Source organism: Pteronotus mesoamericanus, unplaced genomic scaffold (genome assembly GCF_021234165.1).
Source record: "Pteronotus mesoamericanus isolate MK-2021 breed Mesoamerican mustached bat unplaced genomic scaffold, CSHL_Meso_final scaffold_1186, whole genome shotgun sequence".
In the NCBI taxonomy this organism is placed as follows: Eukaryota; Metazoa; Chordata; class Mammalia; order Chiroptera; family Mormoopidae; genus Pteronotus; species Pteronotus mesoamericanus.
The window spans coordinates 318,624-462,802 of record NW_026555302.1 but is presented as its reverse complement, the minus strand read 5'-3'; the positions used below and the strand labels follow the sequence as shown (position 1 = coordinate 462,802).

Here is a 144,179-nt window from a genome sequence, read left to right as displayed (position 1 = left end):
CTGGGGAGGCTGAGTCACCCTGGGGATATGCCCTAGGTGTCCTGGGTGTATGTGTTTGCAAGACAATGCCCTCTGATGGGGATGGCTCATTAAGGGACAGAAAGTCCAGGAGATTTATGGGCCTTGTTGCTGGGAAAAGCTCGAGGGAGAGGGGAGGGGCAGTGAGGATTTACCTGGCTTCCAGCAGGATGCCAGCGGCTGTGCCTCAGTTGCTTCTGATAATAAAGGATCTCCTGGTCAGGTATTTAGCCTGTGACACATACCCTCTTTGCTCCAGCATAGGCGATGGCCTAGGTCCTCCCTGTCCCAGTACATTCTAACAGATCCTGAAGTCTCAGTGGCTTAATTCGATAGGAGTTCATTCTCCTCTCCAGCACAGTCTAGTGGGCCTGGAAGGGGGGTTCTCAGCTCCGTCCAGTCATTTAGCCTGCCCTGAGGCTCCATCACCCTCAAGGCAGCCCAGGGCCATGACGTCCAAGGGGCCCACCAGCTGAGAGAGTAGAGGACCACATAGAAGCCTATTGTGGGCCAGGTAGGGATGGCATCACTTCTACCCACATATCGCTGGCTGGGACTCGGCCACATGCCCCAAAGAGCTTGGGAAGCGTGTCAGGATGAAGTGCAGGAGGGGCGCCCCCGGTTCTTCCTCGCTGTCTCCCCATCCCCAGGCCACGCACCAGTGGCGGCAGTGATCCTGCGGCGAGCACGGGGCCATTGCGCATGTGCGGGCCCCACTCCTTACCTCTCCTTCCTCTCTGACCTTCTCCAATTTCTTCCCTCCAATCCCTGTTCTCTCTCCAATGGTGCCTCCCCTCTATGGAGCCCTTGTGGTTGGAAAAAGGTTACTTGTTTGGCCATTGAGAGCTCTGGTGGAGAGTTGCCCTAGGGATTCAGTGACAAAGGATGTTGTGGAGAGGAGAGAAGCCTTCCAGAAGGAGGGGGGCAGGGCACCCATTTCCTGTGAGATCAGGGAGTTTGATCCCACCCTGCCGGGCTCCCAAGAGGGAATCTTAGCCCCTGACCCTGTTCCCTGACCAGCAGCAGCCATAAAACCTAGGAACTTGTTAGAAATGCGAATTCTCAGCCCCACCGCAGACCTGCTGGATCAGAAAAATCAGCTCAGCTCTGGACGGTGTGGCTCAGTTGGTTGGGCGTCCTGCAAATTGAAAGGTCATGGGTTCATCCTGGTCAGGGCATGCACAATAGGCAACCAATCGATGTTTCTCACATCGCTGTTTCTCTCCATCTCTTTCTCCCTTTCCCCTCTCTCTAAAATCAATAAGCACATCCTCAGATGAGGATAAAAAAATAAAAAGAAAGAAAATCAGCTTAGAAAGATTAGTAACCTGCTCAAAGTCACACAGCTAGTAAGAGGCAGGACAGAAGTGTTTAGACAAGCCCTTGGGTGATTCTGGTACACACACATTTGAGGATCCCTCCAGGCTGCAGGAATGAAGCTCCCGCAGGAGGGTGCAGATGGGAACGTGCTTCACACCGCCACGCAGTGGCCACAGAGCAAACAACAGTCCAGCCTCCCGCTCCGGAGGAGGCAGCGCAACTGCTAATACGTAGGATATTAGGAGGCAAGCTCTGGAAAGTCCTGAGAAATCCACAGACCCAGCAGGAGCTCACCCAAGTCTGCCCCGTGGCCAGTTTTTAGAACTTAGGCTAGAGTCCAGCCCACAGCTCCGCCCTCTCAGCCTGTGTGACCGGGAACTACAGGAATTGGGAGTAGCATCCGAGCTGAAGGGAGAGGAGACAAAGGCCACTTGCCTTCTCCTTTGTCCTCTAACCTCAGACACAGCAGGTCAGGAGGCCCAACATGCGGCTACTGGCTCTGATTTGCATTTTTATAGCAGCTGCTGACAGCTGTGGGCTTCCCAGGGGACGCCCTCAGCTTGCTGGGTAGGCTGTGTGGTCTTGGCCTTAACAGCTGGCTTGTCCTGGCTGTGCCCTGGACATGCAGATACGGGGGCGAGGGGGAGGGGGGAGGAAGGGCCCAGGAACCAGTGTCTGGAGGGCACCCTGTGCTGTGTGGAGAACTCTCAGTCTCTGTCTCATTTAACCCCTCCCACCTAATTCCCAACATGCAGGTGCTAAGGTTCAGGCAGGTTATTATCCTGCCCAAAGTCACATAGGTAGTGAGAAGCTGGTCAGATATTTACTCTAAGATCTACCACCAGAACATATGGAGGCTCTGTCTGCCACGCCGGATTGCCCACTTCCCCACCGCAGTGCCCTTCTGGGCCGGCTCTGTCTCCAGGCAGCTCTCATCCCCAGAAACGCATGGGATCCAACAGCAAACGAGCCCCCTGGCTTAGCTGCCGTGCCCTCTGCTCCCCAGCCCCTCGGTGGTGGCTCAGCAGCAGCTCTGACAAGGGCTCCAGTCAACTTGAGAATGAGGGACACTGGCCCGTGTCCCTCGGTCCGAGGGAGAGCCTCCCTATTCTGGAGCAAAGCCGATGTCCACATAGTGGCCCCCAGATGCCCCTCCCTTCTCCCGGGTCCACCAGGTGGGCCACAGCCACGCCACAGTACTTCACCCAAAACCAAGGTAGCTTTTTAATATTCTTCTGCTACAGACTTGAAACTACATAACCATCACTAAAATAAACACAAAAAAACATGAGTCTGTTTATGCTTTGAACTTTATTTAGTACACAATTGCCATCAACGAACCTAACATATATGAACCCCAGGTTCTCTCTGGGTGTGTGACTCGGCAGCATGTGGGTGTGGTTCCCTGGACTTTTGCCCTCCACCTTGCTGAAAAATTCCCAAGGTCCCCAAATTTGGGAATCACCACTGTGGCTCGTCATCATAAGTAGAAGCCCAGTTTGTCCACCTCTATCAGCCTGGAATTTCTTCCCCAACTGACCCAGAGTCTCACTGCGAGACGCAGGGTATGGGAGGGGCAGAGAAAGGGGGCCAGGTGCTGGGTGTGGGGGGCCTTCTCTCTTGAGGGTCTGCACAGGGCCTGGTGTGAAGAAGCAGTCCTCTGCTGCCTCCCGGGTGTTGGGAGGCAGAAGTGCCAGCAGCAGGTTCGTGCCAGGGCTAAGAGGGCCAGCACCTGACCCCCTTAAGGTCGGTAACTGCGCTGACTCCTCCTTGGAGCACACGTCCCTTGGGGCTACAGGGGGAGCCTGGCACCTGGTTGCCCACATTGCCTGCCTGAGGCTGGGGCTGCTGCCAGCCACTCTCAGCGTGGGTTTCCTGACCTTCCTCTTCCCAAACAGCACGGAACAGAAGAGAGGCTGCCCTGAGAATCTGTCCTAGCGCCGGCCCCGTTCTTTCCAGTTCTGCTACCTTGGGCAAAGCTGGCTCTGAGTTTAGTCTCATGCAAAGCGGTTGTAATCAGTGAGACTCCAGAAGTTTTTACTAAGACTCAAAGGAAGAAGGCATGGGTGATGGGAAATTGTCCCCAAGTGGGCATACAGCATTTTTCTTAGATCACGGGCTTGCTGGGGTTGACTTGGGAGCCACAGCTGTGCTGAGGCCCTGCACATCCAACTTTCGGTGCTTCCAGGGTTGCATGTGTCAAAACCTGCTTCGTCCTCATGGGTGGGTGTGATGGTCAAATGGGAGCATGAAGATGAAGCCCTTAGGGAATTCTAATGCTGTCAACAGATGGCGCATATTATTATCAACCCCTCCTAAAGTAAGACCCCTGGTCCTGTCGTTGGGAGCCTGACCAGCCCTGCTTGCTAATGGATCAGTGATGTTGCCTGTAGACCCTTCTGCAGAGGGGCCAGCCAGGAGCACTTTCCCCAGCTGGTTATCTGGGGCTCCTTCCTGAGCCAGGGACTTGGTTGGATCTTCCAAGCACCCCACCCCCCAGTCATTGTTTTCAGGAGGAATCTCCCTACTCATCACCAGCCCCGGGGGTCCTCCAAATAGGTGCTAAGTGCCTTCCAAGGCAGAAGGTGGCCATGCATAATTGCTTCAGGAACACCTAGGATGCTTGTGAAAAATTTCATGGCCCCATCCTGGATCTAAGGAATCAGTTTCTGGGAGTGGTCTTGAACAACCTGTGGGGCCTTTTTATTTTTATTTTTATTTTTTGGTCTGTTTGGCCGGTTTGGTTTGGTTTTTTAATTACAAGTAGCGTCGTTATTATTGTGCAAACTGAACTTGAGTTTTGGACGGGGTTTATCATGCGATCTGGCCCCCTGCCCAGGCAGAGTTCCTGTGGGCCATTCAAATGTAGGAGACTCTTGCCCCTGGAGGGCGATGAAGTGACAGGAACATACAAAGTACACCAGCCCTATGTCTTTTTGGAAAAGTCAGCTGAGGCAGTGCAGAAGGAAGCTCGAGATTACAAAGAGGTCTGGGGAGGCTGTGTTTTAAATGCATTTGGAGCTTTTGCAAGAGCAGAAACTCTGGTCTGGGGGGAAGAGACAGAACACCAGGGGAGGCGTCACAGTGTGCAGGTGGGTGCCCCGTGCACCTCCAGCTGGGCCACAGCCACACAGCCGCCCCTCCCCTACTCCCTCCCCCTCCCCCAAGTTCATCCTCCCTGATGGGCTCAGCACCCGGCACAGACCCTCCTCAGCACTTTCTCACCAGTAACAGTCTCCATATGCCTCACCAGACTGTGAGCTCTGGCGTCAGGCCTTGTTTGGCTCTGCAACCCCAAGCCCTGGCTCAAAGTGCTGTTAAATGTTTGTTGAGTGAGTAAACGAGCAACTCCCACAGGAGTTCTGTCCTCAGGTCGGGGCACGCACAGGAGGCAACCAATCGATGTCTCTCTCTCTCTCTCTACCTTCCTCTCTCTCCAGAAGCAATGAAAAAGTGCCCTCAGGTGAGGATTTAAAAAAATAAACAAAAAAGAAGAAAGAAATTTTTATCATATAACTCATTTTCCCTATAAATATTGGGTTAGCCAAAAAGTCCATTTAATTTATTCCATAACATAAAAGACACATTTTTCATTTTCACCAATAACTTTAATGATTTGGACATTTTGAGTATGTTGGCGATCTCCCACCATTGGCTTCTAGGGGGTAGAGGCCAAGGTTGCTGCTAAACGTCTTCCAATGCATACGACAGCCCCACAGCAAAAAATTATTTGGCCAAAGAGTCAGTAGTACCAAGGAAATTTGCACACCACTTTTGACACATTTGACCAGTCACAGCACCTACTCCACACACTGCACAAATCTTTTTTTGTGTCTCAGTTGTATTTTTACCTTTCTTGAAATAATAAAGCATAATCCACTGAAAACATTGCATATCTTCTTCCACCTCCAGTATTGAAATGGCAACGCAACAATTGACCAATTTTGATAAGTTTTTTAAAATACACGCTGATATGACAGCTGTCACGATACAATCTAACAAAATTATTTCGAACTAAGTTAAAGATAACTGAGTACTACCAGAGCCATCCAGCCGAAAAAAACTAAATGAATTTTTTTGGCCAACCCACTAATACAGGGAAGACAGAAACAGAAACAGGCAGAGGAAGGGTTACGCAAGCCCATGCTGGATTGTTCTAGAAGTGAGTAACTCAGGGAAGCTGTGTCCCATGTGGGTCCCCCCCAGCGTGGCCGTCTTGGGGATCACAGTTGATTCCTAGAGCTTAAAAATCAAGACCACTCAGCGTGTCTCCTTTCCTTCTCTGCCCTTTCAGAAGAAAGAGGTCCTGGCTTCAAGCCTCGGCGTTTTCCCTGTTCAAAGAGGTGGGTTTCGTGCCCACTTGCTGAGGCAGAATCTCTTCTCTTGTTTTGAAACCTGCCACCTGGGCATGAGCCCTCACCAGGGATGGAGTCCTCCACCTTTTGGTTTACAGGATGACATTCCAACCAACTGAGCCACAGTGCTAGGGCTTCTTGTTCTTCTTTACATTATCTCTTGAAATTCAAGATCTCCTCTGCTTGGCTTCTCCAAACCAGGTAAAGGTGCTGATTGCTCCCCAGCTTCAGGGACAGGGTGATGGTATTGTCGTCACGAGGGAGGAAGCTGCAGGTTTCCCAACCCTCTCTTCCCTGAGCAGTCCTGTGGTCCCTTCTCATATCCACCGTTTTCCCAATCGTCCAGAGGAAAGGAGGGGGAGGAAGATGGGGAAGAGTGACAGCCGACACTCTCTAGGAATCAGCCCGGCCCTCCCCGGGGCTCCCGTGGGTGGCTGAAGTTTGCTGCCACACAGAAGCAGGTGTCTGGTGGCGTGTGGTCCCACACGGACTGGAGACGGGCCAGCTGTGCCATCTGCGTTCCGCCTCCACCTCAGACACAGATGCCCCTGCCAGGCTCAGGACTGCCGGGGTGTCTGAGAAACCCAATCTGGACCTGGTTCCTCTTCACGGGGGAAACACAAAAGCCTCCCATATGGATAATGAGAAAAGTGGCCAGGTCCTATTTCCGATGAGGCCAGAGGAGGCATTCCTGGGTTGGGGATGGGGGAAGAGCGCCCATGGAGGGAGACTGCTATGAGCCCAGGTCGACCCGCCGGCCCCAGGCCTGCCCAGGGAGCAAGGCCTGCAGGCAGCCACGGAAGGCTGGTAGTGCTCGGACTGTGGGCCTTGGACCAGCAGTAGCAACATCACCTGGGCACTTGTTAGGAAAACCTGCAGGATCAGAACCTCTGGGGGCGGGGCACTTTGGGTTTTAACAAGCCTGCAGGGGACTGGGCGAGGTATGCCATGAGAGCATGCCTTGAGCCCCAGCGAGGGCGGCAGGGCCTGGGGTGCCCAGTCCACACTAGGGGGCCTCCTGCCCGTTGGACAAATACAGGGTCTGGCACAAATAACACCCCTTTTAATTACAAAATCATAAGCCTGTGATTCTGTAACATATAACCTGGCTCAGACACTAACATGGTCTTCACATCCTCTTGCCCAGCATGAGCCTGTCGCGTTTCAGCATAACACTGCATTTTGTTCTTTGGCCAGCGGAGCTGGGGAACGGAGAAAGCACATGGCAGGCCGAGGGGTGTCTGTGGAGCAGCGTTGCCCAAGCGCACCCCAAGGGCCATAGGAATGGCCTGTGGACTCCACGGAGGAACTAACGCCACACAAGAGCATGGTGCTCTCTCTCATTTGACAGAAGTTGTGCAGAGCAGCTAAGCTGAGTCAGTCAGCCCATTCGCTGACCATCCCATTGCTTGGCTTGCAAGTGTCACTAGAAATGTGAAAAGTTGTTGATGGCCCATGTTGCATTGCCCAGACAGTGGGGATGAGAAGGCACTCAATCATTTAATGTGTGTGTGTGTGTGTGTGTGTGTGTGTGTGTGTGTGTGTGTTGGGGATGGGGGTGGGGGACAGGGATGTGCCACTTCATTTCAGCCATATCTCCAATCCAGGATGGGTAACTTGCCCCGCCCCCGCCCCCACGTACAGTGATAGCTATCCAGTGAAAATTTCAGTAGAGTATGGAACAGTTCTAGAACTGACCAGTGAGTATGGAACAGTTCTGTAACTGACCAGTAGAGGGAGTGCTCTCTCCATTTTTGGAGTGGAAATGGCTCTTGAGTCTCTTTGCCCCGTATGGATGGGTCCAGGGGCCAGTTTTCAGTGATAAAGAAAAATCAGATTTAGGCATTGGCCAAAGACACACCAGCCAGAAGCAGAGTGGTTTCAGGAACACAAGGAGACTCATATAGTCTGTCTTACTGCTTGGTCTGTCTTACTGGACAACTGAGACTATCTGAGTTTTACCCCTCTAAACTAGGCTAATTAAAAGTGAAAATACAATCTGGGATTATACTTCAGGCGATCACTTCTCTTGAGATGGTAGGAGCTACAAGGTTTTGACAAACTAGAAGGCAAGGGTGAGTGGCGGGGCGGGCAGAGAGACAGAAAGGGTATCAAACAATGACGTTAGGGCTTTGTAAATGCTACTAACCTCCTCTGCTCACACGAAGAGAAGAGCCTTGCCTGATTGCCCCAGTGAGAGCTGAGTGTGCACCGTGTGTCCCTGTCCCTCAGGGGGATGCCCCTCCCCAGGGCTCCCAGTTCATATGCAGGTGTACAACCTCTTAATAAGTGCTGTGCACGTTGATAGTTTATTTTCTTGTCTTTGAGAACCTTGAGAGGGGGACATTGTTTTGCATTTCCAGCTCATAACATAAATGGTGAAAAATTTGTAAGTGCTCAATAAATGTTGCATAAGTGATTGAAATACATGTCCACAAGTAGGGAACTATTAAGTAAATTATGGTATATCAGCCTTATCGGAATATTATGCAATTACTTAAAATAATGGTTATTTGAAAGCTGCTAATAATCTTAAAACTTCTAATCACAAGGAAAAAAACTTGTGACTACTTGAGGCGATGGATGCTAACTTGTTGTGGCAAACATTTTGCAATATACACATACGTGCAATCATTATGTTGACCATCTTAAATGAATACAACAGTGTATCTCAATAAAACTGGAAAAATAAAAACAAAATAATGGCTTATAGGCCATGTAATAACATGGGAAAAGCTTATGATGTTATATTAAATATACAGATTGCTTTATACCTATGTATGATGATGCACGCATGTGAATGAAAAGGGAACAAGGAGAAATGAAGAACTGTGTATGTGCAGTGGACCTGTGGGTAGCTTCTTCCTTCCTAGCTTGTTGTGTAATCTCCTTGTTGTGGGTTGTCTAAAACATAGAAACCATTTCGTCCTGCACACCAGGGTGACTCAGTTCCGTTCTCTGATGCTCAAGTACTTTGACTCCCATCCTGTTTGTGCGATCTCACCACCTCTTTAAAACCCTTTTTTAAAAAATTTAATTTGCACAGTACCTGGCACCACACCCACATGCACACAGAAGTGGTTAAATACCTTGAATATAAGTGATTTTACTGGTGGCAGCTGCTATAAATAACTTCAAGTTCAAAGACATAAACACCATGTTCTCCCGAGTCAGTCAAGTGTCTCTCAAGTGTTATTAACAGCGAGTCCCCTATTTACACTGTTTCTCACAATGAGCACACTAATGGATCTGATTTTTTAGGGATCAACTGTGTGCCTTCCACTTAAATTTAATCCTCTCCACAAACCTGCAAGGTAAAAATATTATCCTACTTAGTAGAGAAAGAATCAGAAATTCAGAAGGTTTACATGAGTTTTCTAAGATCACAGACACCCAAGTTTCACACCTAAGACTTTAGGCTCCCAAAGGTCATGTTTTTGCCCTGCCTGCCAAGATGGATGCTTTCAAAGAGGTCACAATACAATAGAGGCAATAAAATAATGCACATAAATAACAATCTAACTACAAGGAAACTATCTTGTAAATAATTTGTGCCAAGTATTGCCTAAGTTTGCAGGTAATGAATCTATGTCCACGTGTAACCTCCCCAGGAACTTCTTTCCAAATACTAACCTCCTCGTTGTGCAGTGGGAAGCTCTGCCCGCCCATCAGTCCAGCTCTAGCCAGGATGCCTTAGAGCAGGGGTGTCCGACTTTTTGGCGTCTCTGGACCACACTGGAAGAAGAGTTGTCTTGGGCCACACATTAAATACCCCAACACTAACGAAAACTGATGGGCAAAAAAAAGGTCCTGCATAATTTTCGTGATATCTGCTACCACAGATAAGCAGAAAAGTCCTCACATAATAACCCTAATTATGCAGCGGTCCTTTCAATAATCTTTTAAAATTGTCAAGCAGGTCCCAAGTTTGTGATAGAAAGTATACATACCTAAGTAATAAAACTAAGTAATGTTTTAACTAAATTTACGATTTTGTGTTGGGCTGCATTCGTAGCCATCCTGGGCACGTGCAGCCTGTGGGCTGTGGGTTGGACACCCCGGATCTAGAGCTTACTTGCCTCAGTTTTGGGTCAAAATGTTTTGAAGGTTCAGGCTTTTCACTGAAAATAAAATCACTGTCGCTTTTATTTCAGCCTTGCTTTTATCCATTATGAAACTTTATGAAGTTTAATCTATCAATTAATTTCAGGGGGGTTGGGGCCATCTCAGTGCCTTGCAGGAATGAGGTGTTTCAGAGAGAAGTGGGGGGGGGGGGAGGGAGAGAGAAGAGAGGTGTGCTCAGGCAGCCTTTATCAACCAAAACCTAGAGGCTCCACCCAGAAATCGAGTTTGTAGTGGTTTTCATCAAGAGCTTAAAATAATGTAAATAAAGGAAAAGTGCAAATGAATAACATAACAAGATTAGGCAGAGGCCTAATTCATCATTTGTCTAAATGGAAAATGAAGCTTGATGCTCTACCCGAGTCCATCTCTCCCCTCCCTGCTGAGCCCCATTCTCCTGCTTGCTGTAAGGCTTTAGGGCCTCCAGATCCTATCTTCTCCTGCTTCATGTTCAAACCCGCTCATGGGACAGGTACCAGTCTTAGTGCAGATTTAAGAGAAGGTATGTCCTCTTGGCAATCACTGTACTTCAAATCCTTATCTGTCTTTAGGGACCCAAAGGCATTTTCTCTCCAGTGAAGTGTCATAAAGGCATTTTCCGGGCATGGATCCTGTCCAGGCCCCTGAAGTCACTTCAGGGCTGGCCATCTGTGGGAATGACTAATTTGAAGTCTGGGGGGCAGGGCAGTCTGGTGGGAGCTGGTGTCTTGGTCTGGGAAGCTGAGGCTGGGAGGGTGGGTTATAGGAGAAAGAGTTGGCTTCAGAAACATGTTACCTACCTTATATATTTGCCTGCTGTGAAAAATGAGAATCGTGGGGGGGGGGGGGGTTTGGATAGAAGTAGTTTTTCCACTAAAAATCTAGATGTAATTTTAGTGATTCTCAAAGGGATCTGAGAAAGATCTTAGATTTTGAAGTTCCTATTTATTATAGGGTAACTGGTAACAGATCAAGTATTATGTATCATTTTACATTTCACTTCAATGTCTTTGCCTGAACATATTGCTATTTGTAAAACTAAATAAAGCTGGAAACCTCACCTCCAAGTATCACACTAATTATAATTAAAATGGTATGACAAGAGGGCGGTAACATTTTCTTATGGCTTCCAGGTACCTAAGAGGTAGTATCTTCCTTGGTGGCCACAGCTTCTCTTCTTTTTGGCCTCTTTAATAAACCACCCAGTCCTGCCTGTGGAAATTGGAACGTTTACCATACCCTATTTTTCGATGAAGAAATGGATAGATTGGTTTTATCATGTTAATCAGCAAGGCCTTCAGGAAAAGTGACACGTAGCCATGGGATATAAGGCACATGCAGGCACATGCCACCGGGAGAAAAAGATGAAGTCTGAAGCTTTGGCGGAGCGTCCTATGACGGCTCACTGCGGGCAGTCCGTCTACCCAGTGCGGAGACAGGCATTGGGGCAAGGAGAAGAGTGAACCTTGCCGCTGCGCTGGGCCAGCGCCACCAACCGCCTCTCCCACCTCCGCCCACGCTGAAATCTCAGGATCCCTTTCACCCCTGCCGTGTACCTAAGTATCAGAATTTAAAATAAAAAAAAAGGCCCTACAAAATTACCTTAAAAAAATAAATTTATTTCAAGTCGAAATACTGAAGAACAAGCATAAAGATAAATATTACAGAGCCAAAAATGAGAACATAAAAGATGACTTAAGATAGATGGGGATTCTCCCAGCAATACTCTGCATTTACACATAAACAGAGTTTCAAAGACATTTCCCCACATTCACAAAAAGCAAAAGCTGTATTTGCAACATTTGTCAAGGCAAGATATTGAAAGCATCCGGTTTCTTTCTGAAATCATTTGATTAAATTTGCACAAGTGTTGGTTACCAAACTCTATTTCCCAAAGATATGACACAGAATTATATGACATTCTTGTTTGACGTATTACAGACAACTTTAACTGAGAACACAGAAAAATGATCAATTCATTTTACCTTATCATATTTTATTCTTTTATGAATCAACAAGAAAAAATACACATGACATATATGTATATGCTTTTCAAAACAAAGTATTCCAATTTTTATCTGTAATTTGTTCAAAACCCCAGGAACTCAACAAGTACATGATTATTTTAAACAACACTGACAGTTTAAAAATAAAAACAATCATTTATAAGAGGGACCTTAAAGTATATTTTTGGCCATAAAACCTGTGCTGTTAATAGCTAAGGAAGGTAATGAGTCCCCATATTCTGCCTGAGCTATCACCAACTGAATAAAAAGGCTAAAAGCAGGTTCAGATTTTAAACTCCCTATATCCATACAGTAACAACCACAGCTGTTTATCCCAATCGCCCAGGGAAAGTCTCAGCTCTATGTGAACCCCTGTGGCGCTGTGATCTGGTCTACCCCATGAGGAACGGCTTTTAAAATTTTTAAAAGACCTTTGAGATCACATTGAATACATTCATTCCATGGATGAAGTAAATGTTGGCCAGAAATTGACAGGGACAGCTAGAAACAGATCCAGGACAGGGACCTGGAGCCCGTAGTCCGCAGTGAAGCTGTTGTGATGACACAGCCTCCAGGGGAAGAGTCTGCGGAAGGGACTGTCAGGTTGGTTTCGGAGGACAGGACCGGTTCACTATAAAGCAAAGTGTTTGCTGTGCCCAATCAGAACTGCTAATTCACCTCAAGGGTATCATCATGGGGCTACCTGATTGGCTTGTTTTGTTTATGTGGACATAATATAAGTATTATGGCTGTTTAACTGTCATTACTCTGAACATGATATTCCCTCATTAGTTTAGACAGGAACGCGAACAACATTTAAATTCTCACTGTAAACAAAATGCAGAGGTAGGCACTGTGGAAACACATTTGGTCCTGTTCTGCTTACCCTGAGCGTGTGAAAGAGCAGACGCTCCCTACGGTGTACAGACTGTACAGTCTATTGTGGAGACAAGAAGCCACTCCCTCAAAACCGAGGGGGCATGTACCTGGGCGCATTAGTTCTCAAAGGAGAAGGGTCATAAAAAATGACACTGGAGAGCACACAGCGTTTTAAGAGGTCTCCACTGAGCTGGAAGGAATCTTCAAGGCAGAAGTATAAGATGTGACACAAGAAATCATGGAAAAGGCAGTAATACATAGGATGACATTTTCTAACTAAAAAGTTATATAATGGAGAAAAAAAGAGAAAATGAAAAAACCAATAGGTACAAAACTTCTCTATTTCAAACTGGAGTGAAAAAATATAGTGTTACCGCTTATGCCATGATAAAAGGCATAGCAGAGAACTTAAGACGATGAGCCTGCGTCTGGCTCCTCTGCTTCGTTAGAACGTAAGACCAAAGCCAGTCTGTACGCCGAATGCTTTTCATGGCCACTGACGATACCTGTTACAAAGCACTTTGTAACAAGAATAAGACAAATGGGAAAATCATAGCAGCTGTGTGGAAGTCTCACCCCAACACTGTCCTTGGGAGGATTAGAAGCATCATGTTGCTACACTGTAGTCACACTGAGGGGCTCCCACAGATGGGAAGGGAGCCAATTAGGAATACATTGTGTGTATGCTTGGTTCTCTCGGATGTGTTTACAAATAAACTGCATGTGCTCTTAGGTGACTTAAAGGGATTAGACCTCCACATGATCATTTTAGAAAGCCATCTAAGCTTCTGTTTTCTACAAAAAAGAAAACCATTGACTTTTGAAAAATAAATGTCGAAAAGCTTACTTTCAGATTGACAATATAAGACTAAAAATGGGACACTTGATAAATGGTAGTGTTAAAATGATGTAAACAAAAGTATTTTAAGTAAAATACTGCTTAAATTAACAATGAACCAAAAACAGTGATTGCATTTCAGTGTCATATAGTACGTGTCCAGTTCTCATAACTTAAAGAAACCAAGACTTACTGCTCAATTGTCATGTGACATTAACTTTTCATTTCACCTCAAATTGCTGATTCTGACTGCTTGGACATCCTAACAGTTTTTGATTCTTGATCTGCGGGACTATCAACTGGCACCTGTAGAAAGAATCAGAAGAGAAGAAAATTTATAGCATCTGCACATGCCATTATTTCAGACCAGTAGTGGGCTCAGGAATAAGAGAGCTGAGTAGATAGACTGGTTTTACGCTTACTCCATGTACACATTTCTCAATAGTATAATCATAAAAATATTTATTACTTACAGCTTTAATATCGCCATTTGTAATTCTGGTATTTATATTGTGTCTTCTCAGATCAGACTTGATTAATGCTGAAACAGAAAAGCATCAATAGTTACCAGAGAATGTATGAATATACGTTTCTCCAAGCACTGCAAAGTCTTTTTTGATACTGTCAAATCTAGCACACTACAGTGCCATAACATTCAATAGCATCCTTGTACTCTGAAAATAATAGTACCTCTCTAATTCATTAACTTCATTAGCAAGTCATTAATTAGTGAACAAATATAGGATGCCAGGAAATAAGGATACAAAGATGAACAGTGCAATTCTTCCCCTAAAGCAACCTCCCATCTAGGGGAATATTGACATGCAAACAATTATAACACTGTATAATAACGGCAATAATTCAGCTCTGTATGTGGTATATGGAAGCATGAGAGAAAAAAAAGCCTATGTTAGCTGAAGGAAATCAGGGGTGGCTTGCCAGAGGAGACATACTGGAACTGAAACTTGAGCGACGAGTAGAAACTCGTCCAGCACAGGAGAGGGTCTGAGAGGAAGGCACCGCGGCCGGTGGGATGCAGTCTGGTCTATGCAAAGGCACAGGGACAGGAAGAGCATGGCCTGTCCTTGTCACAAAGGTAGTCAGGGGCCATTGCAGGAGGTGACAGGACACGAGGCGAGGGAGGTGGGTATTGTGCCCACGGTGCAAAGAGTTGACTGTGTATCTGAGAGGGGAGGACACCCTCAGCCTGTAACAGAGTGAAACGCGGGTGCCCAGTCCCTGTCTGTCTTCCAGCCTGCATTTCCCCCACAGCCTTCAGGCAAATGGCTCCCGCTGTAGATCTGCTAATCATGAGAGAAATTCTGCTTGAGGCTTGAGTTTTTGCAAGAATAGTCCCTTGCCAGGAGGTGCCACTCAGAGGTGAGGAAATATGTACAAAATGATGATTGTTTATCCAAGATTTTCATGAGCCTCAAGAGCTACGGACAGGGAACAGAGAGATGTGGGGATTCCTGGCTCTTCCTGGGACCCCTGCTGGCCCCCGGTGTCTGCGGCGGCCAATCACTTCTTTTCCTACCCATTCTCCCTTCCCTTGACATGAAAGCAGCCTGGATCCTGGCATCTCTTAAGATGGCTTTGAGGAAGCTCTAAGGTTCCCCACCTCCATCTTCTTGACCTTTTCCATCAATGAACCTTCCCTTACTCCAAATTAAGAAATTTTGAATATTGGCCTTTTGAGGCATCTGGCACATACACGGACTTTGGACTAGTAACAGCCTGCATATTAGGGAGCCCAGTCTGGCAGCTACATGGAGGATACTTATTGGCAACAAGACCAGAGGCAGGAAGGTCAGTTAAGAGGCTTTAATTCTGCTGAGAGATGGTGAGATGGGCATGTGAGAGAAATGTAAATAAAGGGACATGTTTCAGAGATATTTTAGAATAGAATCAGTAAGACTTGATGATTTGGTAGAATATGGAATATGGCCATAAAACACGTAAAAATGCCAATTACATGCTCAATAACACGCATGCACACACCAAAGAATATGAAAACAGAGGAAGCAGAGAAAGAAAAAAGTGACTTTTGAATTTTCTAGTTTGAGCAATTGAATGGTTGGGGGTCCTAGTTGCTGAAGTTAAAAATACAGAAAGAACACATGTGACAGGAAGATGGGAAGTTGGGCCCTGGACAGGCGAGTATAAGATGCCCGTGGGACATCCAGGTCCAGAGACAGATATATGATTGGACATGCGGGTCTGAAATGCACAAGAGGTCAGGGGGCCAGGGGCACAGAGGTTTTTTTTTAGTGTTTACAAAGTTTTGTTAAAAATTACATTTTATTGACTATGCTTTCACAGTTGTCCCAATTTTTCCCCCCTTGCCCTGCTCCACCCAGCCCCCCCACTCCCTCAGGCAGTCCCCACACCATTGTTTATGTCCATGGGTCAGGCCTATAGGTTCTTTGGCTGCCCCATTTTCTCTACTGTACTTTACATCCCAAGGCTATTCTGTAACTACCTATTTGTACTTCTTGATCCCCTCACCTCTTCACGCATTTCCTCACAGCCCCCTCCCATCTGGCAACCTCAAAACGCTCTCTGCATCCGTGATTCTGTCTCTGTTCTTGTTTGCTTAGTTTGTTTTTTTAAGATTCAGTTGTTGCTAGATATGTACTCATTGCCATTTTATTGGTCAGAGTTTTCATCTTTTTTCTTAAATAAGTCCCTTTAACATTTCATATAATAATGGTTTTGCTGATGATGAACTCCTTTAGTTTCCTCTTGTGTGGGAAGCTCTTTATCTGCCCCTTGATTCTAAATGATAGCTTTGCTGCATGGAGCAATCTTAGCTGTACGTCCCTGATTTTTATGACTTGTAATACTTCTTGCTAGTGCCCTCTTGCCTGCAAAGCTTTTGAGAAATCAGCTGATAGCCACGGGAACGCCCCCCCCCCCCTCCGCCCCATAGGTAACTGACTGCTTTTCTCTTGCTGCTTTTAAGATTCTCTCTTTACCTTTAACCTTTGGCACTTTAATTATTAAGTGGAGACACAGATTTGGAGTTACTAGTATAAGTGGTATTTTAACACCGTAGACTGCTCAAGGATAGTGTAAAATAAGAAAAGAAGCTAAAAGCTCACAGGTAGTTAAGTAATTTAGTCAGTTATAAAGCAAAGTAAAAATAAGAGATGAAAGTAAAATTGTCATTGTAAAAGTTAGTGTAATGCTTCCTTTGAAATCCACACTGCCCCTTATAATTCTGCTCCATTGCTGATACCAACAGTTTAGAAATTCAGATATTTATGTTGAGTATTTGGACATATAAATATGGCCTTTCTAAGTGCATTTAAATGACTTTGAAGAAACTGGTGCTGCTGTGTAATGAGATCATATTTAAAAGTAGTTTAGATATTAAAACACTATGCTTTAAATTGCAGCAACGATCGCCACTGACTGAGCAGCTCTACAATGTTGTGCAACTTGCCAAAGCAAAGAGACTACTCACTTATTTTTTCAATGGATGCAAATGGGCTACAGACAAATAATGTGCTGTATAGAGAGCTGTCATTACTGGAAAGCAAAAGGCACTGCCTTCAAATGCTAATTCCTGGGCCTAAGGAAGAACTCCCAGCAATTCTGGGGATGGGGCGGGGCGGAGGGGATGTGAAAAGAAAAGGTATCACCTTCCCCACACCTAGGAATTTCCCAGCCCTCTTTCCTGTCTATACAAATGAATACTGGATATCAAATTCATCACACTCCAGTAAAATACTCAATACGTGAGACAAATAACTTAGCATTTTTAGATCGTAGAAGCATCATTTATATTTTAAGTAGGAGAACTTAAAAATATACAACAATTTTAAAGTTCTTTTTTCAATTAATTTTCTAGAATTGACTTGTTTGAATTGACATTTATTAATCTGACTACACAAATAACATGAAAACAGAGTTCAATGTGTCTCCCCCTATTTTGGTTCAACGATATTGCTGTTTGATAGACATATGCTACTTCCCTGGAAATTAAGAATTGACATGGAGTTATTTATGACAGATCACAGTTAAGGTGGTGAATGTATTACTGTAATGTATTACAGTTTTGTACGTTTTATTTTACTCACTGAAGAGAACAGGGGGAAAAACCTCCCTCACAGCGGGATGTGTTTTTGTTTTCTTAGATAATTTTTATAAGAGTTTATTTGAACCAAGCTAACAACATATGTCAGGGAGCAAGACCTCAGATACTCCTGTAGGATGTTTTTCTTGGAGGACCCAGGGGACATTCACTCTCTTTAAACATAATAAATGAATGACAGCGGCCTTAGGTGGTTGTATATTTCCAAAATAAAGGATTCCTACTGGTAAGATTTCATGTCGGGGTTTCAGAATGAATGCTCAGGTATGCAACAAACATAAAAAGCAGCCTCAATGTATGTCTTTCTGATAGAGTCTGTCTCATGCTGGTAAACGGGGGCAGAAAGAAATGAACAAAGTGAAATTACAGTAGAAGCCAAAATGGGCAACAGCACTACTGGGCATGTCTTGCTTCTAAATCCAGTTTCATACTATGTGGCTAGAAAAACTAGGGATACAAGTTCTTTAACATGCTCTTTCTCTAGAGATGGGGCACTGTTCACGTTGCTGCTCACGTCTATTCTGAGTGTACCCGAGCAGCGTGAGAACTGGCTAACCACGCCAAACGCTCTTTCCACCACCGCCACATTATCATCAGAGCCAAAGCGATGGGGCCCGTCCCAGATGTCAGACACTGTTTAGGCGCTTTTCATGAATCACCTTCACTAATCCTCATGGCAAAGCCCTCTAAGGCAGGCTTTTAAATACCCTATTATAAGTGAGGGAAGGGGGATTCGAAAGCTTGCGTTGCTGGTCCAAGTCCCACAGCTAGGGAGTAACAGAGTCAGGACTTGAGGCCGGGCATTGCCCACTCTGGCTCTTTACTGCCTGTTGCTACAGCAGTTTTGTTTTCTATGCATAGTAACTGTATTGAATTTGAAACCTGAAAGATAAATTAACAGATTCATATCACTGAAAGAAAACAATGTCCTGCTTTTTATCTCCATTTTTCCCTTGAGTTCTTTCAAGCCATTCAGAATCAGTATACCTATTTACCTGTTAAAATGATGCCCACGAACATCCAAACACAGAGGAAAATGTTTCCTGCCATAGGGCTATATTCTGATGTGAGCTTTCCTTGAGCCAGTGTGAACAAAATTCCAAATATCTAAAATAAAATAAGGGAATTATTTTATCAAGTTTGCTTTTTTTAAAAAAAGATGTTTATTTTTAAAGAGAGGGGAAGGGAGGGAGAAAGAGAAGGATAAAAATGTTGATTGGTTGCTTACAACGCCCCCAACCAGGGACCTGACCCACAACCCAGGCAAGTGCCCTGACTGGGAACCAAACCGGCAACCTTTCAGTTGGCAGGCTGGTGCTCAATCCACTGACCCACACCAGCCAGGCTGCTTTTTAAAAATAAATGTACTGTTTCCCCCAGAACTTTCCTTAACTCTTTTATTCTTTTGCTCTGGCTTCTAGAAATATTCATTGAAAGATGGAATTTTTAAAACAAAAACTAGGGCAAACTTATTATCCACTAGAATATTCGGTAAACAAACCATCTCAGGCTGAAGGAGAACAGAGGCTGACCTGTGCCGCAGCGTTAAGGAGACCCGAGGAAGTGCCTTCAGATTCAGGGTAAGTGATTTCAACAGCAAATTCAAAGCCCAAGGGGAGGTAACCGGTCATGAAGAAACTAGGAGAATCAATCCGGAATTACAGAATTAGCGGGACAGTAACACATACTGAGGCAGTCATTCTACTCCTCAGGCCTATTCTAATGATCAAGTAAGGGAAGGTTTTGAAGCTGATATGTGAAAGTAAGGCACTGTTATTGTTCAGCAATTGGTCCAAGGTCACAAGAACTGAGAAGTTAAACAATTTCTAATTTCTTTTTCTGAGAAAAAGTTACTGCTAGTTTTCTAAGTCAGTTGTCTTTCTAACTAAATAAAGTGACTTGAACTAAGTAAGGCTTACCTGTTTTTCACCTGCATACCCAAAACACAATTTAAAACTATTTCTTATCTTTCTAAAGAATTATACATTTATATGCACAGGATGAACCTTTTAAAACTTAACATGTTAAAAAGGCCTTGGATGAACTTTAAAAATTAAGAAATACAGTAATAACACTTCACAATTGCAACAGCATGCTATTATTCCTTAGAACACATTTGATGCTTACCCAAGCACCCCTCCAGTAACAAACACGATGATAATGTGTCCAAGGTCCAGCGTGAAAGTAAATATAACCATTCCGAAGAAAGACAAAATGTAAACTATCAGAGTAGTCTGTCTAAAACAAAAACAAAAATCATTAGTGTTATGTCCTAAACACATAAAAAGCGCATGGTCAGCCACTGCTCTGTCCATACAGCAAAACATGCTTTGGTTTTCAAGATGACGTTTCCCTTATTGATGCAAAATATTTCCACCAAAACATGGGCTTCAAAGCTTACATTTCAACAGCAGCAGACAACAAAACCCACACCGTATCGAATCCTCACACAGGAAGGAATATTCACATGGATATGGTTTCCTATCTGTGTTTCAAGGCACAGATTAAATTCCTCCTTTTCTGTGTCTTTCCTAACCATTGAAGCTTATAACATTGTTTCTTCCTTCTAAATCCCCTTATCTTTTTACTATATGCATAATTGGCACTTGACATCTATTGGACTTAGGACCTCTAATTTAGTCTGTAGTAGTATTATTTAGTTTTTCACATGTGAATGCCTTGTTTCTCCTATGTAGACCACAAGTGTCTTCTGGACAGCGACCACAGGTCACTTGCCGCAATTCCTAGCTGAGGGCGCTGCACACGGCTGCAGTTACCCCGAGAGGACAGCCAGGGCGGCTGAGAACACATTTCAGTGCCTATCAGGTTTTCCCATTATATGATGGACCAAAAACTATTAATAAATTTAAACCTTTACATATCCCCGTTCATCTATAAATTTGGGTTTTGCTTGAGCTACCATTTCATGATAATGAAGCCATAGCAATGCTATCTTAAATTACGGGAGAACTGTCTTGGAGAATTCAAGATCAGAGGTAATTTGAAAGGGTATAGATAAAGGTATAAATATATCTTGGGCCTTGAAGGTGCATAGGACAGAGTTCCATATTTTATTCATTCCATTCATTCATCTCAGTTTCATTCATTCATGTATGCATGCATGCATGCATTCCTCGCAAGCAGATGGAAAGTTTCTGCCTATTAAAAAAAAATGTAGCTTTTTTTAAGGCCCAGCGCAAAAGATGCTGCTTCTGAAACCCCTTTCTCAGACTCCGAGTTGATATTACTCATTTTTCCCTTTGTATTCACATTTTGCTGATTTCATATGGATGTACAATTAATATAGTGTTTTCATATTATGTATCATATATAGTTAAATGGTGCTATAGTTAAGGGCACTTTAGTCTAAACTTTCCACCACAATCATCCTTAGGCTCAAGAATGATAATTTGACAGGAAAGAACAACTTTTTGTTTGTTTTTAAGCTCACAACATGATAAAAGAGCAGTATGAAATTTCTGTCAGAAGTTAAATGTTTCTCAGAAAGGGCTTTTTTTAGAATAGAAGTGGTATGTATGAATATTATTGGAAGTGAACAAGGTTCATAATGTATGCAAGTTCTCAAAGTTGAAAGAAATATGACCAAGAAAATAAGAGGAGATACAGACTAAAGGAACATTTAGAAGTGAAAGGGACCTAAGCGTCCCTAGAATCCAAGTCTTGTAGTAATAACACTTTTAATTTTTTTTAAATAAAAAGCAAAGTTTTCTTTAAAACTAGAATACCTTAGGTTGTACACCATACATTTATCTACTTTTGCTTACTTGTATGTTTTGGTATAATCCAGCCATAAGCCGCAAAGAATGGAGCCCACCATTCCAGCTACCACCAGTGTTAGCCCAATCCTTCCAGCATTCACCTCTTCTCCCTTAAGAGAATTTTTATAAGAAGTTAATCAGACACTTCTATTCAAAGACAGCCTTCACATTCCCATATCTTCACATAGTCAATAGAAATAATCAGATATAATTAAGCCTACAATATAACAGGAAGATTCAGTATATGTTTTAGGATGGGGATCGGGAAGGTAAAGCACATATAAAGGACATTCTATTGTATTTTAAAATCAGGGGGGAAAAAAACCTAAAGAATGGAGAAATCAAAAAGGAAACTTTTCTTGCCCTGGCAGGATATTTAAGTTAGTCGAGTGTTGTCCCGGAACACCAAGGTTATGGTCGGTCCTGGGTCGGGGCACATACAAGAAGCAGCCATGAATGCGTAAGAAAGTGGAACTACAAATCAGTGTTTCTCTGTCTCTGTCTCTCTTTCTCTCTAAAAATCAATCAATAAATTTTTTTTAAAGGAAAATTCTCTTGATCTTCCACAATAAGGCGCACAAAGATTTTTGTGAGAATTTGTCAGTCAGTCACAGATGTCTGAAAAGGAGGTTAACCTGACAGCTTTTACATGTCACAACTGCTCTCTCCTTTCAAAGACAAAGAGGGGTCAGAGCTTGATATTTACTTCTTTATATTTGTGTTGGTTTTCCCAAAAATTTTTGTTTGTCTTTTTCCATATAACCAATCACATCATTTCTTTAAAAAAGAATAATAAAGCCCTGACTGGTGTGGTTCAGTCGGTTGGTTGTTGTCCAGTAAACTGAAAGGTCGTGGGTTCAATTCCCGGGCAGGGCACAGGCCTGGGTTGCAGTCAGGGTGCGTGCAGGAAGGAGACAACCGATCGATGTTTCTCTCCCTCTCTCTCCTCCATCCCTCCCCTTCTCTAAAATCAATGGGCATGTCCTCAGGTGAGGATAAAAAAATATTTAAAAAAAGATAAACGAACTGGCATTGTCAAAGCTATAATAATTTCCTGCTTTCCATTTTGTGTGTTTTATAAATTGGATTAAATGTATTCTCAATTAAAATAATATAAATCTTTTATAGCAACAAATTCATAAAATCTTTAATCTTATGATATCTAACAGGAATACCACTGCTAAAGAAAAATTCTTGGCTAGGCAAGCAAGTCAATATAGTCAGAAGCTTACCTCATAATATGTCAGTATCATTTGATTTAATAATGTTGAGACGGAATAAAATGCTCCAGTCATGATACCTACAATAATAAGCAGAAAACTATAAATGTACCATTTACTACTTCATAAAGTGCTATAGAGTTCTCTATAATTGTGAAAAATGTACCATATTTTGTTGTGTATGATGCACATTTTTGCCCAAATTCTTTAGGAAAAAATAAGGATGCACGTTATACATGGGTAATACCAGAAATACCTTCTATCTGTTTTTGTGTTTTGTAATGATTTGTTACATAATTACTTTTGTACCATAATATGTTCAAAAATAAATGCTAAAATTCCTTTATAATACAAAAAACAAGTACCTAAATATAAATGAATAAAAAATTGAATTAAAAAATTAAAATGAAAGATTTTTTTTCTGAAAGTTAGGGCCAAAAACGTAGGTGCACATTGTACACAGAAGCGCATTATACTTGGCAAAATACGGTAATATCTTTCTAATTTGACAAAAAAAGTGAAGAACTCTTGCCACTCCCTTTCAGGATGTGGACTGATACAATTAACCTTTAACTTACTAGAGAATGATAGGAAAGTTCTGTCATGATACTCTGTATTATTCTTTACACTCTGATACACTGGCCATAAATCAGAACCCCACACATTACACTGTTTATGGCAATGAAGCAACAGATTTCTTACTGAGCACCTACACTGCAGTAGAGCTAAGGAGTGTTAAAGCATAAGACAGAAATCCTGATTTGAAGATCTCACTCCTGCATCAAAACTTACAATGCAATTAGTAAGACAAAATTAATTAAAGAATACTTAAAAGAGGAAAATAAAAACGTGGTTATCGGGAAGCATGACAAGGTTTGAATCCTGGTTTTTCCTTGCACATGATGTGTGACTTTAGGTAAGTCTCTTAACCTAGTTGAAACTTGTTTATTATTTCTTTCTTTTTACTACTAAATATTTCAAGCATACAAAATAGTACAGAGATTAATTTAGCAAACACTCTTACTCTTCACTAAGCTTTGTCAAACATTAACTCTTTGCCATCTTTGCTTCAGATTCATTTTTTAGCCCTTCCCTAATCTCATCCTTCCCTCCTAATCTTTCTCAGAGGTAACCCTGATCCTGATCCAGACATTAGACCTGTTGACGAATATTCTAGTTTTTCTCTTTCCAGGCACTTAATGGAATGGCTATATGACTTTAAATGTGAGCAAAAGTGACATTTTCCACTTTCTGCTTTAGTAATCAGGCAAGCATGTGCCTGTAGCATGTACTTGCTGTATAACTTCTCGTGTTTTTACCTTTTGATGAACATCTCTTACACTGCTGTTTACTTTTCAGATGTTTCTATTATCGCCCCAATTGAATTATAATTACTTCAGAACAGAAATCATATGTCATTCTTCTTTCTAGCTCACACAGCCTCTAGGGCACCATTGTTGATATCCGGTAATTATTGATGGAATAAATGAATAAATAACAAAATGAACAATGAGTGAGGTAGCTGTTAAGCTAGCTCTTGGAGAACTGCTTGAGAAAAAAAGGAGTACATTGCAGATACAAGAAATAATGGCACAAAATTACAGAGACTAGAATTAACAGTATATGAGTACACGTGGCTGTGTGTGTGTGTGTGTGTGTGTGTGTGTGTGTGTGACACAGAAGACTGGTTATAAATTTGACTGGAAGAGAATTTTGTATTGGAAAACAGTGAGAGAGAGAAGAAGATAGGAAAGAAGCCACCTTAAATGACAGGCTAAAGAAATGAATTTGTACTTTTAGATTCAAGCTAACCAGTGGAGGTAACCAGCAAAATTAAGAAAAGGAACTTGGCATGCTAAGTATTTAATGATAAGACATTGCAACTATTTCCTGGAATAGTCGCTTTAAACTATTCCAGGAAAAAAGGAGAGGTAATAGAGTAAGAATGAGGAAATGATGGTAACTCTTAAAGCCGAGTGATGGTGGATACATAAAAATCCGTTTGATTAAATGTTCTACTTTTATGCTTAACAATTTCCACTAAAATAAAAAGGAATTAATCCTGGTAAAAGGGTGAGAGTTTAGGTCAGGGCATAATTTGTTACAAGCTATAAACAATTACATACTAGGGTGTGCCCTCCCCACAAAATGTGAAGGTGACAGCAGTGGGCAATTTCTGAAGCCAAGACAGACAGACAGAGGGGGTGTTGGTGGTTAATATGAAGTGTTCCTAAAAGAAACAAAGAATAAACTGTCAAAAATCTCTGAAGCGAACCAAATGAGTTGGTGCCTGCAGTCAAAGCTACAGAGTTAAGATGAGTATCTGTCAGCTATCCTGAAAGATCTGGAAGGATGAGAATTTTTAATGTTAGAACTGGTCGAGGTGACCTCCTTAATGTCTAGTAGTCAGTACAGACACTAGTCTTCACAGGTCAAACAAAGCCACCGGTGGTGGCATGTCCCACATGTTCACAGCCGTCATAACCATAGTTCAGAAAGGACCTAAAACATCCATGAGAACTCACAAAAGAAGACAATGCTTCTCTATTTGAGATCTGTTTATTTTAAAAATATGTGAGAAAATCCATCCTGAAGTTTTTTCTCTTAGTTCAAACTTTAAGCTTAGGACTACTATCATTATTTTCATAGAGTCAACAAACCTCCCTCATTAATGAAAGCTCTAGCCACCAGATTAAATGAAAAGACTCTACAATGCTCAAAGGTTTACATAGACATCAAAGAGGCTAAAAGAAAACCACTTACCATAAGTGATCAATAGAAGGACAAACGGAATGTTTTTAAACAGGTTCCTTATTGATTTCTTATAGGAGTACTCTTCGGGGGGGCTGTCTTGAAGAGCTGCTTGTGCCTGACTTGGTGGATAGTCAGGTTTTTCTTTGAATGCTGGAAAAATACATGAAAAGGTAATTAAATAAATGTATCTTCCCTAGTGAGCAGACCAAATTCTGTTTAAGTTTTAAGGAGGTAGTGAAAGTCTAAAAGTGAGGCCTTTCATTGTTCACTCATTTCTAAGTGATGACTAGTTTGGCATTGAAACTGACTAAAACACAGAGATTTGGCCCATTCAAAACTGCAAAAACAAAAAAAACCCCAAACCCCTGAAAAACCATTACTAATATGTCACAACCTTTTTCACTGATTATTCCATTTTTAGTTAAGCAAGATTAATTGTTATTATATTAAGTACTCAACAATTCTACTTCTAAATTTAGTTCAATTTATACTTAGAGATAGCATCAAATAAGAGCAAGCCAATATATTATTGCACTTTTAGATGATTGTCTTGAGTTAGTAAATATTTCTTCTGAAATCTGATACGTCATCTATCCAATTACTTCTCTAGAAACGAAAAGGTCCAGGTGAATTCATGGGGGCAGAGCTGGGTCCTTCTTGCTGACTCACTGTGCTGCATATGGAAAAGCTAGGGGTAGAGCTGAGAGACGCAAAAGCGCGACGGCTTCTGATTCTACAAGTCCTAGCACAACCCACATCTACAGAGCTAGAGACAGATTTCACAGGCTTCTCAGGCAGCCATTTAGAGGCTGCCCTTTTGCTGGGCAGGGAAGTATCTACAAACTTCCTGCAAAAGATGGCTAAGGGGAGATTTCTGTAGGGTTTGGCTAGCCAGGAGTCAAGGCTACTTAATAGAAGAGCTGAACTGCTAAAACTTGGTACATCAGAAATTAAAATCTAGTTTTAATTCTGACTCAAAAATTTAAACTAAAATAAATGGAAAATTCTGTACTTCATTAAATCTAAGATGGTCTGATGCTGGCACTCAATGATCTTGCCAGGTATCAATAGGAGGTTTTCATATAATCATGTTTCAATTGCCACCAACATTACATGCCACTGATTATTAAAAGCATTTCAGTTTCAGAAATTTCATTAAAAATGTACATGCTAGAATCAATGAAATAGGGTAAATTCAAAAACCAAAAAAGAAGGTAAATGGATTCAGAAAAAAAGTAGTATTTTCTAAAAGATCAGAACTTCTTACTCTCTCGTTCTCTTTTTTAACAGTGGCTAGTTCTTCCAACAAGGAAGGCCTGCTTTGTAGTTCAAAAGTGGGCTAAATCAAATGTAGCTAGTTGTCAATCAAAGTCATATAGAAATTTAAAAATAATACAGACTTTAAGAGTCTATCCAGGACTCAATGAATCAGAACCTCCAGAACGGAACCTGAGAATCTGTGTTAAACACAAAACTCTCCAAATCCCATCAACACCCAGCCAGGTTTGAAAATCACTGTGAAAGAAATCATCCTTAAAACTTCTATATAATATTGTAATTCTCTAATTCTCCTGTTTGCTGCTAAAAAAAATAAAAATAAAATAAAGTTCTTTACTCACCATAACATTGATTAATTATGATATAACTAAAACAGACTTCTATTTTTACAAGTCTCGCAACCAATTCAAGAGGAGACATAACTCATAGATATTTACTTTTTGATATCCTTACATTGGAGGACTGGTAGACATAAAAGCCTTAAGTTGCTGCAATTCCTCCTCTTCCTTTCGCCCTATCTGCTCCTTGCACTGTTGAGGACGTCTGCTGTCCTTTCCTGAAAGTGTCCTAGTTGAGATAGGAGATATCTCTTTTTATTAATATTGATAATATGGAACTCACACAGTTGTAAAACAAAGTTTCAGAATGTAAAAACACTTACAAGGTGGTCATGAATATTTATTTAGAGCCTTAAATCTCTTAGGTTTTACTATAGTAAAACAAGTCTTAAATGGCTAAGTTCTGAACTCAAATGCAAAATAAAAACAATTCTTAATAGTCTTTAACTCCACTAGATTATTTTCTGAATACAAGTGTTATCTTTTTGTTTCAGGCAGTCAACTGCTCTCTTGACCAAAATCAGGCCTGTATCTACTAGCTACACAGTATAATAAAGTTGGGTTTAAGTCTACATGAAAGAAAAGAAAAAGGAACAAAAACCATTGGTCTATGACCCTGTTTAAGCTGTACTGCATTTTCAAAGGATGAAATATGGCTCTTTCCTTATCCTTTGAAACTGAAAAACAATTGCCTTCTTACTCTCTTCTCTTCTCCCCACCAAAAACTTGTGCCAATAAAATAATTAACTGTTAAAGTAGTTATTCTCCACCCCTGGCAATAGGCATACAAAGGAGCCAAAGGATTTTGGGCACCACCTTCAAACTTTCTCACGATAAAGTAGCTAATCTTCATCATGGGACCACTCCTACTTCTTGAAATTAGAGAATAACATTATTTTTCAGTTTCAGTATTTGTCCTTGGGTGATTCAAGCAGACATTAACATATTAACATATTATAAGACAAATATACGTTTGAATCCTGGCCCTGCCTCTGAAGAAGTCAGTTCCTGTCTTTGACTATAGCTCTCTCATCCATAAAATGGGACTAACAAGCTATTACGTGGATTATATGATATGATACATGTAAAATAATTTTATAATTATTGAGCGCTACACAAAATACACTTTTTCCTTTTATTTATTTTCTTTTTATGCTATCTTTTTGAGGATTTTTAAATTTTTCTGTAAAAATCAGAGACTAAATTTATCTCAGGGGCTTGAAATTCTTAGGGACTAAGTAAAATGTATTTCTGGGAAAAGTTTACAATAGCAGCTTATGTATAAATATCCTGAATATAAGAATCAAACATAAAATTATGGATACACTCATGTGTTTAAGTACCTTGATACTAAATATTTTGATTCCATTACTTTTGTTTTCTGTCACCCACTGACTTCAGTGAATCATGACAGTAAGGATTTTAATGGCACAGTTGAGTTAAGTTTACTGCCCTGCTGTGTGGCTCTCAAATACAACAGCCACTGATACAAGAATTTGAATTGGAACAAAAAATAAGATTAAGAAAAAATTAAAATGATACATATTTATATATAATGTTTTATATATGGAGTTAGATTGGCTAGGCTCAAATTTAATCTTCAGTGTTTAATAACTGTGACCATGGGTAAGTTAAATTTACTGAAATTCTGTGCCCCCGTTTCCTCATCTATAAAATAGGAATGACAGTAATAGTGTTGCCCTCACAGGGCTGTGGGGATTAAGTGAGATAAACAGAGAATGAGCCTCTAAGCATGCTTGGTACATGTCAAACAATCAAACATTAGAAGCCATAATAGAGTTCTCCCAGTAAGAAGGGGGTAGTAGTGGAAATTCAGTGGAAGGCTTGGTTTAATCCCCAGAAATGCTAGATGGATTATACTCTAGCTCCATGATGGAGGATAAAGAGGCACATGGCCTGAACCCTCAAGACAGTATTTTAGGAAGACTGCTAAGTACCAATTTAGTATATGTCACATTGCTGAAAACGTCAGCAACCTAAATTATTTTATAAGATTTGATTGGGCTTCCAAAGTAGTATTCATGGGTAGAATTTAGAGGAAAGTAGGACTGTCTCTTAGTGATTAAGACGAAGGATCTTTCAGTAAGGACTTTTTAGATAATCCAAATTTTCCTTAATAGGAAATATCTGGATATAAGGAAACTGTTAAATATTTTATTTAAATGTCACAATTTTCAACCTAAGACTCATATCACAACTGTATATTATCTTACTTTTATACTACACTTGATATCATAAGGTTAAAAGTATAGGTCACAAGCAAAAATTGACAATAAGCCCTTTTTTTCCTATTCCATTTCCAGTCCATTTTTTCCATTCTCCCCCACCCTCATTTCTATTTCCACTGTCTCCTCATAAGCCATGAGTACATAAATAAGTAACTATGCACCTAAATAGTTCTCTTTTAATTTCTCAAATAACACAGGGTGATATGCCAATGGTCACACCTATTACCATTTTTTTGTCCTCTGCCCTTAACAGATATCTCATATTTGAAGCATCTCATATATATGTTTGAACACATATGTGCATATATAAAATAGTTTCACATCAGTAGATATCTTATACACAATCTATTACTCTCTCAAGTCTTCCAAAGAGACAACTGAAGACAATGAAAAAAAAAGGAAAACCAGAATTTGTGTGAAGATTTATAAGCAATCAGAGAAAAGGAATGTTCTATTTTAATAATCCCTACTGCACAGAAGGCCCATTAATGCAAAATGTATATGAACTACATTTCATCCAGCAAATCAAATATGGGTATCAGAAAAATATACCTAAGAGTTTGTTTTATAAAAATATAGATTTAACACTTCCTTTTTAAACTTTTAAAATAATAGAGGGATAATTTGGCCTCTTTCAGTCATCTGCACACAGCAAATATGCCACTCACTAACTGAAACACAAAAACCAACCATAGTGGACTGGGTATGTCAGAATACTTTTTATGCTACCAAGAAAATATTTTGTTCATTATTTTAAGGGAGATTAAATATGTGGACAGAGCTTCCTATACCTGGATCCTGAAGTTTACTGATAAAGGCAATCTCTATGAAAACACTCCACAGTCTTCAGCATACCTTTTGTGAAAACTGAGGATTTCTCACTGGAAATCATAAAACTTGAATTTTTCATTACTATTATAGCCATGATAAAATTAATATATAAATAAAAAAACCAATTTAATTGTAAATTTTAACGATTAAAAGATGGCCTTTCAACTTTAAAGTTCCTTTCCTCTTCCAAGTAAGACATACTGAGCGCCTCAGGGGCGGCCTGCTAGGTACGTCAGCAGCTATATTACTTACATAAACCTCACCTATCCTCTTCCCTGAAATCAAAATTGTCTCCCATTAAAAATAAACTGTAAAAAGCAGACCTTCCCAAACCTTCTTCCAAACTGACGATGGCAGCTTGCAGCTGGTTTGGACTGACTGCTTCAAGAGACAGGCCCAGGCGAGAGGACGCAGTGGCGCAGGGAGGCAGCAGTGCTTTGCTGGACTGGCCTAACAAGTAGATAGTTGCCACAGTTTGAAATTCTGCTGGACAGCTTGCCACTGCCCAGGATCATTCACTGGTCAACATTTTCAGATCCAGTTACTTGTTAAACTGAGGATCCTCAGAAGGATTCATCATTAAAAGGAAGGCTGTAGCCTATTTGCATCATTTCAAAGCATTGAAAAGAACTTGCTTCTGGCTGGGTTAGCATAAAATGCAGAACGCGTAGAGGAATATGCAAAGAGGAGGCAGGTAATATGTTTGAAACCGACAGTTATCAGGGAAGAAAGTTAGTAGGGAGAGAAATGAGATGAGTTAGTCTTCAAACCCTTTACAATATTAAAATAGACTATAACATAGCCCTAGGGCTGTAGCATTCATTACCTGAGCAGGACAGTGATGTGGCAAGAATGAAACAAGCAAATAGCATTTGAGATAGCAATAAAAATGTTCAGGATTGGTTATTTTTTTTCATATATTTGTCATGCATATATCTACTTAAGCTTTAGGGAAAATAATTCACTTACCAATTACCGTTAAAATAAATAAAAATGTGGAGACAGCTGATGTTCCATAAAACATGGTACTGATATTATGAGCCAAAAGATCTGTGTCATTCTGTGTGTTGGGCACTAAAACTGGTGGTAGCAAAAAACCAACTGCAGCTCCAAGCTGTAAAATAAACAGTCCTGTTAGCAGCCATTCTTAGAAGAGAAAAAGGTACATGCTGCCAATTAACACAACACAAAGAGGACAGCTAGTGTACATAAGGTGCTTTTGTAAACTCTAAAGTACCATGTTCTTTCAACTGTGCTGTTAAAGAGAAAATGCTGGCAGGTGTCTTCCCTATTCAATAAACATTCTCTGAGCTTCTGTAACCTGAATGATGCCACCATAAAGTTAGAAGCTTACAATCAAACAGGGGATAGGAATATGCAAAATAAGACTGAGAAAATACAACCTATAGAGTACGAGAAAATATTTGCAAATCAAGTATCTGATAAGGTGTAGGGGGCCGCTCTGAGTGGTATGGGGCTGTAGTCCTGCCCAAGCTGGGGCCTGGGAGAGACTCCTTAAATCTTGGCCGGAAAACTGGTAATGGGGTTGACAGGCAGGACCTGATAATCACTCCGAGGACCCCCAGGGGAAATCAGGCCTGGAAGTAAATTCAAGGAAGTAAAATACTCCTTGAAGCACGCTTTGTTTCTCCCTCAAGCTCTGTTAATCTTATACCAGATAACGAGCTAATGCTGGGAAGGAAATTTACATAATTAATGGACCTTGACCCAAAACCCATTTGGCGCCATTATATTTACTTATTTCGGACCCAAGCGATTCGGTATGTTCCTGCAATTTGTCTTCTTCAAACTTCACCTACTCTCAGTGACCTTAAGATACTGGTGTAATTACATTACCTATACATTCCTGCTACCTATCCCTCACTGGTAACCCTCTCAATAAAAGCCACTGAGCACGGGGGCTGGGGCATTTCCCACTAGAGGGAATCGCCTTCCCCCTTCATTGACGGGCAAACGGTGTCTAGAACGATTCTTCCATCCGCGGCGATTCCGTGGACTTCGCGGGCCGAAGTCCCCCATAATAAGGGTCTACTATCCAGAATATAGAGAACTGTTATAACTCAACAACAAAAAGACAAACATCCCAATTCAAAAATGGGAAAAGGACTTGAATGGATATTTCTTCTAAAGATGATATACAAATGTCCAACCAGCATATGAAAAATGCCCAGTATTACCACTTCATACCCACTTTAATAGAAAAAAAATGGAAAAATAATAAATGTTGACAAGATGTGGAGAAATTGGAACCCTGTCCTTCTAGCGGGATTGTAAAACAGCACAGCCACTGTGGAAAACCATTTGGCAGTTCCTTCACAAGTGAAACAGAGAATTACCATATGACCTAGCAATTTCATTCCTAGCTATGTACTCAAAGAACTGGTAACAAGTGTTCAAATAAATATTGACTGTTGTATTATGAATATTATAGTAGCCCTATTCACAATAGCCAAAAGGTAGAAACAACACAAGTGTCCATCAACAGATGAATGGATAAACAAATTGTGGTATATCTATCTATACAGTGAAATATTCAGCCATAGAAAGAATGAAGTACTGATACATGCTACAACATGAATGAACTTTGAAAATATGCTAAATGAAGGAAGCCACACACAGAAGGTCACATACTATATGACTCTATTTCTATTTCTATGAAATATCTAGAATAGGTAAATCCAGAGAGAAAAAGCAAATTAGCCGATACCAGGGGCTAAAGGAAGTGGGGGATGAAGAGGGACTGCTTAGTGGGTCCTGGGTCTTCTCTGAGGACAGATGAGAATATTTTGGAACTAGATAGAGGTAATGATTGCACACGATTGTGAAGGTATCCAATAACACAGAACTGCACACTTCAAAATGGTTTCTTTTTTCTTATGTGAATTCCACATAGGGGAAAAAATAAGGCTGAATAGGATAATCACAAGAGAAATAAAATCAAAGTATTAAAGGAGGCTCAGTGGAGGGAGAGATCAGATTCTTTGGGTGATGGAAGTGGAGAGGAAGGCCCTAAAAGGTTCCAAAAAGGCAAGTAAGGCAGAGATGACATTTACCAAATATTTCATTTGCTCCCTTACCAAAAGCAGGTTAGAGACCAACTGGTAGTTACAAGTGAGTGTGGTGAGGAATGCCCCAGCAGAGCTGAGGGCATCATTGGATTTGAAATATTTAAAGTGGAGAGAAAACTGTTTCAGCAATACAGAGAAGTGAGTGCATTGTTGTGGGCGATGGCGCCACTGGTAAAATGCGTCTCCTGATATCCCACACAACAAATTGCTTTCCACCCGAGTGTGCACCGTTTCCGACAACTATGCCGTCACAGTCATGAATGGTGGAGAGCCACATACTCTTGGGCTTTTTGATACTGGAGGGCAAGAAGGTTATGACAGATGACGACCACTGAGTTATCCGCACACAGGTGTATTTCTAGTCTGCTTTTCAGTGGTGTATCCATCCTCATGTGAAAATGTGAAAGGAAAGTGGGTGTCTGAGATAACTCACCACTGTCCAAAGACTTCTTGCTTGCTTGTTGCGACCCAAATGGATCTCAGAGATGACCCCTCGACTACTGAGACACTTGCCAAGAACAAACAGAAGCCTATCACTCCAGAGACTGCTGAAAAGCCGGCCCGCAACCTGAAGGCTGCCATGTATGCGGCACGTTCCGCACTCACACAGAAACCCCTGAAGAATGTATTTGAGGAAGCAGTATTGGCTGCTCTGGAGCCTCCCGTACCGAAGAACAGCCGCAGGTGTGTGCTGCTATGAGCATCTCTCTGGAGCCCTCTCTGCACAGCGGGTGTCGGCATCATGCTAGAAGCAATGTTTACAGCAAACTAAAGACTAAAAATTAAAATCTGTTGTTGCAGCAATGACAAATGCCCTGCACCTACCCACAGTGCTCGTGTGAAACAAGGCCATAGGTATGGTCCCTACGCCCCTCTCAATACTAGTTAATTTTGAGTAATTGTGTATGGTCCGAAAAGAGATCAATACTAGTTTTTTTTGGCAGGGGGGAAATTTTTGTTTGTTAAAAAGCAAGGCATGCTTGTGATGACTCTGTAACAGACTACTTCGGGCTTTTGATGCTGCTCCCAGGTTCCACTCTGGAGAGTGATCTGGGACATCTAGTTTTTGGGGGGTTTTTTCTTTCTTTCTTTCTTTCTTTGAGGAGGTAGTGTGTGTAGGGTTTGTTTTTATTTAGTCGTTTTAAAAAAAATTCCTTAACCATTGGGCAGCCCTTTAGAGGAGGAGGGTGGTGTGATTCCACATTTCACTTCCTAGATTTAGTTTAGAAAACATGTTCCCTACCTGGTGCTCTTAGGAAGGAGTAGAGTAAGTGCCTCATTTAAGAAATACTCCTTTTTGAGAGTTGCCTTCTCTCTCCACCCTCGAGTAGGTTCAGTATTTGATGAAACCTGTGAAAGTGGGTGGAACTGTCTGGCCCCTCCTCTTTTCTACGATGCCCTTTAGATGTGACCAACTTTCAAAGAAATCTGTTAGCCATTTGCTGATTTTTTTAAATTTCTGACTTCTTTTATGGATAAGTGAAGAAAAGTATTGCACCTTTTGAAATAATACCAAGTGGGTTGAGTGCCTAATTTAACAAAAATTATTTTTTCCTTGTCAGTCATTGTCTAACATGCTTAGCATAGCTGTGCAGCATAACAGTGTGTGATATGGTGTTCTAGAACACAGTTGAAGACCTGGTATATGTGAGGGGCGGTGCTAGAAGACAGGAGCCTGTGGAATGATTCACACGCTCTTTCAAGTTATGGGGCTAGAGACCTGCTTCATTAAGAAACTAGGGGTAGAGAGAAAACACTTAACAGCATAGGGACCGGTGCAGGGAATCCCCTTCCTTGTGTTTTGCATGAGGAGCCCTAGAGCAGCCAGTTGAGGCTCTCTAGTTTAATAAAAATCAGAGTCTTATGAAGACTCTTCTTAAGTGTTAATGGGGATTTTATCAGCTTATTTTGGTTTTCATCTCCAATTTTTAAAAATATTTAGGTAATCTCACCGTACCCAAATCCTAATTCTTGTAGATTCATTAGTGTCAAACCAGTGCTTTCTCAAGTCTCAATTCTTTGTATATGCATTCCTTTCAGATGTATTAAACAAACAAAAAACCCTACAAACACACACACACAAAAGAGTGTGTGTGGTGTGTATAATACTGTGATGGCAAGGTTGAGGTGGCAAGACTGGGAAGACCAAATAATTTATTAATCAAACAAGAATACTTCTCAGAGTGAAAGGGACTCTAGGAGTAATTATGCTGCACAACAGCGTACACCTGAACTATCCTAGGCAAACATATGGTTACCCTAGCTGAGACCGTCCTTTGGAGGAGCACCTTGTATCAACTTGGCGTCCAGGAAAAGTTTCTGAAGGAGCAAAGATCTGAATAAGAAATTGGGGTTTTCCTGGTCAAGTGGCTCTGTTGGTTGGGTCATGGTCTTGTGCACCAAAAGGCTGCAAGTTCAATTTCCAGTCAGGGCACGTACCTAGGTTGTGGGTTCAATGCCCAGTTCAGGCATGTATAGGGGCAGCTGATGGATGTTTCTCTTTTACATTGATGTTTCTCTCCCTCTCTCTCTCTTCCTCTCCCTCCCCCTCTCCTCTTTCTAAAATCAATAAACATATCCTTGGGTGAGGATTAAAAAAAAAGTTTAAAGAAACTGGAGTTTGCCAAGTGAGGAAGTGTTCCCAGCCAAGGGGACACCATGCACAAAGGAAGGGGAGAACATGACTTTGTGAGAAATTATAAGTAGAGCAGTTTCCCTCAGAGCAGAGAAAGTATGTGAGAACAGGAGTGGGGAGAGAGGTGAAGCTGAGGAGCTGGCAGGAGGCCGGCTGGAGCGTCACACATTGTCACAACAGACAGTTTTAATTTTATCCCGGGGCAATGAAGGCTACTGCAGGTGAGCCCCCAGGAAGACCTGCTATTAGAAGGACCACACTGGGAGAATGCGGAGAATAGAGGGAAGAGAGCAAGAGCCGCAGAGAGAAAGGTCAGCTGGCAAGCTCCAGGTGAGAGCTGCACGTGGCCAAGGCTGAGTGGCAGTAGCGGTAGAGAGAAATGAGCTAGGAGACAAAGTCAGTTTTGATTGGTTGGGGTCATATGGGATATGCAAGGGGAAATCCAGCTGGCTAGTATCTATATGAGTCTGAAATTCATTCATCTACTATTCATCAAATTTTATAGAGAATCTACAATGTGCTGGGCACTGTAATAAATGCTGGTGATACAGTTGTGTGCACTCACACCCCATGCCTAATTTCATGAAATTTACAGTCTAATGGTTGGGATGGGAAATGAGTAATAAAGACCTATGAATATACAAACATATAAATATATACACATTTCAGTGATAAGCACTACATGGAGAATTAAAGTATAATGATGTAATAAGTGACTGGCCAGCTCTAAATGGGATTGTTGAGAATTGCCACTGAATGATATCCAAAGAGAATTTAAACTGAGAGCTGAGTGACAACAGTAAGGATGTAATAATGTCATCCTCGGAGAAAGAACGTTCCAGGCAGAGGGGGTGCTTATGCAAAATCCAAGTTTAATATTGTTTAAGGAACCAAAGAAGACATATTAGTAAGGTTTTGTAATTCAAAACCTTACTATGGGAAATCATTGGCAAATTCAAAGTAGGGTAATGACGTAATGATCTGGTCTACATTTTAAAAGGTTCTCTCAGGTTTGAGACCTGGCAGTATTAGCTGGATAGTTAAAAGCCAGGACTCAGGAGGCAGACAGACTTGAGTGTGAATGCTGCCACTAAATAGCTCTGTGGCTTTAGGAAAATAATTTCACCCCTTCAAGTCTCAGTTTCTGTGTCTATAAAATGGGGAGAGTAATAGCTCCTACCTTACATTATTAAATTAGATGACACATGCACATAAAGGACTTAACATGGTGCCAGGTTTTAGTGAGTGCTGAATACTGTTGGATATTATAATAAATGATGGCTCCACAATCTAGGCTAAGGTGTGCTGAGTGTTAGAGGGAAATCTGCCTGTGTGTTCAGGCTGTCATTCATTACCCATGAAACAGATAATTAATTCATAGCTATGGAGCTGATCATGAATGTCATGCTCGATGAATTCTTAATGTTGAATATAATTTTATAAATGTAAAATACATTAAGAAAACAGTTTCAATGCAAGCATGCAGAATCAAACAACTAAAATAGTGGTCATAAATTATTTTAGATACACAACTATAATTCAAGCTACCCCTTCTGTACTTTGAGAAAGGAAATAAACATAGAGCAGTAAGTATGTAGAGTTCGTCTTTTTTATGGATTTTAAATAAATATTGTGATCTTGGAACAAGAGTTGGACTGGAAGAAAGTAACATTCTTTTGTTACATAGTTACATGCAGCAATATTGAACAAAGAGGTGATGTTTTAGGTAAACACATTTTTAACTAGTTGAATGAACACTCAATACAATTTACATAAAGTATCAGAGGACTCCATATGCAAAATTTAAATTACAATAAAAGAATCAATCTGCAATTAAAAAAACTACACAAGACATTCTACCTAGTAATGCTAATGGGATTTGGGCCTATGGTGTTAGAAAAGAGACTAGGAAGCACCTCAAGAGACTTGGCAATGTTAACCACCCTTTTACAATGGATTCCAAGATCTGTGATTTGTCTTCATTTTCTTAACTGTTAAAAATTGGTAATTGGACTCAGGAATGCTTTAAGTTTTTATCACTAGAACATTTACTTGGTAGTCATTTATAAGTGTCTGCTATGTACCAAGCACTTGGCCAATTGCTACTATACAAAATTAAACAGGGCTGTTGACACTGACCACTCAAATAGGAACAAACTTCCCAGAATCCAACACCTTCCTTCTGCAAATAGACTAGGGGTGACAAAATAATATCTAGGCAAGTCTCATTCATTCCTGCACTGACAAGTTTTCTAGGATGTGAGGCATACAGGGGCCAATTCAGTTAAGTATTTTATAGGCAATACTCAAAGCAAGATGGTTAGGTGCTCCTTTGAAACTGGTTTTCAAAACTCTGTCCTTACAAATAGATCAAAACCCCTCTTTAATCCAAGGCTGCCTCCTATCTCCTCCATTTATGGACAAGCCTCCTGAGGGTCTATCCTTATGCTTAGTTCACTGGTCCTTTAAGGATCCGATTTTCATTTATCATCTTAGTCCTTACCTGATTGCCTAGCACGGCGGTAGCACAAGCTGTGGACACCTCTTTGGGCCCAAACCACACTGAGGCGATGCGGGAGGGTAAGCCCAGGATGAACACCTGGGCCACGGAGCACAGGGACTGGCCCAGCATGGTGACCCAGAACAGATGCTGCTGCACGCTGCCGCACTTGATCCAGGCGCCCAGGCAGTTGAGGCCGGAGCCCAGCATGGCGGTGAGCCGCAGGCCTCGGGTGTCCAGCAACCAGGTAGCTGGGAAGATGAGGGGCACGTAGGTCAGCATGTACACCATGGACAGCCAGTCGATGTGCAGTGAGGACACGCCGTAGAAGCCCTCGAAGACGTTGCTGATGATGCTGTATTGGATCCATTGGAAGGCGTTAACCAGCGAGTACAGGCTGAAGATCAGAAGCACCACAAAGCGCCGCGCGGAGAGCGCCGTCCGGGGCACCGGGGAGCCCTCGGCCCCTGGGGTCTCCTCCCCGGGGACCGTGGGCAGCAGCCGAACCTGGGTCTCCTCTTCCGAGGCCAGCTGCATCTGCGGACTGCCCAGGGCTCCCGAGGCAGCCGCGGGGCTGTCCCGAGGGACTCCATTCAGGGCCAGGCAGCCGGCTTTGGGCTCGCTCTGCGAGTCCGCGCTCGTCTTCCCGGCTGAGGAGCTCCCCGGGACCGGGAGGTATCCTTTCGCAGGAGCGTGCCCGGGCGCTACCGCTATCCCCTCCTCGTCGTCGGGCCGCGCCATGTCCCCGGGCTCCCAGGGGCTGCCTCGCGCCCCTAGCCGCCTCCCCCGCCCAGTACCCACCCGCCCAGCACCCGAGGCCCTCCCTGTACCCCAGCCTCTTGGTCTACTGCTCGGTGGGCCTTTCTCCGGTGGAGAGAGGCCGGATGTGAGCTTCAGTCGCAAAATAACGCTCCCAGATCCGCCAGCGAAGTAATTCTACCCACGCGCGGCCGGGGGCGCCAGGCCAGCCCGGAACGTGTCCTATTACCGTGCGTTGACTGTCCACCGACCAATGACTGGTGCCTTGGCTTAGCGCAGGAGCCAATGAGAAAATTCCCTTGAGGGGCGGGGCGGCAGCAAGTTGGCAAAGGCAGGGCTCGACCCAGTCCTGGGACCTGGAGGATGACTTGGCAGAAGGCCGCCGGCGGAGTGGGCAACTCGCGTTGCGGATCGAGGGGCGGAAGAAACGAGGCGGGGCGGAGACGAGGTGGCAGGCACCATCTTCTCCGCCGAGAGGGGCTCCCCTCGGCCCGGGTCCGAGACTCAGGAGGAGGCCGAATTTCCTCCCTCGCTCCAGAACCGCTGCCCGTCAAGGTCAGACCCTGCCTTTAGAGCACACAGAGCCACGTTTCATGAATTCATGTTCTCTTCTCAAAGGAAACACACCAGAAAGGCTTCCAATCCGTGTAAAGAGATTACGATATAAATCTGTTCCTGTGAAGTTGGAATCCCCCCCACCTCCACGCCGCTGCCAAATGAGACCAATGAGGCGTCTGCTGATGAGTCAGACCCTGTCACTTAGCACTCGCCCGTGGATCGACACCTGTGGTTAGTAATTACTGGACACGCACATTCACTGAGTTCAGTGGGTTCCAAGTACCGAACTTTTTTTGAATGGTGTGTGCCAGACACTGTCATGGGCTCTGAAGAATACAAAATGAAAATGAGACGTAGTCTCAGTTCCCATGAGCACATGTAGCCGTGCGAGTCTTCCTGGAATAGAGAAAAAGTTGGCCCTGCTACTTTTTTTCCTGCTACTTCTTGGGAAACAAAATTAAAAAAAAAAAAAAGACTCCGAATAGTCATTAAACTGAAATTGAAACTAGAGATTTCTCACAATAATCTTAACTATAGTGTTAAATAAATATTTACTGAATGATTGCAGCTAACAAGCATTAGATGTTTAAAATAATTACTAGCTTCGTAAATGAATGCCTCTCCCCCCCCCCAAAAAACTTGTAAATTTCCTCTGCAAATATGAGTTTCTAAACATTTAGGTATTATTTTATATTATTGAGTGACGTTCCCTGAATTAACAAATAACTAAATGTGGAATCCAGAAGACTCCAGTCTTAGTTAAGAAGTTTATTTTATGGATTTCTGAAAAATGAAGTAATTAATTGCATTGGTTAATATTCAGCACAACTCATTCAATATTTAGAGGCCTTTTTTTTAGTCCTTCATGCACCATGAAAACCACATAGCTCACTAAATAAATAAATAAATAAATAAATAAATAAATAAAAGCTATTCAGAAAGGGAATCCAACGGGTAGAATTTTAAATAGAACTTGCTTTGCTTGCCTCAGTAGTACCTTCATTCCACATGTTCACAGTAAACATTCAGGTATCTGCCAAGTTCCCGACCTCCTTTCTGAAACCAGAAACTGGAAAATTACATTAGGCCTCATTTTCCTCTGCAGAGAGGCAGCATCCTCCGTGCCCTTCTGCAAGGAAGCCATTCTTTCTGATTGTTTAGCCTCCTTCTGTCGATAGATAATTTGTTCTCTCTATGTCCTTTGCAAGAAAGATTGAGTTAGGAGGCCTCTGGGTACCCTGGAAGCCAGTCAGCATCTAATTTCCCTCCACATATTTACCAGCTGGTGCCTATCCTACTCTTGCTCACCTTGTCATTTGCTCTCCCTGCATATGACAAAGCTATGTATGTGACACTGTCACCATCGACAAGGAGTGGACCACCAAGGGCACCTAGAGCCCAGCTACTTAGATTTGAATCCCAGCTTCAGTACTAACTGTAGGACCTCACGCAAGTTACTTAATAGCTGCACTGTAACAGTACATGCTTCATAGGATTGCTATTATGAGGACCAAGTAAGTAACGAAGAATGTCTAAACATGGCATGTAGTTTGGGTATTCGTAGTTGCAATTATTAATGTAGTCTATGATAGAGGTTAACGGTCCGATTTCAGGTCCAATTGGCCTGGATTCAAATCTTAACTCCTTCACTTATTCGCTGCATGACTTTGGAGTACTCTGTGCCTCGGTTCCTACAACTGGAAAATAGAGGCATTATTCTTCATGAAAATAGTGTGAGAAATAAATGGCTACAAAATATAAAGCACTGCCCTGGCCAGTGTGGCTCAGTGCTTGTAGCACGGTCCCGCACACTGAAAGGTTGCAGGTTCCATTTCTGTTCAGGGCATGTGCCTAGGTTGCGGTGTGGTCCCTGGTTGGGGGCACGTACAGGAGGCATCTGATTGATGTTTCTATCTCACATCGATGTTTCTCTCTCTTTCTCCCCTCATCTCTCTCTTGAATCAATGAATATATCCTCAGGTGAAAGTCAAAATATAAACATATATATAGCACTTAAAAGTAGTACCGGCCTGACTTCTGATCTGTAGTAATATTCTGTAAAGGTTACCCATAACCACTATTATTGACTCATACTTCCTCAAAGTCATATCTCACTCTTGTGTTATCTTAGATTTGACCCCATCTTATCTATTCAAGCCTGCATGGATTGTTCTGGAATTATTCCAAGCTTTTCAGACTGGATTTGTGATTGCAGAGCCTCTCCCTGCAGGGTACTCTGTGGATGCCCCTAAAGGGCAGCACACAGTGATGTATATTAACTACCCTTGACCTAACAAGAGGTAGATTTCTTTTCCTTTTTTTGTTTTTGAGGTAGATTTCTTATCAATGGAGGTGGTCAACAGTTGACTGGACCACCATGTGACATCCCTAGACAAGTGTTAGATGATATCAATGTTGAACCATGCACGTGGTGGGTAGGGTTCATGCATCCTATCCCATGGAAGCTCAAGACATGTGAGATCTAGAATTTCTTCTGATTTTAATTTCTGTGATTTATAAAAAGTAAAATTAGGTATTTCCAGGGAAAGTATCAGACAAAAATTCACATGCCTATTTTAACTAAATTCTGTAAAATAAAGAATGGAGTATGGAAAAGGGAAAACTCAGCAGTATCTTTTTAGTGTCATTCTAATCTCTTAGCCTTACCTCCTCTCTCTTCAGACTTCAGTGGTAGATACTTATTAACCAGTTGAGGCATAAATCATATAAATGTCATATGCTGGGATGTATAACATAACATGAACCTTAATCTCTGCCAGCAAGCACACTCCTGGGGGGCATCACTTGGCTGGGAGTCAAGATGAGATTGAGCCATATTATGGGTGTGGAATGCGAAGTCTGAGAGAGATTTGAGTAAGCAACAGTTCAGTCTGAATGGCACCCAGAAGTCAAGGTCCAAGAAGCTATTAGGAGTGATGTGGCTGTTCTGAGCAAAGGTGTTCTGCCGGTAAAAACCTGCAAACCAGAACAATGCCACTAGATGTTAAATCCATGTTTCATGGGATGGGGAGTAAATTTTAACAGGATTGCGTTCAGTTTGCACCACTATTACTATAGTATGCCCACCAGAACAGCCACAGCTATGCTGTTTTACTCTGTGGAGTGATCAAGTTGAGAAGGAAGGGGTGGAGGAGGCTTAATGATTTTCAGAATCTCTTTAAGAAACTGACATCAAAATTAAATTACCAAAATAGACATAAGACCTCCAAAAAGACCCGGAAGCTTTATCTATAATAAGTTGATGATAAACCTACATCTACTTACCCCTGCCACATATTGCAACTAATATCTTCATTGCCTGATTTACACTAAAAAGACTGTGCAACCTCTTTACATGTTCCCTGTTGATCCAGCACTCTGGAGTTCATTTACTGAAACTGTGATGAAGGTACTGGACCAATGAAAATAGACTCTCATCTCCCTCCCTAGCCCTGGCCAATCCAGAGCATCTACGAAAGAGACTTCATTGCTTAGGTTTTATATGCTTAGAATCGAGAGAACAAATAGCTCCTGAAAACTGTATTTAGAGGAAGTGGCAGATGGAGCCAGGTCACAAGGAGCAATCAAGTTCAAGTGCCAAAGAGGTCTAGCCAACGAAGGAGGAAACAGGTATGAAACCCAGAAATCAGCCGGAAGAGACAGCAAGTCAGAAATGGAGGGCAGAAAGGGGCGCGGAGCAATTCCAGGGTTGATGAGCAAGCATTGGTCAACTCATGGGTACACGTGTGTGTGCACACACACCTCCCACACGCACTTCAACACATCCTTCCCATGATGAAGATTATGGAACAAGCGTGTAAGGACCACGAAACTTTGGGAGAAAAGGTATCGGTGGCGGAGGGATCTGGGGACTTAGTTGTAGCAAAGTAGAGCCAGTAATGACTGTAACCCACTTCACTATTGAGCCTTGGGCTAGACCAGTCACTAAATAGGATCACATTCACATTATTGGAGAAGAGGAGGACACTGTAGGGTAAGAAAATGCATGTGGGTGGGAACTGAAATGGCATTCGGGGGAACTGGTCCGGCTACAGCGGAAAGAAGGCAATTGGGACCAGATTGTGCAGAGCCTTGAATTTCAAGTTAAGGAGTCTCAGTTTTATTCTTGAAACATTAAGGAACTACTGAAATTTGACTGGAGAAGTGTTACCAGACTAAAGAGGTCTGTTCAGCTGCACACGTTAAAGCTCAAGCAAAAGCAAACAGGAGCCCTGACTGGTGTGGCTCAGTGAGTTGGGTGGCGTCCTGCAAACCAAAGCATTGCTGGTTCAGTTAGTTCCCAGTTGGGGCATGTGCTTGGGTTGCAGGCCAGGTCCCCAGGTGAGGCACATGTGGGAGGCATCCGATTGATGTTTCTCTTGCACATTGATGTTTCTCTCTCTCCTTCTCACTCCCTTCCGCCCTCTAAAAAGAAATACAAACTTTTTTAAAAAAAAGCAAAGAGGAGTTAGCAGCAAATGAAGTAGAGGTTTATTAGTTGAGAAAATGGTGCTAAGCAGAGTCACAGGTAACCTAAGCTAGTGCTCAAAGACCTAGTTTCCTGGTGGCTTCCAGGGGATGGGTTATATAGCAGAAAAATCATTAATCACAGTGGCTAAAGAAGTTGGGGTCATGAGCTCTACTGATTGGTTGGGCCCACCTTCGGTGTTTTCCAAAAGTCACTTCATTAACATTACAAAGGGCACCATTATTATTCCCATCACAGGAAATTCCAAGAGTTCTAGAAGCTCTGTGCCAGAAACAGGGATGAAAACCAAGTATGTATTTATCATGATAAGTCACAGTTATGCATTAGTATAGTAGTAGATACATTAGCTACCACAGCAAGACTAATTCCTGATCTCTAGGGAGTGTGGCATTTCTAATGCGCTGCCCTTTGGCCAGGATTGAAGGGGGCGGGCATGCCTAAGCGGGCGGGTGGGAGAGATTACCCACAGCAGAGGAGCGCCCGCGGAGCAGAGAAGGAGTCACACCGCGTGACCCCTCAGAGCCTCCAGCGCGCCCTGTGCACACTTACCATACGGTCTTCCTCATGATCTGCTAGGAAATGCTCCCCGTTTTCTCTCAATGTAGACAGATCCTACCCATCCTTTATCTCCAGCTCAGCTCAATTCCCACCTCCTTTCTAAATCCCGCCCCCCGCCCCCCCACAGCCGCCCACAGACCTCTCTCTCTCCTGACCCTTCCTAGCGATGTTACTTACCTTTTCCTTTGCCTATTTTATCCATTATCTAGATTTGAGCTTTTTGAAGCCAGGAACTGGATCTTATCTTATTTGATAATGCCCTCAGTACCTAGAAAACCTTTTTACCTTGGCAACTCATGCCATTCAGAATCTCTTGCCTTCAATTCAATAAATGCCTTTAGGTGGCAGTGCCTAGTAGTGGAAAAAGGCCAGCCTCATTACTGCAAAATGTTTAAATTTAATTTACATCAAAGGTTAAATCATGCCCTCTCTCCCTGTGAAGTGTAATTAAACAGCTTAAACACAATTTTACATAGTTGGCCATAATAACACCTGCCTAGTATTGTATCCTGTAACCGTGGAGTATGAATGAAATAAGACCTCGGTAACGTTTGAAGTGAGTAGCAAACCAGAGCAAGTCCAAGATATGGGGATTGTAGAATGTAGCCTGACATCGCTGCTGGGAGAGAAATCTTTGAGCAAGAAAGAAATGTTGGCCTAAGAATTATTTAATTTAAGCTTTTTACGTGATGAAGTATCACATTGTAAAATAATGACAGAACGTTACCCTTGGGCATAGTACACATGAAATTTAATAATCTAATCTAATATACATTTTAGAAAAACTCATAAAGTTTGCATTGTACTTTATAGCTTACAATATCCTATCTTGTGTAATCCCCACAATAGCTCTGTGCTGATTGACATCAGCCCCACTTGACAGGGAAGGCAGCTGATAAAGCATCTTCCCCCAGGCTGCGCTCTCGGAGAAGGAAGGACGTGGGCGTGGCCCGGGGCCCTCAGGTGCCAGAGTCCCGCCCACCTGATTAGTCTCTAGATTAGTCTTTTGCATAATCTTGGAGCTTTGTTGAAAAACAGACAAAACAATGAAAAAATACCTTTTTATCCTTAGCAACTGCCTTGCATTGGCCTCAACAGTCTCTGTACCCCCCGTCTCATTAGAACTGGGTCGTGGGGTTCCTTTTGCGGGCCCTTCACACAGTTCTTTAGGCCATGAATTTCCCTGGCATTGTGAACTGTCTTTAATACCAATCTTTCTGCCACTAATTTCTGTGAAGAAATAAAGAAATTATGACTTCTGTATTTTTGAAATGTATTTCTAAAGGTTCTTTCTTTTAAAGCTGGAGACTCCCTTTTCTGAGAAAAAAGATACATGATTAAAATAATTCTCCAAGTAAAATATGCAGTTTTCATAAAACCAATAAAAATAGCTACGATTTACTAGGTACCTACTATAAACCCTTAGGCTACAGTCTTCATGGAAGCAGGTCCCAGGCCAGCGCTGGGCACAGAGTAGGTGCTCAAGAAACACCAGTACATGTAGTGAATGGTTACAGGCACGTTGTGAAGAGCTTTACATGCAGATCTCATTTAATTCTAACTCCCTCCCCAAGTCCCACTACACGCACGTACACACCTTAATGAAATGGGTATTTGGATCTCACTTTACAGAGTAAAGTCAAACCTGATTTTAAGAGAGGCTGAGCCCTCTATTCAAGGACACATGGCTGATAAATAAATGATTTCTCTGCCTCTAAAACTTCCCTTACCCAGGGTTCTATAAATAGAACAAAGTTGGAATGGCACAATTAGAACATTCCATCACCACGGTAACATTTCAGCGGGCCAATCCACACCAGTGGACTTCAAACAGGCTTTGGATTGCTGTATGTTAAAGGTAATTTAAAATAATGTACCTGTAGAAACAGTAATATATTTTTCTGTATACAGTAGTCCCCCCTTATTTGTGGTTTCATTTGCTGTTTCAGTTAACTCACGATCAGCCACGGTCTAAATCATTAAGTAAAAAATTCCAGAGAGAGAAAGAGGAAACACATTTACATAAATTTTATTGCAGTATAATGTTATAGTTGTTCTATTTTAATAGTTATTGTTGTTAATTTCCTACTGTGCCTAATTTATAAATTACGTTTTGTCATAACCATATATGTATAGGGGAAAAAAGAACATAGTATACATAGGGTTTGTACTATCCAAGTTTTAGGCATCCACTGGGGGTCTTGGAACACACCCCTCAAGGATAGGGAAGGACTACTGTATACAATACCTCTCATCATTGTGGTACTTATGCCCTATAAAGTTGCCCCAAATATTGAATTAGCAAATACTAATAAATTGGTTCCTCCCAGCCTCTGGTCACACATTTTTGTCAACCAATCAATACATAACCTGTTTTACATGTGTTTCTGTTTAAAGACACCATTTTCATGTATATTGTCGATTCATCAACACTGACCTCACAGTCAACAGCATCATATATGACTCATACTTGAACAAAGCTTATCTAACACACATTTCCTCCATGAGATGCACCCAGCTCTTGTACTTAGGTACACTACACAGCACGGCTATGCTTGCGGGGCATTCTAAACAGCGAAATCAACAAGAAGCAACACAATGCAAAAACTGTGACACTAAATAGACATGAAAAGGACACTTGTTTGCAGTATGAGAGCTGAAACAAGAGGGCAGAGCGTGCCTTGTTTGACCACAGCTGGGAATGTGCCATTCGGGAATTCTCAAACTTGTCACTGCTCTGTGCATGTCTGTGAACAACCATGAAGGTGCCACAAGTAATGATTTTGGGGTAACAACTAAGTTTTAGTGAGTATGCAAATTTGCAAACATAGAGTCTGTGAATAATGAGGATGTATTGTATATGCATGCTTCATATTTTCAAAGTCCTTTAAAAAGCCATAGGTTAGGCACACTCCTTATCTTGGCTTAAGAGACTATCAACCTGGGCGAATTAGCTGTAGAAACTGACCTGTCCCTACATCACACCCAGAACGGCCTCTACATGTGCACAGGGCCCCTGTGCTCAGAAGGGCCCCACGCTTGGTTTAATGCTCTGCTGTCACCACACTGAAATTATCAGTGAGTCTTGAACAAGAGGCCCCGCATTTCTTGTTTGGCACTGGGACCCCCAAATTATGTGGCTGGTCCAAGTCACACAGCAAGTAAACAGATTAGTAACTGAGGGGACAAAAGTAATACATATTTATCCAGTTGAACAAATCCTTTTTTTCACAGTACCCAATTAATATATTAAAGTTACCATGTATTGAGGGTTGGTAGTAATAATCTCTTGCTATGTATTGGTATTATGTCATTGAATCCTTATGACACTCTGTGTCTTGGGAGTTATTGCCATTGGACATGTAAGGAAAATGAGGCTTATCATTAGCGTGGCTTAAATAGGGACCAAATCTTTTTTACTCCAAAACCCATTAGCTTACCATTAGGCTCTTCCTCTCATTTCAGTTGGCTCCCATATTCAGGGGGTTTGTAATAAAATTTGGAATTTAAAAAAAAAGAGCATTAGAATCATAGATACAGAGAACATTCTGATGGTTGCCCGATGGAAGGGGATGGGGGAGAATGGATGAGGGGTGAGGGGATTAAGAAGTACAAATAGGCAATTACAGAATACCGTGGGGATGTGAAGTGCAGCACAGGAGATGGAGCAGCCAAAGAACCTATACGCGTGACCCATGGACAGGAACAATGGGGTGGGGACTGCCTGAGGGAGTGGGGGTGCTGGGGGGGTTAAAGGGGGAAAAATCAGGACAACTGTAATAGAATAATCAATAAAATATAATTTTTAAAAAAAGTTTGAATTTTGTGATCTTCTGAGTGAACTTTTAACTAGATATCTACATTTCATCTGCAGTAAACCTACTTAATGGGCTTTTAACAGAATATAAATTAGCTCAGAAGTACATAAGAGACAATTATCTTGTTTTTGATTTGTATATTCTGCCCCTCAACCCCAAGAGGGGATAAATACTAAAAATATTAAAGGAAATAGAATTCAAAACGTTTAATTTCCTCCCTGGCTGAGTAGCTCAGTTGGTTAGAGCATTGTCCTAATATACCAAAGTTGCAGGTTCAATCCCCCAGTCAGGGCACATACGCATACAAGAAGCAACCAACAAATGCATAAATAAGTAGAACAATGAATCAACATCTCTCTCTCCATGTTTAGCCCTGGCTGGCTTCGGTTGATTTGTCAACCCATAACCGCAAGGTTGCGGGTCCCAACTGGGGCACATACCTGGGTTGTGGGTTTGATCCCTGGTCCAGGTGCAGACAATCCCAGGTTCGTGAGTGTAAGAGAAGCAACTGTTCGGTGCTTCTCTCTCACACTGGTGTTTCTACCTCTCTCTCCCTCTCTCCCTTCCTCTTTCTCTGAATGCAAAGCAATGAAAAAAATGTCCTCTGGTGAGAATAAAAAGTTTAATTTCTGACAAATTAATATCTTTAGTAAAATTTGAAGTTAATGACAAAAATGATGTACTATTTGTAGATTTATTTCATCCACATCTTCTCATTTTCACTACATGGATAATTAATTTGTGATTGGAATAGAGTTAGCCTGATTGAGTCCAGTTTAAAGATTGTATTTATTTATTTTTAGAGAGAAGAGAAGGGAGGGAGAAAGAGAAAGAAACACTGACATCAGCAAGAAACATCAATTAGCCTCTCGTAGGTGCCCCAACTGGGGACCTTACCCACAACCCAGGCGTGTGCTCTGATTGGGAATCTAACTCACAATGCCCAGCCCACTGAGCCACACCAGTAAGGGTGAGGCTAGTATAATTCTTTAGTGTTGAGTGTAAAATATTTTGTTTTCCTTCAATTTAATCTTTCAAGATCCAGAGTAGAAAAGGTATCTTCTCTTTTCACTTCTGTAACTGATGTCTTGCCTGCTATGTACTTAAATCACTTGAATGCAAAGGGATCATTTTATGGTGGGTTATACATTATCTTTTATATTGTGAGCAAACATTTCTGGATTTATACCTTTAAGAAGGTCAATTGATCAACTGCTTTTTATGGGGCTCCTGAATTATAGTGAGCTCAAACTCCAAAAGTTATTGTAAAAGATATGATGCCTAAGCCCATGGATTTTCCAAGGAGACTGGAAACAGGACTATAAAACAAAAAAGCTGTACATGCCAGCAATGGCAAAATTAAACTGCAATGCAGAATTTTAAAAATAGCTTATTTTCTTCTCATATCCTTCACCTTAAAAAAACCAAAGCTCATTTTGTTTCTGTTAAAATTCCCAGAAACAAGTGAGTATAGAAAAGTTAGACCTTGTCTGAAGCATTGGACTAGAGAAAAAGAGCTTTTCTCGTTTCTCCCAGTCCTCACATTTTGGGGGCAGAGTTAAGTTCGACTCTGAGCCAGAAGCCAATCCCAGCCCGCCCCTCAAGTACAAAGCTGAGACCAGCCTAGGTCAGTCTAGATCAGTCAACCCACCACTGGGCACGAGGATAAATGTTTATTACTGTGTGATGCTGAGTTTTGCAGCGTTATTGTAGCAATAACTGCCTAAGACAACTCTGTACTATCTTTCAGATAATCTAGTCTTCCTTGTAGATCTGGCAAGGGGAAAAGAAAAAAGGGCCAAATTCCATTCTCCTTTAGAGCACTTCCTTTTTGTACAGGGACAACAATTTTCTCCAAGTATAAACACTTGTGAGATTCATCTGTTAGCCAGAGAACTTTGCAAATATACCTGTTCTCCTTTCGTGAATTTAGGAATGAAAAACTGATGACTGGCGGGTTTCCTAAAACAATGTGTGTTTGTGTCGTTTTTGTCACTTCAGTGTGTTTCAAAGTGTAGTGTTCAAAGAGTACAACCTAAAAAGTCTAACAATAATAGAAACGAATCAAATAAATTACTGTGAGTCCATAGGATTACTACACTCTCATCAGGCATGCATCCTTTATTACTAATGACATGAAAAATTTTCATGATACAATTAATTTCAGGTGAAAAGATATCAAGACTCATTAAATAATATACTTTTCATTGCATTCAACGAGCTGATAGGCATTAGGCAATGTGCTAGGGGCTGATCCCATTTTTATTTGACAGCTTTATTGAAATTTAACTGATACACAATAAGCTGCATATGTTTAGATTATAGAATTTGACAAGGTTTGACATACGCAGACACCCATGAAACCATTGCCACAGTCAAGATAATGGACATATTCATGGCCCCGCAAAGCTCACCCAGGGCCCTGTGTAAGCCCTGCCTGCAGCCCTTGTCTGCAGCCTCCCCCTGCTACCGAACGACCACTGATCTGCCTTCTGTCACTGCAGAGTAGCTCCCATTTCCCCAAATTTTATACAGATGGCATAGTTCAGGATATATTCTTTTATGTCGGGCTCTTTTCCATTCGCTATAATTATTTTGAGATCCATCCATGTTATTGTGTGTATCAATAATCCATTCCTTTTGTATATAACTGAGTAGTATCCATCGTGTGGATGTACCACAATTTTTTATCCATTCAGGTGTTGACGGACACTTGGGTTGGTAGAACTTCTGGGCTCATATAAATAAAGCTGTGGTGAACATTTATGTACCAGTTTTTGTATGTACAAATAATTTCTTCATACACTTGTATGGAGAATTTCACTGTTGAGGGGTAAATACCTAGGAGTGGACCACATGGTAACTGTGTGTTTAACTTTTTGAGAAGCTGCCAACCCATCTTCCAAATTGGTTGTACATTTTACAATCTCAGCAGCAATGGTGAGAGTTCCAGATCCTCTACATCTTCATCAATACTTGATTTGCTCAGTCTTTTAAATTTCAGCCATCCTAATGGTACCTAATCGTATCTTATTGCAGTATTGATTTACATTTCCCTCATGATGGATGATGCTGAATATCTTTTTATATGCTGACCTACCATCAATATAACTTCTTCAGCACATTGAAAATAAAATTTCTCTGTTTCATAGCTTTTATTGTTGCTTGTTGAGGAGTTGGGTGTTAGTCCAACTGCCCCTCTTTTTAAAAAAAAAAATTACTTATTGAGAGAGGGAGAGAGAGAGAGAAACCGATTTGTTGTTCTGCTAATATTTAAAAAAAAAATTATTTATTTATTTTTAGAGAGGGGAAGGGAAAGAGGAGAGAAACATCAATGTGTGGTTACCTCTTGAGCACCCCCTACTGGGGCCCTGGCCTGCAACGCAGGTATGTGCCCTGACTGGGAATTGAACTGGAGACCCTTTGGTTCACAATGGATTGAGGCCGGCGCTCAATCCATTGAGCCACACCAGCCAGAGCTGTTGTTCCTCTTATTTATGCATTCATTGGTTGATTCTTGTATGTGCCCTGACTGTGGATTGAATGCAGTCTTGGTGTATCAACACAAACCTCTAACCAACTAAGCTACTAGGTCAGGGCCCAACTGTTCTGCCTCTTATTCCCTGATTGATTTTAAGATTTTCTTTAAGTTCTTTCTTTTTTAAATTTCACTGTAAGTGTGGATTTTTAAAAACTCCTGACTTGTTATATGAGCTTCTTGAGTCTATGTACTGATGTCATACATCAGTTTTGGATATTTTTCAAATATTTTTCTAAATTTTGCCTCTGCCTCCTTCTTGTCCTTTGGACGTCCCATTCCACATAAGCTTGACCTTCTCACTGTGTCTTCCACATATTTCACTTCTCATAGTTTCTATCTTTTTGTCCTTCTGTGCTGCAATCAGGATAATTACTTCTGATCTACCCTTTAGTTCTCTAATTCTCTCTTCATCTGAATCCTTCCTTGTCTGCTGCTGAACCCAGACACTGAGTTTTTGATTTATTTAAAAACATTTTTCATTTCTAGAAATTCTTTTTGGTTTCTTGGTTCCTGAAGATAGTAGAAAACGTGCTTTCTTATTTCTTTATATGAAGTGTGTGTAATTGCTCTATAGTCTGTCCGATGTTTCTAAGGAATGTAGATTTCATGGGTTTGCTTCTTCTGTCCTTACTTCAGGATGTCTTACGGGTGTGCTTGATTGGTTACCCTCGGCTGTGTGCTAGTTGTCGTCTTTGAAAAATTATTGGTGGGGATTCCTAGAGGCCTAGGGTGAAGTTCTTCCAGGAAAGATTTGAGCTTGCTTCTGTCAGGCACTTGGATTTATTCCCAGCAAGGAAAGAAACCCCTTTAGCTAAATTCTGAGCCTGACATTTCTTGTAACCACCTTGGTTGTGATTTTGGGCTGAAAATGCACAGGAGTTAGCTAGTGCTTACAACTTTTCATGGAGGGGTGTGGAGTGAATTTTCCCCCAGAGCTATGCTTAGTGCTAAGACAACATTCACCGTGCAAGATGGTGATGAAAAGCGAGTTTATATCTGGTTCACTCTTATCCTGAGGGGCTAACACTTTGGGTCCCAGATTAATATAGGAAAAGTCTTCTCTAAACCCCCCACTGTGCACAGGCTTTGGGCTTTGGTTTTTATGTTGTCCACACAGCTAGCAAAACTAATTCTCTAACCCTTTGGGGTCAGAAAATATCCTCAGGGCAAACCCAGGTCCCGGCTCCTTCTCTGGGTTCTAGTTCTTTTGTTCTCTTCATTTTGGTCCTAATATTTCATTATCTCTTGTCATTTCATTATTAACACATTTTAAAAAATATTTTTCTCCAGAATTTTTAGTAGTTTTCACTATGATGTTTGTCTAATAATCCAGCCCACCCTATATAGTCATTTAAATAAATGGAAGTTGTGTTCATCTATATAAAATATTAATGTGAGATTATTATTTTTTAATGTCTGAGATAGACTTTGTTGTGTAGAATGGACTATTTGTAGTTTCTTGGATTTTCAATAACAGTGATTTTCAAAATTAAAACATTAAAATCCTTTCTGCCAACCTTAATGATTCTTGTATTCTATTTATAAATTGAGTTACTTTTGTATAAAGTATTATCATCCTTATTTTTTCTGAAATTAACCCAAGTTGAAAAGACTGAACACTTCTTTGAAATCAGTCCATTTATAAACTCAGCTAATTCAAGTCCTTTAAATACTTTAAACTTCCTTTGTAAATTTAATCTGATTTGTACACACTTCAAGCACCTGAAAAGTGTATAGTCTCAACAAGCAAAATCTTCCCAAATACTTAACAACCCTTATATATTTAAAATTTCATGTTCTACTATAGTCAATTTAATGTCTTTTTCTATACTTTTTATAATAATTTTTTTTTTGGATATTTATTGGGAAAGAAACATCCAAAATGTGAATTTGGTTGTCTCTGGATCAAGAGTGAATTTAGATCTTCTTCTTTATGCTTTTCTGCATTTTCTTAATTTTCTATAATAAATATATGTTATTTTTATAATCAGAAGAGACAACAAAACTTCCTAAGAGCAAGAATCAATGCATAATATGTAAAAACCAAAATGCATTCTTCTACTACACCTTTTCTCTGAACTATTTTCCCCCTGAAGAAACATCAACAAACAGAAAGACCTTAGCAAACAATAATGAAAAATGGAGTGAGGTGTGGGATGGGGGAGCGCGCAGCAGTTGGGGGTCTCTTGCAGGAGGGGAGAAAACAGGATAATACCTGATTGCGAACAGTAGTAGCTTCTGGATCAAGCAGGCAACTGATGGTATTTTTTTCATTTGTTTGCAGGACACCAAGAAGCACCTGATGATTAGTTTGTCAGCATAATGTCATCTATAAACAGAACCAATGAAAGAATTACAAAAATTAAAGACGACATGCAACATCTCCTGAAGGAAATAAATGAAAAGCGTGAGTCCAACTGCTTGGTGGAAAGAAGCAATCAAGTCAGCTTATTGAGACCTCAGAAGAGGCACTTCAGTGGTGCCTGTAATTCCTGTAGTCACACCCAAACCAAAGAGCCTGTTCCCGACAGTGGCAGGAGCTCCTGGGTCAAACTGAGCGTCCTTGTTCACACGGAGAAAAGGCACTTTCCACCAAAGAGTAAGATGCTGTGGGTAGGAGTCCTTCCCAATCAACTGGAGGGATTTATACATAAATTTAGGGAGAATTTCTGGCGTTAAAACAGGTTCATAAGTATTGCTCTGGGATAACTTAAAGGCAGACTGTCTAAAGTTAAAAGCATCAGTAAACTAGGCTATTTGATGGAGGACCAGAGACCAAAGAGTCCCATTTTCTTGTAGTCCCAGAATCCCAGGCTCTTCATCCAGGCTCCTCATCCCCTAGGCTCTAGTCTGGGTCCTGGGGCCTGCATTCTGAGCAGGCAGAGACAATTCTGATGCTGATGGCCTGAGAGCCGTATTTTGAGAAAAGTTGTTATAGGTCATTATAATAGACCACAAAAACTCAGGAGGCCTCCTAGCTCACCAATTTCTGCTGCCTCTGCAAAAATTCCACATGCAAAATTGAGATAAAATGGAAATGATTTTGCTGAAAATATTAAACAAAAGGCCCCCCCCAAACAGTAATAAAATGTGGAGGGAGGTTGGGGTAAGGGATGTGCAATGGTGGTATTATTTTGCAGGAGGAAAAAGAGAATGATGTTTTTTCCATTTATTTGAAAAAAAAAAAAGGAGAGTATAATTATATTAAATGCAACCAACAAATGATTAAGGTACCCTGACTAGTGTGGCTCAGGGGATTGGGCACTGGCCTGTGAACCAAAAGATCACCAGTTCAATTCCCAGTCAGGGCTCAGCCTGGGTTGCGGGCCAGGTCCCCAGTTGGGGATGTGCCAGAGGCAACTGATTGATGTTTCTCTCCCTCTTTTCTTCCCTCCTCTCCCCCTCTCTGAATATAAATAAATAAAATCTTTTAAAAAATGACAAGGTAGGTCAGAAACAAAAGAATCGCCATATTGGAGATTTAGCTTCTTTGATAAGGGGCTGTGACTTCGCATTTGCCACGTGCTCCTAGTAGGCGGTGTTGAAAGGATGAAGTTGTACGGCCTGGAAGTGTCAGATTCTCCATTGTGTTTTACAGTTAATCTGTATAGTCCTGTGTTTATTTTACATTAAAATGTAAACTCTTTTACAAGGAGGAATGCCTTAAGTGTTCCTAATTTTAAGTGTTATCTTTTTATTCTGGTTGAGTTACTTGGAGCTGGGTGAGTTAAATCACAGCTAGTAAGTTAATTCTCACAAGTTTAATAGTGAAAGGTAAAATTCACCTCCTATGACCAACATAGTCAATATAGTTTACCACTTCGCGGGCATACTCATGGTTTTCTACCAAACAGAGTCTAACAAATATAATTTCCATAACCAACATAAATGATATCAAGGTTATAATTCTGGAACACTAAAATAAACCTTTAAATATTGCAGAGAAGCTCTTTGTTCCCTTTAAGTTAACAGACTTAAACAGAAACTCAACTTTATGATGATGACATGTAGAATAAGTATAGACCTAATTTAAATGTTACAGTAATTGGCATGCAAATACATGTTCTTTCTTTAATTAGTCTAAACTAGTTGTTATTAAAAGGTGGTCTGGGCACCCCTGGGTACTTTTTTTTTTTTGCAGGATCTTTTGCAGGGGTCCGTGAGGTCAAAGCTATTTTCATAATGAGGCAGGATCATTAGATGGTAGGAGAAAATTTTTCTTTTTAAAAATGAATTTAAAAAATATTCATTTGTTTGTTGGTTTTTTTTGTTTTGTTTTGTTTTGTTTTATCAAGAGGGGAAGGGAGGGAGAAAGAGAAGAAGAGAAACATCAATTGGATGCCTCTCATATGTGACTTAACTAAGGACCGAACCCACAGCCTAGGCATGTGCCCGGGCTGGGAATCAAACTGGTGACCTTTCGATTGATGGGACGATGCCCAACCAACTGAGCCCACCGATGAGGGCATATGTCAGGGGAATGTTTTTGACAAGTGGGAAGAGGGAAGCTGAGGCAAATGGTTAGACAAATAAGGTCAAACAAGTCAAGCAATTTACAGTTGGCTAGTAGAGGGCAAGGTCTTCTCTTCCCTAACCAAGGACACTTGAGAGGGAATTGTTTACACCTCTCCTCCCTAACCAGACTAAATAGCTTAAATCATCCTGGTCAGGGAGATGGATAACAGAGACCCAATTAGTGCCATTAGTGCCAGCCAAGCCCAAGGAGGGAAGAAGTCAGGGGAATAAATAACAAAAAACCCAATGAGAGTCAAACAAATTTAAGACGGAGGCAAAGCTGGTCCCTCTATGCACTCATTTTGGCACATCAACATATTAAAGAACACACCCAGAAAACTGAAGAATATTCTGCTAAAACCCACCCCTGAGAACTCCCTTGGGTTCCCAGCTGCAAAAGAGAAGCAACAGCCCTCAAGACAAAGGACGCCAGCACTGGGCTCTCTCTGGAGCATGCCATGTCTTATCACAGATGTGAACTTTTTATTCTCTTTCTCCTAAACTCTGGCTGTCCCCAGCTTTAATGAATACACTATTTTTGTTTTTTTGATTTTGATTGTCAAAGCCGGGGCGGTGAAATAAAGAAAGGCTTAGGCTAGAAGAAGCAACAGGAGAGGGCCTGGGCGGGGCTGCTTTGGTTCATTGAAAAGTCAGAGAAAAGGGGCCTTGAGGACAGGTTCAGGGGGTAAGCCAGGGACGGGCTGCCACTGCCTACAGCTCTCCAGGTCGTAAGTCTCATGGGGACACCTGGAGTTCAGGAGATGCACGCCTGAGAGGGAAGAGAGGTGGGCATGCTCCCAGAAGAGAGCGCCAATAAATACACTCTGAAAATCACCTGGACGTGTGTTGTTAAACCTTTCCTACACAATGTCAAGGACCCACATACTATCCCCTGGGCTGAGGTAGACTCGGCCCGGTCCCCATCTGGTGACAATAATAATACCGAGATATTATTTTGCATTTTTACTCTCATGCTCTCATGGGAATAAACTGGGGTTTTCCAGAGCAGTAAGATATATAATAACACCATTACCCTGACCATTAATGAATCAAGACTTGTATTCTTGAGTTTTACATTTTTCCTCAGTATTGGTTTCTCATGTGGTAAACACTGAGAAAGACAACACACATGAACAAAAGCTTGGTAATAATTGGTAAAGCTTGGTAAGCTCCTTAATAATTTTTAAGGGTATAAGGGATCCTGAGACAAGCAAGTTTGAAAACCAATCATCTTAACAAATGGTACTTTTTTGATCCAGTGCTGTGTATTCACAAACTTATTAACATTTCTCCCCCAGGGTTTTCTCATTAATCTGTACTTTAAATTTACGGTCTTTGGTTTCAACTTTAATTTTAATCAGGGATTTTTAGAAAGGGGATATTGGCACTTATTTTCTTTTTATTTCCACAAGTGGAAAGTACCTGGGTATTAGAAAAGGGTGTTAACATTTTTTTTTGGCAGGGGGGGTGTCTACTTTATTCTGAATACTGTTAAGGTGTGAAAAAGTCACTAATACAACACTTCTGTTGCTAATTTGGGTTTACATCAATTGAGAGATAGATGGAGGTAAAAATTGTTGGCTTCGTTACTGGAAAATAAATCTATTATATATTGGAGGCCTTGGCTTCAAGGCAGCCAAAAGTGAACTCACCCCAAAAGAGAACTTAGCCCAAAGCAGACCAGAAGCTTGGGTCTGCCACATAGACAGCAGAGATGACAGAGCACCCCCTCCTCCAGGAGGCCAGCAGATACAAAGAGGAAACCCTCAGTGGTAAAAAAAGGAGATGGGACAGTAAATCTGAAGTTGATGAGCATATTACTCTAGTAGGCCTTCAGCTGTATGCAGTGAATCAAATGATAAACATCATTAACTACAAGAGAGCATCCTCTTTATATAAGATGGCCCTCTTCTGTCCTCTGAACGGGGGAGAACACCAGCGCTCAACACTGAGCCTTCTCGTCCACACCTCGTTTCTTCCCACCTGACCTTTGGCCTGTAACAGGGCTTAAAGTCTCATCTCTATTTTGATGACTCCCACATTTCTATTTCTGCCCTGACCTTTCTCTTGAGTTCTGGACACATCTATCTGATTGCATGCATCAGATTGCCAGCGCTCTTTGATGTTATCTCAAACGTACCATTGCCAAAACAGAAAACTCCTATCCTCCTTCCCCCAACACGAATCCTCACCCTTGACCCCTCCTCATCTCAGAAAATGGCCAACTACCTAGGAGTACCTTTGACTCTCTTCTTTGTCTCACATCCCACATCCAATCTGTAGGGAAGTTCCGTCAACTCTTCTAACAAAATTAATCCTGAATCTGACCATTGCTACCACCCAGATCCGATCCATGATGACCTCTCTCCCAAAGTACAGCAGAGACATCAACTGTCCCGCAGCCTCCAATCCAGCTACTTCCCACATTTAGTTCTTCACGTAACAGCCTGAGTGACCTTTTAAAAACATATATTAGATACATCACTTGAAGCTCAAAACTCATCCATGGTGCCACATTGCACTGAGGATAAAATCCACTCCTGGTCCCGTGTGCTTATCTTTTCAGTCCTATCTCTTCTACTCTCCCTGGCCTCACCCCACGTGGTCACGATGATTTCCTTCCTATTCCTGGGATGCTATCACTCTGGTTTCCACCTCTGGGACTTGGAACCTCCTGTTCCCTCTGTCCGGAGTGTTCTCTCTCTCTCTCTCTCCCCCTTGTTTTATTCAGATCTTTGTTCAAAAGCCAAGTCATCGGAAATGACTTATCTATCTAAATAGAACTTCCCAAGACCCTACAACCCCTCACCAAGCTCTCTCTTCACCCTTCCACCTAGAGGTGTGGACACCAAGGGAAGGGCAGTCTTACTCAAAGACACTAGCCTTGAAAACAGAAAACCTGAGTGTCCTGGCTTGGAATGCTGTAAAAAAATGATCCCGCACTGGTGGCTTAAACAACAAATTGACTTCTCGCAGGTCTGGAAGCCTGGAGGATGGAAGCCTGAGGTGACAGGGTCAGGTCAGGCTCTGGGCACTGGCGCTCGTCCTGGCGGCTAGAGGGCCGGTTGCTTTCTTGCTGCGCCCTCTCACAGGCAGAAAGGGCTGACTGGCTCTCGGGCCTCCTCTTATAAGGGCACTATTCCCATTCATGAGGGCTCTACCCTCATGACCTAATTACCTCCCAAAGGCCCCACCTTCTAATGCCGTCCCACTGGGATCAAGGGTTCAACACGGGAATTTGGGGGGACACAAACATTCAGTCCATTGCACATGGGTTCATGTCCTGTGTCTGCCATTGACTAGTCTCATGCCTTTAGTCACTCAGTGTTGCTAAATCCTCCTTTCCAAATCTGTGAAACAGGACTCATCCTCTCTGCCCTCAGGGTTATTTTGAAATCTGTGAAATGTATTGTAAGTTGCATAACAAGTACTTCTTTTTTTCTTTCCAGATAATGCTATATTTGGATAAAATGCATCCCCAAAGACACAAAAAAATACCATCTCTTTGATCCTTCTTCAGTGTCTGTCTAAACTATTTACAAATATTAATTATAAAAGAAGCCAAAATTATTTGCTAGATCAACAAGAAAACATTTTGTTAAGTCATAAAAAAATGTATTGTATCTTCATGTATTCCATTCTATCGGTTAGATGTTTTAAAGCAAGGATTTGAGTCATCAAAGATTTCAAAGATGTATTGCCTAAAATTTCATTTTACAGTGATGTTCTTCTTATTAATCGAAAATGTTTAGTTTGTTTGTTTCTATACATCAGTGTTGACCAACTACACTCATCAAGTAGAAGGCTAAAGTTCTCAAAATTAACAGCTTGCTTCTAAATACTTAATTGCATTAACTCTGTAGAGCTATGATTCTGATCATTTGAATAAGTACATATTTGAGAGAGTAATAACAGGCCTATAAATGGAGCCTATTGTTGTATTTTATTGCCCATTCCTAAGGCAGACATTGCTAGAATTATCTCGTGACCAAATCCTATTTGGCTACTATCGTCTCTGTGTCATTCCTTCTTGGATAGCAGGCTAATTTTCTGATTTTAACTTGGCCTGTATTCCATTTTGCAGTTTGAGTTAATAGCCTATTATTCCATATGGCAAGCTGAGTACTACTTGGCTGGGAACCCAGCTACTTCTTTGCATTTATCTTTACATCAGTGAAATATTCACCTTTTATTTGGTTGCCCTTTCCCTCCGTAGAAAGCACAGATTCACAAGCCAAAGCATATTAATGTTGGAAGGCATACGGATTGGTCAACTAGCCTAAAACCCTATCTCAGCTAGGACTGCACCAGGGCCCATCGGCCCTGATGGTGTATTAAAAAATCCAAACCAAAGGTTAAATTTTGCTTCTCAAAAAAAACCCAGAAAGAAAGAAAGAAAAAAGATCTAGTGTCAAGAGCTATGAAGGGTTAGCCTGCCGCAGGTCATGGTTGTTGACAGAAGACAGAAGACTCTGTTCAGAGGCAAAAGACTTGACTACACGGAGCACAGCCAGGAGCACAAGCCTCATGTTCTGACTGGTCCCCCCATCCTCCTCCCAAATGACATGGAACTGGCCAGACCCAGGACATACACACAGAGGGTTTGCCTCATGGCTGAAGACCTTGGAGCTTAAGAAACCCAAGCTCTGCCTGGAAGAAGACATTCTCTTTATTACACTGGTCAGTAAATAAACCTGCCCTCTGGTCCAGTGGGAGACATCTCCGTCCTCCGAGGCCCTTGGCCATACAAACATCCTTGAAGAGATAGTCTGGGGCAAAAGCTGTAGCATTTCTGCTCCTGAGACACATGGAAATGTGAGACACCTATGGAGAATTATCTACCAGAACTTAGCTGCCCACATAAAGACTATCAAATACAGCATCATTTTTTTGACTCAATCTAAGATGAATCTCAGAGAATAAACATGTAGTAAATGAGTGTCAGGTTATGTATAATACAATGAACAACCTTCTAATCTCATTTCTTGATAATCCTCTTCTAGCTCCTCCCTGGGTGAACCTCTCCCTGGTTTTATGGAACTACTTGTGGTTCTCCGCTTTATTCTGTTTTCCCCTTCATCTGGATAACGTTAGCTGATTGATTGATTGATTTTAGAGAGAGAGAAAGGGAGAGGTGTTGGGGGGGAGAGAGACAGAGAGAGACAGAGAGAAACATCGATTTGTTGTTCCACTTGTTTGTGCATTCACTGTTTGATTCTTGTACGTGTCCTGACCGGACAATACTCCAACTAACTGAGCTGCCCAGTCAGGGCCAACTTTAGTTTAAATACCACCTCCTCCTGGAAGCTTTTATTCCCCTACCTCCTTTCCTTTAGTTAGGTGTTTCTGCTTTGTCCTCCTCTCTACATCTTATAACAGCAACAGCCTTGGGCCAAAGAGAGAAACTGAAAAGTCAAAAAACTGTATTTTGGGGGCCCTAGCTGAAATCACATTATGTCCAGACACCTCCCCATGCCTCCCAGGAGTGTTTCAGAGCTGTTGATGCACGCGCTCCCTCAGTAAATGCAGGGGGATGGGCAGGCAGGCATTTGCTCCATTTTTGCTCTGGCTCCCTGCAGAGCTGTCTGCAGGGGACTTCCCAAGTCAAGGCCACTAATGCCTGTGCAGGAAGGCTCCCTGGGGCATCCCTGGTACTCAGAACTAAGACTTCAGCATGGCCTGCCACTGCTGCCAATCCAATGCTTCGTCCCTGGAGAGGGTCTCGCAGGCTATGGCGGGGGGGGGGGGGGGGGGGCTGAATTTCTTTGTTGGCATGGAAGATGTGTCCAAAGGGAGGGTCCAGGCAGAGGGGAAGGTGAGCTCTGCCTCATTAAGGTAAGAGACCAGTTTTCTTGTTCTTTCTTTCATTTGACTTCTTCTTCTATTTTAAGTGTTTTCATGTGAGTCTTGTGGACAAATACAGGAAAAGTGAAGAAAAAGAATTAAAAATGTTCATTGCAATGTACCCTTTGGGCTGCCCCCTAACTGACACATATTCTTGCCATGAAGATGTCTTTTTAAAATGCTTTCACAACATTGACCACACCATCTGCTATGGACTGCCTGTATCTTATCCCTTAAAATTAACTGGGATTTTGTTGCCTGGAAAGCTAGATACTAGCTTTTCCTCTCTCTCATCAATTAAAAAAAAAAAAAAATCTAGGGTGGGTTATATTATCAGTGCCCTAGCGGCAAGAAAGGCTAAAAAAAAAAAAAGAGAGAGAGATTACCTGGTATTTTCAGCTTCTGCAGTAGAAATGGACTATAATAAGGTGAGAAATTCACCAAAGAAAGGAATTCATATATTTGTGATGGCCAAAAAAGACTGTCAGATGTCTATCCAATCTTGAGACCCCCCTCTCCTATTTCTGTTGCTTCCCTCAGTTACAGCCTATTCAGTCAAATTCGGAGTTCTCGATTTGTAATGCCCTAAAGATGGTTTTTGAAGGATGTTAATTAAGATCATGTAGAGATTGGAGTGGGAGGCTCTCATGCTCTTTAGGAAAGAGTGGAAATTTCTAATTCTAAATGTATTATACATTAGCTGTGAAAATTTCTACACTTATTTCAATAACTTGGGCCTCAGAAGTGATCCATAGAAAAGGCCCACACAGAGGACACTAGACTTCTAACACTTTATGCTTTTACGTGCTATGCGTTTTCTGTATTTATTCTAGTAAACAAATAAATTAGGAAATGAGAAGCTATTTGCATGATTTTTAACATCTAAAGTATAAATGCCACTCAGATTGTTCACAAATTACAAGGATGGCTGCCAAAGGAGTCCTCTTTCGCAGATGTGTGCTTGTTCTGGAGTTAGCTGAACACAAGAGGGGTGAAGAGGGCCTACTAGGATGTTTTGCCTGGAACCCCACGTTTAAATTTGTAACACTACTAATCCCTGAGTTATCTCTTTCCATTCTATCTTTTTGATTGACTTGTGATCATTAGCACATGCTTTCCCGTAATTTAAAAAGGTCACTGAGATTTGCTTATGCTTGAAAAGTTAAGCTCTAACAAGCATACATGTGTCTCTAGAAATCCTTTCTGTTACTCAGATCTGGTACGTGAAATGTCATTTATGCTGCCTTGACGTATTTAATCAAAAGGATGAAAAAGGCACATCAAAAAATTAAACTCTGAAGTATGAGTACAGACAAGTAGTGAGCAAGAGCAAGCAAGCAGTGAAGAGAGAAAATGAACTCTCAGTTGCATAATAATGAAAGAAAAGAGCTGATATTTTTTTTTTATTTAAAGAATGATATAATTTCATTTGACTCTTGCTAGAATAAAAAAAGGCAAGAGTCAGAGTAAGAAACATTTCCTTTTAGTAAAGAAGGTCACCATGTCTTGGGGTGGGGGATGCTTTTCAGCTGGGGGAAGTGACTTCCATGGAATGCAAGATTTGTTTTTTCAGATCAAGAGACTTTATTATTATTTTTCAGAATGTTTAACATTAGGAAACCTTTGAATAGTTTTTAATATATTTGTAGGCTAGAGAAGAAAATATGCACCTCAAAAAAAAGCAATAAAAAGGTACACAATATCCAATATCCATTTCAAAGGGCAGATTGAAAAATTAAATATTTGACTTCTCAACTAGAGTCAGTTGAACTTACAGCCTCCACTCACTTATTTAAAAGACATGTGAGAATATATGATATCACAAACCTTGTGTCAGGCTGAGCAAAAAAAAAAAAAAAGAAGTTTCTCAAAAGGTTTAAAATCTATAAAGATAAAAAACATACACGAGGTAAACCTATTAAAAAGGAATATGTGTTAAGTGTTATCATACTGGTTTTATGGCACTTTTTTCCTCTTTTACCATGGTACTTCTCACGTTGCTTTGAAATTATTTGTCACTTGTGTATCTTCTTTATTACATTGTGATATTTTTCCTCTCTGGAGCTTGTGACCTGGACTATAGGGGCTCAATAACTCTTTGTGTAATAAATTAAACCAGTAAGTTGATGAATAAATGAAAACAATGGCTACAATTTAGAGAGCAGGGATCATTTCTGGCTGGGATAATCAGGTAAAGTGAGGTCATTTAAGTTGGATCATAAAGGACTTCAAGGGGAAAGTTCAACATAGTGAACGTGGACCAAAGGTAGGAAACAGGAAAAAGAAAGAATTGAAAGGGAGCTCCGGAGTCTCGTGTTACCATTAACTCCCAGCAAGTGCAGGAACTTCGTCTGTCACGATGCTGACGGGTGGCAGGAAAGCACCCTCAGCAGCTCCTCAGCTCGGGCAATCCGCCCGAGGATGCACTGCGGTTTCTCTATAGATTTCAAAACACTGAAGATGATGGAAAATCATTTTGCTTTTTAGGAAGTTAATCTTTTCCCATGACAGGTACTTTTTTCAGTATCTTCCACTGAAATAATTAAACAAAATTAAATACTCAGGCTTTGGTATGCATCATGACACCTGGTAAACTACACATAAGATTTTTCAAAAAACTGTGGTAAAATGCACAGAACATAAAATTTACCACCTTAATATTTTTTAAGTGTATAGTTCACTGGAATTAAGGACATTCACATTGGTTTGTTACCACTACCAACATATATCCACAGAACTCTTTTTATACATAAGATTTTTAAAACTTAAACATATAATTTTACTATAGGCAGAAAACATCAGGTACCAGTTTAAGAAAGCTGTTTACATTTTAAACATGTGACAAAATTCAGACTGAAACTTAAAATCAGTTTTTTGAGTTTAGTATTTAATGGTATTGCATAAACACTGGCCTCTTAAGTTAAACTCTAAGACCAATATAACATCTTGTACATTTTTCTCTTAAAAAGACAGAATTCAAGTTTAAAAGTCCAATTTTACAAATCCAGAAGAGGGAAGGTTTCCAACAGTAAAAGGAACTAGAAGCTCTCCTTCTGCTAGACAGAGCCCACGGGGAGCAGGCCGGGTGGTGAAGGATGAACGTCCGGCCGGGCAAGGCCCCGACGGCGGCGCTATCTCCTGCCTGCGGGAGCCGCCCTTGCCAGGAGAAATGGTTTCGATTCACGTGCTGGTCCTACTTACCAGGGCAAGGGTAAGAAGCAGTGCGGTGCATCCCGAGCTCCTGCTAGGATTCCGTTAATTGAAAAGCAGCACAAGGTAGAATCAGAGCCCAGGATTTCAGGATCCAAGCCTTGTTTTACTTTTAAGAGAAACAGTTCTCTAAAATTGCAATCTTCTCTATCCCAATGTAATGACTTCTCCAGGTCTTCAGTTCAGACTCTTAATCAAGATATTACTTTTTCTCAAATGCTGCCCCCTGCAGTTGATTTGGTTTTGAAGCTATTTGTGGAGCAGGTGCTGAAGCCTGGGAAACAGTTTCAGTGCATTCTGTGTTGTTGCTTCCATGACTTCTTCCACTGAGATTCCTTTCACCTGGGCAATATATTCTGCTGAAATGGAAATGTTCTGGGGTTCGTTCCGTACCTGAAACAGAACAGAGCAGACACTAAATCAAACATGACTGTCAAGAGAAGCAGTCCTTGAAGACTGTAGATAAAACAGAAGAAAATGAGTTGGTAAAAACAACCGATGAGCTTTTTTTTTATGGAGGTCGGGGCAAGGGAATAGAGAAGGGCAGTGACGCTGGGGAGAAAGGCCTGAGCTTCAGCTTAAAAGCTATAGCTGCAACACTGACTGTAAGCGCATGTTGCTCTTGAAAAGAGCCCTGGGGTATTAACGATCGAGGGCCCAGCACCCAGCAGTCTACAAATAGTGGGCACTGGGTGGCCTGCATGGCTGACGGATTAGCTGCCCATTGTTTGCTGCTTAACTGAGTGCTTTTAAAGGTCAGACCTCTGCTGCTTGGCCTCTTCACCTCACAAGCTACATCACAGCTTGATTCAAGAAATGCCAGCCCTAGCCACGTGGCTCTGTTGGTTGGAGCATTGTCCCATACGCCAGAACGCTGGGGTTCAATCCCGGGTCAGGGAGCATCCAAGAGGCAACCAACTGATGTTTCTCTCTCATACAGATGTTTCTCTCTAAAATCAGTCTTGATTTTCTTTTTTTAAAATTCTCACCCAAATATTCTTGTGTGAGGATTTAAAAAATAAAGCCATCATGCACCTGGAAGACTACACTGATTATGTACCAGTACTTATCTGATTATAAGATGCATTTCCCCCCCTATTTTAACATCCCTGAAATTGACAAATATTTTCCTTAGACTCAATGACATATCAAAATAGTATAATTAGTAGTGTTTTTTTCTTAATGGTCACAAAACAGTGGTGCATTTACAATCACTAAACTTTGCATTTGGATTTGGTGAAATACATTATTATTAAGTGATCTACCCAGGATAATAATGTTCAGAGGAATAAGATACCTATTAAGGTTAAGAAAAATAATCTTGATAATGTAGCCTAAGAAAACAGTAAAAAATGTGTGCTAAGATTTATGTTTAAGGACGTTCATCATATTGTTTATAATACTATGTTGAAAATGACCCAAATCACAATAGCATGTTAAATATATTGTGGTAGATTCACACATTGGATTATACAGTTATTAAACATGACAAATAAGTATATTTATTGACATTTTCAGATGCTCACCATGTAAAAGGAAGTTATGAAATGAGGAGTTCAGGCTAATCCTATTTTTATGAAAATTACATATGTATATCTATGTGAATATAAAAAGTCTGGAAGGACATACCTACTTGCATTTATTTAGTGGTTGCTATAGGAGAGGTTTTGTTCTAAGCTTTTTGTGAAATTTCTTAGTGAATCCTCAAAATAACTCTATGAGGAAGGTAGTATTATCATTAGCATCCCTTTTTATAGGTAAGAAAGGATCCCAAACAGCTGGCGAGTAGCCCGGCTGAGGTTTGAACCTGTGCACCCTGACACCAGCGTTTGTGTTCTTAGCCCCTGCACTCAACTAACCTTCCGGTGGTGGATGGTTCTGTTCTCTAGTTTATGACTTAATGTGATTTCTAATTTTCTAGAACAAACAAATTTTACTCAACAAAATGCATATTCACCTAAAAATTCATTTATTCAATCAATATTTTTGAGTACTATGTGCAAGGCACTATGCCAGAAACTCACAATTTTTATCAAATCAACTAAATATAAAATACAAAAGTGAGTTACAACAGCACTTGAAATTCATTTCTGTTTAGGAAAAAAAAAACCCACTAGATACTTTTCCTTCTTTTTCACATCAGTCAGGAAGACAATTCTGTACCATTCTGTCCTTTACCCAAACAAACTGCAGACATGCTCCTTGATTTTCTCATTCCTCTGTCTTCTCTATTCTTGTAAGAGCTGATTTATAAAAATGTGTAACTAACTGGACATTAGTGAGCAAAATTCACATTGCAATCACAGATAATCATTGCTTATCAACAGTCACATCATCCTGCTCCCTAACCCCTGAGTCTAACAGGCATGGAGACGCAGATCTGAGGGGCAGTGGGGACCTTCAGTAATGACACAGTGGGAGGTGACTGAAATGGGTATTGACTGAAGCAAATGAAGCAGATTCTGTGGCTTCCTTTGAGAAGAGTATAATTTAAAATAGTAGCAATATTTAAAATATAATTCTTTGTGGCTTACAATAACAAGAGTACAGCAAAGATCGCAGAAACAATTCTATGACTACATCAATACGTGTACTGGAAAAAATAGACCCTCATTATAATATGCTAATTAAGAAAAGAAAAATAAACATTTGTTGAGTCTCTTACTATATACCAGATATGGCTAGGCATTTTCATATACATTACTGCATTTAATTCTCACTGTAATACTTTAAAATATTTTACTATTATTTTGCCCATATTTTATAAATGAAGACAGTTTCAGAGGGATTAATAAGTTGTCCAATGTCACACAGCTAGTGTATCAGAGACAGGATTTGAATCCAGGTCTTTCTGACTCTTGACACCAAGATTTCTGCTATATTGGTCTGGCTCTCATTATTACATAATCAAATAATACTCTTTGGGGCTCAAAAATTATATTTAGAAAAGACCTGAAATTGAGTTAATGTAACCTCTGAACCTAGCATTAAAATAGGGTTCCATTGTATTTACATTGTAATGAGTAACACAGCTAAATCAAAAATAGCTCAAATGAAAGATACTATCTAAATAATGTAGAAATCAGAAAATCATCTACCTGTTTTTCTGGTCCTAGTACAGGTGAATCTGTTTCCAAGCAAATTGAGGTTAAAGGCAATTGTTTCACAAGTTTCTGCTTCTTAGAGAAAAGAGAAAACGAGTAAGTTTAAAACATGAGTAATGAAGATAAAAAAGGAACATTAAATCCACATACCAATGCATTCTATTCTCCAAGAACTTAAAATGCATGCTTTAATATTCACTTAATAAATGTTCACTATGTTCTCATCATTTTATTACTAACAGATTTAAACAGAAACATTCATTGTCAAAAACTATCCAAGCATTCCAGGGACCCAAAGAGTAGTGACCAAAGCACACGCTGCAAGACGGCCAAACACGGGACACCGCCAGCCCACTGAGAGAGCCAAGGAAGAGCCTTGGGTTGTTTCTCCGCCACACTCAGTGTTCCTCTCTTCTGTTCACTTTAAGTCATTCAAGGATTTATGTTTATAAACCCAAAGTTCATATCCACATTTTACATTGGATAGTAGATGGTTTGGTTTTCTTATTTATAATTTTTTGTCTGGATTATAAGGATTGCAATGAATTCAGTGAGTTTCATACCAAGAACTTAATTCTTTTGCTGCCACTGCACTTTTAAAGTAAAAAAATGAGGAGACATGACGCAGAGTAGAATACTGCTATAACAAATTGTTTTAAGATTAAAATTTCAAAAGCACAGAAATAAGTATGCTCATGCGCCATTGGTAGATAAAAGTTAAACCAGTGTAACACTTTAACAAAAAATTTAAAAAGGTACACCCTTTCCGGAATGATTCCATTGATAGGAAACACTGCACAAGTGAGCATACGTATTGTGGATGTACAAAGGTATTCACCAAAGCACTGTTTCTAACAGTGAAAAATTAGAAACAACATAACCTTTCCTAAAGGCAAGGATTTCAACCTTTTTCATCTCACAGCACACACAAAGTAATTACTAAAATTCTGTGGCACACCAAAAAATATATTTTTGCTGATCTGGCAAAAAATAGGTATAATTTTGATTCATTTGCGCCAGACAGTTATTGGTGTTTTGGCTGATGTCATTTTTTTATTTGACAATCTAAGGGAAAAGAGGTCAGTGCCCCTAACTAAATAGTCAGGTATTGCGTGTTCCAAAAATTCTTGCAGCACACCGGCCGATAATCGCTGACTCCAAGTAATGCTTAAATAAATTATGGTACATCCACATTGTGAAATATCATGAAATCATTTTAAAGATGAGATAGGTCCATATTTATTGACACAAATAGATAGTCATGAAACTAACTTGAAACAAAAAAATATGATTATCTTCTTATTTTATCTAAATCAATGTTAACAATGGTTGAGTGGTAGGATCTGGATTGACTTAAAATCTGTTCTTTTTGGAAGTATTCAATTTCTTATAATGTACCAATATCATCTTTAAAATTAGAAAAAAGTAGTATTTTAGTTTTGAAAATGAGATACACCACAGCTAAATTAAAGGTTAGTACTAAATAGGAAGTTTTCCCACAAAATATAGAAGTAGGGAAAATCAAAATAATCTTGGACTGTCAACTGACACTTCCAGAACACTCCACCCTACAAAAGGAGAATACGCGTTCTCTCTAAGTGGGCATGTTCTCTTCACCAGTCTAGACCATATTCTGGGTCATTAAACAAACCTCAACCAATTCAGAAGACTTAAAATCATACAATTTATGTTTCTGAACACAGGAGAAGTAAAGTAAGAACCAGTACCCTGAGTTGGTCAATTTCTTTCCTATAACGTTTCTAGAGAGCCAAAGCACCCTGTCTTGGCCTTTCTGTTTCTTGTTCTGTCCTATGCCCTTCCTTGTTTCAATGTCCCAGCTTTAATAAATGTAATCACAAAAAAAAAAAAAAGAAAAAAAAGAACTAGCTAAATTCTCATACTACTCTGATTTCAAAACTTGCTGTAAATCGCCCTGACTGGTGTGGCTCAGTTGGTTGGAGTGTTGTCCCACAAAGCGAAAGGTCGCCAGTTCAATTCCCAGTCAGGGCACATGCCTGGGTTGTGGGTTCAGTCCTTGGTAGGGGCACATTAAAGGGGTAACTGATCAATGTGATGCTTCTCTGTCACATCGATGTTTCTCTCCCTCTTTTTCTCCCTCCATTTCCTTCTCTCCAAAAATAAAATAAATTAAATCTTCAAAAAATTTACAGTAAACTTAATGTAATCATGGTAGCATGATACTGACATAAGATAGGGACCTAAGATTAATTTTTGTAATGTAACTAGGATAGTATCACAAGTATAATAAAAGCACATATTTTGAATTGTATTTCAAAAGTGTAAGATGAAGTTTAATGAAAGAATTTACCTGTCCACTTCTTATGACAGAAGGAGGAATTGAGAAGAAATACCCAGCTTTTACTCCTTCCATGGCTACAGATGGCCTGCCGTCAAATGCATGTAGCAGCACTTTGTCAGCACCTCTCAAAAATAAAAGATAAATCAGAATTCCAATTTATTTCCTCAATGAGAGGTTTTTCCATTAATCAAACTGAACAAAGATAAGAAATTTGGTTACTATGATATGAAGATGAGGTTCTAAGCCTTCTAAAGGATGAATAAATGTACAGTAGAATAAAGATACACTAAATTCTTAATCTTCAGAATAAAATTATTAATAAAATTGACATACAAATTTTTAAACAATTATTTAATCTTCCTATATCATCAAAAACTTCCCAGAAGTTTGTGAGCTGTCAAATTATTGTTCCTAATAGGAGGTTTTTAAGTCGTCAAACAGTCCTTAGCAAGAACGCTACTGGAAGGAGAAATGGGGAGCTAAAGGACTCACAAATCAAAGAGCTGAGTTAGCTTCTTAAAATCACCTCCAGTTCGTAAAGAACGGCTGCTCAGCCTCCATAAAAACCATGTTCTCAGTGATTCCAAAAGGGTTTGGTACTCATCACTGAGAAATAAAATGCTTTCTAGTTGCAGGCAATTACATTTACTTCACTATTTGATAACTGTTTTTCAAATAGTAGGTGTGACCATTAGTGGGTTACAACCATAAGTGAGTTACATAATCAATTTAATGGGTCAAGACTGACCAGTGTGTGCTTATATATATGTGTGTGTACAGGTATACACATACATATACCTACCTATACACGCACACAGACATACTGCTTCTTTAAATTTTGTCAGTTTTCTGTATATGAATACCCTGAGTTTCAAAATAGTCTTAATACAAAAAAAATGTGTATATATTGAATATCAAAATATATTTCTTACTGTAGATGGTACTTTAAAATATATGATATATTTCTACTTCAGGAACATAAATTACTTAATCCAATTTCTCATTTGTTTTATCCTGGCCTGATAAATACAATCACATTGAAAAGCTTATAAACAGTACGCTGACTTGCAAAATCACTTTAGTTGATCTCCACCTCCACCCTTGCCCCTCTTCTTCCCGTTTTAAGAAATCAAATTAAAACATGGCTTGTTCTATGAGAATATGGACTGGAATTACCAAACTTAAACATTAGGCACATCTGTCTCAGAAACCTAAATACCTTGCTCCTTTAAGAGGCTGATGGTGGGTCTTCCGGCTGAGCGTGAGTGAACATTTCTGTTTAACAAAAAAATTCCTTTTAAGTACTTAATGTGATATTATCTTTGTTTTATTAAAGTAATTCAGAGAAAAAGAAATGTAGAGCTCCATTTCAAAAGAATCATTATTTAATTTGCTCTGTAGCTATTAATATAAAAAGATGATTAATTAACCTACAAAGGCAAATTCAGTCTTTTAGCCAATTGGACCTGTCTGATTAAGACTTGTCTTTGTTCTTCCTTCTGGTCGTCAGTGCCAGCAAATCTAGGGGAGAAATCAAGTCCCACCTATAACAGAAAAGTAAAACAGAATTATATTTTTATGGTTTAATGAACCCCCAAAGTCATGGTATAGAGCAATACTGTCCCAAGAGAAATATACTGGGAGCCATGTGGGCAAGCCACATACATAACTTTACATTTTCTAGTAGCCACAATAAAAACACTAACAAGAAACTGGTGAGATTGATTTCAATAATACTATTTTAATTATAATTTTAAAATTTATTTAATCCAGTATATCTAAAACTTTATCTTTACTATACAGTAATACATTATTATTTTAACACATAATCAATGTAAAAATTATTGAGTTATTTTACCTTCTTTCTTTGGGGTCCTAAGACTTTGAATCCTGTGTGTTTTATACTTACAGCACACCTCAATTTGGATCAGTCACATTTCAAGCGCTGCATGTGGTCATCACATTAGACCGGAAAGATTATAAATGACTGCTTTCCTTGATACTATTTTGGCATGCATTGTTATAATCTATATTCTGGATTTAACAGTTATTCTTCTTTTATCTTTATCTTTAATTAGAAGTGAAATTTATTACCAAGTGGTAACAATGTTTTACAACTGTAAATTATTTAATGAAAGGGTTCTCTAATTACACTCTAGCCTATTTAAAGTATGTTTGTATGTTCTACTTTATTTTTAAATTATTTTTTGTTTGTTATTACAGTTGTCCAAATTTTTCCCCCTCCCCGCCTAAGGCCCCCCCCTCACTCCCTCAAGCAGTCCCCGCACCATTGTCCATGTCCATGGGTCATGCAAATATATTCTTTGGATACTATATTCCCTATGCTGTCCTTTACATCCCAATGACTATTCTGTAACAATGAATTTGTACTTCTTAATCCCTTCATCTTTTTCACCCATCCACCCAACTTAATCTCCATCTGGCAACCATCAAAACATTCTCTGTATCTATGGTTCTGTTTCTGTTCTGCTTGTTTGTTTGCTTTTTAAGAATCAATTATTGATAGATATATATCTATTGGCATTTTATTGTTCATATTTCTGAGTTTCTTCTTAAAGATGCCTCTTTAACATTTCATATAATTCTGGCTTGATGGTGATGAACAACTTCAGCTTTTTCTTGTCTGGGAAGCTCTGTGTCCTCTGATTCTAAATGATAGCTTTGCTGGATAGAGTACTTTTGGTTGTAGGTCTTGCTTTTCATGACTTTGAATATTTCTTGCCATTCCCTTCTAGACTGCAAAATTTGAGAAATCTGGACAGTCTCATGGGAGCTCCCTTGTAGGTAACTAACCGCTTTTAAGATTTTCTCTTAGTCTTTAACCTTTGGCATTTTACTTATGATGTGTGTTGGTGTGGGCCTCTATGGGTTCATCTTGTTTGGGATTCTGCATTTCCTGGACTTGTATATCTATTTCCTTCACCAAGTTGGGGAAGTTTTCTGTCATTATTTTTTCAAATAGGTTTTCAATTTCTCGCTTTCTCTCTCCCCTCCTTCCGGTGCCCCTATGATGCAAATGTTGGTATGCTTGAACTTGGCCCTGAGGCACTTTACACTATCCTCATTTTTTTGCATTCTTTTTTCTTCTTGTTGTTCTGAATGGATATTTTTTAAAATTACTCTTTTTTTAGTTTTTTATTGTATTTTTTCCCATTGCCATTTAACTCTCTCCTCCATGAATGGGTATTTTTTGCATTCTTATATTCCAAATCACTAATATGATTCTTGGCTTCATCTTGGCTTCAAATCACTATTGATTCCCTGTAAATTATTCTTCATTTCAGTTAGTGTAGCCTTCTTCTGACAGTTCTTTTTTATGGTTTCCATGTTCTTTTCTATGCTGTTTAAATTCTCACTAAGTTCCTTGAGCATCCTTATAACCAGTGTTTTGAACTCTGCATCTAGTAGATAGCCTGTCTCCATTGTGTTTAGTTTCTTTTCTGGAATTTTGTTTTGTTCTTTCATTTGGGGCTTGTTTCTTTGTCTCCTCATTTTGGCAGCCTCCCTGTGTTTGTTCCTATGTATTAGGTGAAGCTGCTATGACTTCCTAGCTTGGTAGGATGGCCTAATATAGTAGGTATCCTGTAGGGTCCAGTGGCACAGCCTCTCCTATCACCCAAGCTAGGTACTCGAGGTATGTCCATTGTTTGGGTTGTGTATGCCCTCCAGTTTTAGCTGAGACTTGGTTACTGTAGGCAGGTCAATGGGAGGGGTTTACCCCAGGCCAATCAGCTACGACGACTGGCTGTGACCACTGACCACCAACTTCCAACCACCGTGGAGGACCAGCTGTGCAGGGGCCCACTCCACAGAGCAGGACTTACTTCAGCAGGGCTCTGATGCCAAGCCCGCCTCTTGAGTGTGTTGCTTGTGGAGGTGGTTAGGTGGTGGTGCTCCAACGTGGTCTGTAGCTGTCCGCTGGGAGCACAGGCTCTGGGGCTTCCCAGGAGGTGCAGACTGCAGTCAGCCACTTCCTAGGGGCACCTAGCATAAGCTACTAAGTAATCTGCAGATGGCTGCTACTTGTGCTGGGCTTAGAGATGCCCAGGCAAGGTCGATCTGTGAACCAGGGCCAGGTGCTGCTAGTGTTAGGTCTGAGGCCACTTAGCAAGAGGTATGGGGCTCAATGAGGCCAGATGCTGCTTGTTTGAGAGGATTTAGGAAAATCTGAAGCATGAGCCAAGATAAACCATTTGTATGGAAAAGCCACTGGAAACAGCTTGGGTGGGCCTGAAAGTTGGGTGGGTGGAGCCTCAGGTAGTCACCAGGGTGGGGCAAACAGTGTGAGCCAGGTTGAGAGAGTCTCAGATACAGTGCTGGCTGCTGGCTCTGTGGCTCTGTTAGGGAGAGGGTCAGAAAAGGAACAATGGCTTCTGCTAGTACTTCTGTCTGGGAGAAAGCTGCCCTCCCATCGAGAGCAGTTCTTGCCCTGATGCCAGACACTTAGGCTCCTCCCCATATGCCACGATGCCTTTCAATCCGCTGCTCACAACCTGGAGCTCAGAGGGAGTGAGTCTGAGTAAGTCTGTGTATGGGGCCCTTTAAGAGGAACTGCCTGGGAATCCAGCGGTTTCTGTCTTTCACCGCCTCGATTCCTGCTGTTTTTGATAGTCAGAAGTCATGAGAACTTATTTTCCTGGCACTGGAATCCTAGGCTGGGGAGCCTTGTGTGGGGCTCGGACCCCTTGCTCCCAAGATATCCCTCCTGACTTTTATCTGCCACACATGGGTAAGGGACCAGCCCATCAGGCCTCTCCATCTCTCTTACTAATCTCACTGTGCTTTCTTCTTTAATTCCATAGTTGTAGGACTTTCATGCAGCCTGATTTCCGGTGGTTCTGAATGATGGTTATTCTGTATTTTAGTTGTAATTTTGATGTGGCTGTATAAGGAGGCAAGCTGTGTTTACCCTGTCCGCCATCTTAGTTTTTTCTCTTGTATATATCACTTGAACTAACTAGAGAGCTGACCCATATTTAAGGAAAAAATAAAGGTAAAATATATAGAAATGCTAATAAAATATTAACATAAGCCTATGGTGAGGCTTTTTATTGTTTCGTCTCCAAGCTCTTTTGTTAATTGACGAAGTACTGATAAATTATTATTCAGCTGAATGGGGTAAACATAACTACCCAAGTCAGTTACAGTCACCAATATTGAATTACAGATACTTTCATGTATCAAAGTCTGAATCAGAAGTCATTTGATCAGCTAACAGGTATTTACCTCTCCAATTGCCAACAACCGATCCTTATAATTCTCAATAATGGGCAAGGCTACCTCCAAATCCTGGGAGGAAAAAAAAAAAGTATATTTGTTAAACTAGGAGAAGGAACTTGACATTTTATAAACACATATCACATGCCAGGTACTATGTTGTACTGGGTCCTTTATATACAGTCTATTCCTTTAACTAGTTGAGGAATTAGGAATAGTAGTCCTTCTGTAAGGACTACTTCATGTAGTACATGACTAACTAAATGAATGCCTATTACAGTACTCGTAAACCTTTACATAAATTAAACAAATGCCATCCTATGATCCTCAACATTATGGGAACTGTAACTCTCTGGCAAGTTAGCTAATTTTATCACATCAACAACTCAGGGAAACTACAGAATAAGTATTTATCTTTCAGCTGAAGTGAATTAAATGTCATTTTGTTTCAAAATAAGTAGAGCTACCTAGGTTATCCAAATGTAGGAATACAGATTCATTATTACAAAAAATGACAGAACTCATATATTAATTTATTCATAGGTAACACAAAGTCTTCACTTCTTCAAAATGGGGCTTGACACCATTATATAATAAAGCACTCAAGAAACTGTGCATCTCCCTGACAAATATAAACATACTGGCTATCGTGAGTCAGTGAGATCTTGTGGGTAGGGTCTTTTTTAGAGAGGCTATGAAAGCCATGCAGTGAAATAGATCAGGAGCACTCCTGTGTAGGGACAGTTTGACATTCAAGTAAGATATAGTGTACTTGACTCATCTGTTCTCTTGCAGTACTGCATTTATGAATTTGCATCTTTCTTTCTTTGGATATCTTACTGCTTTTTTTGCCAAATCATTATGACAATATGATTTTAAAAATGTAAAAACAAATCCCCTGTAATCCTACGAGATCATCATAGCTACTATCATTTCTGTGTTTTTCTTTGTAGTCTTTTCCATATAGGATATTTTTTTTTGATCTGGGATTTTGTTTTTAATTATCCTAAGCCTTATGATTACATAATTTACAATTCTGTATTAATCTATTTTCCTCTCCTTTAACCCTTCTAGTGAGTTGGCAATAGCACCATTACCAATCACAAATACAGTAATTCTACAGTCGTTTCTGAATAGCTCTTCAAGACAATCCTGAATTATAACTTAGCCTGACTTCAAGAATTCACACAAGAATTCAGTGTCTATTTTATCTTGTCAAAGCATTTGACCTTACAGATCATCTATAAAGTGTGAGAAGTGTTAAATATTCTTTATTTGATATTATACACAAACCACACTAAAATGCCTTTCATTAGTTAAAGGCAACAGTTTAGATACAAGACATTTTAATTAAATTGGCATAGTTAGGACCAAAAAGATAAAATGGACACTGACAGCTTATCTTCGGCTCTTGCCTTTTAACAGGCTAATAAATACAATTTGAAACATAGGGTAGTCTTGCTTTTCTAATAAACACTGAAGGGATTTTCTCAGTATTTAAACATGTTTATATAACCAGTGACATAAATCTAAATATAAAACCATCCTCCTACAGGTTTTGAGATGGTATTCACCATCTCTGTGAAAAGTTCAATATTACAAACCAAGTCCAATCATATTTTTAGAAGGGGAAAATAGTGATAGCAGTTGCTGAAACCAAAATTACCATCAAAGTTCAAAAAGCCGATCATTTAACCACAAGCCAGTGTTATTTAAATCAGAATTTCCCAAAAGTAACATTCTGTCAGCCTTTCATGATCTGAATTCTGGTGTTTGAGATCAATTTAAATATGGTATAAATAAAAAAGTCATGAGACATTTGTAATAAATAAGGCAGTGCCCAACTATTACTCATTAGTAGCTTTTTTGAGATAAGCTATCAAATCTGCCCTTTCTGAACTCTTCTTAATGCCAGTGAAGATCATTTTTATTCCAGGGATGTACTTCTTGGGATTCTCCAAATACTCCATCAGTGTAGCCTCTCCCCAGGTGATCCCTTTGTTCTTGTTGGCATCAGTGTAAGAATATCCAGGGGCCTGACCTTTCGCCCAAACCGACCATGGAGATTTGGCCCAGTCTTCTGCTTGCCTCCCTTTTTGATGGTATGGCACTGGGGACACTTCTGAACAAAAATCTTCTTGCCTTTCTCAATGTCACCCATTTTAAAATCGCTCTTCTGTCGCGCGAAAGACTGAGGTTCCCACTCGCAAGCCAGGTGTCCCGCTCTCCATATAGGATATGTTTCTATACAATGGCCCTTAGTGAATAAATTGTTTGTATCCTGCTTTTCTCCCTATATTGTACTGTAAATATTTTTCATGTTGTTACATAAACCTCATAATCCTCATTTTAAATAAATGCATTATATTTAATATGCTACAAGCTAAGTAATTATTCCCTTATTTCTGAACCACTAGGCTGTTTTTCTCTATCATAAATTATTCTGCAACAAACATTTTTGGGAAAGGAGGTAGCATTTCCTTCCTTTAGATTATTGTCTTAGATTTCAAATCAGAAAAAAGGAGGATTACTGAGTCAAAGGTAGCATCATTGTTTAAAGTTTTTTGTTTTATTTGAATTTTACCTTTAATGTGACACTTCTTTGTTCTTCTGGTGAAAGTCCTTGAACAGGATGAACACCCAAGCACGGCAGGACAAACCCATTATACCTAAGAGAGTAGAATGAATTAAGAAAGTAGAATATTAGACTAGTAGACAATGTTACTTTAAAGAATAAATAGGAAAGAATATTTTAGGGCTATATTAATATTTTCCTTCTCATTCTCCTTAAAAATGGTAATCTTTGATATTATAAACATGATATCATAACTGCATCCTTATTAGCAACTCTCTAAGTTGTTAATGAGAAGTAGCACCGTTCTGAAAGCTGCATAATCTTTTCAAATTCTCCTGAATGTTCAGCGACCACCACAAGAGCCGTAACATTGGCCTGAAACAAAAAAAGAATAAAGCAGTTAGAGTCTCAAGCAATATACATCCAATATAATTCAAAAAAAAAATTGTAAAGTTTTCTATTCTTTTAGTTATTCTTGCTAATCTGTGCTCTATCAGTATATTCATAATAGGTAGCACTGAGTACTTACTATGTGTCAGCTACTATATTCAGTGAACATAAATATTACCTCAATTAATCAACACAACCTTATGAAGTAGGCATTGCAATAATCTACTGTATGATCAGGAGACAAAATTTTGAATGGAGTCAAGTAACTTGCCCAAGATCATTGGGCCTGTGCAACTCCAAAGCCTACACTCCTAATTAATCCATCATCGTGAAAGATGGCTGTATATAAATATGTACTGGCAGCTACTTCTGTCTTACACTTTTGGGGAAGACTATGAAGTGCTAGTTACAATGAATTTCACAAAGAGTTCCAAAACTTAATAATTTTTTCCCAAACAAATCAAAATGTTTCAGAAAACTTTTACAATTTCTCCAAGATCTCCAGAATAATGTTAATTTTAGAACCGACAGATGGACTGCTCTGTTCCATATTACTGGTAAGCATGGCAGCTGTGGAAACATGTTTTCAATTCAGACTTTCTTGTCTGCATCATTTTACTAGTGGTGTGTCTTTGGACAAGTCAGTCGCTAGGCCTTAGTTTCTCCATCTATAAAACGGGCAATGGTTGGCTAAAACATTGGTCCCACCCTTTTTGGCACCATGGACCCGTTTCTTGGAAGATGAGGGCAGGGGCGGGGACAGGGGGGCAGGTAAGCGTAGCTCCCCCACTGTGGAATGGGGAGGGGCTGAAGGCAGAGCTCAGGGGAGCCTCAAAGCCCCATCCACCACCACCCCCAGCTACGGATGGGGGCGGGGCCAGGAGGTGGAGCAGCCGGCTACCTCTCCTGGGCACAGGGTTGGGGACCCTGGGCTAAAAAATAGTAGCTGCCACGGAAGGTTGTCATGAAACATTAAATAAAATAACATACAGAAAGGGCTTAGTCAGTACCTGTTACATAGTAAACACAATAAATGTAACAGTATTACTGAAGCATCAACAGAGCATATCTAAATTTCAAGCTGTTCTAATCGGAAATTAGAAGGAAAACAAAAACAAAAACAAAAAAGGGCAATTATAGATATTGACTTACTTTTTTGGCTTTCTCCAACACATCATCCAGATCCTAAAATAAGAACAAGTTATCACAATCATTTTAGACAAATAAGTAGCTGCCCTTTGGCTGCGTATATCATCAGTGTAGTTGAGGAGACAGGAGGAATGACAATGAGGGCAAGGGACAGTGTGGCAGCATGTGAAGACGCTACACTGACCCACCTTCCGTTTCCTCTTTCTTTCTCCGAGTAAAATCTGGCATCTCTTCCCTCAACATTGAAACAGAAACTGTTACTGTCAAATGTAAAGGTCACTTCTCTGTCCTCCTCTTACTCTACTCCTCAGCAGCATTTAGAAGCTCACTTGTCCACTCCTTCCTTCGGAAATATTTTCCACTCCTGGCTCCTGCAACACCACTCTCCTGCAAACACCACTCTCTTTCTGGCTACTATTTCAGTCTTCTTAACTGGCTCTCCTCTGACCTCTATCTGATTTCAGGACCCTAGGCTCCTCTCTCTTGATTCACTTAAAGTGATCTTATCCACGGGTTTAAAAATTATTATTATGATTATGCTAACAAGCCCCCAATTGTTATTTACAGCCTATTATCCTTTCTAAAACCCAGGATTCATATTTAAGAATGGCTTTGATATCTCCACGTGGATGGAGATTAAGCTTCTACATGTGCCAAACACAACTCTACTTTCTCCCCAACAACCCTATTCCTCCTGCCTCACCTCCCCAACCTGTCTTCCCTCATCTCAGTAATCAGCACCACCATCCTCCCTATAGCATCAAGTCCTCTCTTTCCCTCCTTCTCCACCTTCAATCCCCTGGCATGTACCATACATCCGTTCTCTAAAATGCATCTTGAATCCATGTGCTCTTCTCAAACTCCCCTGCCACCACCATGATCTCTTGTCTAGTACACATACTGCAAAAGCTGCCAAACTGGTCTTCTAGCACCACCTCGCCCTCCTCCCTCCGGTTGCCATACATCAGCAACTATTTAGAAATAGTTTCTGAATGAATAGCAGTCTTGTCACTCTCTTAAAAAAAAAAAAAAAAAGGAAAAAGAAGAACCTTTACTAGATTCGAATTGTTCCTCTAATGAAATCCAAACTCTTTACTGACCTACCTCACCTATCCCCTGCAAGCCTCTTCAGTCTTGCTTCATGCCTCCCTCCAGGCTCCATCCAGTATTTTGGTAGCATGAATGTGCCAAATTCAACCTGCCTACTTTCATCACCACCGTACGCCCACCGTGTTGTTTGGCTGGTCTACGGCCCCTCTGCGCAAATAGATTCTGCTTTTCCGTCTCTATTCTGAGCCTCTAGTTTTCAACGTAGTGGGTAAAACACTTTGTAACTCTGATCTTGGGTGTGCGTTGTTCTTTCTGTTTGCTTCGGAGCAAGCCGGTGTTTGTGGGGGAAGTGGATTTTCAGCCCGGCCAAGCGGAGGTAGGGGAAAGAACTCAGGTAGCCGGGAATAGCAAATTAGAGATAGAGGGCTTACGCTATTCAGGATCAAAAAGAAAAATCAGTACGACTGCAGTTAAATAGGGACGCAGGAGCAAGGCACACCGGCCATAGACCGGCCTGCGTGGATTTGGGGCTCCGTCCTCTTAAGGGAGCAAAGGAAACCTGAAGGCAGAGGACGGGAGTCTCCCTGCTCCCACCCTCTCGCCAGCCTCGTGCTTGCCTTCACTTACGCGGTCGAAGTCTGGGGCGGAGAGGTGGCAGTGGCAGTCCACCAACCCTACGCCCACCGTCCCCATCGCCGCAGCGGGCGCAGCCCTCGACTCGCCCGCGGAGCCCCAGCCCGCGGAGCCCCAGCCGGAACCCTGCTGCGGCGGCGGACTGAGTTTCCGGCCGACCGCGGACACTTTCCTTCAGTGGAAGTCGCTTCCGCTCTCCGAGTTCCCGCCCGCAGCTCAAACTGGAAAATGGCGGGGACTCCTGAGCTAGAGGTCCTTTCGCCTCCACAGGATGTGGAGGGAGTAACGGGGACAGAAGACCGGACCTCGGTCCCCGCCGCTGCCCGTGAGGACTTCCGTGTGCGCTGCACCTCGAAGCGGGCCGTGATGGAACTGGTGGAACTGTGCGGCCGCTTCGTGCAACAGCTCGGGGACTCGCTGCCAGATAAGATTCGGGAGCCTGCGCTGCGAGACGCGCAGTGGGTAGGGGTCCAGTAGCCATCACTTGCCACCCTCCTTACCTTGGGTCTCCGCGCTGAAGGGCCTACCCCGGGCTTTGGCAGAGTTAACTGTGCCCCGCGCTCGGGTAAAAGCAGCCCGAGAAACGCGAGGGAACGAAATAGAGTGTCCGCTGGGAATTACTAATTACTTACACCAGCGCTGTCGAATAGACAGATACAAGGCGAGTTATGTATATAACTTAAAATTAAAAGTAAGAAAAAATAGGTCAAGTTAATTTTAATAATGTATTTTATTTGACCCACTATGCCCAAGGTGTCGTTTTAATTTGTAATAATAGAAAAACGAACGAGATATTTTACATCCCTTTGTTCCGACTAACCTTTTCAAATGTGGTGTCTGAAACTTACAGCTCCTCTTCTTTCGGACTAGCCACTATTAAGGCCTCAGCAGCCACAGTGGCGAGTGGCTCCCCTGTTGGCGTGCACCGGAGACTTCGAGTTCTCCAGAAAGAGAGTCCTGGAAGTCAGTCGGTCCCCAGGCTGGCGTTTGGTCTTTCCTTTGTCCTGTTCTAGAATATCTTGTAAAGAGAGTGAAAACATTTTCCGTCCAAGTCTGAAGTAGATAAGAAAGCTGTCTTGATTATAAACTCCCTACACTGGCCCTTGTCACACATCCCCCTTCCTTGCAAAGCCTTGAAGAAGATGGTTTTAGGGGGTGGGGAGAGAAACAACAAATTGAGGGATTGGTGTCTGTCATAAGGAAGCACACAATTTATGTGTAGAAAAAAAAAGTTTAAAATCTTAGAATGCAGCACACGGGTGGGTGTGAATGACCACAATGCAAACAATAGAAATAAAGGTTAAGCCCTGGCCAGGTGGCTCGGTTGGTGTGGGCATCCTTCCTACATCAGAAAGGTTGTGAGCTCATCAAGGTCAGGGCACAAACCGAGACAGAGGTGTGATCCCAGGTCCCCGGCAGTAGGAGGCCACCATGGATGTTTCTCTCTCATGTTGTTTCTCTCTTTCCCTTCCTCTGCCTCTAGAATCAATAAACATATCCTCTGGCGATGACTTAAAAAAATAAAAAATGAAGGTTAAGTGGAAGAAGAATGAAAAAACACTCCCTGAGTTGTGCTTCTGTATTCCAGTTTTGTATCCAGTGGCTCTTATTCCCTCCTTGCAAGCAAGGGAAGAGTACAGACATTCTTAGTAGTTTTTCTGGAGAGGATTGTTTTATTGTGTAATGATCTTAAGAGTTTGCCCCTTTCTAGGAAGTGCTACTAAGGTAAGCTGCCAAGGGAATTGACTTGTGTTTATTTTAAATAGGAGAGCAAATAAAAGGCAGAGGCCTTTTGTTTATTGATGTTCTTCCCCGCCCCCCCCCCCCCCCCCCCCGCCCACTTCTTCCCTTTAACATTTCTTGTAATACTGGTTTGGTAGTAACAAACTCCTTTAGCTTTTTCTTATCTGGGAAGCTCTTTATTTCTCCTTCAATTTTATTTTATTTTTTAAAAGATATTATTTATTTTTAGAGAGAGGGGAAGGGACAAAGAGAGGGAGAGAAACATTGATATGTGAGAGAAACATCCATTGAGCCTGGACCGCAACCCAGGCTTGTGCTCTGACCAGGAACTGAGCTGGTGACGTTTTCGTCCCCAGGCGGAGGGATGCTCAATCTACTGAGTCACACCAGCCAGGGCTCTCCCTCAATTTTAAATAATAGCTTTGCTGGGAAAGTAGTCTTGGTTGTAGGTCCTTGCTTTTCATCACTTTGAATATTTCATGCCAGTCCTTTCTGGCCTGAAATGTTTCTGTTGAGAAATCAGTTGACAGTCTTATAAGAGCTCCCTTGTAGGTAATTGTCTCTCTTGCAGCTTTTAAGATTCTCTCTCTGCCTTTAACCTTTGCCATTTTAATGATGAAATGTCTTGGTGTGTTGTTAGCTTTTATTTCATTTAAGAAGTACATGCTTTGTTTATAAGAATGTTCTACAATTTTGGATCAGATTTTCTCGTAGGTCGCATAATGGCTATCAGAGTAAAAGTGTAGGTAGAATCAATTGAAATGGAATTTTCATTGAAAATAAGTAAACTTATTTTCTCCATACTTTTTTCATATTCTCTGCTACTTTTTTTATATTCTCTGTCACAAATCTGAAGTTATTTTCCAAAATATTTAAATTCAGTATTGAAAATTATTTTTAGTGACTTGAATATTGTGAATTTATTGCAGACTTTTGAATCAGCTGTGCAAGAAAATGTCAGCATTAATGGGCAAGCATGGCAAGAAGCTTCAGATGATTATTTTAGGGGTAAGTGATTTAACTTTTTTCTTCTGTCATTAATTTGTGACTTGTTTTTGTAGCTGATCTATTTTGAATACTAATTTTTAATCTCCATTCTCAGTGTTACTTCTCTTTAAAAATTATTTTACTGGGTAGGGGAAGAGAAAACTAATCTAGAAGACTATTGAAGTTGTAATCTGAGGTAAACAACACAGTAGGTACCTTAGTCCTTTATATTTTCTCTCTGGCATTCTCAACGAGACTTTGATCTGATTAAGCTTCAGAAGTACCCATGTCATTCATTCATTGGTTCTTTGGAACTATCCCCCAGATGAAGAAACAGGCCCAAAGAATTACTATGATTAATAGCTTATGAATCAAGTTGTATTTTCACAAGTGATCATTAGAGTGGACAGCGAAGTATGTTAGGAGTGTGAAGTTAGACTATAAGAGTACCATGTCAAGGATGAGGTCAGTGTTTTGAGGAGCCTCCTTAAAAAGAGAATATTTTCCTGGTCCAAAGCCGACTTGATTGTACCCTAACTAATGTTATTAGCATATCTAAAGAAATCAAAGTTGTTTTTATTTTTTAAATTTTTATTTATTGATTTGAGAGAGGGAAAAAGAGAAACACTGATTTGTTGTTCCACGTATTTATGCATTCATTGGTTAAATCTTTTTTTCTTTTAATCATCACCCAAGGATGTATTTATTGATTTTAAAGATAGAGAGGATGTGGGCGGTGGCGGGGAGAGAGAGAGAGAAATATCTTCGTGAGAGAGACATTGCTCGGTTGCCTCCTGTACATCGTTCCACTTATTTATGTATTTATTGGTTGATTCTTGTATGTGCCCTGACCGGGGACTGATTGTGCAACCATTAGGTGCAAGGACACATTCCAACCAACTCAGCCACCCAGCCAGGGCTCATTGATTGGTTCTTGTATGTGCCCTGACCGGGGATTGAACCTGCAAACTTGCTGTATCTGGATGATGCTACCCAGCCTGGGCCAAAGTTTTGCAAGAAAAAATGTTCAGTATAGAAGGGAAGAATTCAATAGAAAAATAATGATTAGTGTGGGAAAGAAGCAGAATTCTTCAGCAGTGCCAGGAGAAGGTCTACCCTGACAGGAGGGCCGGCGCATATTACTGTCGCTGTAGTGATGTCACGGACATCTGACTAGCAGAGCTTGATGCCACTGCTAACCGTTTTCATTGTTCAGTTATACTCCTGAGCTGATTTTAAGCCCATCATATAACCCTCTAAAGTTATAGTTCTTCTACTTGATAGTAAGATAATACTTTGCCCAGAAGACTTCACAGTCTAATCATTGAGATTATTACAGGAATGTGCAAAGTAATATAATAATTAATAAGTAATAGTGTTAGAATAAACGCTGTTTCACATACTACGGTAAACCTACTTTTGCACACCCCTGTACAGTAGCTATCCCGTCGAAGTTACCAAACTGTGCTTTCTGGTTTACATAAAACATTAAAAACAGTAACATTGGATTTCTCAAATATTAATCAGAGTGATTATAGGGGAGAGGGAGTGTGTCAGAACCACCTAGGAGTATTTTCTTTTCTTTTTAATTTATTGATTTTAAGAGAGAGAGGAAGGGGGAGAGAGAGAAACATCAGTTTGTTGTTCCACTTATTTATGCATTCATTGGTTGATCTTTTATGTGCCCTGATCGGAGATTGAACGCGCAGCCTTTTGGTGTATCAGGATGACGCTCTAACCTACTGAGCTAACCAGCGAAAGCCTAGCAGTATTTTCAAACCACACAGACTCTACTAGTGTGTCTTTATCTCACTCTTTTTTCTATGAAGTGACTTTGGAATTGCTTTATTGTTTGGTACAGACTGCCTTTAGTAATATGATTCATCAATTTATAGATTAACAAATGTATTTCCTGACGCATTGGAGCATGCATATTTTTTGTCCCTCTTTCCCCTTATAACTGAGGGAAAGTAGTTATAACACTTTTTTTCATGGGCACTTGATAAATGCCAGGCACTATACCAAATGCTGGGAAACAGGTGCGAAGACATTGCCCTTACCATTTAGGAACTCATCATTAATGGAAAGACATGGACAAGGGATCACTTTACTCTTTGGAAAGTGTGGTTAGACCTAACACAGTTGGTTCTCAAATTAGATGCATGTAATAAATGAGAGTGTGCTGGACGGAAAGGAGGTAGGACGGGCATTTAAAGTAAAGAAAACACCATGTGCCACGGCACAAAGGAGGGCTGTTTGGAACATGTCAGAAGTGAATTGGGAAGACTAATGGCAGATATAGCCAGAAAGATAACAGAGAGCCCTGTGGGATATGCTAAGGAATTTGAACTTTACTTTGCAGGTAGTGGAGAATTGGTGAAGGTTTTTAAAGTAGAACTTACATGAAAAGGTTGTATTTTGGAAAGCCAACTGCTGGCTCCATGTGAGGATGGATTAGAGAAGGGAAAATTTCAAGGTAGGCCGACCTTAGGGAGGTTACTGCAACAGTACGGCAAAAAACGATAAAGGCCTGGCCCAAAACAGTGCGAAAGGAAAGAAAAAGTTGCAAGAGATGTTTAGCAGGTAGAATTAAAGGATTTTTATCTGCTCCTGACTCATAGAAGCAGTAAGTATGCCTCACAAGGACAGGGGTTTCTGTTTATTTTGTTCCCTGAGATCATTGTATAAATGAGTGAGTGGACAAATGAACGAACAGATGAGTGAATACATGTATATACACGTAAGTGAAACCGACTTCCCTTCTGCCCCTTGGCTACTCTGAATGGACTTGATTTCAGGAGGCTTGACCAGGCACATTTAAGAATTACAATGTAAGTTCCTTGAGAGCAGGGACTATGCTTTCTTTTCTCATCACTGTGTTTCAATGTGCAGCTTGAAACATGGTAGGCATCCACTAAATATTTGTTAAATTAGTAACTAAGTCTTCCCAGCTCAAATTGTTTATACATTTCACTTTTATAACTTTATCATTAGGTGGCGCTAAGAAACCATATTCCTCCTGACATAAAAGATTTAGCTGGGATACTTGATTTTTTTCTTTTTTTAACTGATTACGGAATAGATTATGCCTTTCAGGTTAGTGATTGAAATTTTCAAATGGACAAATTAAAATTTAGGGATGGCTGCTCACTTAAATGACTTTTCAATGTAAAGAAATGACTGTGCCTCTCATAATACTCTTCAAAAGAAGTAATTTAGTTGGACTTGATATTTGTTACATGAATGAAAGGCCATACCCAATGTACCTCAGTTATATTTACTCAGTATGTATGTGCAGATATGTATCAGCAGTGTCTCAAAATGTTTCCAAAAAATATGTATTGTACTTCTCCCTAAGGAAGCTTCTACTCAAAATAAATAGATCCTTTCAGATTTTGACACAGCAGAACACATGCTATCAGACCAGTTAAGCTGGCAACATAGCTCTTTAGTATTTAACTACTTAATATTTATTTCTCCTTAAAATGATTTTCAAAATAAGGCTTATATATTACCTGTATTCATTTTATCTGGGGTGCTTAATATCTGGGCCCCATTCCGCAGGCCTACTGAATCAAAATTTCTGTTCTTCTGACAGGGTCCCTGCGTTCATGCTGCTGAAGTTTGAGAATCTCTGTTTAAAAACATAGGAAATCAACCAATAAAACGGTTTTAGCTAAAAGAATTAAAGTCACTATACCTTTTACTTTCTCCTACCATTTATCCAGTTGTGCCTATTTCAGATCTAGCTACTCTATTCACTGTTATATCACAGCTTTGTTTCAACACATAAAAAAAAAATCAAAACTTCTTGGCATTCCTGACATTAAATGCCCTTTACAGTCTAGTTCTTTTATCGTCCTTCTTTCCTTATACTTTATCCTGCAGCCATTTAGAATTTTTTCGATTCCCCAAAGACTCTATGATCTTGCAAATACTGTTTCCTCTGCCTGAAATGCTTCTTCCTAGTATTTCTTTTCTTGTCTCTTGTTATCAAATGGATTTACACTTACATTCCAAGGCCCAGCTCAAATGTTACTTTTTTTTTAAAGTCTTAAATTCCACAGGCAGAGTTAGTGTTCCATTGTTCTGTGTCCTGGTAGCATTTTGTTCATACACCTGTTGTATTTATTGAGTTGCTTTGCAATTATCTGTCTTCTTCTTGCAGTGGACCATGAGCTCTTAGAGAGCAAGGATCATGTTAAATTCATCTTTGTATTTCTCTGATTTCGGCTTGGCTTCCCATAGGTACTTAGTAATTGATTGTTCAATGAGTAAATGAGTCAATCACCAATGTGGGGGCATCCATTAACTTGCTGTGTTTGTTTTCCTTAATTATTTGGTGTTTTTTAAATGTAGTTTATTTACATTTCCATGTAGAACATAAATGCTGTTTTAATGAATTTTTTTCTCTTGAAATAGATTCTGATATCAAAGAACTTGAAGATCAATTTGATGAAATCATAGTAGATATAGCCACAAAACGTAAGCAGTATCCCAGAAAGATCCTTGAATGTGTCATAAAAATTATAAAAGCAAAACAAGAATTTCTGGTAAGATGATTTACCTTTAAAATAGTAAATCTTACGTTATGTCTGCTTTGCTACAATAAAAAAAAAAGTATAAGATGTATGTAGAGATAAGTGACATTTCCTTTTCTTTATGTTTCCTGTGTTGATTACTACTCTGTCTCTTGTAAGATTTTTCTGTTTTACATCACTTTAGGTTTTTTTTATTGTTGTTTTATTTTCTGACCCCAAGTTAATTCAACACAAAATAATTCCTCCAACTTTACTGAGGTGGTTGACCACGCCCACCACCAAATCCTCCTCTTAAACTGGAATTCGGTTGCTGACCCAGACCCTGTCTCTGGTTGGCACCGGGGGCATAGTGCTCCATCCGGAGGTGTCTCTGTCAGCCTCCCCTCCTGTGAGACTTGCAGGTTGCTCACCCTCTGGACCTTTGGAGTCACAGACGGGCTGCTGTGCAGTGTGGCAGGCACGGTTCCAGGGGGCAGGGAGGTAACCATGGAGATACACTGCATGCCCTTGTTGGTAAGGGACCGGCAGAAATACTCAGTGTAGATAATGGCTGCTGCGTCGGGGCCTGAGCTGATAAGGAAGGGGCGTGCCTACACTACAGACAGCTGATACTAACATAGAATTTGAAGATGGAAGACTGACCATGACTTTATAATTCTGAGACCAGGAAGGAAAAAGAAATTTATTTTTTAAGGCTTTTCTTTCTATTTGTCATTTGTGTTTGGCACATTATATATATATGATTATGTATTTTGGAAGATGCTTTGTTTAAATTGATGATGAGGTTTGAGTACCTGTTCATAATACTGAAATTTGCTTTATGAATTCTGTGTTTCTTGTTTAGCTCCCAAAATCATGATGGGCCAAGAGTAGGTGTGCTGGGAGTAGCTTTGCTTCTGCAGGGAGAAATACCTGTTGTTTTTGATTGTGATATAGTTTGTTCTTACTTTTTGAAGTGAATATACTTTACATGTAAATCTTTTGATTGCTTTCCTTTCAGGAATTGTTTTAGATAATAAAGGCAGATACTTTATCTAAAATATTTTAGTCATTCTATGAGAAAAATATTTATAAGCAGAATTGTTCCTTTTTTATTCTGTAGCAGCCTTCAAAGAAATACCCAACCTCATTTCCCACCCCCCCGCCCTTTTAAAAGTTGTCTTGGGGAAAACATTCAAAATGTGTTTATATTTTCGCATCTCCCTTACTAACTACCCCTTTCTCCCTGAAAAAAACCTAGTAATCGATGTTGCATAAAATAAAGAAAGTTCGCAGGCCTAGGTATGGTACTGCTCTGAAAGTTAAAAATGATGCAAAATGGACAGGGTGAAGACAGTAAAGACAGCTTTTTAAAAAGCCTTTTTGGCACTTGCTTGCTTTAGGCAGGAGTAAGGAGGAACATTTTCCTTTCTTTTTCCCCCACATTGTGGACCCTGTCCCTTTCTTTCTCCAGCTGTAGCCTAGTGTGTCACAGGTCACACAGGCTTCAGTGTGCTGACATGGTAGTGGCAGCCACTTCTTAAAGCAGAGTTTCTAGGGGAATGTGCATTCTGAGCTCTCAATACTTCTTAAAAAGAACAATTTTGAAAAACAGTTCATTCATAATTTGGAGACTACCCAGTACTTGAAACACAAAATTTAGTCTCTGTGCCTTTAATTTGCTTGATTGCTTTTCTCCTTAAAATCCTTTATGGTGCAGTTTCTTAGTGTATGCAGTAGGTGGCAATACTGTAAAAGGCATAATTCAGACTTAGATTTGACAGTTTTCCTTTTCCTCTCCCTTCCCTACAGATCGCAGGATTTAATTTTTGTTTGCTTTGTGTTTTTGCAAAAGAATGATACTACTGACTAATAGTATACTTGTTTACAATAGCTGAAGAAAATGTTTATATGAGGCATTAAGTAATGAAATTAAATCCATTTTAATTTATATTGTTCAGAAGCAGTACCACCCTGTTGTACACCCATTGGACCTAAAATATGACCCCGATCCAGGTGAGTCTGTTCATTTGTGGTAAAAATGAAGCATCAACTTGTAATTTTTTGAGTTCCTGATACTCTTTTGAAGGTGTCAACATCAGAGGTGTCTTCTTTTTGATGCTTTAAGTTACTCTCAGTCATCCATGTTTAGCTCTTCGCTAAGGTTTATGAAAACATGCTCTAAAGCTACTGGCTCAGAATCTCTAGGAGTAGAACCCAGGAATCTGGACTTTTATAAAGCTACCTCCTGATCTAGACTTTTATAACACCTTTCCAATCTCTAACTTCTATTGTAATACACAGCTATCTCATTGCTATTACACCATCCATTCTATGCATTACAGCTGAAGTTACACTGTTGAAGTACTCATGGTATCAATCCCCAGTGTGATAACCTCCATTGTTTTTCATCCTTTACAAAATAAAATCCACTAAAAATATAATGTTGAACTTAAGAAGAAATACACACACTTGTTTTACCTTTGAACTCAATTGTTTCCATTTAGATACATCCTCTAAAAAGAAATTAAAATGATACAAAGTTATATAAATCCAGAAACAGAACTGGCATTGCTAAAAACATGAGTCATAATATATTTTTTAATGGCTCCATTCTAACATTTAAAAATTCGTAACAATTTTCCTAAGAAACCTTTTAGAATTTGCTTTTGGCACTCGAAAGTACTGTTTCTGAGTATTAGAAAAACAGTTAAGACCTTGATTTATTTGTAAGGGATTTTAATACGTATGGCTTGGAGTATCTTTGTAGAATTCTGAACTACCTCCTAACAGGCCTCCCAACTCCCCAAATCTCCCAAACTAATGGGATACACTGAGAGGGGGACCTATAAGTATACAGATGCTTATAGTCACAGTGTTCACTGTGTTTGAAATAAAGATTGACCTAACACCTAATGCTTAATTGTCATGGTTCACTAAAAAGGGATAGTTGCCAAAATGCAGTGGTTGCAATACACTTGTTTTAGCTTTAGAATTGAAGTTTGTGGTATCACAGTATATTCAAGTATTATGATTTTTAGATACAGTTAATTCTCTTCTAAAGAAACTTGATAACCTTTTTGTCTTAGAAGGAAAACAAATTTACTTAAATGATTTGTTGAAGATATATGTGATTTTATTCCTACCATTCCAGTTACATAGTATTAAAAAAATCTCTGGATAATATGATTCTAACTTCAGAAGTAAGGAAAGGAATAATCAGACTCTTTCTTTTGGACAAATTTTGAAGAGACCTTGTCATGCATTTTCATAACGTTTTATAAGCTTAGAATAGTGTCAGCTCTTTAAGCACAGCAAAATTACCTTGCAGTTTTATTAGCTGTATATCCTTGGACAAGTGATTTCATGCCTTAGTTTCTTTATGACCAGTTCTAGGTATGGAGCCTGATGCTTTAGGTGTCAATACCAGTTTTATCACTAAATATTACAGAAATGTCCTGCCTACTTTTGAGGTTGTATTATGAGTCATATGAGATAAGGGGCTCTATAAACTATAAGTAAAATACATAAGTAGTAGCTGGTAATGAGATGCTATATAATAATAACCCTAGTATATATTTTATCCCATTTACAATGGTGTGCTTTATAATACAGCATAGCTTATAACGCATCTAACTGGTAAAATCATATGAAAGTAATTAAAATGGCGTAGGAGGAATGTGGAAAGCATAAATAGATATGGAACCTAAAGGTCTAAATGAGCTGCACAAGAAAACTTATTGGAATTTCTTGAAAGTTTCTTTTTGTTATTAGACGATTAAGTAATATAAAATGTTTTTGAAAGCTGACACTTTTAAAGAAGATTGTCTGGTTTTTAAAACCATACAGTCATCCCTCAGTATCTGTGGGGGGATTGCTTCCAGGACGCCCAGGTGCATCAACATCCACAGATGTTTACGTCCCTTATGTAAAATAAGCGTAGTATTTGCATGTAATCTACTTATGTCCTCCTGTGTACTGTAAATCATCTCTAAATTACTTATTATACCTAATACAATGTAAATACTATGTAAATAGTTATACTATGTTGTTTAGGGAGTCATGATCAGGAAAAAAGTCTGTACATGTTCAGTACAGATGTGACCATCATAGGTCTAACTACATCATATGTGCCAGCAACAGTGTGACATTTTTGTCCATGGGTGGTTGAACCCATGGATGTAGAACGTGTGGATAGGGAGGGCGAACTGCACTTAGGCAGTGTGCATAATAGTGATTTGGCATGGTTATGTTAAGGACTTAGGGGATACAGAGGTAAAACAGATTCTTCCCATAAAGAGCTTATGTCTGAGTGGAAGAAATAAGCGATGAACATAAAACAAGATTCTACCATGCCCTCTAACTAGTTGTTTTTCCAGTTTTCTCCATCTGATAAAAGTTCACCTTCATGTACATACTACTTTAGCCAGAAGTTAACCTTGCGGTTTTTTTTCTCCTAGGTTCCTTATATCCAGTCTGTCAATAAGATCTATAAATTATTCCTTTGGAATATAATCTTACTTTAATGTACTTCATCTCATTATCATCTGTTTAGGTCACCATTACTCTTAAGTGGATTTCTACACATGCTTTCTAGAAGGTCTTCCTGTTTTACTCTTGCTCTCTTCCATTCCATTCTATAGATGTTAGGCACGGTTGATTTAAACCTTTTTTTCAATATGTTTTAAACATACAGAAAATATGGAGTACAACATAATGACATCTTTGTATCTACTGCTCATACTTGAGGGCTGTTCACATTTTGCCAAACTTGCTTCAGACCTTTTTAGGAACTGAAAGGTATGGAACTTTCTTTGTAGGCCTGCACCATCCCATTCCACTCCTTCTTCAGAAGTAACCACTATCCCTGGGCTGAGAGGATCCTTCCTATTCATGCTCTCATGCTTTAACTTCAGAGATACATATCCATAAACAGTGTATGGCATCTTTTTAAATTTTATATAATCACTGTATGATTAATGGTATGATCAGTATAAATTTTACACTGCAACTTATGTAGTCCCCTCAACAATGCGAACACCCATAGCTCTGTTCATTTAGCTACTACAGTAGTATGAATTGAATATACCACCATTTATCCATTCCTCTACCAAGGGATGCTTAGATTGTTGTTGGGTTTTTATTACTTAGTTTTGTTTTTGTTTTTGCTTTTTGTTATAGCCAGTATTACAATGACTGTTCTTATACCTGTCTCCTTGTATAGTATAAATATGCCACAGATGTTCTGGGGTAGTTTTCTGGAAGCAGAATTCCTAGGTCATAGGATTTGTTTCTGTTCAGCTTTATTACATTTGAGCTTTACTACCCCTCCAAAGTGGTGGTATCAGTTTACATTCCCACTAGCAGTGTTTGAAAGTTTTGCTTACCCACATTTTGCCAGCAATTGAATTGTTTCTCTTTCTCTCTTCCTCCATATATATACATATGTGCATACATACATGCATTTGTCAATACATTGTCAAATGTATGTATGTATGCATGTACAGGTGTGGGCAAAAGTAGGTTAACAGTTTTCATATGGAAAATGATATGCAGGTTACAACTATTACAATAGCTTTATCATATCAAAAGAATGTCACTCGCAATTGCATATATGCACTCATATACCATATTTTATACAGACACACACACACGAGGGAGACTAAAAAAATATACGGAATTATTTCTGGAGGGCGGGCCCTTTGTAGTACAGGCTTCCCCAGCTAGGTGAGTGTCCTATGAACACGTGTATCAGTGTACCAGCTGGCTTCAGTTAATTTTTTTTGGACTCTCAGTTCATGATGGGTGATTTACGAGTGCACCTGCCCACACTGCACTGAATGTTCAGCAGTTTTTGACCAAAATGGCATGACCTCTGTGCCCCACCCTCCCTATTCAGCCATTCTTGCCCTGAACAACTCTTTGGGCAGATGAATAAAGTCTGGGGAACAACTGTTTCCCCAGATGAATAAAGTCCTAAAGTAAATCATTTTGCTGATGTGGAAGAGGTGAAACAAAAAATGACAGAAGCACTAAAAGGCATCAAAATCAACAAGTTCAAAAACTGTTTTGAGTAATGGAAAAAATGTCTCAATCGGTGTAGTGCATCAAATGGAAAATACTTTGAAGGTGACTGAAGTTTAAATATTTAAGAATAAATACACAGTTTTTTATAAATAAATTCCAGGGTTTTTTGGGATCCCCCCATGGTGTATATATCTATATAAAATTTAAAGTGGGGTTGAGCATCCTTTCCTATGTTTTTGTTTACCCTACAGTCTCTTCTGTGAATTGCCTATTGATAGCCTTTGTCCATTTTTCTGTGGGGTTGTTTGAACTTATTTGTTTTTAAGGGTCATACACACAGGCACATACATATGCACACACATATACACATTCTAGATACTAATACTTTGGTTATAAACACTGTAAATATTTGTTCTCAAGTTTTGGCTTGTCTTTTAACTTCATTTACAATGACTACATATATATTAATATATCTCATATTTAGGTCTTGAATCCATCTGAAATTTTTAAAAAATTTTATGACAAAGGGATCTAATTTCTATCATACCAATAGCCAGTTGTCTTAGCATCGTTTATTGAATAGTCCATCATTTCTCCACTGCTTTGTAATGTCACTCTCTAATACACAAAGTTTCCTTATATTTTAAGGTCTGTTTCTGGGCTCTCTTTTTAATTTTGTTAGTTGTTAGGGCTTCTCTGCAACATTATCACAGTTTTTAAGTTATTGTAGTTTTATGAAGTCTTGATATCTTGTGATTTCTTCAAAATTTTGTTGCCTATTTTTGGCCCTTTCTGCTCTGCTGCCTGTCTTAGCCCCTCCTACAGTCCGGATGAAAGCTTCTTCTTTACCTCCTTGGTTGTCAGACTTGCATACAGTTCGATTTTCTGGCAGTTCTTGTTATTTTTTAATTTGTCCTTTTGGTTGTGTGAGGAGGCAAAGTATATCTACCTATGCCTCCATCTTGGCTGGAAGTCCTACTTTTGGCCCTTTACTCTGCAATAGGAATTGTTAGGATCAACTTGTTAAATTACATGAAAAATTTTAGTGGGATTTGATTGGAATTGCATTTAATTTAGACTTTTATAGATTAATTTGGAGAGAAATACCATCTGTTTTCAAATTTTATATAAAATTTATAATATAGGTGTTCCCATTTGTGAACATACTATATCTCGTTTTGAGTTTTTCAAAATGTCCTTCAGTAGTGTTTTACCAACAGATATAGTAAAGACAGTTATAAGAGCACTTCCTATTGGCTACATTGAGAGTAGTAATATATAGTTAAGGGAATGGATATGATAGATTTTCTGTAATACATGTGGAGAAGTGTCTAAAAACATGTAATAAAGATGATTATAAAGAAAAAATAGTGTTTTATAGATTTTTCTATGTAGATTTTGCACATTTTTTATTTGTTCAAGATACCTTACCTTTTTGTAGCTATTACCAATGGTAACATTTTAGGATTTGGTGAAGGTGTAGGTTTAGTGTTCAGGAACACCATTGAATTTTACTTGCTGAAGTCTAGTGGTAAATCTAGTTTCAGTTAGATTCCTTTAGATGTAGATAAACCATTTGCAAGTAATGATGGGATATGTCTTTTTCTAACTTTATACCTTTTCTTGTTTTGTTACATTGGCTACAACCGCTAGTACAGTGTTGAATAGTAGTGATCATAATATTTTTAAATTATGAAAAAATGTTTAATTTTATTGAATACTTTTGTATCAACTAGGATCATATATTTGTATAACCAACTTTATTGAGGTATAATTTACATATAATATATCTAAGGGTATAGTTTGAGTTTTGACAAAAGTATGTAACAACATAACCATCACCACAATTCAGACATAGGACATTTTCCATCATTTGTAAAATTTCCTTGTGTCTCAAGATCATATGCTTTTTGACTTTAACTCCGCTAGTATGGTAAATTAACATTGAGAAATTTTTCTGAGAGTTGTCTTTACATTCATAGAGAAAACCCCAGTTTCTCATTAATGTATTTTTCCTTTCATACACTGTTGAATTAAACTTGTCTATTTTTTAGTCTATTTACCTATTGTTTATTTGCATCTAGTCACACCCCCCCCCCATGATGGTGTTTTAAAACATACTGTCCCTTTCCAATTTTGTCATCGAGATTATACTGCCCTCATAAAACAGTTTGTAAGCATAGAGGTTATTTGATTTTTGAAGTGTGGATAAGATTCATCTATAAAACAGTCTAAACCTAGTGATATGTGTGGGGCATTGATATTTGACTTAACTGATTTAGTATACTTTTTCATTTCTTTTCTGGTTCATAGAAATAGTAATTTTGTTTGATTTGGGATACGATTTTTACATTTTCTGTATCTATCCAATGACAGAGTTTGTGAACTTCTGAGCCAGCCTGACTAGAAGTCTAAGATACTTTTTAAAACACAAATCAGCTTTCATTCCTCTCTTAAAATCCTAAAATCTCCCAATTTTAAAATATATAATAAACTTCAAACCTCTTAGCATTCACTTACATGGTCTGGCTCCCCACCTGCCTCTCCAAGTTCATGTCAGGCACTTTCCTTTCTGCTCTGACCACTCTAAGTAAAGTGGCCTCTCCTTAGTTCTCTGTCATCACACCTGTTTATTTCCTTAATAGCATTTATTACACTAGGTAAGTATTTGTGTGTTCCCTTGTTTATGGTCTCTCAGAAAACAGAAAGGTCCATGAGATTTCTTACTTGAGTTTGCATTATATGGAGCACCATGCTCAATAAACACTGAATGACTATTATTCATCCACACATTCAATGTTTATTAAATGTCTACGTATGCCGGAACTCTCAATGTGGAGGATGTAGCAGTGGCCAACACAGGCAAGGTCCTTGCTCGGTGGATTGTATATTCTTATGGGAGCAGGAAAATATAAACAGATCTAAAAATAAGTAACATTAGTGCAAGAGTGATGTGTTTAGGTGTGGGAAACACTTTGCTGAGGAAGTAACAAGAAGGAATTTATCGTGTGACAAGAGGAAGAGCTTTTCAATTAGAGAGAAGAGCTAAAACAAGGTTCTTAAGTCAAGATGAGCTTGAATATTTATGGAACAAGAAACCACTGAGGCTGTAGTGGAGGAAATAGAGGGAAAGAGTGTTGCAGGACAAGGGTAGAGGCTTGGCTGAGTCCAGAAAACACAGCTAGGAGTTTGAAGGTCTTCAGTGCCTTAGAGAGATACAGCTCTTCAGTACTCAAGGAGCTGGGGAGGTGCGTGTGCAGGTGGGAGTGGATGCAGAGGATTACATACCTGCTACGCAGTGGGTGTGTTCAACAGACCCGTGTAAGGTGTAGCATAGGGTTATCTTTCACTGCTCAATTTTTGGTTTCATTTTTCCCGGGGATGCTGCTTTACAATCCATGGTTCTTATCATGCTTTTAGTTGCTCCTTTAGAAACCAGAGTAAGCCATACATCCTGTGTTACACATGCTTGCTCATTCATGCTCATAAAATGCATTGGATACAGAAAGGAACTACTCTGTTAATGTTGTTTTGATGAAATCCTGAATTTATGCAGGCTTTGGGAAGTTTATGTGTCCTAGTTTAGTCAGTGCAGTGACCTGAAAGCAAAACTAGGTTGATTACTCAATCTTTCGTTTCCACTTTTTCGTTTCCCTATGTTTTAGAAAGCTAGTGACTAGGGAAGGCCGTGTCCTCAAGGCTGCCTAACTTCCACATTTTTAAGAGCAAACTTTATTTTTAATATCCTTGCATCAATCTTCTGATGAGCTGTCTACCAATAAAATGAACTTTGAGTCTTTTGTGATCCTGTTAATAAAACTGATAATTGCTTGCATATTATCTTTTTAAAAATATTCTTTGAAATTCTTTGAAGAGATTCCCTTCTTTTCCCTGTCCTTTACTAAGTATGCAGTGGTGACAAGGAGCTGTTTTGAGTTTCTCTACAGTAGACTTGATGATACTTCCAATTCTTTTGCTGACCCTACAAACAGAGGACTTAAGAGTCAGTTCCTCTTCTTGCCTAATAAGTTGTTTAAGCCATGGACAGCATTTTTACAGGTAGCCACCCACTTACAAATGGCTATGTTTCCAGAATTCATATTTAATCTGAGCTTTGGAATTTGAAATGCATTTCCCACTGAAAAACATTTACTAATGGTATTGTAAGTGGGTAAGTTTCTAGGCTTCCCTTTAAAGTCCTATTTATCCTATAATCTAGCTGAACTACTAAGTGTTTATTGTGAAAAATATTAGGAAAATCACATTTCAGATGCACCTTAGCTCTACTACATGTTGTTTAAATAGGATTTGAGAGAATAGTTTGGATCCCTAAACACCTTTGTCCATGATGAGAGGGTGGATAGCAGCGCCGTGAAGATGCTCCCGTGAAGGTTATGGAGAGAAAGCTGCTGGGAGTGGGTCTGGATGAAGTGCCCTCCACCTCCTGCCCGGAAGGACCAGCCACCAGCATGCGAAATGGTCTTCAGTCCCATGTTCATGTGTCAGCAGTACCTATGTGCTCTTACTAGTTACAGAAATAATCTTGAGAGAGTGGTAAAAAGTTTATATATTTTGAAATTCCCTTAGCAGATGTTAATGTTGGAAAATGCTTTTATGATGCATTTACAGATAACATAGTCACACATTTACTTTTCTCCTCTTTGCCTGTTTTTTTTTTAATCTTTGTGTGTTTGGTTTTATTCCTAAAATTATTGATTCTTTTTAGTTTTCAATGAAAGGAATTCGCTTAACTTAAAGGTACTATAACATGAATAGTTAAAATAGATTTAATTATACAATTGTTCTATTTTTAATTCTGTACGAGGCATAATCTATTTTTATTTCAAGAGGTTTTCATTATGTTGGAGCTGATTTTTGACCATTTTTAACTCATTCCTATGAGTTTAGTATAATTTTTGGCAAAGTGATATTTTGGAAAACTACCTACAGAATATAGAAGAGCAAGTGCTTGGGAATCTGGGAAGTGTGGTTCTACCTCTTTGGTTCTGGTACATTTTTCAGCTCTCACAGCTTGTTTCCTTATCTATAAAAGGAGGCTGATGAAACCTGGTTGCCTCACAAGGTTCCTAAAGCTGTTACATCAGATTGATTGGCAAGGAACGCCAGCTCATACTGCCATAGGAATGGGCTGTCCGAATCAAGGAGGGCAAGTTTTCATGCCATTGTGTTTTTCTTCTCTGAACTTTTTCTTTCCATAACCAAGTTTCTCAAAAGAATAATCTATACTCATTAGCCTCACTTTTAATCTCTCACTTTGTCAAAAAATAGTATTTAGTATTAATATTTGGATTGATAATTGCTTTTGTTTTCTGTTTGCTGTTGTGCCTGTCAATAATTCTTTCCCAAGCAGTTCAGTAGAACTGTAAAATTCCTCTCACTATGGTAAACACTTCAGGTTATCCATCAAATCCATTTGTAAAACCTTTTCCTTTCCTTGAGATGTTCCCCTGGGAGCCTTTTGTCTTCCTGTTGTGGTCTGGGCTGGCTGCTCTCTAGGCCTGGTGCAAGGTTCATACCCTGTCTGCTCCTTTCCTCATTGCCTTGGGAATTTCCTTTCCTTCTCTTCTGTTTGGAACCATGTTTCCGGGTTCCTGTGTTTTCTTCTTTCTTGATTTATTCCCTTGTTTTGGTATAGCACTTCCTCTACCACCCCACCTCTTATGCCCCCCTGCTCCCCTCCCCAGCCTTCAGCACCAAATCCTTTTAAGGCAACTTTATATAACACCTGTGAAGCTTCTGCTCTCCTTTCAGTTCCCCTGTTGGATTGACCTCTCCCTCCTTTGTGCCTCCACAGCACCCTCTATCATAGCCATGTTTATCAGACCTATGCAGCACCTGCTCTACATGTCAGGCATTGTGTTCGACACTAGGGAGTTCAAGGTTAAGAGAATGAGCTGCTTCCCAAGGAAATTCGGAAAGATAAATAACACCTTGGTTCTCACTGGGGGGGCAGTACTGCCCTCTAGTGGCCCTTTTGAAAAAGTGGGAGTTGAAAGGTTTTTGGTTAACCAGAGAAGTGGGAGGGTACACCTGACATTTTGTAGTCACAAGACAGTAATACTCAATGTCTTATGTGTCCAGCACAACTTTAGAATATTCCACCAGACATTCACGCGTGAAAATATCTTTATAATTATCAAAGCCTGGGGCCTAACTCCTTTTTATACACAAACCCAAACTACTCCTGGCACTTTTTACATTGTCATTGCTTGTGCAGCAGGTAGAGAACAGCTACTGTTGTCCATCAGTGTGGGTTTATAGAGACTTTTTTTAAAAGTAGCACATACTTATAAAAAATTAAGGAGATCTTGGATGATAGGTTACTTTGTAAATCATGCAATAACAATGAATATGATTGCCTTGTTCTATACATAAAAGTAAGAAACTTTCTAGAGTAAATATTTTAAAAGATTTCATTCATTATTGTCTGTATGCATGTATATATTGGGATATAACATGCAATGCACGGCTTGATGAATTGATCTCCACACACACTGCCACCTTGCTGCACATATGCTGAGTCTGCATAGTTGGGAAACATAGGATAAACTTATTTTTAAACAGTATGTTATATTTTCAAATAATATGCCCATTAAATTTTCATATGTACATAAATATAATTCTTAGAATATAGGGGGACTATGGGCTTGTATAGCAAAAAAATTATATATATATATTTTTTTTACTAACCTCAAAGTGAAATTTAGCACTTCCATTTTGAATGCAGGAAATGGTGGCAGCACTAGCCAGAAGTTATAGTACCTGTAGCTTTTTTTTGCTACTAGAAGCCACAGATATTTTCAATTTCCATTGTTCCAGATACCTCACAATATTGTTTATGCTCATTATTTTCATATTATGGTAAATATTAGACCTGCTACTCAGTGCTGTTATTTAAATCATTAATAAATGGACACATATATTACTTCTACAATTTTTAAATAATTGTATTTTTAAATTTTATTTTAAAACATTCTGACATTCTAGAGTAAGCAAAACTAATAATGTATAATGATAGAAATCACATGAATGGTTTTTTCTTATGGACAAAATTGACTGAGAAAGGGGAACAAGAGAACTTTCTAGAGTGATGGAAATGTCTGTGTCCTGGTATGTATTTGTGAAAGGTGATTGAATGTTAACCTTAAGATATACACTTCACTATATGTAAATTATACCTCAATTAAAAAAACAAATACATTAAAAAATATTCTGAGAAGGAGACTATAGGCTTCACCAAATTTCCAAAGAAATTTCTGGTAACAGAAATGGTTAAGAACCCTTTCTTGAGGCCACGATGTTAGCTTTGCCTTTCTCCTTTGAGTGCCTTCTTCCTCTCTAGAGGAAGTTGCTTTTTCTATTGATTTTCTTATTTTCTAAAACTGGTTTCCCTTTTTTTAGCTAAAGAAAGTCAGAAAAGAAAAACAGCAGCTGTGAAAGCAATTATTGGCTTATTTGCCAGCCTCTCGAAACTGATAAAGCAGCAGTCTTCCTAACATAGTCATGTACTTGCTTAGAGTTTAAGTAATTTCTAATGATTAGAACTACTTTTCTAAAAACTAATTTGTAGACAGTTTCATAATATGATTTTTCACATTTCAAATTTCTCTTGGAGTTTTAGTAGGATTTTTATTCCTTTATCATTGAATATGCAGTTCTGTTATGAAGTAGCCATGAACATGTACAACAAAGATTAAAAGAAAATAATAAAAAAATAAATAAATGTATTTGGAATTAGAAAAGCATCAAGGGCCCTGGCTGGTGTGGCTCAGTGAATTGAGCACCAGCCTGCAAACCAAAGGGTCGCCAGTTCAATTCCCAGTCAGGGCACATGCCTGGGTTGCAGGCCAGGTGATCAGTAGGGGGCACTCAAGAGGCAACCACACATTGATGTTTCTCCCTCCCTTCCCCTCTCTCTAAAAATAAATAAATAAAATCTTTAAAAAAGAGAAAAGTATCAAGGAAGTAAGGAAAGAAAAATTAATACTACTGACAGTCTATTCCAGAAATTTCATTTAGGTATTTTTTAAAAAAGATTGAATTTACTTATTTTTTAGAGAGAGAAGAAGGGAGGGAGAAAGAGAGAAGTGTGAGAGAACATCAATCAGTTGCCTCTCGCACGCCTCCAACTGGGGACCTGGCCCGCAACCCAGGCATGGGCCGTACACTGGGAATCAAACCAGCCGTTCGCAGGCTGATGCTCAGTCCACTGAGCCATACCAGCCAGGGGTCATTCAGGTATTTTTGATGCAGTGCGATTACAAATTCGAAGTCCAAATATGTTTTACAAAATTCAGAATCATACAAATATCAAATATTAGCCTGTGTTTATTTTAAAATGTGAGGATAGTGCTTGAAGTTGTTAAATGTAGTGGTAGATAACATAGAACAAGCAGGCTTTCTTCTGGGGGCACACAGTGTTAAGACTACTCAACACAACTCTTGTTGTCTATCATCTTAGGTTTGTAACTTCTCATTTTACTCTAGTATTCTAGTATTTTCATAGTCTTTTTATATACCTAGTTAAATTTAATAGGACACTTGTTTTAGTAGGTTACAAACTACTCTGAGAAAGGCCGAGCCAAGGGGAGCAGCCCTGACGGATGTTTACCTAGAATGCGTCTGCGTGTCTTACGACTTGCTGTTAGATTTTTAGAAACCTAAAATACTGTTTGGTGGTTTCTTTGCAGTCTCTCGTGTGGAAAATTTGAAATGCAGAGGAGAAACAATAGCTAAGGAAATCAGTCAAGCCATGAAGGTAAAAGCAACATGCTAAAAAATTATAAAGTGAACAAAGTGTGTAGCTAGGCATTTGCTTTGAACAACCACATGTGTTTTAGCCTGTTGTAATAGGAATTCTTAGTAGTTTTTAAAATAGATCTTTAATGAATTAATTAAGCAACAGTAACATTCAGAATAACACCATTTATTAGGTACCTGCTATGTGCCAGTAGTATACCTGGCCTCTTTAAAGGTTGGTTATATTTTTGAGTTCTTAGAGTTAGCAGTCCAGCAAACAATTTTAGATTCGAATACCAGCTAATATTTAGTGAGCATTTAGTATGGCTCAGGTACCATCTAACTGCTTTACATATATTATCTCATCTAATCCTTCCAGTAACCCTATGAGATAGGTATTGCTATTACCCTATTTTACAGATGAGAAAACTGAGGCACAGAGAGGCTAATTAGATTGCCCAAATAAGTCATCCAGCCAGGATTTAAACCCTGGTTGTTTGGCTCCAGAGCCTATGCTCTTAACCACTACATTATACAGCATATCAAATTGGAGTTTTATTATAACAAAATTGTTTATATTTTTGACATTATTTTATATAAACAGAAAAACACTTATTTCTAATATATGAAAATTACTTTCAAACTTCTTTATAATCTCCCCTGTTCTTAAAATTTTTATAACGTTCTTGTGTGGTTTGTATTGATTCCATGATTTTCTCACAGTGTGTTCCTGATCAAGAGTTGACAAACTAGGATAGGCCAGGCTAAAATCCAGCCTACCACCTATTTTTGTTAATAAAATTTCATTGGAATGCAGCCATATCTATTCATTTATTTATTGTCTATTGTCTATGGCTTCTTTACATTACAATGAAAGAACTGAATAATTGTTACAGAGATGATATAAGCCCCCCAGGTCCTAAAATATTTATTATATGGCCCTGTACAGAAAAAAATGTGCTGATCCTTGTTCATGATTAAGATTTCTAAAATACTTATTATCCTAAAATGTGGATTTTCAGACATTAAATCATTAGCTCTGAAATCCTGTTACTTCCTGTTCTGCTGAAGTTTTATTTTTACTACCAGGCATTTATAGGAATGGAACATATTTTTTTAGTCTCAGTTTTTAGTTAAAATTCCTAAAACTTGTATTTTAAGGTCAGGTTGAATATCTGCCACCCCAGAAATTAGGTCTTAGAAACAGTTTTGACCTGAAGAATTAAAATTCTAGAGTGTTGTGTTTGTCCCTGTGTGTTTGTGTTTCAGCCTGAGATTAATGTTGAGCATTACTGTTTGTTTATTTTTAAGTCCTTGCCTGCACTAATTGAACAAGGAGACGGATTTTCCGAAGTGTTAAAGATGCAGCCTATTATTCAGCTCCAAAGAATCCACCAAGAAGTCTTTTCCAATTGTTACAGGAAGCCAGATGTTAAATCTGAGAGCTTTATAACACAAATAGAAACCACACCAACAGAGACTTCTACCAGGGAAACTACTAACATGGTACTGAAAAGAAAGCAAACTAAAGACTGCCCTCAGAGAAAATGGTATCCATTGCAGCCAAAGAAAATTAATCTTGATACATAAACTGGTTTTGTTTACCCTGGGAGTTGAAATTAGCACTATCAACTTTTAGATTAAAGTCAGGTGCCTAGACAGGACTTCATTTAAAACAACAACGTAACTCTTTAACTAGTGATTTCTTTATACAAATGTAGTTGCTCTGTTCTGGGATATGATGTAATATTGTATTTCTTTCCTCGGTAGTTTATAGTGAAGAAAAGCATAGTTTAAAATGTTGGCACAAAGCCCATCAGTGGGTGTGAATGGTGCAATCTCTTGCAGCCCTTGATGCCATCAGCGCTTGGCTGCCTTACAGCTTTTATGGAATTTTGTGAGTAACATACTCTGTTAGGTTTTCTGGATGTACTGCATTCTTAAAAGAAGAGCTGTGTAACAACCGTCTTTATTTATGTGCTGAAAGGAATCTGCACAAGAACACATGCAGGATTTTGGGGGGCGTTTTTGTTGTTTTCAGTGCAATTTGTTTTATCAAATTAATGTACAAATGACAAGACTAACTTTGACTTTGTCACTCCAGTTTAGCTAATTTGGACCTGTGGGATTAATTTTGGGGTTTTGTTTTTGTTTTGTTAGAAGACAAGACAACTATTATTTGCACAAGACTTTCTCTCAAATAAAAATTAGCAAGTAGCCAATATTTTTTGCCCACATTTTGATTTTCCATAGACTTTTTAACTTTTAAACATAATTTGATTTGGGAAAAATAGTTTTGTTTTTCTTTTCTTTCTTTTTTTTATGGGTTTCTCATTATTTCTTTGTACATGATTCCAGTTGAAAAATATATCAAAATAATTAACAAATTGTCCTGTGGAACAAATATAGATGCAATCATACTGAACTATTTTATATTTAAGGATGTTTATATATCAAGGATATAATCATTGGTAGAAGTCTGTGAAAGCTATAGTGCCCATACTTTTAACATTTAACTACAGTTTCTTAAAGCTCTTATTGAGTCTCTTACTCAATTAGTGTAATATAGCCAGGGCTGTCTAACTTGCCACCTTCCTCTTTTGATGACTATACCTTCATTCATTTGTAACGGAGTTTACTAATCATGAGGTTGGAAAATCTGTACTTCTTGTGTTCATTATGTCTTAATAATTGTAAATGTCAGAATGTGACAGAAAGCCTGTCTCAATGAGAACTTACATAAACCTTTTTATTGCAGTCGTATTTTGACGTTACAATTTGAGATCTGTATATTTTTGTAAAGCAGTTTGTTTTTTATTAAAATAATGTGCAGTGCAGTGACTGAAGTCTTGATACTGTGTGTGGTTTTTTTTAAGATTTAATTTATTTATTTTTAGAGGAGAAGGGAGGGAGAAAGGGAGGGAAAGAAACATCAGTGTGCGGTTGCTTCTTGTGTATCCCCTGCTGGAGACCTGGCCCACAACCCAGGCGTGTGCCCTGACTGGGAACTGAACCAGCAAGCCTTTGCTTTGTAGGCCAGCACTCAATATACTGTGTGTTTTTAAGAGTTGTCTTAGGCACTCTTGAGCTCAGCTTTAGTTGGATGGTGTCAGCACCTTGCATTTCGGAACAGACTAAATTTAATTTTAAAATTGTTTTGAGGGCTATGGAATTTTGCTATTCTAAGGCAGCGCTAGCTTTTTCATAGTATAAAATTGTATATAAGTTATTTCACTCCAAAAGCCTGAAAACAAAAGAATTATTAATTCTCCTAGATTGGATGATTGCATTGTGATTATAAAAGAAAATGTTTTCTCTTTTAAAGTGATACATATTAAGATACCTATTGTTTAATGGACTTGATGTCTTGGATTTGCTCTGAAATATGTCAGCAAAGAAAAAAGACAAGAAAAAGGAATATCTTAAGCAAATGTAGCAAAAAGCTTGATAATGTTGGATCTGTGTGATGGATATATTCTTTCTACTCTTCTGCCTGTTTGGACATTTTTATAATTTAAAAAAATATTTGATCTATTTTAAAACCCCCAGACAGACAGCTGAAACTTGAAGTCCCTTGGAAAGGTCAAATTTCATTCCATAGTGAAATACCATTAGAAAGACAACATATTAGCATTATTAAATAAGATAAACATCAATGGTATCAGTAATAATATTGGTAATATATATTTTTTAGGAAGATAAATTGAATTTTTGCATAGGCCAAGAACTAGCTAGCTAAGATGATGAAAAGTAAAGTCTATAGTTGTAGGAAATGTTGAAGGAAAAAATAGTTAAATATTGACCCCCTATGGTAAAAAGAAGGCTGGATCAGATGGAGCCTAACGATTTCATTTCATCAAAAACCAAAACAGACAGACAAAAAACAACGTAAGTTCAAACCCAGTCAAAGGGGGAGAGAGCACTGTGGAAGCCGCTGGTTTCTGAAATCAGTGAAGGAAAATCCTTTCCAAACTTCAGCCATTAGAAGTTGTATTAGTCTGCTTGAGTTGCTATAACAAAATACCACAGACTGGGTGGCTAAAACAACAGAAATTTAATTTCTCAAGTTCTGTAGGCTTGAAGCCCATTATCAGGGTGCCGGCAAATTTGGTTTCTGGCGAGGGCTCTTTGTTGGCAGGTGGCTGATGTCTCTTATAAAGACATTACTTGTATTGGGCCAGGGACCCACCCACATGACGTCATTTAACCATATCCACTTCCTTAGAGGCCCTGTCTCCAAATACAGCCACACTGGGGGTTACGGCTTCAACATAGGAATTTTCAGGGGACACAAACATCCGGTTAATAACACTAGGCAACAGAAATCGTACCCAAGACCTTTCCTTGCGTCTTTATGGATTGGATTACACAGGGGAAAAAAATTAGTAAAACTAACTTTTTATTTGCTTTAAAATGTAGCTCTCTCTAAGACAGAGTTTGTTTGACCTCTTTTGAAGGCCTTGGTTTTCCCCCTCATTTATTCATTCATTCAACAAATACACGTTAGGCACCTCTTCAGTACAAAAGTCTGAGATGTTGAAAGGTGTCTCTGAGCCAGATCACCTGAGTTCAGATACCTCCTCTCCTATTATTAAATAGCCTCGGATAAGTTCCTTAACCTCTTTGTGCTGCAGTTTTCTCATGTAACATGGAGGTGGTGGTAATTCCTACCTCAGGGTTATTACAAGAAGTAAATAAATTCATAGTAAAACCTTTAGTATTTGGCACTTAGTGTTTATAGTGAGCATTCTATAAAGCACTGTTTATTGGTTTGATAAAGGAGATCACTCAGGATAAACATTGTCTTCAAGAAGCTCATATTCTAGTAGGGAGAATGCGTGTGAACAATGATCATACGATGCAGCAGATGCTCTTTGGATGTTTGCATAGGGAACTTTGGGAGAAGTCATGGGAGTTTGTAGAGGAGGTGATATTTGAGCAGTCTTGAATATTTTAGGCAAATAATCAGGGAGGAAGATTCTTAGCTGTGAAGAGAATTTAGCAAAGCAGGTGGTTGTGAGAGAGCATGGTGTACTGGAGGACCACCAGGTAAGTCTATATGTGGATCCTGTCCAAAGAGACTTGCTACAGGTGAACCTGGAGGGATAGGCAGGTCAACTCTTGACCTTAGAAGTGCTGATGAGGAGCCATTAATATCAACAAAGTAGGGGAAAGGATGTGGAAATCCATTTAATTCATTTTCATCCTAAGAGAGTTGAAGACATGTCTATCCAACAATTTATACATGAATGTTTGTAGCAGCAATCCAAGTATCTGTCAACTGAGGGATGGATAAATAAAATGTGATATATCCAATCAGTGGAATCGTATTGGTCAATGAGAAGTATAGTACACCCTGGCCAGGTAGCTCAGTTGATTGGAGTCTTGTCCTATATACCAAAAGGTCGCAGGTTTGATCCGCGGTCCCGGTTGGAGCACATGCCTAGGCGGTGGGTTTGATCCCCCGTTGGGGTGTGTACAGGAGGCAACAATGTTTCTTCTCTCTCAAATCAATAATAAATATCCTTGGGTAAAGATTAAAAAAAAAAAAAGCAGTACCTGTTACAACGTGGATGAAACTTGAAAACACACCAAGTGACAAAAGTCATTCACAAAACACTAGTCATTGTATGACTCCATTTATATGAAATGTCCAGGATAGGCAAGCCTATAGAAACAGAAGATAGATTAGCAGCGGCCTAGGGCTGGAAGAAGGGAGAAAGCGGGAGGCATGGGAAGCGACTGCTAACCAACGTGCAAGGGTTTTCCCTCGGGGGTGACGAAAATGCTCTAAAGTTGATAGCGGTGACTGCTGCTTGGTGAATATACTAAAACCCATTGGACCATACACTTCAAATGGATGAATTATATTCTATGTGAAGCATATCAATTTAAAAAGAGTAAAGAAATAGAAATAATACAAGAAATATTCCTGGATACCAAGACTCCAGATGGACAAAACCTACTGAGGATTCAGCAAAAGACAAACAACAAAACAAAATCACCCCCACCAAAGCCTATCACAGGAATGTTAAAAAGAAGTTCCTAAAAGCTTCCACCAGGGGAAAAAGATTATAAAGAAAGGGGAACTGGAATGGCTTCAAACTACTAAACAACAGTCCTGAATCTAGAAGCCTCTGGGGCAATACAATAGAAATTCTCAGTATAAATGATTTGCAGTCTAGGATTCTATTCTCAGCCTAGTAAATCAAGTGTGAGGTTAGCCAATAGTCATTCTCAGACATGCCAAATATAAAAGAGAAAACATTACCTTTAAAAGCATCTAGAAGGCTACTTCTAGAGGATGTGCTCTACTACAAAGGGTAAACACAAGCAGCCACAGGATCTAGAAAAGAGAGGCTTTAAGATAGCAGCAAACTCAAGTTACAGAATACAGTTCAGCAGATCTGGGGGAGTCCAGGTACACCGGGTTGGAAAACAAATACATAGATCTCCAAAAAACATATTTTCAGGAGAATAAAATATGACAGCATGAGCGATAGTTTGATCTACCTGAAAGATTGTATAAGGAACATATATAGTATTCAAGTGTTAAAAGAAATCAAATAAAAAATCAGTCATGTTTTCATTGCAGTAAAAGCAGAAAGCTGTGTAAGGAAAAAGTGTAATCATTGTTACAGATTGGCTCCACAGTGAACAATATTTATATGGACATAACAATGAACACTTCAAATATGAACTCAACAAAAAATTGGGGCAATTGTATTGGGAAGGTAAGAAGGTTGGAAATTAACAATTGATCCAGACCAGGCACTGGGCAGTCAGCATGGAAAAGTGGTCGAAGCACTGGAGTGGGGCCCTGAAGGGCCCCCTTAGCTGCTGCTGGGTTCTGGGGAGTCCCGGGTGTCCCAGGACAGGAACCGGAGTGGACAGGTTGGCCTGGACGGGGCACTGAGGAAGCTTTGTCCAACCAGTACAGAACTTCATTTTGCTATATGGAAGCAACTCACATGGTTGTAATGTGTGACCATCTGTCTATCGTCTATGAAACGGGAATATTTGGGAGTGAAATCTTCATCACAATTGAAAGTCAATGCATAATCTCTAAAACAGCTAAAGCAAGAGGTAGCACAATATGGATATTATTCTGGTTAGGAAAAAAAAGCTAGGAGTAGAAAGTAGTTAATTTTGCAGATGAACCTAGGTAAGGAAAGTCGGACAAGGGACTGATTTTTTTGTTGTTATGGGCCTTACAGATTTGATTCTTTTGATTATGTGCATAAAATACTTGCATGAAAATAAATTAGATTTTTAAATGATTTAAAAACTATAACAAGAATGCAAGTGACTATGAATTGTCTTTGACATTATCTTCATATTATTGAGAATTTAGGAATAAATTACAGCCAGAGGCTTTTGCAGGGTTTCAGTACCATTATCTCAATATATTCAGATAAGTCTGAATGTCTTATCCGAATAAACATCTCCGTTTAGAGCTGAGACGTTTAGTTTGGGTTTCTTTGGAGTTCTTTTTTTTTTTCTTCCCCTAACCATTTGTTTTGCAAATAGATTCTATTATGAAGCCTCTGTGTTATAAAAATGAGGAAAAAATATCTTTCTGGAGAATCACTGAAGGATTTGTGGGGGTTATATATGAAAAGATTCGGGGAAATCAGTATTATATTTATCTGGAGTCTCCGGGGTGAAGAGCCCTCTCGTATCCACTGCTGTGCCTCTACATTGCTTGTACCCCGTGGGCCTTTCACTAATAATAGTTGGGTGAACGAATGACTTCATATTGCAGATTTCTAACTTATCAGTTCTCTTAGGTCACAATCTCAGGCATTAATGACTTGTTTTCATATTCATTCTTAATTCTAGCTGGAAGTTGGGCTTATTCCTGGGGGTGGCGGTGGGCGTGGAGGTGGGATTTAAAGGACTGAGAACCAGCCTCATTCAGAGAACGGCTCCCATGCCTGTGGGCTCTCTCCCAGTCACGGACTGTAAGGCCCCCCAGCTGCCCACAGGTGTGGCACGTGGCCTCCATCCTCCGCCATGATGGCACTGGAGCCCTCTGTCCATTTCTGCCCCTCCTGTCACCTTAACCGTCCCTAAGTATCTGAGACTTAAGCATTTCCTTCTCTTTGTCCTTTCCAACTCTTGTGAGGTTTAGTTCTTGCGTGAAGCAGCCAGGAGTCGCCCCTTCAGGGTCCTAGCTGCCTGAGTCACCCCAACAGCCCCTCCCATCTCTGCCCTTCGGAGCACCAGCTGGGTCAGTGGCTCCTTCCCAGCCAAGAGCCCCTCCATTCCTTTGTTCCTACTTGGGAAGCTCCTTTTGAGCCCTTTTACAGGTTAGCATCTCCCCGAGACTAGGTAGGAAAAGACGAGGGGAAGCTTTGACTTGCACATCTTGCTTCGTTTCCTTCCCTGTTAAAAAAAAAACAAAACATGTGAGCCCTTTCTCCCAGCTGCCGCTAAGGCGCTCGGCCCTTCCGACGGTGCTAAGGCCGCGCTGGGGTGAGGCCCTCACTTCGCCGGCGACTAGCGCCGCAGCCGGCCGGCAGCGCTCGCCCACACCGCGGCGGCCTCTCGGGGCTCGCCTGCACCTCCCCGCTCGGCCCTTGTCCTGCACGACGACGAGGTGAGGGCGACGGAGAACAAGATCAATGCCCGCGTTCAAGCAGCTGGTGTGAACGGCGAACCTTTCTGGCCAGGACTGTTCGCAAAGGCCTGGCCCTGTCAGCGGGAGGGGCCGCCTCTGCCCCGTGCGGGCTGGCGGACCTGCCCCAGCAGCTCGGGTCGCGCCAGCCGGGGTCCAGCCCCTCCACGGCCGCGGCCCAGCCGAGGAAAGGAACGTGGGAGCGGAGGAGAGGGATCCGAGGAGTCTGACGATGACACGGACTGTGGTCTTTTTGACTAAATCTCATACATAACACATTCAATAAGAAGCTGAACTCTGAAAAAAAAAAGTTTGATGGGGAAAAAAGGTCAAATAAGTATGGGTATGGATTCTCGCTGATCTCTACATGTGCCATATCCGCCCAGCCCGGGTCCTGTGAGGGTGGAGAAAATTAGAGGATGACCAAACAATAAAAAAGAAAAAAAAATTAGGGGATGGCAGTGGCAGAAAGGCAACACGCGGCCAGCTTGAAGGACGCCTCTGCTTCGGGTCCCGCGAGCCCGGCGCCAGGGCCTCGGTCACATTCCAAACAACATTTTTAAATCGTTTTTCATAATCATACCTTGAATTCTACAAATACTCAGCGAACCCAAATAGTGTGCTAAGGTGTATGGATGGATATTCTGGAGTAAACCAAAGCGCAGGCCCTGCCCACCAGCATCCACCATTGGTCAGGAGAGACATCAGTGACAGGTGGGATCCAATAGGGGTGGCCGGAGGGGAGCGGAGGGAAGGGCCCAGGACGGCAGGGGCGGGGCGGGGCGGGGCGGGGCGGGCCCGCTTTGCCGCTGGGGTTCCAGGCGCCCAAAGGGAAAATGAGAGTGGAACTTGTGGGTGTTCAGATTTCCGTGGAATTAGTTGCCTGCAAGAAGTTGTTTTGCCTGGCTTTGGAAACTACAGTGGAGTACTAGGCAATTCCTGTAATTTACTGGCAAATCTTAACACTTGAATTCTCTTTGTTCTAAACCCAACCCAATTAATTCTTTTAAAGGAACTTTTCAGACCTGACAGATGCTTTTCTAGAAATACTCCTTGCTAAAATGAATCCTCATTTCTTTTTTCAGTCACACTCAAACGGGACAAAATTTCAAAAAGTTAAGTGTTGCATTCTGGCTGCCTGTGTGAGTGGCTTGGGGGCCCCCACCCCCACCCCCAGCACTCCCAGGCTTGCCAGCCCTGAAACGCTGGGCTCTGCCCCTCCTTCCCTCCTCCCAGCCGTTCTCTGAGTCTGAGAGGACACAGGAGGGACGAGCTGAGATGTGACAACAAAGGGACCACGGTCAAGTTTGCTCGCATGTTGTCTGCAAAGGTATTGTACTCGAGTTCTCTTCAAATGGTATATATGATGTGCAGTTAAGCCTTTGGTTCCTTTCACTACGTAATACATCACATTAGAACCTCAGAATTCTCAGAAACCATTATTAATTTTTTCCCTCACAAAATTCCTTTTCTTTCTCATCTCCCTATAAATCTGATTTGAAAAAAAATGTTTAAAACAAACTCACGATGTCAGATTTGTTTTAGCTATATGAGGTTGCAATTTATTCTACTCTTTTATTCAAGATTATAGATTACCCAAAGAAAGAGATTAAGTAAAGCCACAGCTGTAACATTGCAGCAAAATTGGGTGAAAGACCATTAAGTGTGTGAATTACAAAATTGTTTAAAGCAGCATATTTTTAAAACAAGTATATAAGGAATTTACTATGTGCCCCAAATTATACAAAAATACTTTCCTATAAATATTCAAATACAAGCCCTGGCCAGTTGAGTTGGTTAGGACATTGTCCTATTATGCCAAGGTTGTGAGTTCAATACCCAGTCAGGACACATACAAGAAAACAACCAATGAATGTGTAAGTAAGTGGAAAAACAATGTTTTTTCCTCTCTCTCTGTCTCCCTTCCCTCTTTCCCTAAAAAAAGTATTTAAATAAATAAATTTTTAAAAAATGTAAATGTTTAAATACAATCTTATTAGTTGCTGAAGATAACTATAATAAAATACTAATAGCCACCACATGTGGAGTGCATTCTATGTGCCAGGAACATGTGAAGGGTATCACATATATCATTTTGTTTACAATCTATGAGGTAGAGGTTGTTCTCATCTCTATTCTCATGATGCAGAGATAGAGGTGAGAGAAAGTACATGCTCCTGACACCTCCCCAAGAGTCTGCAGACTCTACATGGTCAAGTGCAGTGGTGTGACTCCAACCTCTGCCCCCAGTCTCTCCCTATGGTACACTGTAAAGGCCCCTTGCCTGCGTGTCAGATGAGGTGTCCTCACCATTACACCACAGCTACCATGTAAGAAGCCCAGCTGATCTCTTGGAAAAACCATGGGGAGAGGCCACTTGGAAAGGGAGAGGCCCTGCGACCACAATGAAAGAGAGAAGTGTGGCCATCCCAAAGCCCAGTTAAACCCCACCTCCTGCCAACCACCAGCAAGACCAGCAGAAGAACCACCCAGCTGAGCCCCGCTCAGATCCCAGAACTGTGAGCAAATAACTATTTGGTTATTGTTTTAGGCCAAGAACTTGATGGGGGGACTAGTTTTTCCAAAGGGCTTTTGGTACCATGAGTCTGCTTGATTATTAAATTTCTAAGTATTTGGTTTATCAAGGTATCTTGAAGCCACTTCGGATGATCATATACTCCTCTCTTGGTTTCAGGAATTATAGTTTGTTTGTTTAGGTCATCAATTATTATATAGCAAATCATCCCAAAAATAGTAACTTAGGGCTCCCTAAACCACAAAAGCAGAAACTTCCAGATCTTCTTGGGCTTAAGCCTGGAACTGGCACATCGGTTCTACTATATTCTATTAATTAAAGCAATCACGGGCCAGCTCAGATTCAAGGAGTGGGGGTGGGGGCTACACAAGGGCATGAATGCTGAGAGGCATGGTTCCTTTAGGGCCACCAAATTGATGGGCCACCATAATATCCTTAAAAACTTTCAGTGGGCACCACATCTCCCATATCTAAGACTATGCTTTGCTCATAGTAGGTTTCAGTAAACATCTGTTGAAAAACTAGCGCTGAAGCGCCTGGCTAATGGACATGTAAGCAGCACCACGAGAAATGCAGAGGTTCAGGTTCTGAAGATATAGTCTGAGTAGCTGCCTGCAGAGTCATATGTGTAGCAGCAACACGTTCGCTGCTCTGATGTGTTGGGGTCATTTGCACATCAGTGAAACAACCGACTTCTCGAAAGTCATCATCACCCATTGTTATATCCTTCCTGAGAATGTGTTCAAAACACATAGTTAACAATAAATAAATTGCAGCATTTACATTCTGTGGAAACAAAGGGAAGTTCTTGGAGAGTGGTTAGTATGGAAGGAAGCCAAAGGTTTTCATTGTTCCAGTTAGTCAGGGAAGACTTCCTGGAAGAGATGGTTTCAGCTATCCTTTGAATGATGGGAGAAGACAGGTTGATTGGGGATATCCTGACAAGTGGTATGACTTTAAGAAAAAAATTCAAAACACAAGAGTAAGATGAATGAAAGGGGTGGTGAATAACTGCAAAAAATGGAGGGCCAGTTTAGGAAGGTGTTTGACAGAATATGCAGGCACTTTTTGCAAATCTTGACAGCGCTGGAATGTTCTGCAAAAGATGACCATTTACTGAGTCTGAGCTCACTGTCACGCCACTGCTTGGGCTCCCACCCCCTCTGGCTTCCCAGATGCTTCTAGAGGGGTTCAGCTTAGAGCACAGGTCAAACGTGGCTGTATCTCTCAGGGTCGCGGGGACCAGGGTGCAGCGATGCCCAGCTTCAAGAATATCACGTTTAGAAGTGGCTTCCTTGGGAGGAAACAAGGAAACCAAGAGGAGGCAACCTGGATGGGCCCCAACTCCCTAGGACCCCATTCTATGCCCAGTAAAGTCGCCCCTAGGAAGCTGAGCTCCTTGAAGCACGTGATCCCAGGGCATGTCTCCTGCCAGGAAGCACAATACGAGGGGCAATGTAGGGTTCATCAAACTGTTCTTTGTGACCATCCCTTTTGCAATGAATGTGGGAGAAGTGACCAGGAAGTGGGCAGAGAGTCTGTATTGTTTTCCCTGCTTGATCCACCACCAATGAGTAACCAGCCAATTCCTGGAATTCCCTGTACCGTTTGCGGCTCTTATTAGGAACTGAACTTTTGAGTCAGACAGCCAGTAAAGCTTATTAAATATTTGGCACACGCAGAATCTTATCCAGCCCCCACAAAGAGGCGCATAAACTCAGAAGTGGAAGGAAGCCCCAAAAGCCATCTGATGAGCTTCCTGCTATCGGGAAAGAAAATGCGAAATAATCAGGTTGACTAGTTGTCATGAAAAACATGCCTTGCACTCGACCTCTTAGAAAGTTCCAGGAATACCTCAAAGTGATAAAATAATTGGAAAATGAGACTCAAATGGCAAGAAGCAAGCACTTGGCTGATGCACACCGCAAAAGAGCAGGTTTTCGGTGTGGCGGTTCAGCTCTGTGGAAGAGTCTTAGGCAGAGGAGAGAGGCCAGCACTTCTCTGCCTCTGCTGGGGAGAGAGCAAGAGGAAATGGGTTTGAAGAGCAGACTTCGAGTCTAAAAATAAACATGAAAAACTGCCAACCATCAGCATTATTAAGTCCTGGAACACTGCTGGTGGGGGTGGGGTGCGGACTCTCCATTAAAAAAATCTGACAGGAATGGTCTTGCCTAAACATGAACCCCAAAAGATCTAAAACAATCTCTTTAAGGTTCTTCTATTTTATCAGCAGCTGTCTCTGGGTGAAGGAAATATGGATGGTTATACTAATTTATTTATTTTAACTATTTATTAAATATATGATAGTTCATTGTTATTATTGACAATTATTGTTATTTTCTATTTTTTCTATAAAAGTGTTTCATTTTATAAGAAGATGAGAATCTTTATTTTTAGAATTTCTTTTAGTCTCCTGTGACTTAAAAATATGTAGTTTGGTTTTTAACAAAGCCTGGAATTGCCCAGTATATGAAATTGCACTCATGCAAGATATAAAAATTCATGACTACTTTTATGCAGATAGGTTGTATAAAATGTGCCTGGAATTTTTTACTTTAAAAATAACATGGGGTATTATCTAGACTTTTTTAAAAAAAGATCTTTTGTATTACACAGTCTACTGAAACTATCACCCAGCATGAAGAAACAAAATCAAAACTCAGGGGACCGTTGCCCACTTTCGCTCACAATAAAACAAGTCAAATTTTAAAAATACATGTTTCGGTTGTTTTACTATTAAGAGAATAGCTCATTTCCCACATTCAGTTGGCATGCATATAGAAATCACTTTAATCATAGTTTATCATATTCTAAATAATTCATTCTTCTAATCTGTTGCATAGGTGATATTTCTGCCCAACAAATTGGGGGTTTGCCTAACATACCACTTCCGGTGAATTTGGTTATCTGAGATGGAATTTTAAGAATGTTCACTATGTGAGTTAGGTTATTAATAAAGGAGAGGCACTTTACCTACAAGCCAAGAAATAGGTGCAGAGAAACCACAAGACAGTCCTGGTCTGAATGGCTGGCAGGAGGCCCAGCCAGCCGGGTCCTGGATGTGTGCATTATGTTACCAGGCCATGCAAATCGTATGACTGATCTCATTGGACAATGGGAAGGGGCACTTCCAGTTGGAACGATCAAGAAAGTCTCCATAGAGGGAGCATGTGAGCCACATTTAAAGCATAAGGGGGATTTTCGTTGGCAAAGAACATTCTAGACAGAGGGAATGAATGGTATGGGCAAAAGTGTGGAGGCAGGGACCAACTTCGCTAGGGGAGAGCAAGGCATTGACACAGCTGGCTTACTTAAATCAGAAGTGCATCTTGCCCACTTTAAATGGTAGGCTAATGTTTGTGATTGTATTTATCAGGAAAGGGGAGTCACGGGAGGATTTTGACAGAAGTATGTGCCTAATTGCTGTGGCAATTGGCCTGGTGGAGATGCCCATGGAGAATTATCCAGATACATTCTTGGCCTCTCTATTCAGATGCATCAGCAGGGGTCACTGCCTACGTAAAAACAAAAACCAAAAAGAAAAAAGCAACAGGTTTGAATAATTGGCAAAGTCACAACTATGTGTTTTTAAAAGTGTAATTGAGGAAGGAAAATAATTAATTTGATCCCCAATCTTACTAGAATTCAGGGATATGCAACTCAAGACCACAATAAGATAAAAATTTCCACCTACCAGATAGGCAGACATTAAGATATCTGACAACAATTGATAGAACAAGTAAAAAAAAAAAAAAAATTCAGCAAGGCTATAGGGCTCAACGCCATCAACTGACATGACCAGATAGATATTTATAGAAAACCCCACCCCAAAACAGCAGAATACATGTTCGTTTCAAGTGCCCATGAAACATATATTAAGATAGACTATATCATGGGCCGAAGAGGAACATTCAAATAAAACTTGCAAGATGCTTACATCTAAGGACAGAGGTGAGCAGCCCTGGGAGCAAAAATCCAGAAAAGTTAGTGTCCATTACTGTGAAACACACAGTGTGAAAAATAGGAACAGGAACAAGAAGAAGGCCAATGACTCAGAGGGACAGAAACACAAACACAAACAATTCAAGCTTAAGAGGTAGCAGTAACACTTTAAAATCTGTTTATTAAATTACACAAAAAACATGCCATGAGAAACTGCACTCATTTTCTTCATGCCCAGTTGGCATTTCTGAGGCCACAGTGCATTTTTCCGAGTTTGACAGTTGAACCATTCACCGGTGCCAGTGAAAGCAGAGAGCCTCCCACCCCATGGATTTCGGCAGTTGGGTCCATTGGCCCCCTCGGCCCTGGAATCAGCTCTCCCGGTTCCTCCAGAGTGAAACCCTGTCACATAAATGTCCGAAAGAGACAGGGATGAGGTCTATAAAGTAGAAAGTGTGAGAGTGTTCTTTTGTACTGGCAATTAGCCATGTGGAACAGAAGCTGTTTGGGTAGAACAGTAAAAGGAACAAAATTTCAAAGATGCAGTGTACATGGCCTATGCTTTAAAAAAATATTTATATCTATGTCTAGATATAAATATAGATATATAAAGAGAAAGCTAAAAAATTAATAAGAATTAGAACTATACAGAGTATATTCTCTGACCACCTTGGAATCAAACTAGGAATCTATAACAGAGATAACAGGAAAATCTTCAAACACTTGGACTAAACATCCTCCAAAATAATTCATGGGTCAAGTAGGAAATTTCAGAGGAGGTTAGAAAAATATCTTTAATTGAATGGAAATGAAAAGGCCTCACGAATTTAGAAAATAGCAAGGTAAGTCCAAAGCAAGATGAAAAAAGAATAATAAATATCAATATAATGAAAATCGATACAGAAAACCACTGATTCTTTGAGATCAACACAATTGACAAATCGCTAGCAAGACTGACCAAGAGAAAAAGAGAGAAGACACAGGCGATCCATATTAGGAATATCACTAGAGAACTTCTAGGCCTCAAAAGAATGATGAAGGAGCAATTACACAAACACAGATCTAACAGCTAGACAAAGTGGACCAATTTCCTGAGAAGCATGAACGATCGCAACTTACCCAATATGAAATAGATTATTTTAATAGCCTTATAACTACTAAAAGAAGTGACTTCATAATTTTAAAACTCCCCAAAAGAGAAATCTTCAGATGCAGATGATTTCGCTGGAGAATTCTACTAAATGTTTAAGGTGCAATTACTCCAATTCAATGTGATCCCTTCCAGAAAACGGAAGAGTAGATGTTTCCCTTTTCATTTTATGAAGCTCCTATTACCCTGATACCAAAACCAGTACAAAATAAAAATACAGACCAATACTCTTCATGAATATAGGAAAAAAACTTAACAAAATATTAGTTAATAAAATTGAGTAATATATAAAAAGAATTGTACATCAAGACAAAATAGAGTTTATATTCCAAGGATAGAAGGCAGGTTCAATATTTGAAAATCAATTAATATAACCTGCCATATTAAAAGACTAAAAAAGAAAAATCCCATGATTATATCAATTGATGCAAAAAAAGTATTTGAAAAAATTCAACAATACTCATGATAAGAAAAAAACTCCCAGAAAAATAGGAATAAAGGGGGAACTTCCTGAACTTGATAAAAGACATCTACAAAAAACTACAGCTAACATTATTCTTAATGATGAAAGACCAAATACTTTCCCCTCAAAGATCTTGAACAAGGCAAGAAGGTTTGTCCTCACAACTCTTATTCAACATAGTGCCGAAAATTTTAGTTAAGGCAAGGAAAGAAATAAAACCTATACAGATCAGAAAGGAATAAATGAAACTATTTCTATTTGTAGATGACATGATTGTTTACATAGAAAATCCCAAGGAATCTACAAAAAAATTCCTAAAACTAATAGGTGAGTTTAGCAAGTTCATAGGACACAAGATAAAACTCCAAAAGTCAAATTGGCACATGGACACCAAAATTAAAAATACAACACTATTTATAATCACTGCAAAAGAAAAAAGAAACAAGAAACATGTTAATCTAACAAAACACGTTCAGGATTTGTATTCTAAAAGCCACAAAGTGTTGATGAGAGAAATAAAAATCTAAATAAATGAAGAGACATACTGTAGTCATGGATTGGAAGACTCAGCCAAGTAGGCATGTCAGTTCTCCCCAACGTTATAATAGGTTTAATTCAATTCCTATCAAAATCCCAGCAAGATCTTTTTTTCTGTAGTTACTCAAAACTCAACAGCAGGATAACAAAAATTCAATTATAAAATAAACAAAAGACAGAGATATTTCACAGAAAAGCACAAAGATCAGATAAACACATGAAAAAATGTTCAACATCATTAGCCAGTAGGGAAATGCAAATTAAAACCACAATGAGATATCACTGCACTCCTATCAGAATGGCTAGAATAAAATACAGTGGCAAAACCAAACGCTGAGGAACATGCCAAGAAACAGCGTCACGCAAACTATGCTCATGGGGATTTGGAATGGTTCAGCCACTCTGAAAAGTAGTTTATTTAAAAACTAAACATTCAACTACTGCATGACCCAGCAATTGCACTTTTGGGTATTATCCCAGAGAAGTAAAGACTTATTATGTTCACACAAAATCCTGCACACAAGTATTTATAGCAACTTTATTCATAACAGCCAAGAATTGGAAACAACCCAAATGCCCTTTGGCAGGTAAATGGTTAAGCCAACTGTGGTACATCCGTACCACGGAATACTACTTAACAACAACAAAGATTATCTATTGATACAGGCAACAACCTAGGTGAATTTCCAGAGAATTATGCTAGTTGGAAAAAAGTCAATCTCAAGAGATTATATACTGTGTGATTATATTAACATGACACTCTTGAAATGACAAAATTATGGAAACAAAGAACAGAATGGTAGTGTCAGGGGTTAAGGAGCAGGTGGGCCAAGCTTGGGAGAACCTGGTTGTGACTAGAAAGGTCCTGGCAACAAAGTGATCCTTGAGGTGGTGGAAGTGCTTTGTATCTTGACTTTATCAATGTGAGTATCTGGTTGTGATATTGACTTATAGGCTCTGCAAGATTTTACCACTGGGGGAAACTGTGTAAAGGGCACATAGGATCTCATCGCAAATGATTTGACAAATATCTAAAATAAAAAGTTCAAAGTAAAAAAGCAGCAACAGCTGAAACTAATGTAATATTGATTGTCAACTGTAATTGAAAATTAAAATAAAATAAAATTAATTTAAAATTAAAATTGAAAAAAGGCAACAAACCTGAGGTTGTGGAGGAGGGGGATGGAATAGGAAGGGGCATAATCCTCTGGTTCTTGGATTAGGTGGCAGGTTTAGAGATGTTTGCTTTATTATTAATGAGCAAACAAGTAGAGAATAATGAAAAGAAGTCCATTTATGAACCAGTGATGACAAAGTATAAGGAGCCAAGGATAAAGGTTAATCTAATTTTGCGTACCTCAGGTCTGTTGGAGGGAAATAACAATTGAGCTCAGCTGCTTTTGACAAGCACCCTTTCGGCTGCCTTCTAACTCAAACCTAAGGCTCTTCCTGCCCTAAGCGAGCCAAGAGCACAGGCAATTAACAAGACAGAAAAGTGATTTCTTGAAGCAGTTCCAGGCATCCTTCTTGAGTGTCTGGGAGCACATCAAAGCTGTTATTCTCCTTCTAACGAAACCTACAGCCAAACCAGTGGAACTCATTCATCGTTTATTTGCTCAGCAGCTGTGCTGCCATGTTGAGCCCAGGTCTGTGCCAGACACAAGGAGTCTGATGCCTCCAAGGAAATTGCAAGTTAGTTGTAGGTGGTGGTAAGTTCAGTAGAACATGGGTGACGTTATCTTTGTAAAGTGAGTCACAAATGAGAAATGTCTTATTTTTTTGTTTTAAAGAGAACAATGAGCAATCTCTTCAGATATCAGGCTATTATAATTCCCATGGTATACCAGAATTTAGAGCTGCACCAGGTCCTAGCATTGCACAACTAGTTAAAACGCTATCGCTATACTAGATGCCGTTCCATAGAATCCAAAATTGAGGGGGAGAAAAGAAAAATTAAGTACTTAATTTTCTGTGTGAAGTGTGCTACCATGACACTTCTATGACATTAAGTGCCCTCACTTCTGTTTGATGATATGTGCTGGGCCGTCTTTGGGGGCAACTCTTCTAGTCCAATGTCACTTGCCCCCATGTGCATGTTCATGATCTACTCATCAGTTCAACCTTTAGTAAGTGCATGCCCTGCCCAAGTTTGAATGCCAGCCCTGCCATTTTTCTGGGTAACCCGGGCAAGCTCCTTGAGGTCTCCACACTTCAGCGCTGTGATTTCTAGTGCTGGTTATTTCTACAATGAGGCACTGCATTGGGGAATGGGGACAATGTGTTGAATAAGACATTGCCTTCACCCTCACGGGGTTTCTTATCTAGCAGGGAGAGACAGATGTGTAGGTGAAGAGCAGGCCGCTCATATAAATAAGAACTGGAAAGACAAATAGCAGCCTAATTACTGGAATTCAGAGTAACTGAGTAATCACTCAGTTTTTCTGTAAAGGCTGAATCCTTTGTGCTTTGCTTAAAAGCATCATTAATACTTTTTTCTTTTAAAATGCAAATACCTTTAGTAGAAGTAATATGAACACCTTTTAAAATGCAGTTGCCTTTGGTGTGAAGCAATATCAAGGGCCAGTTTGGCTCGTTGTCTTTGTCTTTCCTCTGAGAGCAGGGGCAGCAAAAAGCCTGAGAGGTCTGGATGGGAGAAATGTGATGTGTTTTGAATTAGGCTGCAGAGCCCAGAGTTGTTGGGTGGCCCATTCCTTGAAGAATCCTGGGCACCAGAGAGACAGCTTCAAGGAGTGGATGCTTCTAGAAGGGGCTACAGAAGGGAAGCTGCTAAAAACAACCCTTGACATACTGTTCTGAGCAGGTCTTCACCTCGTATTTATCTGTCCCTGCCCTTCCTGTGCCCCCATCTTTATCAGGAACCTAACCCATGACCCAAGAAACAAGTTCAATCCTTTGAGCTTTGAGCTGTAGTTTTAAAAATGTTCCCTAATTAGCTAGGAGGATTTTCACACACTGTTAGCAGGACTATTAATTGCAAGGTCGTTTTGCACTATGTGTCAAATACCTTGGAAATATGTATATTCCTTTCAATTAGCGCTTCTATTCCTAGAAATTAAATCTAAGGCCACAATCAGACAAGTGCAGACATATAAGGGTACAGTGATTGCTATGGACTGAACTGTGTCCGCTCCCCAAATTTATATGTTGAAGTCCTAATGTCCAGTGTGACTATATCTGGAGGTAGGGTCTTCAAGGGGCACATTTAAATGAGGTCATAAGGTGGGACCCTAGTTCAATAAGACTGTGGCCTTATGAAAAGAGGAACAGAAATACATCTCTCTCTCCCCCACCATGTGAGGACACAGTGGGAAGGCGGCCATCTACAAGCCAGGAAGAGAGACCTCAGCAGCAACCAAATTGGTGGGCACCTTGATCTTGGACTTTCCAGCCACTAGAACTGTGAGAAACAAATTTCTCACATGAATAAATTATCACTGACTCTATATATTTTGTTATGGCAGCCTATGCTGCCTCATACAGTGAGATTTATAATAATGTTGTCTACACGTATAGAAAAACTGAAAACAACAGAGTAATAGAAGCTCTACAATGGAATACTATGGATATTTAAAATGATAATGTAGATGCATATTTATTATCATGGAAAGAGGTTTCTATGATGTTCTTAAGTGAAGAACATGTTAGAGCATGATTTTGTGCATATAAATACTTATATGTGTATATACTTGCATTAAAAATGTGGGAAAGCAACATGTGTATGTCAGTGTTCTCCAGAGAAACAGAACCAACAGGATTATCTATCTATCTATCTATCTGAATATTTATTATACGTATTAGCTCACACTGTTACAGAAGCTGAGAAGTACCACAAGCTGTCGTCTGCAAGCTGGAGAGCCAGGAAAGCTGGTGGCGTACGTCAGTCTGAGTCCAGAGGCCTGAGAACCAGGGGCTCCTGGAATAAGTCCCAGAGCCCGAAGGACTGAAAACCAGCAGCTCTGACACACAGTATATCTATCCTCCTGGGTGTTCTAGTTTTTTGAGACAGCAAATGTCCAAGGGCAGGAGAAAATGGATATCGCAGCTCAAGAAAAGAGAGCTAATTCACCCTTCTTTCACCTTTTTGTTCCATTTGGGCCCTCAGTGAATTGGAGGATGCCCACACATATGGGCAAAGTTATCTTCTTTGATCACTCTACTGAATCAAATGCTCATCTCTTGCAGGAACATCCTCACAAATATACTCAGAAATAGTGTTTTACCAGCTCTCTGGGTTTCCCTTCTCCCAGTGAGGCTGACGCATAAAATTCACCACCACAACATGCCAAATATTAACAGGGTTATCTCTGCGTGTATGGTTGCATAATGCGGAGTCTTTTTCTTCTATATGCTTTTCAATCAATTCTAGATTATAACACCATGTATGACCAAGAATCATAAAAAAGGGGGGATACAACATATTACAAATTAGAAAACCTGACAAACTAAAATCAGAAAAATCAAGAAAATCACATTTTTATTAATTACCTTCCTGACATACCTCTATAATACTCCCTTACCCTTTGGAGCTGCATACCCTTTGTTCTCTTCATACGACAGTGATTCTGTAATGTAATTTTTCTAGAGACCAGAAAGATAATTCAGTCTTCCCATGTGGTAGATGAAAATTCCATTTTAAAAAAATTGTGGTAATTTCTTTCAGACTCACAACACATTATTGGTAATGTCACGTAATTTTTCAGAATTGCTGTCAGATTTGGAAAACCCTCCAAGTTTAATGTAGTGAGCTGTAATATTTCAGGGCAGTGTTTATTTCCCTTTCCAATGATTCATCTTAGATATTCTTAGAATTAATGACACTCATTAGCCAATTTGTTAACCAATTTATTGCCAAGGTTCTCATTGTAGTGGCATATTATCCTCATCAATGCCAATATTTCAGATGAGAGCAGCAGGACTTGTAAATGTTTTTCCATTGTGTTTATATGATCCACTATACCTCATTATTGGAAAATCAGACAATAGAGTAGCCTGTTCATTGCTTTTATTTGCCTTTGATCTTTTTTTCTGAATGAATTATTGCTTCTAGTATAATCTGAAATTTGTTTTTACAATTTGCTTATTGAAGTCAAAAATTTTTCTATTGATTTTAATTGCTTATATTTACCTCTTTTTTACATTTCATTAATTTTACATGTTTTTCTCTCAGTTTTTAGTATATTAATAAATTTAGAGATAACCAAGGATGGTGCCTTTCACATACAAACAAATCAAGAGCCTGTACTTTCTAACTTTTATTTAAAATGTTCCAGAACGTATTTCCTAACAGCAGCTAAAATGTCATATTCAGGCTTTATCAAATTTGCCACTCCCATCAAGAAAGCAAAAATCCCTTATGGCACACTTATAACGCTATAAGCTGATTTTTTAATTTCATTCCTGGCAAGTGAGAATGCCATTTTGTTGAGACATAAACAAGAACTAAATGGTCTGCTTACAATTTTACATGTGTGATGATCTGAAGAATTTTTAGAGATTAGCTCCTGGGGCCATAATTTCAAACCTTCTTTCTTCTCCGCAACCCTCATAGGTTTGCTGCCAGGGAGCAGAGGAGTATTCATGTCTCAGGATAATATCCCTTGTCAGGTGAGTTAGCATGATGGGCAGTAGAAATATTCTGCCATAGAGCTAGCAATAAGTTACTCTAGATAGAAGTGACTTCAAGCTATATATATATATATATATATATCTCCCCAAATACAAAAATATCTCTGATTGACCTTTCTCGGCAAGGTCCCCCAAGTGCCCATAGCCAGCCACTTCAACACTACCAGATGTGAAGGGACTGAAGGGAAGTTGGAATGAAAAGAGGCAGAGGTCTTAACCACTTATGGTTAAAATTCCACTTTTTCAAATTTTATTCCAGTCTTTCACCAAGTGAACACATTGCTAGGGGCCTGTACGTGAGGGACCTTAATGCTTTTGCTCATTGACTTCCTGGAAAATTTGCCTCAGCCTCCACTGCTGTCAACATTGTTTAAGCTCCTCCCCGCTCTGCTGGGTTATTACCGTGGACTCCTGGTTCTTGCCTGCCAGTTCCAGCTCTTCTTAAGACAGGGCCCAAAGTGATCCTGTAAACACTTAAGTCAGATCATGTCACACTTTTGCTTAAAAGCCTACAATGTTTTCTCTTGCCACTTTGAGCAAAAGCAAATAGTCCAGATGGCCCTTCATGACCAGGCCCTTTTCCTTTCTGACCTCACCTCTTGGTATCCAGCCCTTCCTCGTTCCACTCCAGCCCCCTACAGTTTCTGGAATGGCCAGGCACACACCCACGGGGCTCTTACATTTACTGTTTGGACCACTTCTCACAGATATTGTCATGGCTCCCTCCGATCTCCTTCAGGAACCTTGCTTGACTGGCCCTCACTACCCACTATTTCTCGTCTCTGCTTTATATTTCTCCAAAGAGCACATCACCATCTAAATACTACGTTTTGTTTATTGTCTGTCTTCCTCCTGTAGGATATGCGCTCCATGAGGTGGCAGTCTTTGTCCGGTCTGGTGCTGTACCTGCACTCCTACAACAGTGCCTGACACAGGACTGACTTCCGGTCAATGCAGGGTCTCTGCCTTAAGTTTTCCTTTTTCTAGCCCTACCGGAAGCCCGCGGGATCACCTTCTGAGAAAGATCAGTGAAAGTACACTTACTGGAAGGCCAGTTTCCCTTAAAAGGGAAGAGCAAATGTGAACTAGTGACAGGGTTTTCTAGCATCTGAACAACTGGTGTTTATAAAGAACTGTTTTCTTATGAAGTGAATCACCAGAGGGTTTGATCACTGACCTGCACCTCCTCCCCCATCCCCAAAGATGTAACCCAGGGACCTTGTGTGTCAGTAAGAGGAAATTGCCACATCATATAATTTCTCTTCCCAGTTCTAAGGAAAAAATAAAAGGAAAAGGAGACATTTGAAATGTTGGCTCTTGTTTATCTTTTTTCATTTGCATTTTTCTCCCCCCTTCTGACTTAGAATAAAATGAACCAGAAAATATTATAGAAAAGAGAGAAAAACAGGTTGTCATTAGAGCATCCTCCTTGGTCAGAGAGGTGTTGGTTTGTTGGACAAATGAGCATAGTCCCAGGGAAGATAGTATTGCTTGTGAACATAAAATGTTTTAAGATGTTAACATAATAAAAGTTTTTAAAAAGTTAAAAAAGACAAGTAAATGTAATTATTTATAATCTCTCCACCACGACAGAAAAGCTAGTACCTTGGTGTGTCATCTTCTAATTTTTTCTCATGTTATTTCTCATGTTTTCACATATACTTTTCATCATAGTAAAGAACACACAATATAAAATTTACCATCCTAACCATTTTTAAGTGAACAGTACAGTAGTGTTGTGCACATATTTTTATGAGCATGTGATATATGTACTTATTGTATCTCGATTTTTTTCTCACTTGACCTAACATCCAATAAATCTTCCTTGCGGCAAATTTGTCTGCATGCTTGCAATTTTAAAGATGCATCATACTCCAGTCCATGGTTATGACATACATGTTATTTAGCTATTTACCTATAATTGGACATCTTTGTTGCTTACAAATTTTATTCTTCAAATATTACGAACTTAGAGTGCATGTAGTATTTTTCTTTTTAGTGTTTTTATATGATCTTCCTAAGATAATTTTCTAGCTGTTTTCTAGAGAAAACAAAGTCACAGGTGATAACTCTTGCATGGTTCTTAAGAACCACTATAAAATTGCTTTCCAGAAGGTTTGTACCAATTTAGAATGATGCCAGTGAGAAATGAGTGCACAGACTTCACCACACGGTCACTGGCACTTGCTGCAACCTTTTATTTTGTTAGTATTTTTTAAAGATTTCTTATTTTAATATGCATTTTTCCTATATCTATTTTCCTAGATTATTTCTTCTGTTGGAAAATGCCAGTTCATGTCACACAGTTTACATCTGGGAGGTTGTGTCAATATTTTTCTTTTGTTCCTTTTCATGAGCTGTATGTATACTAGAAATTTTAACCCTTTATCGTATTTACTGTGAATATTTTCCCTTCTGTTTGTTTTGTTTTTAATTTTTGGTCATGCTGTCCTCTAAAACAATTTAACATTCTAATATAGTTCGGATCTTTCCAATGTGATTTCTCCTATTACATGTTGTCTCAGAAAATTATCTCCATAATATCACCCAGGGGCTTTGATAAAGGATTCAATTCTGCATTACCTTTCTGATTTTATTTTCCATATCTAATTATTTAGTCCATCCATTTTGATGTATAAGATGTAGGTTAAATTGATCTGTTCCTTACATGCTAACTAGTGAAGCAAGGCTCCTGCTTTAAATACATTTGGAGGAAGCCTTGAATAACTAACAGAGTAGGCCTAGGTCAGGTGAGGAGTCCTCGCACGCTGGGCCGAGGCTCCAGGCTCCGTGGGCGGGTGAGGTAGACGGTACAGCCACAAAGGAGTTAGAACGTTGAGAGGCTCGGTGAGAAGAGAAAAACAGCAACTACCCAAATGAAGTGTGGGGCTGCACCTAAATGTCCGCCGTGTTTTTACTTTGCCCTTTCCCTTCATAAACATAAACATTGGGGGAATTGAAAGCACTTCTGAAAATTGACTGTTCGGCCCAGAAGTCTTCTTATCTTGTTAAGAGTCCTTTTAATTTTCCAAGAGTGAGGGCTCTCAGTTGACCTGCTGTAAGGAATTTACTGAGCACTCGTGTGTGGAGCGCTGTGCTGGGCTCAGGGTGTGTGGCGGTGTGGCACGCAAAAGGTAACAGCTCCGAGGCGACCTCGAGGTCGGCGAAGCGAAAACAAGGATCAAAGGCAGACGAGAAGATAAGTCTAGGAGAGAAAGGGGAGCGAAGGCTCTGCTGCGCAGCGTAGCCGGTGCGGGGTGCGCAATGCCACTAGAAAGGTCTGCGTCCACCCTCTGTCCTCCCCCGCCTTGCACGTCCACCCTCCTCAAAGCCCCTGCCCATGCAGACAAGATTCTGCACTTGCTTTCCTGCCCTCGGTCAGGTAGCCAAGTTCGCGCAAGCTGCATCTCACAGCTTTGCAAGGGTCTGAAATCTCGGCAGGGAGCCACGTGCACTAGACTGGGAGTCAGAAGTGCCTGCCCCCAGCCCCGCTGCCGCTTACAAGCCTGAGAACCTACCTGCACCACACCGGGAAGGCACGTCCGACGCCCTGGTCCTGGTTTCCACCCGCCCACTCGCGCACTCAGGTTCCGGGTATCTTTCTCTCCCGGCGCTCGCAGGGCAGACCACAGCCCGGCAAGCGCTCCTTCTCTCTTTGCTGGGACTCCGTGCAGTAAACACTGCGCGGCTTGGCATCTTTTAACCGGCATGCAGGTGGAGGGGAACGCGCGGGATCTCTCTCTCTCCCCGGTCCCCAGTTTGGCATGAAGTCCTAATCTGTAGCCTGAGCAGCTGCCACTTTCATCGTGAAAAAGAAAAAGGGTCTGGGGTCCAGAACCCTGAACCTGTCAACAGCGACGTCCGCCGAGACAGACTGGCTCTCAGGAAAGCTGGGTCAGTGCGTCTCCCCAGGACAACCTCCTCCCCGGTTCCCCCTTTCCGGAGGGAATTCACCCTGCGGGCCTCCGCGCCTCGCCCCCTCCCACAGCCCGGCGGGACCCGTGACAAGAGGGGGGCGGGCCCCCGCAGAAAGGCCCTGGAGTGCCCGTGGTCCCGGCCTGTGGTTCAAGCCGGCTGTCCCCTCCCCAGGCCCGAGCCTCCCGGGCGGAGGAGCCGAGGGCCACGAAGGAGTGAGAGTGGCGCCCGGATGACTGATCACCGCAGAGAAAGTCCCCTACGATTGTGACCCCTGAGCTGGGGGAGGCGGGGCCGATGCGCAGGAAGATGCCGTGATGGGACCGAGAAAAAAACCACCAACTCCAAACCACCCACTTGTGTTTCTCACCCTGAGTTCCCCGAGAGCAGCCGAAAGACCCCACAGGCTGCGCCGCGCCGCCCTGACCCCCACCCGCCCCAGCGCTGTCTCCTGTGGGTGGGCTTCGCGTGCCCTCTGGGTTTCGGAGCCACCACGTGACTTCCACGAATAGCGCAGCGGGGGGGCAGCGGAAAAGGCGGCAGGGGTGGGATTTGGGACCCCGAGGTGCGGCCCCGAGAGGAGGAAATGAGGCGGGATGGGAGAAGGAGGGGGCGGGGCAGACTTGGGGACGGGAAGGACCGACGGCTGGGACGGGGGTGGGGAAGCCCGGGCAAAGCGCAGAGGCTGCACGAGCCCAACGAGCGGGAAGCCCAAGGGGCGGGGCAGGGGGCCGGCGGTCGGCAGGTGCGGGCGCCAGGATGCCGGGGGCGGGAGAGTGTCGGTAGGTAGGGCCGCTCGTGCAGGACGCGGCGAGCCGCGCGGCCGCTCCTCCGTGAGGCGGCGCGGCGGGGCGGGCTGGGCCGACGAGCGCCCGGCATGTCGCAAGGGCTCCCGGCCGCCGGCAGCGTCCTGCAGAGGAACGTCTCGGCGCCCGGGAACCAGCCGCAGGTAGTGAACTAGAGGCTCAGGGAGGACGGCAGGGAGGCGCGAGGAGGATGGTGCTGGGGTTCCGGGTGCTGACCGCTCAGTGGGGAGTGGGGGCGCGAGGGTGGTCCAGGGACGCACGCACGGCACCCGGGGCGTACAGGACAGGGGCGTGCAAGCCAGGAGGGGGAGGAGACACTCGAGGGTAAGGATACCTCGCTGTGCGGCGCATGGTTCATGTTCCCCCGCACGTGGGGTCCGCGCCGCCATCAGTGCGCCGCCACCCGCTGCCGTCCCACCCCCGGCGCGCCTGGCCCTTTCTGGGAGCTCCGAGCGGGAGCCAGGGCGCGGAGAGGGGAAATTTAGCCCTAGGGGGCAACTCGTGCCCCGGCACAATCAGTATCCACTCTCCCCGGCTGCTTCGGGAATGGGGAACTCGGGATCAGCTGGCCAAGGGTACGTGGTGGGGGCCTGCCGCGGGCGGCCTCCACCCCCAGCGCTGGCGGAAACCCCGCGCCCGCGTCCAGCCCTCTGCGCGGTCCCGGCAGTTTTTACAACTGCGGACTTAGCAGCCTTGAGAGGAGGCTGCCTGCAGGAACTGCTTTGGGAGGCTTCCCACTTAGCTGCTGTATAGCACTGAGTCTTTTCATCGTTACGCCCCCCTTGCCACGTCGGTGCTTGGCAGATAGTGTCATCGGGTGATGCTGGAGAGTCACAAATCTGAGTCTGGGGCTGGCTTTGCCACACGCAGGCTGAAGCCATTGGCAATTTGCTTTATCCCTCTGAGTCTCGTTTTCCCCACCTGTAAAATGCATATGTATAACATCGACCTCTGAATGATTTTTGTGAGGACTAATTGAGATATGGTTAATAATATATGAATTTCTCAACACTTTGCTCCCCTTTTTCTGTCTTGATAAATGTTTCTTCTTGGTTGCCAGGTGTGACCACAGGTAGCAGGTGATAACCCAGTTTAGAGTGTAAGCTCCCGGAGGGCAGGCTGCTTGCAGCGTCGTTGTGCCCTATGACTTTCGGATTGTGAGGAACAAAGAGGAATGATTTAGTGACAAGCCCAATAAGGGACTCAATACAAAATAGCACCAACCTCAACAGAGGTTATTGAGGGCATACCGTGTGCTGGGAGCTTTGAGGTAAAATCGTATTTTATCTCAGGTCAGCCTCAAGCATTGGGCTGCAGTTCCGGGAGTGTATCTCCGGCGCCTGAGGCAATGCCTGGCACGTGGCAGGCACTCTGTTCACACTATTGAAAGGATGAGTGAATCACAGTTACAATAAATGAGTAAACTGAAAATTCTGAGAACATGGTCACCAAGGCCATATTGACATTAGGAGAGAACAAAGCAGAAAACCCAGGAGATGTGTACTTCCAAAGCTAACATTCTGTCCTCTGCACCACATTCGTCCCCTGTGGTGTTCTGGTTCTGTTTACCAAGACTTCTTTGCCTCTAAAAGATGACATTTTAATACCTTGCCTCTGTTCCTTTATTAAGCTTCAGCCTCTTCTACTTTTTATGCTATTTATGAATATGCCATTTACTCTTCTCCTTTATTCTTATCTATGCTAAAAATTCTTTACCTGCATTACTTGGGGACATGGGATGTGTCTCTTCTATTCGGAACACAAGACCAGATAAAATGATAGCTAAACATTTGCTTTCAATTAACATTGGTAATTGAGTAGCTTTCCTGTGTTTGAATCCCACTGATCTCTTGGGTTTTGCACTCTTTTAGTATTGCCCCGTCCACCCCCTTGGTATCTTTTCACAGGGTTCTGGAAAGGAAATGCCGCTCTCTTCTCCGTGTTTTCTATAAGTGAATCAAGTGTTTTTGCCATGGTAGATGCACTTTTATGCCTACCTGTTTCACAGTAACTCTTGCGGGGGTTTGACTAGGTTTGGTTAAATCTTATATATCACTAAGGGCTTCCAAGGCACATCATGAATGTACTTTCTGATTTGCTCAGACTTGTGAAACACAATGGCAATCCAGCATGGTTCATATGAGCATGTCGTCAGTGGTGTTTAAGATCATTTGGTGCGCTGCTGATAGAGTTATGTGGTTGCAATGAGTTATAAGAGTAACCGTAATGTGTGCAGAGTGTCAGAAGTCCGGGTTTGCGTGTGGCAGTGTAAGGCCTGGCACAGAGCAAGTTCCAGATAGCAGATGCCTTTCCCATTCTCAGATGAGCAACACCAACACCGCAGCTCTTCCAGACACACACCCTGTGGGGCAGAGGTTGGTGAACGTTGGTGGAGTCCAACAGACCTGAGTTCCACTTCCCATTCACCCACTTACTTGCCGTGGTACCTGGAGCTAGTTCCTTAACCTCTTTGAGTTTCTTATTCCTCATCTTTTAAGTGGCGGTGACACCACACATTTCTCAGAGTGGTTGTGGGGATCAGCAGCGAAGCGCAGCCATAGCACATGGGGCGTCCTCCTTAAGAGGGCTATTCTTACCCCACTGATGTAGCAACAAGCGCTGCTGTGACCGCAGATAAAATGGAGAAGGCAGTGAGCAATGCTGAGTGAGGAGAGAAGGCAGGCGCGTACAGGCAGGGCGAGGGGCCCCCACATCACTCCTTACCACACGTTTCCCCCTAGAGCCCTGAGGATGATGACAGAAAGGTCCGAAGGAGAGAAAAAAACCGAGTTGCTGCTCAGAGAAGTCGGAAGAAGCAGACGCAGAAAGCTGACAAACTCCATGAGGTGAGACTGTGGTCGGGGCAGAGCCACCTTAGGGCCACGGAGAGGAGCCGTCTTCTGTCCTTGCACTGTGGTGGTGACCCTGAAGTCACGTCCTGGTCATCACCAATTAAGCCACATGCATGACTAATTCTGCTGTGTCCTCCCAGCCCAGTGTTCTGGTTCTTTGCTCACCGGCCCCTTCATTTCTCCCTCATCCACTGTTTGCCTCTCACACATGAAACTTTACCATGAAAGTTTCTTTCATGGTAAAACAAACTCAGAATTCCTTTTCATCTTTATTCCCTTTTAAGCTAGTGCCCGTTTCTTTCCTTTCCTTCCCTCACTTTTCTGCTTCTTAAAGAGACTAGTGCTGTCTTCTCCATGGTCTCAGTTCCCATTTTCCCCCAATCCTCTGATTTTGTTTCTGCTCCCACTACCCAGTGCGCATGTGCATGTACACACACACACACACCAACTTCCTATGGAAGCTCTTCCCCCTGAGACCACTACTAGTACCTGGTCCAAGGACCTCTTTCTAGTCTCATCATCCTTGACCTTGCTGGAATATTTGATACCAATGACCCCTTCTTTTTTATTATTTTAATCCTTACCTGAGGATATATTTATTGATTTTAGAAACATCAGTGTGAGAGAGAAACATTGATCGATTGCGGGAATAGAACCCACAACCTAGATATTTGCTCTGACCAGGGATTGAACCTGTGACCTTCTGATATACAGGACGGTGCTCCAACCAGCTGAGCTACCTGGCCAGCCTGACCCTCCCCTTCTTGAAATCTTTTTGTAAGGTCTTTAGCTTCTAAGAAAAAAAAAAAGAAAAAGACACATTTCTTACCCTCCTGACCCTCTTAGCCCCTTTGCCCTTGACTTCTTTCTTAGGTTTCTACCTCTGTTGTCTTAAATGTTGTTGACCACATTCTGTCTTTTTTCTTCTCACCCTGGAGAATTTAATCTATAAATCTGTTCTCCCAACATCAGTCACTCCAGGAAAGACCTCTGTTCTATCCCTAACCCTGTATTTCCATTTCCCATCAGGTCTGCTGCAGGCTCCTCTCATGCAACGTGGTCATAATAGAAGGTCCATTTACCCTGAGACTTTCTCTTCTCACTGTCTTCAATTTGTACTTAATGGACCTAAGTGTATTTCTCATCACTGAAATCAGGAGCCTGGGTTTCTCCTAAACTCTTCCATTGTCCTCGACCCCTATGCATGATTCCCACATCATCTCACAGCTAGGACATGGGGACCATTTGCTATCAGGGGCTGTCCTCCGAGGCATCCAAGGACCTGTCCAGGAAATGGGCGACCATTCCGAGCTCTCGTCTTTGAGCAGCACCGATGTGAATAATCACGGATTTTAGTTGAGCTCTCTCCTACCACACTTTGTTGCCATAGTTGTCTCAGCAAGGCCAGTCTGGGAGTGTTGACAGCAGAGGAGACTCTGAGGTGTTTTGAGGGGGAATGACACTCTCTGATATCCTTTAACAGTGAAGAGAGGACAGATTGAGAATGTAAACGTCCAGGGAAAGGTGACCCACTGACGCAACTTCACAGCATGGCATAAATTATACATCAGATTCTTTCCCAGAAGTAGGAAGGTCCTAGAATCTTCAGACCAGGGTGAGGGAAGGTCCTCCCCATCTGTGCAAAGTTTCCACAGATGGACTGCAGTGTCCTCTGCCTCTTTTCTCCCTGCCCCCTTGCCCCTGAAGCCACCCTGGTTCTAGCTTTGTGTTTCCGAATAATTCCCAGAGAGGACCTGCAGCTCACAGCGCCTGGCTCTGGGTCCAGAGGACTTGCCTGTTGGACAGCTAGGGCTTTTTCCCCTAAAGAAGCTTCTAGTCCTAAAAAGCCCTCAAGAGGACACTCAGTTTTAAGTACCAAGTGATAACGTGTATAGAAGTGACTAAATGACTTGAATAGGACCTTTCACAGAGCAAGGTCAAGTAGATTCGTTCCTCAAATATTTGTTAAGCATTGCTGTGAGCAAGGCATGGCCACTGGGTCCCAAAGAGAGGACGGACCCCTTATTCCTGTCCTTGGGAAGCATAGCAGCACCCAAGGAAAGAATGTTAGTTTCCTATGGCTGCTGTAACAAATTTGGTAGCTTAAAACAAGACGGATTTATTATCTTACAGTTTTGGAGGTCAGGTGTCTGAAATGGATCTCACTGGGCTAAAATCAAGGTGGTGACAGGGATGCATTCCTTTTGGAGACTCTAGAGAAGAATCAGCGTCCTTGCTTTTTCCACGGTCTAGAAGCTCCTGTGTCCCTTGGCTTGTGGTCCCCTTCCATCTTGAAAGCCAGCTGGCCAGCTCAGTCTTTCTAAGGCTTCATTCCTTTGACAAGTTTTCCATAGTCACATCTCCTTTTCTGATTCCTGACTCCTCCCTTCCCTTATGAGGACCCCTGTGATTGCCTTGGGTTCACCTGCATAATCCAGGATAGTCTCATTTTAAGGTTCTTAATGTCATCTGCAAAGTCCCTTTTGCCACTTAAGGTAAAGGTTGGGTGTAAACATCTTATAGGGGGCAGAGCATTATTCTGCCTGTCACAGAAGACCACAGAAATAATTTACTACAGAGTGAAGACAGGTCTCTCTAATTTCTGTCATTATTGGATTCGCCAACCGAATGAACCAGCTGCCTGGGAAACCTAAGGGTGGTGCTACGCGGAGTCCTGCCGGACCCTTTTAGAACTGCAGGTGGGGAGCTCCTCCATGGGGTTCCTAGCCTGTTCTGCTGTCCATAGACATGACTCCTCAAGCCAGGTGTCCTTCCCGGAAATGGGGCTGATTGATCTGAAACCCAGTCCCTCCAAGGAAGAGCACCCCCTTCTCCTCTTCCTCTGTGAGCTAGAAGGGCGGATGAGGACTGTGCACCCCTGGTGGACCACCCCCAGCTTCGACCAGCAAGGCCAGCTTTGTTGAGAAACATGGGGTCAAGGGGGCCCACTTTCACCATTACTAGCCACATGCATGTCATCAGTGACAAGAATGTGTGAGGGAGCTGGTGGCTGGCTCAGGAAAATGGAAATTTCCAGTCCTTCCATAGAAGAAGAGCATCATGTGTGGCCCAAGGGCTCCATGTGAATAATCCTTCCCTGTTAATTCCCCACCTCCTTCCAGGGAGCACATTCTAGTTCTGGGGATCTATGTTCTATCGATATGTTCTTTTGTAAAAAAAAAAAAAAAAAAAGTAAACGTAGTAAAAAATGATTATTTTTAAACTTTGAAGAAATCTACATTTTGGGAGTGGGGTGTGTGGTGAAAAATGTGGTGAATAATCTCACTGTGCGCCAATGAGTTGAGGGCAGGGCACCTAGCACACTGTTCTCAGTCGGGGTTCAAAGCCCCTCCGCCCCCTGGGGCTCTCAGGCCACATGCAGGGTGGGAAAAGTGAGAGCGCACCCAGTGTGTGGAGACCCCCTCAAATGCGAGTGAGGCCAGCTCACAGGAAGACCCCGAGGGGCAGGAAACAGCCGCCTGACAGCCACAGCTCTGCTGGCTATTCCCTGAGAAGGGTCTGAGTCTCTGTCCCATGGATTCCCCTGTCCCAGACTGTGGGGTAGTGTGGCTGAATAGCTCAAAGTCACTCAGATCTTTATTTGCCTTTCTTTAATTTTTTAAAAATTAATTGATTTTAGAGAAAGAGAGAAAGAAACATTGATTTGTTGTTCCACTTATTTTTGCGTTCATTGGTTGGCTCTTCCATGCCCTGACCAGGGATGGAACCTACAACCTTGATGCCCTGGGATGACGCTCTAACCAACTGAGCTACCCAGCCAGGGCCATTTGCCTCTCTTGGATTCCATGAAGGGGAATATTGAGAGCAAGACTTGTTTAAAATTCCCAGCTTTCTCTCCTGCCCACCTCACTCTCTTGCCTCCAATACCCTGAAAAACCCCCTTCAGTCCCAGCTCACCTAAGCCCCCCCCCGCCACCTCCCTCCCCTCTGTCTCCAAAACCAGACCTGTCCTTGGAGGCAGGACCTCCTCAGAGGCAGGGCAGTGGGGGAGCCTGGGGGGGCGAAGCCAGGCAGAGGCTGGGGCTGCCGCTCCTCAGTCCGAGCTGCCCCTTCAGGGCAGGGGTTGCTGGAAGTCGGATTGCAGTGATGAGAAGCAGTTCCCAACGTGCCTCTGTGTACCTCAGTGTTGCTGTGGCTCTTCCAGTCATCCCTTTGAGCAGCATACACCTCTCGTGAGGATTTCGACCCCTGTTCATCTCTGAACAGCAGGCATACGCCTGAGTCCACGTTCACAAACGGGAACCCAAGCGAACAGCCAGCTCCCTAAGACAAGCTGAGAGACACTTCTCTCAGAAGTGGGTCAGACTGGTTGTTGCCAGGCACCTCAAGGTGTAAGACTGAGAAAGAATTTTGAGTCAGAAAAGGAAGGCAGCGATGCCATCCTCAGGAACCCCAAATGTCACAAACAGCCAGTTTCTTGAGTAACATGATTGTGGTATATGTTGCCACAGTTTTTTCAGATATTGCATGTTCCAAGAGAATGCTTCATGTTCAGTCCCTACTTGGTTTAGAAACTGATGATGACACTAATTTTGACAGCCCTTGCTGATGACACATTTTTCTGCTGGGAAAGGTATCAGCTCAAGGCTTAGGAATAGACTTATTGTAAAATCCTGAGCTCTTACAGCCCATTTCTGCTGGTAATCACCATGGGGAAATTTGAGCCCAGGCACTGACAAGCCAAAGCCAAATAGCTGTCATTGCATGAGAGCTGCAGTTGACCTTCAAATCAGGGATCACGCTCCAGTCCTCATGACCTTGGAGGAGTCACTGCGCCTCTCAGAGTTTCAGTTTTCTTGCTTGTGAAGTGGGGTCTGAGTGTGGCTGTGTCCTCCTAATGGCCTTCTGCTTCCCCTGATGCCCTTTCTTGCTTTAGTGACCGTGGCTGGTCTCAGGCACCCACATTATCTTCTTTGCCACTCTAATCCTTCCCTCTGCCTTGGAGGCATCCTGGGCCCTGGATACGCCGGGACAGCCCCCCGCCCCCCGCCCTCCCCAGTCAGCCTCTCTTAAATGCCCAGCAAGGTGTCTCAGCCTTGGGGCTGGCTACTTCCTTGTCGTGGGCGGCTGTCCTGTGCACCCCTGGCCTCTGCCCTCCCGGTACAGTGGCGCCCCTTTCCCCAGACTGTCTCCAGACACTCCAAATGTTCCCCGGGGACTGCCCAAACTGCCCCAGTTGAGAGTCACTGCCCTAGACAGCTTGATTTCTGAGACAGAGCTGGGATTTGCAGTGGCTTCACCTCCTCTAACCTATAGCCACTGCTTTGCGACTAAGTCCCAGCAGATGCCCCGGAAGGCAGCGCAGTAACCTCAACCCTCCTGGGGCGAGGGATTCAAAGCACAGCGGTTGCTGAGCTTAGCCGAGCATCTCTTTGGAAATAACAAAGGGTCTAATGTTCTTATTTTTCATGCGTGTGAAGCCCAGGTAATTTCTTTTCGGTGAGCGTGGGTCTTACTCCTTCCCTTTGCTCCCACTCAGTGCTCTCCTACCTCCTCTTCCTCCCCTCCCAGCTCCTCCTCTTATTTTTGTAGAACTGGTCTCATGGGAAGGAGACTTGTACATCTTCTCTCTTTTGTATTCCCTCAGCTCGATAAAAGTCCCTGGGCATATTTGTGAGTAAAACTTAAATCCCAGAGGAGAAAGTCCCTGCGGGAAGGCCTGCGCGGGGCCTGCTGGGCAGCCTGTGCGGAGGCTCTAAAGCCCTTCTGGGTTGGGGTGCGGGCAGAGCAGCGGTGCCGAAGCGGCGTGACTCCATGTGGCTTCTGGAGATAGTGCTCGGGAGCTCAGGGCGCCTCGCCAGGGAATTCAGTCAATATAGAAAGTCAGCTTGGAATATTTTACTATAGGAAGAGAGTTTGCTGTTCTTTGGAATCTAGTGTAAACGAGCTCATGGGAACCATTCGAATCTATTCTCCCTTTCCTTGGAAGTGACGAGCACTTCCAGTTGCAGGGCGGAGCGTGTGTGAGACAGCCCCGCACCGCCTGCTGCTGCGGGCTGGCTTCCCGGCGCTGCGGAGGCGCTGCGGAGGCGTGCATCTGCTTTCTCCCGTCCAGACCCTCCTCTTGCCCGTGGTGGGGCTCGGTTGCCGTGTTTGTACACTGAGTTCTGGCTCTAGAACTAGAGCTTGTCAGAGGCCAGAGGAGAGCGTCAGCAGTTGGGGGTCCTAGACATGGAGGAGAGCTAAAGGCAGAACAGGGCCAATGCACTAGTGCCGCCAAGCTGACCCAGGACAGCCTGTGGGGGAAGGGCGAGCCCTGCTGCCCGCGGAGTATTCCAGGCCACCCTGAGAGCCTGCCTGGGAAAGGCAGAAGGCCGAGGAACGGCTCAGCTGACCTTGGCGTGCAGTCCCTCTGCACCCCTTGTTCTTAGAGGGAAGAAGACGCCTAGAGGGGAAGGGAGGGAAGGAAGGAGGTAAGGAGACAGAGGGCTGAGGGATCACTGAGAGCTTAGATATCTGCACTGGGGCCTGTCAGGCAAGGATACAAGAGGGTAGCAGAGGCCCCAGGTGCTATATATTTCTGCTCTTTGGAGAGAGATCTTATTTAATTATAACTGATCATGATACAAGACTGAATAAGAGAGATAATAAAAGATGTGCTTCCATTGGGTGCTGTGATCATGGCAGCCTTCCTGGTGGTGGTGGGCTTGAGCTAGACCTACAGAGAAAAAGAGGAAGGCAGCGCAAGGGCAGAGTCGGGAATTGGCATTTGCCTGCAGAGCCTGTTAAGAAGATCAGACCTTTTTAGTGCTATTTCTTAAAAATTACTAGTAAGAGAAATGCTGTGATGGATAATAAGGTTGGGTCTCCTGCTCAGGAAGCATGGCATGCGTGGTACAATACAGCCCGATAGTGTGAATCAACCTAGAGAAGACTGAAAACAACATGCCAGCAAGATTTAAATAAGATTTAAGTAAGATTTAAATACACCTTAGGAGGGTCTCCGTTGACATGCTCTAGGGCCTCTGCCATTGGCTGAGTATTTGGGACTTATTAATGACTTGAAGGAAAGAAAGGAGGACCTGCTTGACCTGCTTATCAAATCTGTGGACAGCTTATAGCTTGTGGTATCGCTACTCTGTGAGCTGACACAATCAAGATTCTAAAAGATTTGCTAGGCTGGAAGGTGCTCAAGGGAACAGGGTGAAATTCAGTAGAGGCAGGAGTGAAGCCCATCCTTATACTCCGGAACATCAAGTGTTCTTAAAATATAGGCAGAGGAGCCGCAGGTGCAGACAAGGCTTGCGCTTCTCCGCATGCCCAGCATCCCGAGGGTGAGGTGGCTGTAGACTCGCGTCCAGCCCAGAGCAGATCACCTCCTCCCCTGCAGTCCGCCCTCTGCACAGGCAGGCGGGCTATCCAGGGAGTCATGCCCTGCATTTTGGGAAGGATATTCTCTCAGAGCTCCTGACCAATTGGAGCATGTGTTCAATGATGACCAAAGGGACCAAAGGACCAGGAGTCCTAAAACCCAAGGAACCCAGAGGACCTGAGACAGTTGAGCCCAGAGAATACCTAAAGGGAAGTGGTATGGGGCTGTCTCCTAACATTTCCAGAACTGTGATGTTGAAAAAGTATTGAATTTACTCTATGTGGTTCCATAAGGTGGAACCAAGCCCAAAAGGTGGGTTTGAAGGGGAGAGCATTTTTGGATCAGTGCAAAGAGGAGCTTTGTCATACGGCTGCTCAGAAATGGCAGGAACTGTCTTTGAAGGAGAGAGTGCGCGACACCAGTTGGATGTCTGAGCTAGAACTGCTCAGGGACAGTGTCTGCATCGTGTGGGTAGGGCCAAGGAGTCTCTATGATCCTTTGAAGTTCTACGCCTCCATAAACTCTGACGTAGAGGAAATTTACCACAAGAGTATTGGAGCGAAGCCAAAGCAAGGGGTATTTTCATTCATTTACTCGGCACTCAACAAACATTTGTTATATGTTTGTAGCACTGTTCAGGGTGCTGGGGCTGTAGCGGTGGCCCCAACAGGGACCTTTAGAAAGCAGGTCAGCAGCTGCAGGAAGGGAAGCCTGCAAAGGGGCACCAGGGGACTTTTCAGGGTGATGGAAACATTCTGTCTTTATCAATATAGTTATTTGCATTTATTAAAACTCACTGAATTATACACTTAAAAATAGTATATTTTATTTTATGTAAATTATACCTCATAAAGTTTTTTTTTTTTAAACTTTACTTTTAGAGAGAGGGGAAGGGAGGGAGAAAGATTGATGGGCCACAGCACCATCTCTCCCTCTCCCAACCGAGCACCTGACCCCCAACCCAGGCCCATGCTCTAACCGCGAATCGAACCAGCAACCTTCAGGTTTGCAGGACAAACACTCAACCCACTGCACTACACCATTCAGGGCCCCCATGAAGTTTTTTCAACAAGCAAAGCCCTGCCGCCATGAACCTTTCGTCCTGGCAGGAGGAGAGCAACCTTAAGCAAATGAACAGACGGTCATGAGTGGTGGAGGGGGACACGGTTAGTGAGAAAGCTTCCACGGGAAGGAGGTGAGCACCGCAGTGCAGGTTAGATCTGCCAGGGTGACGGGGAGCAGAATGCGTTTTCAGACGCTGCCCATTCTCTGTCTGGCCCAGGAATATGAGTGCCTGGAGCAAGAAAACACAGTGCTGCGGAGAGAGATCGGGAAGCTGACGGAGGAGCTGAAGCACCTGAGCGAGGCGCTGAAGGAGCATGAGAAGATGTGCCCGCTGCTGCTGTGCCCCATGAACTTGGTGCCGGTGCTGCGGCCGGACCCCGTGGCCAGCTGCCTGCCCCGGTGAAGCCCAGGGAGGAGCCTTGATCTTTTTCACACCTGGGAGGAGGGTTCCCTCCCCATCTGTGTACAGGGGACCTGTGGCCAGGCCTCCTCCAGCGTTTCCTCTTCCTGAAGAGGTCATCTTCTATCTCCTCAAGTGGTTTGCGGCTCATGGGTCTTGCTTCCCCGTCCTGGTCATCTCCCCCACAGCCAGGCCTCCTCCTCAGGGCTCTGGGCCACATCCCACGGGCCCCTGACTCTCAGAGCCCTGAGTGGATCCAGGTCGGGAGACGCCCCGCACGACTACTTCACCCCCACTGTGGCAGCTAGTAGGTTCCGCTGTGATGCAGAATCATTTTCTCTAGAATTTGGATAATAAAGATGGTTGTTGTCTCTCCTTTTGCCAGGTTCTTGGAATTTAGAGACTTGGTACATTTTCTCTTCCTGTCCAGGTGTCTCCTGTCTCCTCAGGTTGTTTTGCGGCTCCTAGGTCTTACTTCCCCGTCCGGGTCATCTGCCCCACAGCCACATCCACGCTAGATGGGAAGGCAGCTTTGGGAGGCTGTGGAGCAAAGGCGACAGGGACTTCTGCCACCCCAGCTTGCGGACCCCTCTGGCTGTCCCGACTGCTGATCCGCTCTGAGTCCTGCTGCCACTGCTGCCTGCTGGCTGCTCACCCGCTCCACTGCTGACCCCGGGGCCTCTGTGCCTGCTGGCCCCACTGGCTGGAGCCCCGGGGCTGCACATAATAATTCAGGGACCAATTCCAATTCCTTCCATTTAGTTGCTCTGTAACCCCGAGGCATTGGAGTGGTGCTGGACTGGGAGACTCAGGAGGACGAGCCCGTGCAGGGACATG

The 144,179-nt window shown here is 41.3% G+C and overlaps 5 protein-coding genes and 2 pseudogenes across 7 annotated transcripts; 4 read left to right on the top strand and 3 right to left on the bottom strand.

Moving 5' to 3' along the window:
• Positions 1-11,517: 11,517 nt before the first annotated feature.
• FLVCR1 (FLVCR choline and heme transporter 1) lies at positions 11,518-39,047 on the bottom strand. Its single transcript, XM_054587621.1, has 10 exons — positions 38,293-39,047; positions 31,035-31,179; positions 25,379-25,519; positions 22,628-22,695; positions 21,402-21,505; positions 19,744-19,854; positions 19,149-19,254; positions 18,612-18,723; positions 13,991-14,058; positions 11,518-13,823 (listed from the first exon to the last, which is right to left on the bottom strand). Exons 1-10 carry the CDS (start codon positions 39,028-39,030, stop codon positions 13,749-13,751), a joined length of 1,668 nt encoding a protein of 555 aa, XP_054443596.1. The 5' UTR covers positions 39,031-39,047; the 3' UTR covers positions 11,518-13,748.
• On the top strand, positions 33,075-33,854 carry LOC129081949 (cell division control protein 42 homolog; annotated as a pseudogene).
• A 15,287-nt stretch (positions 39,048-54,334) lies between the features above and the next one.
• Positions 54,335-59,996, top strand: SPATA45 (spermatogenesis associated 45). The gene is made up of 2 exons (XM_054587524.1): positions 54,335-54,611; positions 59,977-59,996. The coding sequence occupies exons 1-2, from the start codon at positions 54,335-54,337 to the stop codon at positions 59,994-59,996; spliced, it is 297 nt and encodes a 98-aa protein (XP_054443499.1).
• Positions 59,997-64,037: 4,041 nt separating this feature from the next.
• TATDN3 (TatD DNase domain containing 3) lies at positions 64,038-82,150 on the bottom strand. 2 transcript variants are annotated; one of them, XM_054587619.1, is made up of 10 exons: positions 82,035-82,150; positions 80,361-80,393; positions 79,120-79,193; positions 78,828-78,912; positions 76,253-76,315; positions 72,440-72,549; positions 72,225-72,280; positions 71,015-71,127; positions 68,680-68,760; positions 64,038-65,974 (listed from the first exon to the last, which is right to left on the bottom strand). In XM_054587619.1, exons 1-10 carry the CDS (start codon positions 82,098-82,100, stop codon positions 65,831-65,833), a joined length of 825 nt encoding a protein of 274 aa, XP_054443594.1. In that variant the 5' UTR covers positions 82,101-82,150; the 3' UTR covers positions 64,038-65,830. The 2 variants fall into 2 exon arrangements, with proteins under 2 accessions (XP_054443594.1, XP_054443595.1); XM_054587620.1 differs by having other exon boundaries at positions 68,680-68,757.
• LOC129081954 (cytochrome c-like) lies at positions 77,665-78,433 on the bottom strand (annotated as a pseudogene).
• A 93-nt stretch (positions 82,151-82,243) lies between the features above and the next one.
• NSL1 (NSL1 component of MIS12 kinetochore complex) lies at positions 82,244-128,263 on the top strand. 2 transcript variants are annotated; one of them, XM_054587618.1, is made up of 6 exons: positions 82,244-82,502; positions 84,713-84,791; positions 89,193-89,323; positions 91,252-91,306; positions 126,895-126,950; positions 127,830-128,263. In XM_054587618.1, the coding sequence occupies exons 1-6, from the start codon at positions 82,269-82,271 to the stop codon at positions 127,899-127,901; spliced, it is 627 nt and encodes a 208-aa protein (XP_054443593.1). In that variant the 5' UTR covers positions 82,244-82,268; the 3' UTR covers positions 127,902-128,263. The 2 variants fall into 2 exon arrangements, with proteins under 2 accessions (XP_054443593.1, XP_054443591.1); XM_054587616.1 differs by lacking the exons at positions 126,895-126,950; positions 127,830-128,263 and adding exons at positions 104,029-104,096; positions 105,389-106,301.
• A 3,498-nt stretch (positions 128,264-131,761) lies between these two features.
• Positions 131,762-143,615, top strand: BATF3 (basic leucine zipper ATF-like transcription factor 3). Its single transcript, XM_054587522.1, has 3 exons — positions 131,762-131,835; positions 134,434-134,538; positions 143,160-143,615. Exons 1-3 carry the CDS (start codon positions 131,764-131,766, stop codon positions 143,343-143,345), a joined length of 363 nt encoding a protein of 120 aa, XP_054443497.1. The 5' UTR covers positions 131,762-131,763; the 3' UTR covers positions 143,346-143,615.
• Positions 143,616-144,179: the final 564 nt, after the last annotated feature.

Excerpts from the sequence above, each read along its gene's own strand:
- FLVCR1 (XM_054587621.1), bottom strand. The coding sequence starts at position 39,030 with ATGGCGCGGCCCGACGACGAGGAGGGGATAGCGGTAGCGCCCGGGCAC. Across the intron at positions 25,520-31,034 it reads ATTTATTTTAACGGTAATTG|CATTCAAAGAAAAACCTGAC; the intron begins GTAAGTGAATTA and ends GTATTTTTCCAG. Across the intron at positions 13,824-13,990 it reads CAAATGGCGATATTAAAGCT|GTGCCAGTTGATAGTCCCGC; the intron begins GTAAGTAATAAA and ends TTCTTTCTACAG.
- SPATA45 (XM_054587524.1), top strand. The coding sequence starts at position 54,335 with ATGTCATCTATAAACAGAACCAATGAAAGAATTACAAAAATTAAAGAC. Across the intron at positions 54,612-59,976 it reads AAGGCACTTTCCACCAAAGA|ATAATGCTATATTTGGATAA; the intron begins GTAAGATGCTGT and ends TTTTCTTTCCAG.
- TATDN3 (XM_054587619.1), bottom strand. The coding sequence starts at position 82,100 with ATGGGGACGGTGGGCGTAGGGTTGGTGGACTGCCACTGCCACCTCTCC. Across the intron at positions 76,316-78,827 it reads AAAGAAGTGTCACATTAAAG|GATTTGGAGGTAGCCTTGCC; the intron begins GTAAAATTCAAA and ends TTTTCCTCCCAG. Across the intron at positions 71,128-72,224 it reads CAGCCTCTTAAAGGAGCAAG|GTGCTGACAAAGTGCTGCTA; the intron begins GTATTTAGGTTT and ends TATTTTTGAGAG.
- NSL1 (XM_054587616.1), top strand. The coding sequence starts at position 82,269 with ATGGCGGGGACTCCTGAGCTAGAGGTCCTTTCGCCTCCACAGGATGTG. Across the intron at positions 84,792-89,192 it reads TTCAGATGATTATTTTAGGG|ATTCTGATATCAAAGAACTT; the intron begins GTAAGTGATTTA and ends CTCTTGAAATAG. Across the intron at positions 89,324-91,251 it reads AAGCAAAACAAGAATTTCTG|AAGCAGTACCACCCTGTTGT; the intron begins GTAAGATGATTT and ends TATATTGTTCAG.
- BATF3 (XM_054587522.1), top strand. The coding sequence starts at position 131,764 with ATGTCGCAAGGGCTCCCGGCCGCCGGCAGCGTCCTGCAGAGGAACGTC. Across the intron at positions 131,836-134,433 it reads CGCCCGGGAACCAGCCGCAG|AGCCCTGAGGATGATGACAG; the intron begins GTAGTGAACTAG and ends GTTTCCCCCTAG. Across the intron at positions 134,539-143,159 it reads AAGCTGACAAACTCCATGAG|GAATATGAGTGCCTGGAGCA; the intron begins GTGAGACTGTGG and ends TGTCTGGCCCAG.